At 43.9% G+C, this 142,688-nt stretch overlaps 6 protein-coding genes across 8 annotated transcripts in view; 5 read left to right on the top strand and 1 right to left on the bottom strand.

Annotated features, from left to right (window-relative positions):
• LOC139320663 (growth-regulated alpha protein-like) overlaps positions 1-2,928 on the top strand; it is a 9,029-nt gene extending 6,101 nt beyond the window's left edge. The window contains exons 3-4 of the mRNA XM_070949091.1: positions 598-667; positions 2,884-2,928. Coding sequence (XP_070805192.1) covers positions 598-667; positions 2,884-2,928 — 115 coding nt within the window. The remainder of the gene's footprint in view (positions 1-597; positions 668-2,883) is intronic.
• Positions 2,929-14,298: 11,370 nt separating this feature from the next.
• Positions 14,299-20,713, top strand: LOC139320643 (growth-regulated alpha protein-like). Its single transcript, XM_070949051.1, has 4 exons — positions 14,299-14,383; positions 16,903-17,026; positions 19,415-19,484; positions 20,615-20,713. The coding sequence occupies exons 1-4, from the start codon at positions 14,320-14,322 to the stop codon at positions 20,642-20,644; spliced, it is 288 nt and encodes a 95-aa protein (XP_070805152.1). The 5' UTR covers positions 14,299-14,319; the 3' UTR covers positions 20,645-20,713.
• Positions 20,714-40,870: 20,157 nt separating this feature from the next.
• Positions 40,871-76,147, top strand: SDAD1 (SDA1 domain containing 1). Its single transcript, XM_070949144.1, has 22 exons — positions 40,871-40,996; positions 42,438-42,542; positions 45,237-45,335; positions 48,871-48,981; positions 50,553-50,624; positions 50,731-50,831; positions 53,674-53,731; positions 54,545-54,619; positions 55,859-55,960; positions 56,613-56,682; positions 57,949-58,052; positions 58,792-58,849; positions 59,715-59,773; positions 62,434-62,510; positions 62,658-62,755; positions 63,639-63,715; positions 65,199-65,331; positions 66,665-66,762; positions 68,602-68,792; positions 68,992-69,076; positions 72,374-72,535; positions 75,437-76,147. Exons 1-22 carry the CDS (start codon positions 40,907-40,909, stop codon positions 75,485-75,487), a joined length of 2,076 nt encoding a protein of 691 aa, XP_070805245.1. The 5' UTR covers positions 40,871-40,906; the 3' UTR covers positions 75,488-76,147.
• A 2,486-nt stretch (positions 76,148-78,633) lies between these two features.
• NAAA (N-acylethanolamine acid amidase) lies at positions 78,634-104,476 on the top strand. Of its 2 annotated transcripts, XR_011600676.1 has the most exons (12): positions 78,634-78,880; positions 82,473-82,637; positions 84,852-84,978; positions 89,067-89,157; positions 90,348-90,424; positions 93,518-93,690; positions 95,044-95,106; positions 96,348-96,414; positions 97,151-97,179; positions 99,652-99,733; positions 100,799-100,955; positions 104,279-104,476. XR_011600676.1 is itself a non-coding variant. In XM_070948240.1 (11 exons), exons 1-10 carry the CDS (start codon positions 78,657-78,659, stop codon positions 99,725-99,727), a joined length of 1,092 nt encoding a protein of 363 aa, XP_070804341.1. In that variant the 5' UTR covers positions 78,634-78,656; the 3' UTR covers positions 99,728-99,733; positions 100,799-101,285. The 2 variants fall into 2 exon arrangements, 1 of the variants encoding a protein (XP_070804341.1); XM_070948240.1 differs by lacking the exon at positions 104,279-104,476 and having other exon boundaries at positions 100,799-101,285.
• A 3,544-nt stretch (positions 104,477-108,020) lies between these two features.
• PPEF2 (protein phosphatase with EF-hand domain 2) lies at positions 108,021-138,236 on the top strand. The gene is made up of 16 exons (XM_070948643.1): positions 108,021-108,123; positions 110,813-110,940; positions 112,300-112,357; positions 115,245-115,414; positions 117,905-118,019; positions 120,898-120,944; positions 123,947-124,113; positions 125,646-125,682; positions 125,977-126,126; positions 126,771-127,013; positions 129,287-129,472; positions 130,578-130,723; positions 131,693-131,799; positions 134,158-134,327; positions 136,985-137,072; positions 138,052-138,236. Exons 1-16 carry the CDS (start codon positions 108,021-108,023, stop codon positions 138,234-138,236), a joined length of 2,100 nt encoding a protein of 699 aa, XP_070804744.1.
• Positions 138,237-139,463: 1,227 nt separating this feature from the next.
• NUP54 (nucleoporin 54) overlaps positions 139,464-142,688 on the bottom strand; it is a 23,246-nt gene continuing 20,021 nt past the window's right edge. For both annotated transcript variants that reach the window (XM_070948812.1, XM_070948814.1), the window contains 2 exons: positions 142,340-142,450; positions 139,464-140,784 (listed from right to left, as the gene is read on the bottom strand). In XM_070948812.1, the coding sequence (XP_070804913.1) occupies positions 140,656-140,784; positions 142,340-142,450 (240 nt within the window). In that variant the 3' untranslated portion in view covers positions 139,464-140,655. The remainder of the gene's footprint in view (positions 140,785-142,339; positions 142,451-142,688) is intronic.

Here is a 142,688-nt window from a genome sequence, read left to right as displayed (position 1 = left end):
ACCGGTAGCGGATATTTTGAGCGGTTCGGAGAACCGGCAAATACCACCTCTGGCTGGCCCCAGAGTGGGGTGGGAATGGAGATTTTGCAATATCCTTCCCTCAGGAGTGGGGAGGGAATGGAGATTTTGCAGTATCCTTCCCCTGCCACGCTCACCAAGCCACGCCCACCACACCATGCCACACCCGCCACGCCACGCCCACAGAACTGGTAGTAAAAAAAATTGGATTTCACCTCTGCCACCAGGTTGAGAAAAGCAAGGTACTTTGGTTGGGCTACAGACAAATGTATTTCTTTTGTTCAATTTATATAATACACTGTAAACCTTAAGGGTCTGAGCAGACCACAAAATAATTAATTCAAGCCCTACAATCACTGAGCTGGCAGAAACAAAAGCAACCCTCAGAAATAATAAAAAATAATTATTTTTAAAAAGTCAACCAAATGTCTAGTTGCAAATCCATGGGTCCATGGATCCATGCAAACACACAGATGGGTCAGCTTCACAACAGTTGCACTGACAGTCAGTTAATGTTGAATGTTAATAACATCAAACAACCCTTTGGTTACTAATTTGTTTCTCTTTGCATATATGCAGAGTGATCTTTAGAAATGGCCAAAAACGCTGTCTGAACCTTGATGAGGACCAAGGCAGGAGAATTCATCAGGTAAGCAGTGATTGTGAGCTTTAGCTGTGTCTGAGGACCAATAAATCAAGCTGGAACATGGAAAGAAATCTTTTTTTTCCCATCTTTCTTTATTCCTGCACAAATAGACAGCCTCGAGCTTGGGAATCAAACATTCTAAGTAAAAGTTGGCTCAGGTATTTATATATCTATATACGCCACTCAAAAAAAATAAAGGGAACACTTAAACAACACAATGTACTGTATATATATTTAAACTGACTTTATTATTTACTGCATATCAGTCTCTGTGATTTCTATCACAAGGTTAGCATTGATCACATCTCTCATCTTTAGCACAAAATTACTCATAGCAGGTCCTCGAAACATCCGAATCCTAGCTCATTGCCAGACATTTCCTGCTGTGTACTTGTGACTTGTTTGCCACTTTTGCAAGAAAGCCAGCAAAGAGAGGGGAAGCTTAGACAGTCCAGAGGATAATTTAATCAGTTCTGACTCCAGGTGGCTCGTTATTCTACATAGCTGCATTAATTCCTGGCTGACTTGGTGTTTAAAACATCCCTTGAGACCTTTTCTTAGCAATGGGATTTCTTTCCTATAGAAACTATCACTTTGGCTGTTGCTTTCTCTACGATTTAAAGGGAATGTTCCTTGTTTGAAGGATTCCCTTATTATATATTTTTCATCATTTGGCTATCAACCTATGAAGAACAGTTGCAGGAGTTGGGTATGTCTAGTTCAGAGGTGGGTTTCAGCAGGTTCTGACCAGTTCTGGAGAACCGGTAGCGGAAATTTTGAGTTGTTCAGAGAACCAGTACTAAAAATTCTGACTGGCCCCACCCCCATCTATTCTCTGCCTCCCACGTCCCAGCTGATTGGGAGGAAATGGGGATTTTGCAATAACCTTTCCCTGGAATGGGGAGAGAAAGGGGATTTTAGTTTAGTTTAGTTTAGTTTAGTTTAGTTTAATGCGATTTATATGCCGCCCTATTTCCAATGGACTCAGGGTGGCTCACAACAATAAAATGCACAATTGCACATTAAAACGATATAAAATTAAAAGTCCAAATTAAAACAATTTAAAATTAATTTAAAATCTATTAAGAAACCCCCCCCCCATCAGTCCAGGCTGCGAAACAGCCAGGTCTTCAAATCATGGCGGAACAAGCGAAGGTCAGGGGCCATCCGGAGCTCCAAAGGAAGTTGGTTCCAAAGGGTGGGTGCACCCACAGAGAAAGCTCTCCCCCTGGGGGTCGCCAGCCGACATTGTCTGGCCGACGGCACCCTGAGGAGGCCCTGTCTGTGGGAACGCACCGGGTGATTGGAGATTGTTGCTGGCTGCAAGGGGTCCGACAAATATCCCGGGCCTAGGCCATGAAGGGCTTTATAGGTGATAACCAGCACCTTGAACCTCACCCGAAGGGCAACCGGTAGCCAATGCAGGTCGCGCAGGAGGGGTGTAACATGGGAGTGTCGGGACACTCCCATCACAACCCGCGCAGCCGCATTCTGGACCAGTTGAAGCCTTCGAGTGGTTTTCAAGGGCAGCTCTAGGTAGAGAGCGTTGCAGTAGTCAAGACGGGAGGTGACCAGCGCATAAGTAACGGTACGTAGGGCATCTTGGGCATTTTGCAGTATCCTTCCCCTGCCACGCTCACCAAGCCACGCCCACCAAGCCATGACATGACCACCAAGCCACACCCACAGAACCGGTATTAAAAATTTTTGAAACCCACTACTGATCTAGTTTAATGTCAAGAAGGACTGGGGTGACAGGATAGCAGTCTCCCAATATTTAAGGGGCTGCCACAAAGAAGGTTGTGTGTGTGTATGAAGCCATTCTCCAAAGTATCTAAAGGCAGGACAAGAAGCAATGGATAGAAACTAATCAAGGAGAGATGCAATCTAGAATTAAGCAAAAATTTCCTGACAGATTACCTCCTGAAGTTATAGAAGCACCATCACTGGAGGTCTTTAAGAAGAAATTGGTCAACCATTTGTCTGCAATGGTATAGTGTCTCCTGCTTAAGCAGGAGGTTGGACTAGAAGCCTCCAAGTCCCTTCCAACTCTGCTATTCTATTAATCTGTTATTCGTTTTATGATTCTTAAGCTTTCATCAAGCTCTCAGTCAGAACATGGAGCCGAACAATCAGAAGAGGGCCATTAAATTTCAATGCAACTTTTTGTAGGTTGAGAAAACTAATCAAGTGTCCTACTTCCTCTGTTTTCTTTACAGGCAATTATGTACAGAAACAATGTCAGAAAAGGAAGTTCAAACTAAGTTTTGGACGAGCTGCTTCACAAGTACTTCTCTTCCTTTAGATACATAACCAACTTCTGAAGATTCATAATCTATATTCCATGAACCTGATTACTGAATAAACCCAAATCCTGCATTCCCACACACTCAAAACGATAAATTTTCTTCAATATTTCAATAAATGTCATTCTACTATTCTCTGTCTGGCCTTGAGGACACAATACGTCCTCAAAATACATTTTAACCTGATTGCTGAATAAACCCAAATTCCTTTGATTGTCACGTACTCAAACGATAAATTTACCAAACTGGCTGATTTACACAACCAACACATCTGACACAAAAATAAAGCTTTGCCCTAGCATCCATATCTGTATCTGATTTTGTTCAATGTATTTTTGTATTTTTGTATTTTTCAACCAATATAAAGCCTCAGGCACAAATCTGACACGATTTTAAATGTGTGTGTTTGTATTTCACTTGCATTATATTTTTTGTTGGAAAATTTCATCATCTGACAACTGAGGCATCTGCAAGAGGGTTAAAAAAAATCAAGATGGTGGCCACAAAGTGATTAAAGCTGCCATCTTGACTTTTTTTAACCTTCATGCCTTCGGCTAAAGGAGTGATCAAAAATTAGGAAATGGAGCATGGACCTTCCTTTCTTTCTCTGAAGCTAGCTCAAGAAATGTTTCTCTTTTGAAGCTGGATTTGGTACGGAGTGGGCTTAAGAGTCGCAGGCTCAGAAAAATAAACGTATAAAAAATAAAAGACAAAACAGTTATTTGTACTTGAGCCAAAGAATACAAGATAGAGGAGTGCTAATATTTTGGCTCATGCTAAAGGGGGAAAAAAGGATACTGGGAGCTGTGTTCTGTGCTTGATTAAATTAGCTGTCATTCTGCGGTCCTGTTTTGTTTCATTTCAAAATGAAACGAATTAAAGAAAATAATAATAAATAATCATCATCCTCTTTTGTGATCTCTGCCTTCTGAGGGAAGTTTGAAAAATGATCCAAGGTCACTTTTTTTCAGTGGCATTGTAACTTTGAACCGTCACTAAAGGGACTGGTTGTTAGTTGAGGATCTTCTGTAGTCCACTACTAAGTGTCAACCCCGAAGTTTGCTGAATTGAGGGCATTTTTATTTTTCCGCTTCAGTGCTGACACATACTGGAACAGAGGGATAGGAAGGGGGGAATAGAGATACCGTGTTTCCCCAAAAATAAGACCCTGTCTTATTATTATTATTTTTTTGCCAGCAAAAAAGGCACCAGGTCTTATTTTCAGGGGGTATGTCGTCCACTGACCTACATCACTTGCATGCATCACCTCCGGCCTCCTTTTTGCTGTCAGAGGCCTTCAGGAACTTCTTCAGCTTTGGATAGTTGCAGCCAGTGGTGGGATTCAGCCAGTTCGCACCACTTCGGGAGAACCGGTTGTTAACTTTCTGAGCAGTTTGGTGAACTGGTTGTTGGAAGAAATCATTAGGGCAGAGAACCGGTTGTTAAATTATTTGAATCCCACCACTGGTTGCAGCCAAAGAGATCTTAGGATCAATCCAGAGCTTTGTTATCGGCTACAGAGGCCTTCAGGAAAGCCTTGCTGGCTGCAGAAGAAACGGATCGAGGTGTTCGGCACCTGGCTGCAACTGTCCGAAGATAAGTAATAGGGCATCCCCCCCCATCCCAACCCTAGCTTAATTTTTACTCATACATCTTGCAGTGGTCAGGGTCTTAATTAGGGCTTATTTTGGGGAGAGGGCTTATATTGGGGAGAGGGCACCAGCGGCCTGGTGCTTAACAGCAAAGTAGGGGGGGGAGATACGGCCAGCTTGTTTCCGGCCTTACCATCTATACCAGGAATAGACCATCTGATCTGGGGGCTGGAGTCTGGAGGCGGGAGATACGAGTGGGGAAATTTATGAAGTTCTGGGGGTTGGAGAGGCTGGAGTGCAGCCAAAAACTGGTCATCTGGTCACCTCGGTTGGTCTCCCCCCCCCCCCGGGTCTGTGGCCTGGTCTCCGGCTTCCCGCCTCTAGATTGTGTCCAGCTGTATGTTACCCCTCCCTTTTGAACATCTTCTCTCCCTCGGGTTTAATATCATCGTGCCTCTATGGTTCGGCTCCCTTTCTCATCGGAGCCCCCAGCTGGAGGGAGTCTGGGCAATTGTCATGCGGGAGCTGAGGGAGCTGTTGCCTTTCACCAATGGAGGAATAGACCATCTGACTTTCCTGAGCCATTTCCATCTGGGCTAGCCACTGTGAGAGGGTGGCTTGGATCCTTACCTCCGATTTTGGCGAAATGACACGGGACCCCTCCCACTGCCGTGAGAGGGCAGTGGAGTCCAGCTTACTGAGATCCATCTTGCTCCAGCACCTTTAGACTATTTATCACACTCCTGACCAGACTTTTTACCTCTCATCTATGTATGGCCTATACCTCGGCAGACCTGCTTGCGCTGTGAGATGCCCCCCTCTCGCGGCGATGGCCTTCCACGTTATCAAAGGCCTACCTTAAGGATGGGCTTTGGAGCCCCGAGAGGTGGCATGTTTCAAAGCGGGGATTAAGGGGTCTTTTAATTAGGGTTTTTAATAATTTTTTAAGGGGAACTGGGAGAACGACCAAAGGGGATGGGGGGGAGGTAATCCACCAAGGTCAGAGCCGAGCCCGGCACGGGGTAACGGTTTGGAGGGTACAGGACGAGGGAATGGGGAGGGGGCAGAGGGCTTTCCTAATGAGGGATGTACAATCAGCACGGTGGTTGGGAGGGGCAGATATGGCGGGAGCAGAGGACCATACCATGTGCTGGGGGTGCGCACTCGCTGTTTGAGACCAATTGTGCGCCCCGGTCCCCAAGGCTCCTCTCGGATACTAGGTGGCTCAAATACTCAGGACCTGGGCCTGGGGCTGATGCTGTGTAATGCCAGGTCTGTGGTAAATAAGGCCCCCCTCATTCACGATCTTATTCAGGAGGGGGGAGCGGACCTGGCAGGTATCACGGAAACCTGGTTGGGACTGGAAGGAGGGGTCCCTCTGGTCGAGATGTGCCCACCAGGTTTCAGAGCATTCCATCAGCCAAGAGCCCAGGGGAGGGGCAGGGGGGTGGCGGTTATTATTAAAGAAGGTCTTGGTCCAAGGGAGACCACTGTGCCTCAGATTGCCGGATGTGAGTCCCTCTTTGTGAGATGGGGTCATGGGGTTCAGATGGGCTTGCTGCTTATGTACCTGGCTCCCTGCCGTGTGGCAGCGGCCCTGCCTGAGCTACTCGACGTGATAGCCATGGTGGCAGTTGATACACCCAGGCTTATGGTCATGGGTGATTTCAACTTGCCATCCGTTGGTGAAACGTCTGGGATGGCTCGGGAGTTCATGGCTTCCATGATGGCCATGAACCTGACCCAGTTAGTTCATGGCCCCACTCACGGGGGTGGGGGGACACACTCTGGACTTGATTTTTGTCTCTGGCCAGTGGTCGAGTGATCTTGTTATAGGGGATATAGACATGGAACCCTTGTCATGGTCAGATCACTCGCTCCTCTGCCTGGACCTTCGAACCGCTACACCCTGCCACAGAGAGGCGGAGCCAATAAGATGGGTCCGCCCCAGGCGCCTGATGGATCCTGATAGGTTCCAGATGGAGCTTGGGCCATTTCCTGAGGATCTGGCACACGACTCGGCCGAGGACCTGGTGGCTGCCTGGGATCAGGCGGCTGGTGGGGCCTTGGATCGAGTCGTGCCTTTGCGGCCTCTGACCCGGTGCCGATCCCTTGCGGCTCCTTGGTTTACCGAGGAGTTGAGGGAGATGAAGCACCGGAAATGACGCCTGGAGAGCCTGTTGGAAGGCCAGTCTCACTGAATCTGACCGAACACTGGTAAGGTCGCATATTAAGACCTACCTAGTGGCGATAAAAGCGGCAAAGTTTAACCACTTTTCCACTCTTATTGCATCATCAGAGAATCGTCCGGCCGTCCTGTTTAGGGTGACCCACTCCCTGCTTCACCCGGGAGCGCGGGAGGACCCCCTGGAAGGCAGGGTGGAGGATTTCGGACAATATCTGTATGACAAAATCGCTCAGATCCAGGGGGAGTTGGACTCTGACTGGGTAGATTTGGGCAGGGTGGCGAGGAATAGTCTTGAGAATGTTATCTGGGAAGAGTTTGACTCTGTGACCCCTGATGACGTGGACAGGATTCTGGGGAAACTTAGTGCGGCCACATGTTTACTGGACCTGTGTCCCTCCTGGTTAGTACTGGCTTCCCGGGAGGTTACACGAGGCTGGCTCCAGGGAATTATTAATGCTTCCCTGAGTGAGGGTTACTTCCCCACAGCCTTGAAAGAGGCGGTGGTGAGGCCTCTCCTCAAGAAGCCTTCCTTGGATCCGGCAGTATTAGCCAACTATTGTCCTGTCTCCAACCTTTGCTTTGTGGTGAAGGTTGTTGAGAGTGTGGTCGCACGACAGTTTCCACAGTACCTGGGGGAAACGTCTTATCTAGATCTGTTCCAGTCGGGTTTCAGGCCTGGGCACAGCACGGAAATGGCATTGGTCGCATTGGTAGATGCTCTCTGGAGGGCTCGGGACAGAGGTTGCTCCTCTGTTCTGGCCCTGTTAGACCTCTCAGCGGCTTTTGATACCATCGACCATGGTATCATGCTGCACCGATTGGAAGAGTTGGGGATGGGGGGCACTGTGTTACGGTGGTTCTCCTCCTTTCTCTCCGACCGGTCGCAGTTCGTGTTGGCAGGGGGGCAGAGGTCGACCTCGAGGCCTCTCATATGTGGAGTGCCTCAGGGGTCGGTTCTCTCGCCCCTACTGTTCAACATTTATGTGAAGCCGCTGGGCGAGATCATCCATGGTTTCGGGGTGAAGTACCACCAGTACGCTGATGACACCCAGCTGTACATCTCCACCCCTGGCCACCCCAACAATGCCCTTGAAGTCCCGGTGCCTGGAGGCTATGCGGATCTGGATGGGGAGAAACCGGCTCAAACTCAACCCTTCCAAGACTGAGTGGCTGTGGTTCCCGGCATCCCGACATAGTCAGATGACTTCATCTCTGACTATCGGGGGCGAGTCTTTGGCCCCCTCAGAGAGGGCCCGCAATCTGGGTGTCCTTCTGGATATGCAGCTGTCCTTGGAGGAACATCTGACAGCTGTGGCCAAGGGGACTTTTGGTCAGGTCCGCCTGATACACCAGTTGCGGCCCTTTCTTGATCAGGATGCCCTGCGCAGAGTCACTCATGCCCTCGTCACCTCTTGCCTGGACTACTGCAACGCTCTCTACATGGGGCTCCCCTTGAGGGGCACCCAGAGGCTCCAACTGGTCCAGAATGCGGCTGCGTGGGTAGTTACGGGAGCTGCATGGCGCTCCCATACAACACCTCTCCTGCGTGAGCTGCACTGGCTCCCAGTGGTCTTCCGGGTGCGCTTCAAGATGTTGGTTATCACCTTTAAAGCGCTCCATGGCATAGGACCTAGATATCTTCGAGACCGCCTGCTGCCGACGGCCTCCCATCGACCTGTGCGCTCCCACAGAGAGGGCCTCCTCGGGGTGCCATCAGCCAAACAATGTAGGCTGGTGACCCCCAGGGGGAGGGCTTTCTCTGTGGGGGCACCCACCCTCTGGAACCAACTGCCCCCAGAGATAAGGAGAATCCAAGACCTCGGTGCCTTCTGCCGGGCCCTTAAAACCTTTTTTTTTTCAGCAAGCCTGGCTGGCTTAACTTTTTTCTTAATTTTTTAAATGTTTTAAATGGGTTTGTTATTGTTCTTAAATTACGGGGCCAAATTTATATATATTCTTTTTTTTTTTAATTGAAAAAGTTTTTCAAATACAGATTTTCCCCCCTTTTTTCTCCCCCCTCCTCCCTAACCTCCCCTCGCCACCCCTCCCCCTGTGACTTCTTCAAAGTAAAATCCAAATTCATAACAGATTATATAATACTTTACCATCCCCTTACTCCATCCCGCAAATATTGACCCTTTCTTTCTAATAATATTATTATATCCCCCTTTTACTATACATTTCAAAATAACATTCTACTGTAACATTGTGTAATAACTTCTAATTTAGCATAGTAATATTATAATAACACCCAATTTAGCAATAATCTGCCCTTTTTCTCCTCCCCCATACATATATCTCTTAAATCAAACCTTTTATGTATATTAATATAACATTTTAAAACAACCTTCCACTTTAAAACTATATAATAAATCCTAATTTAATATTTAATCTTTTGTGTATATTAATATAACATTTCAAAGCAGCCTTCCACTATAAAACTATATAATAGATCCTAATTTAACATTTATTCAACTCATAGTCTATCCATTTCCTCCACTCCCATAAATAAACAAACAATAAGCTAGCCTGTCTCCACCCACTTTCCTACAAAATAACAATTCTTAATATCTTTATTCTTCTGCCCATCCTGCTAAAAAAATATTCCCTTATATAGATAAAATCAATGACTTTAAACTTGTAATCCATATAATGTCTTCTATAATGTCTTTCAACTGGATTGTTAACTCCATCACCCATATTAGGGTAACATCCTAATTCCAACAGAATGTTCGGAATTCTTTTACTACTATTTTAATGTTTGTAATTTATGTTTTTATTCGGCTGTACACAGACCTGAGTCCTCAGGGAGAAGGGCGGTATATAAATTGGAAAATAAATAAATAAATAAATAAATATTGTGCGTACATGCAAAAATCAAGCTAGGACTTACTTTCTAAGTAGGTCTTATTTTCTGGGAAAACACGGTAGCTGGGATGCTGTAGCCAAAACAAAATGCTTTCCCTTGGGAACCAAGGACATTCCTGCAGATGTTCAGAAGGAGGAGACCGAGGCTGATTGGACCATGTGACTGAGGGTCTGGGGGGGAAGGGACAAACTTTTACTTTTAATTAGGTGAAAACAGCGGGAACCTTCAGAGTCAGTTTTCACCAGATCTGTGCCAATATGATATTTCCAATAAAGCTCTTCCTTGAGGACTTCAACTGCCTCAGAGTTTTGCTTGATATGGGATTATTACTTGGAACCCTGACACCAAGTGAACTAAATTCTCTTCAAAATATTCCTGGGTTCTTACAAGAAATAACAACCAGAATCCACTGACTGCCTTAATTAATATTTTGGACTTCCCCTTACTGTGTTTGGTAGTCAGATCCTTCCTTTTCCTTGAAAACAGAGCTTTCTCCTGAAAGCTAGATGTGGTTTTCAGTTTCGAGATTGTGGTGAGTCATCAGCAAAGAGAGCGAAAAGATAATGCAGGCTACGTTGATTGTCTGATAATTTTTTTAAAGAACTAGAATGGCCAGAATTAATTAATTAGCTTTTCTCCTAAACGCAAATTAAGAGGGAACTGTTAGAACTATTAGTTATAAAAAAGATATTGAGACTCTGGAAAGAGTGCAGAGGTGATAATTAAGACGATTAGGGTGTTGGAGGCTAAAACATATCAGGACTGGTTTCAGGAACTGGATATGTCTTGTCTGGTGAAAAGAAGAACTATGAGTGAGATGATATAGTAGCAGTGTTCCAATATCTACCATGTTTCCCCGAAAATAAGAGTCTGTCTTATATTTTTTTGAACCCCGAAATAAGCACTTGGCCTTATTTTCAGGGAGGTCTTATTATTTTGGTGTGCATGGAGCAAGATTTTTTTTATTTTTATTTTTATTTCAAATTTATATATCGCACCTTCTCCCAAGGGACTCAGGGCGGTGTACAGCCAGATAAAAACATACAATACAAACATTAAGAACAATTTAATATATATATATTAATTTGGCCCCAGTTTAAAATGACAAACCAATTAAAAATTAAAAATTTAAAAATATGTTAATCCAGCCCGGCTTGATGAAAAAAGAAAGTTTTAAGGGCACGGCGGAAGGCACCGAGGTCTTGGATTCTCCCCATCTCAGGGGGCAGTTGGTTCCAGAGGGTGGGTGCCCCCACAGAGAAGGCCCTCCCCCTGGGGGTCACCAGCCTACATTGTTTGGCTGATGGCACCCCGAGGAGGTCCTCTCTGTGGGAGCGCACGGGTCGATGGGAGGTTATCGGTAGCAGCAGGCGGTCTCGAAGATAACTAGGTCCTATGCTCCTCTTGGATGGGGCTCCTCTTGCCATCCTCTTGGATGGGGCTCCTCTTGCCTTATTAGCTGATTTCCAGCTCTGTCTCCCTAACCCTAACCAGAGGAAATGGCAGGGACCAGCTGTGCGTGCGTTTAAATATTTTCAGGGAGGGCTTATTTTAGCGCATGCGCTCAAAAGCCCAATTTGGCATATTATCTGGGGAGGTCTTATTTTTGGGAAAACACGTTAAGGGGCTGCCACAGAGAAGAGGGGTTCAACCTATTCTCCAAAGCATCTAAAGGCAGGACAAGAAGTAACAGATAGAAATTAAACAAGCAGAGAACCAACCTAGAAAGAAGGAGAAATTTCCTGACAGTGAGAACAATTAAGTGTGGTGATTAAAACACTGCAGCATGTATAAAAAGACTTTATAAAGCCCTAGTAAGATCACAACTGGAATTCTGCAACCAATTCTGGTCACCATACTACAAAATAGATGTTGGGACTCTAGAAAAAGTGCAGAGAAGAGCAACAGTTAGCCGGTCTCTCTTGATTTTATGATTTTATGGTTGGTTTTAAATTTTGATATGGATTTTAAATTGATAAATTTTAAACTATGGGCCAAATTTAATTATTTTAAATCTATTTTTAATCGTACTTATGTATAAATGTTTTTTATTTTGGCTGTTCACCGCCCTGAGTCCGAAAGGAGAAGGGCGGTATAGAAATTCGAATAATAAATAAATAAATAAATAAATAAATAAATAAATAAATAAACAAACAAACAAACAAAGAGGACTAGGAGGCTGGAGACTAAAACATATGAAGAACGGTTACAGGAACTGGGCATGGCTAGTCTAGTGTTTGTTTTATGTTTGTTTTATTAAATTTATATACCGCCCTACTCCCGAAGGACTCAGGGCGGTGAACAGGCACAGAATAAAATAAATAAATACAAAAGTTAGAAACATAATTAAAACCAAATTAAATAATTTAGCCCAAGACAATTAAAAATCCCAATAATTTAAAACAAATTAAAATTCCAATTTAAAAATTTAAAAGAAAGGGGAGAAAATTAGGCCAGGCCGGCTTGCTGGAATAGGAGGGTCTTAAGAGCACGGCGGAAAGTGCGCAGATCCGGGATCCTCTGTATCTCCGGGGGGAGCTCATTCCAGATAGTGGGTGCCCCCACAGAGAAGGCCCTCCCCCTGGGGGCCGCCAGTTGACACTGCTTGGCTGATGGCACCCGGAGGAGCCCCTCTCTATGAGAGCGTACCGGTCGGTGGGAGGCTGTGAAGAGAAGGACCAGGGGAGACAAGATTGCAGTGGGAGGAGGAAACTGGGAGGAGGATAAACTGGTCCCAGGGACATGGGGGGGGGGGGGAATGTGACATGTCTCAAGGTAACTCCAAGCCAGGAGGAAGCACAGTCTCAAAGGTCTGAGGCCAGACCTGGGTAGAACTGAATCAAGAACGTTCAGGAACTGTGACGCAACAAAAAAAAATTAATTAGGCCGGAGCCTCAGTACTCAATGAGTGCGAGTTGAATGAGTCTGTTGCAAAGTCAGAACTGGGAGCATTCACCTCCCAGCGTGCTTTATCAGCAAGGCTCCATGCCCTTCGGCTGGCTGGACATGCCCCCTCCCTATAGCCAGTGGTGGGATTCAAGTAATTTAACAACCGGTTCTCTGCCCTAATGATCTCTTCCAACAACCACTTTGCCAAACTGCTCAGAAAGTTAACAACCGGTTCTCCCGAAGTGGTGCGAACTGGCTGAATCCCACCACTGCCTATAGCCACCATTCGGTGAACGTCCGAGGTCTCTGGAAGCACTGCGCGACCTCCACAGATGGTGCCCAAGGAGTGGCAGCTGGATCTCCCATCAGCCGTGGCAGCACTCCTCGCCGATCTCCGGCAAGCTCAGCCTGTAACAGGACTGCACCAACGGCCACCTCACTGGAGCGGTCCCAGGGGGAGTGGCCAGATAAAAAGGCGGTTGAACACGGGGCAGTTGAGGCACAGCTGCAGCAGGACAGCTCTGTCAAGATGGATGAGGGAAAACAGCCTCCTCCAGCCGATCTGAGAGCACGCAGGGCAGAGAAGAGGCAGGAGTGACAGCAGTGAGACCAGCTACCTACAAGGCAGAATAAATGGATGCTTGTAAACGAAGGATTACCTGTATTTTTTTAAGTAAATGAAAAAAAAAAAACCCAGAAAATTATAAAAACTAATTCTTTTTCTTTTATTATTTAGTATCAATAATATTTCTTTACTTTATCATAGCTTAAAACCGGCACGAACATTGACAATGAGAGCAGTGTTTTTCAAACGTGGCAACTTTAAGATTTACTTGAAAAACAGCGACTAGAATAATAACAATAGCACTTAGACTATATACTGTTTCATAGTGCTTTTACAGCACTATGGAAGGCTGAGTCAACCTTGAGCTGGTCAGGATCAAACTGCTGGCAGTTGGCAGAATCAGTCTGTGATACTGCAATCTAATCACTGTGCCACTATGGCTTCCTTCCTTACTTCTCATTTCCATTCCTTTCTTCTTATTTCCATTCCTTCTTTCTTGTCTTCCTTCCTTCCTTCCTTCCTTCCTTCCTTCCTTCCTTCCTTCCTTCCTTCCTTCCTTCCCTCCCTCCCTCCCTCCCTCCCTCCCAATAGCACTTAGATTTATAAACTGCTCCACAGTGCTTTACAGCCCTCTCTAAGCAGTTTACAGAGTCAGTATATTGCCCCCAAACAATCTGGGTCCTCATTTTACCGACCTTGGAAGGATGGAAGGCTGAGTCAACCTTGAGCCAGGATCAAACTGCTGGCGGTCGGCAGAGTTAGCCTGCAATACTGCTTTCTAACCACTGCGTCGCCCTGGCTCTTCACTCATAAAAAGGTGAAAGAATAAACCACAGGCCACGGGGGTTCAAACAGTCAAATCAAAAACCACATCCCGGCTTGAATGCCAAAATCTCAAACATTGGCTCATCAGCAACTTAAATTACTATGAAAGGTGCTGACCTGTCAAGATGATTGCTTAGTGGTTCCACAGACATGTCTATTCATGAGGAAAAATATCAAATTAAAAAACAAAGCACAGTTTTTGGAAAAGGGAACCTGCAGTCCACGATTGTGGGTGTTGTGACCTTAGAGAATGATTTCTTTGAAAATGTAAATACATGGGAAGTGAAAGTGAGTAGGATGGGGATTCCCTGACGCATAACAGGGGGGGGGGAGAATCTAGGCAATAAATAAGCTGTTCACCCCGACAAAAGCACCACTTCTCTCTCCAGACCACAAGCGGGAAACCGGACTCAGCGCAGAGATGCTCAAACAGACTTTCCTCACCGTCCTTGTTCTTCTGGCTTGCTGGGTGGCTCTCATGGAAGGTAAAAAAAAAAACGATCTTGTTCTCTTTTTTGGTTCTAGAAGGGAGGCATTTCCAAGCTCGCATCCAGATGTTCCTAACCCCTTCCCTGTTTCTTCTGCTTCTCGCTCCTTCGTGCAATTTCTTTGCGTAATTTTGGGTAACCTTTTGGTAACCTGGAAAGAAGAAGAAGAAATAACACTTTCGCTGCTGCTTTCTCTAGGATTGTAAAGGGTTTTTTTTTTCTCTGTTTGAAGGGTTCCCTTTTTTATTTATTTTTATTCTTCATCGTTTTATAGCCTTAAGCTGACATCAAGCTAAAACAGAGGAAGAACGGTTGCTAGGAATTGGGTATGTTTAGTCTCATGGAAGAGGCACAATAGCTCAACAGTTAAGGATGCTGTGTTTGTCAGCTTTTCTGCCGACAACCCAGGACACACAATGGGGTGAGCTCCAGTTTGTTGCCTTGGCTCCTACCAACCTAGCAGGAACCATGCAACATGCAAGTAGATCAATAGGTACCACTTTGGTGGGAAGGTAACAGCACTCCATGATGTCATGCTGGCCACATGTCTGCAGAAATGTCTTCGGACAGTGTCAATGAAATGGAGATGAGAACTGTCCCCCTAAAGTAGGGCACAATTGGACAGTGGAAACCATCCCTTACCTTACCTTAAGTCTGATGGAAAGAAGGGGTGACATGATAGTCATCTTCCAATATTTGAGGGGCTGCCACAAAGAAGTGGGGATCAACCTATTTTCCAAAGCACCTCAAGGTGGAACAAGAAACAATGGGTGGAAACTAATCAAGGAAACAGCCATCCTAGAATTAAGGAGAAATTTCCTGACAGTGAGAACAGTTAAAGAGTGGTTTATCTTCAGAAGTTGTGGGTTCTTCATCACTGGAGGCTTTCAAGAAGAGATTGGATAACCCTTTGTCCGGAATAGCATAGAGTCTCCTGCTTGAGGAGGACATTAGACTAGAAGACTTCCAACTCTGTTATTCAGTTATTCGGAGTCTCCTTCTCTATTCTTAATCCTCTGAAATGTCTGTTTCTGACTTTGAAGAGGAGAAGACAGAGTTGAAAGAAACTGGATCAGGGAAGTAACATGGGAAGAGTTTAGGGTTAGGGAACGTAGCTATTAAGCCCATTATGGGAATGCATTTATAATTGAAACCATGCATGCAATTTATCTATCGCCTCTATTTTGACAGGTTCTTAATCTCAAGGTTCCCCTTTTAGGACAGATTCCCATGTTTCTTATGTAGCATTTCAGGTATTTTGTAAAAAAAAAAAAAAAGTTCATGAAAGTTAGTTGGTGGGGAAAAATAGCAGGGGGTGAATTTAACCAGTAAATTAGGTGTTGGCCAAGATACCACAACTAGGAAAGGAGATGCAGCACAAAGATGACCAAATCAAGCTTCCTTCCCATCCTTGTTTTTCTGGCTTCCTGTGTAATTCTCATGCAAGGTTAAATGATCTGATTCCTTTTTGTTTTTTCAAATTGATTTTAGAAGAGGGGCATTTCCAAGTTCATTCCAGATTTTCAAGAGTGGGCTGTACTCCAATAGACCCTTTTCCTGGTTCTTCTACTTCTTGCTCCTTCCTCTTTTGTGCAAATTGTTTGTATGTCCTCTACTCACGGCCCTATTTAATACCTGTTTCTGGCTTTGACAATTATCATTAGAGAAAGTATAAGTTTCTGAATTTCAGCTGGGATAGGAAAAATATTTTTTTCATGTAGGTTGCTGAATAAGTCATAATATAGCTTGATTTTACTTTAGTGTAGTGCACAAACACTGAGGAAAGAAAGAAAGAAAGGGAAAGAAAGAAGGAAAGAAAGAAAGAAAGGGAAAGAAAGAAGGAAAGAAAGAAAGAAAGAAAGAAAGAAAGAAAGAAAGAAAGAAAGAAAGAAAGAAAGAAAGAAAGAAAGAAAGAAAGGCAAGTTGCCTTTTTTGATTAGGGAGAAACCAGTAGCTAAATATTTTAGGGTCTGATTTATGGGTTTGATAATTAGAAAGATTAGAATATGGAAAGAAGGGAGACACAATGTAATCATAGACAGACGGGATAAAATATAAATATATTTATAACTGTAAAAAAGATGAAAAGTCACTGCTTTTTATCTTCTTCTTCTTTTTGGCCCCTCTTATTTCTTATTTATTCCACTTTCCTTTTTTCCTTTAAATTTGTATTGTTTTCATTTTGTATCAAAACTTTTCAACATTAAAAAGAAATAGACTGATGGATGGATGGAATGGACAGGAAGATAGATAATACAAATTACAGTATATCGTGATGATATACTGTAATTAGTATAATGGAAGGTTTGCAAGCAAACACCTCCCATACATTTTATCAGTGTTTTTCAACCTTAGCAATATTAAGGTAGATGGACTTCAACTCCCAGAATTCCCCAGCAGAGGAATTCTGGGAACTGAAGTCCACTCACCTTAAAATTGCTGGGTTGAGAAACACTGTTTTAGATGATGGTAAATGATGGGTGAAGTATTCACCTTCTTTATATGATCTTTTGCAGGAATTCCCAGCGCGGGTCGGGAGCGCTGTTTATGCAAAGGTTTGAGAAATTCTGTGCAAAAGAACCGTATAGTTAAAACTGAGTACCACCGTCCAAGCACCACCTGCAGTCGAGAGGAAGTGATGTAAGTAGTTGAGCAGAATCTTGATGCCTTCTCCTACTGAAGCTATTGAATTGCCAAAATGTTCATTGCTAAGTGAGACAGTTCTTAAGTAAGTTTTGCCCCCTTTTACAACCTTTCATGCCAGAGTTGTTAAGTGAATCACTGACGTTGTTCAATTAGTAACAGGGAGACACCCAGCTGCTCTGTCATAGTAACACGGTCGTAAAATGAATCTGGCTTCCCCATCGACTTTGCTTGTCAGAAGGTTGCAAAAGGTGATCACATGACCCCGGGACACTACAACAGTCATAAGTACATGCCAGTTGCACGCATCCGAAATAAAAAACACACTCTCTCTCTCTCTCTCCCCTCTCTCCCTCTCTCTCTCGTCTCCATATTTCACCTCAAAGTGGAAAGCATATTTCAGGATACTCATATCTATTTCAGCCTGCTGGGTCTCTCTTTATTTTCAGCCATAGAAATTTCTGCCTTATACTTTTCTGATTGTGCCATTCCTATCTGGTGATAAAATCCATGCCAAGTAAAAATTTGAACTATGTAGTCCATGACAACACAAGACACTTCCACCATCAGTTTGCCAGTTTGGTGTACTGGTTAAGATATCTGGGAGATCCTGAGTTAGAAACTGGGTGATCATGAGTTTTAGGTGGGAAATCTTAGGCATGAAAGCCAGCTGGGTAACTTTGGACCAATTGCTAGTTGATGGTGAGTTCTAGTTCTGCTTTGAACTGCATGAATGTTGGCTGGGTGACTTTGGACCAGTCATTCTTTCTCAGCTTGGCCCATCTCATAGGGTTACTGTTGTGAATTAAATAGGAAGAGTACTGGCATGTTCACCACTTTGAGTTATTTATAAAAATAATAAAGGTGGGATATAAATAAATATCATTGGAATCCTTCAGTCTCAAGAGACCATGGTATCGTGCTCTGGAAAGAGGTCCTAAAACAGCATCTAGTGTGACTAAAAAGGCCATTTCGAGAGTGGCAATCCCTTCTACACTGAGGGCAGATATATTCTGTCCCCTGCCCAGCCTCCATAAATAAAACAAACAACTAAATAAATCAAGGTGCCACCAGAATGAGCAACAATCAAGGTGTCCCAAACTGAATAAGGATGGGGGAACATAGATTTTTTTTTTAAAAAAAAAGCAGACAATTTTTGTTTTTATGCTTGAGATTCACGGAGGATAACAAAAGTGAAGGAATCTTAGAGGTGGCTTAAACTGACTGAAGGGACGTGGTGGCTCAGTGGCTAAGATGCTGAGCTTGTTGATCGAAAGGTCAGCAGTTCAGCGGTTCGAATCCCTAGTACCGTGTAACGGGGTGAGCTCCTGTTACTTGTCCCAGCTTCTGCCAACCTAGCAGTTCGAAAGCATGTGAAAAATGCAAGTAGAAAAATTGGGACCACCTTTGGTGGTGTAGGAAGAAATATCCTTCTGGGTTCAGCTCCAAGTGGGGAAAAAGACACTGGAAACATGGAGACTGCTTGGAAAGATGGTTTAATGGTGGACAGGATCACATGGCTTGAGTTCCTGAACAGAAAAGGGACCAGATACAGCGAGTCCCCGGGTTTTATGCTCTCTCTGGCTTTGAACTTCCTGGGGCCCCAAAGAGTATCCTAATTGGTTGTCAGACTCCCAGGGGGTGGGGGTCTTAGCTAGCCTTGCTGGCTGATGTAATCTTCCCAGGTGCCATGTGATGAGTTTCTGCTACTAGATGAGTCCCATTGTGTTAGTTTCTGTTGCTAGATGGTCCCTATTGTGTTGCAGATGATGATCCTTTGTCAAAGGATTGAGTTTCTGCCTCTGGCCCATTGACAAAGGGTAGGTGGGAGCTGTTTTGTCTTTAAAACATGCTTCTCCGTTTCTCATACAGGGAAACATAATATTCTGCCTTTTTAATATTTCCTAAAATATTTCATCTTCTAGGAAAGGGGTGGGTGCTAACTTCCTACAGTGGGAAGGTAACAGCATTCCATGCATCTTTGGTGTTTACTCATGCTAGCTGACTGAAATATCTGGAATTAAATGCTTTCCATGCTGACCTACAGTGTAGAAGAGAGATGGAGGGAGGGAGGGAGGGAGGGAGGGAGGGAGGGAGGGAGGGAGAGAGAGAGAGAGAGAGAGAGAGAGAGAGAGAGAGAGAGAGAGAGAGAGAGAGAGAGAGAGAGAGAGAGAGAGAGAGAAATGGATTGCACAAAGTAAAGTTATCTTTAGTCAACTGGTGTGAGTATGTTGAGTTTGCAGCTGACAATCTGGAGAGGTGGGAAGGCAAGTGGGCCGGCTTCACAACAGTTGCATTGAGAGTCAATTAATGATGAATGCTAATAACACCAAACAATCCTTTGTCTAATCTGGTCTTTAATTTGGTCTCTTTGCATATATGTAGAGTGACGCTTAGAAACAACCAAAGACTTTGTCTGAACCTGAACGGGGACCAAGGCAGGGAAATTAAAAAGGTAAGTAGCGAACATGTTGGAATGTTAGCTTGTTTGTGTTTTTCTGAGGACTAATAAATCCAGCTGGAACGAGGCAGTAAATCTTTTTTCAGCTGTTTATTCCCGCAGAAATAGCCTGAAGTGTGACTCAGATATTTATATAAACAAAAATTGTTATTTGCCACATGTCGGTCTCTGTAATTTCTTTCACAAGGTTACCATTCAGCCTTTTTACTTATCACATTTGTCACGTTTCGTACAAAATTACTCATAGCAGCTCCTCAAAACTTCCGCATCTTAGCTTCCGAATCTTAGCTCGCGGTCAGATGTTTCCTGCTGTTTAATTGTGGCTTGTTTGTCAGTTTTGCAAGGAAGCCAGCAAAGAGAGGGGAATCTTAGACAGTCCAGTGGATAATATAATCAGTTCTAACTACAGGTGGCTCGTTATTCTACGTAGATGGATTCATTCCTGACTGACTTGATCTTCAAAACATTCCCTTGAGACCTTTTCTTGAGGATGAGATTCCTTTCCTATAGAAATTACTTTCTCTACAATTTAAAGGGGACTTTCCCTTTTTGAAGGATTCCCTTGTTTTATATTCTTCATCATGTTATATTATTTAACCATCATCAGGTTAAAACATATGAAGAACAATTGCAGGAATTGGGTATGTCTGATCTAGAGAAAAGAAGGACTCTTCAGGGGTGAAATTTAGCAGGTTCTGACAGGTTCTGGAGAACCGGTAGCAGAAATTTTGAGTAGAAGAAACAGATGGGAAGTAATCAAGGAGAGAGGCAACCTAGAACTAAGGAAAAATTTCCTAACCATGAGAACAATTAATCAGTAGAAGGACTTGCCTCCAGAAGTTGTGGGTGCTTCAACACTGGAGGTTTATAAGGAGAATAGAATAGAATAGAATAGAATAGAATAGAATAGAATAGAATAGAATAGAATAGAATAGAATAGAATAGAATAGAATAGAATAGAATAGAATAGAAATTAGATGATGGAATGGAATGGAATGGAATGGAATGGAATGGAATGGAATGGACTCAGTCAGAACATGGATCAGAAGAACGAGTTAAAAAGGCAATATTTTGTAAGTGGAGAAAACTAATCAAGTGGCTCACATTTTATGCTTCCTTTACAGGATATTTTGAACCGAATGAAGGCCAAATAATGAAGTTCAAGCCAAGTTTTGAAGAAGCTGCTTCACTTCTATGGACATGTAATCAGCTTGTGAAGGACTCATCATCTATGACACTCAAATTGGAACCACTGATCCAACAGCGTTATATATGGATTTAGAAGTAACCCCAGTACTTCCTGTAGCAATTTATTTAAAAAAAAAAACGAGTACATGAACTATGTAATGAGGCAAAAAGGCTGTGATTTTTGTTTTGTTTTTGACATTTCTGACCACAGCAGGTCTTCAATCTTCCAAATCAAACAAGCTATATGACAATGTCAAATTGGCGTACTTCATTCCTGAATATTTTTATGCTTGTTACACCAATACAAGATAGTCCTCGATTTATGACCGCAATTGAGCCCAAATTTCCGTTCGTTAAAAGTGAGTTTAGAAGCTAGAGACTATGAGAGCAGAATTAAGACATGGTTAGAAGAAATGACCCAACAACATATTGATTTAAAACCTGAGCTGTTCCTATTGGGTATACTACCAGAGAAAATTAGTAAAGAAAATATATACTTGATTATACATATAATAACTGCAGTGAGGATAGCATTTGCGCAAAGATGGAAAGCAGAGAAAATCCCTTTGGAAGGGGAAGTAATTAAAAAATTCTTAGATTGTGCAGAAATGAAGAGATTGATGATTAAAGAGAGAGAGGATACGGACTACTATAAGATAAGGGGGAAATTTTATGATTGCTTAAAAAAGAGATATAGATAAAAATTGTGATAATTAAATAAGGAGAATGTTATATTAAATGTATTGTAATTTGGGGGGAAATATCGCAACAGAGAAATGGAAATTATCAAGGAGAAATGAAGATAGGAGAAGGAATAAAAAGAAGAAGAAGTCACGGAAGAAACACCGAGAAGATACACGAAAGGATTGATGTATTATGTGTTTGTTTGTTTTATTATTAATTATAATTAAATTTAATTATATTAAAAAAAAGTGAGTTTTGTTCCATTTTACCTTTCTTGAGGCAGCTCCTAAGTAAATGAGGACCCAGATTATGGGGGCAATAAGATGACTTTGTATAAATATACAAAAGTATGAAGGCTATTGCTTAACACATTGTAAGCCGCCCTGAGTCTCTGGAGAAGGGCGGCATATAAATCAAATTAAAAAAATTAAAAAAATAAAAATCACTGCAGCTGTTAAGTGAGTAACATGGTTGTTAAGTGAATCTAGCTTCCCCGTTGACTTTGCTTGTCAGAAGGCCACAAAAGGGGATCATATCACCCTGGGCAGTGGTGGGTTCCTCCCGGTTCAACCCAGTTCCACCGAGCCGCTAGCGGTGACGATATGATGTCACCGAACCGGCTCTTTCTCCCCCCTGCCCCCGGCGTTATTCTTACCTTTTATTTGGCCCCACCCCCAATCTATTGCTGCCTCCTGAGTCCCAGCTGATCAGCTAGAAGGAAAAAAACTGTTTAAACTCTTGCCGTAGGGCTTCAAAGGGCCGCCCTACAGCTGATCAGTGTTAAAAGGCAGTGTGGTGGTAGACTGGTGCTTCCAAAAACAAATGAGTAGATCGGTGCCTGCAAAAATAAATGAGTAGACAGTTAAAAGCCTGGTAGACCAGTACCTCTGCTAAATCCTAAAGAATTGTCACATGACCATCAAGCCACGCCCACAAAATAAGCCACACCCACAGAAACGGTAGTAAAAAAAATTAGAACCCACCCTGTCCCTGGGACACTGCAACCGTTATAAATACATGTCAGTTGCCAAGCATTTGAATTTTGATCACGAGGATGCTACAACGGTTCTAAGTGTGCAAAGAATGTCATAGGTCACTTTTTTCAGTGCCATTGTAACTTCAAACAGTCACTAAATGAATGGTTGTAAGTCAAGGACTACCTGTAGTGTACTTTATCTTACTTATACCATTATACCGCTTCCGTTCCTAATCATGAACTGTGTGTGTTGTAATGTTGCAGTCCAAGCTTCACCATTTTTTTTTTAGTAGCTTTACAATTTTGTGTACCTCAATCCAGGGGTGAAATCTAAAATTTGTTACTACCGGTTCTGTGGGCGTGGCTTGGTGGTGGTGGGGGTAATGTGACTGGGTGGGCGTGGCCACTTTTTGTTTTTAACTTTTAAAACTTTTAAAACCATTTTTTTCTACATGCTAAAATGCTTTCAAAAGGCTCTGACGATCCCAGCCAAGTTGCTTTTACGAGCTTTCTTGACACAGTTGTCACATGAATCTCTGCCGTCATTCAGTGAATCACACCGTTGTTAAATGAATCTGGCTTCCCCCTTGACTTTGCTTGTCAGAAGGTCGTAAAAGGGGATCGCGTGACCCCCGGGACACTGCGACCGTCATAAACATGGACCATTAGACAAGCATGCAAATTTCGATCACGGAGAGAGCACGGAGAATTGCAACAGTATGAAAAACAGTTTAAGTCACTTTTTTTCAGTGCCACTGTTGCTTTGAAGAATCACTGAGCAAGAGGTTGTAAGTTGAGGACTTTCTGCAGTCCACTACCAAGTGAGTTGAATTCCCTTCGATTGCTGAGTTCTTACAAGAAATAACAGCCAGGATCAACCGATGGTCTTACTGAGAATTTCTTGGTTTTCCCCTTAAACAGGCAGTCAGATTCCTTCCTTTTCCTGGAAAACAGAGATTTCTCCTAAAAGCCAAATTCGGTTTCAGTTTCAAGCTCATTGTGAGTCATCAGCAAAGAGAAGAGAAAGAAATGTAAGCTACAGTGGCTGTCTGACCTTTTTAAAAAAAACACACCACTAAATTTATTTTTTTAAATTTATTTTTATTTTTATTTATTTTTATATGCCGCCCTTCTCCGGAGACTCAGGGCGGCTTACAATGCGTTAAGCAATAGCCTTCATACTTTTGTATATACCTGCTTAGTAGGGCTTTCGACCCCCCCCCCCAACCGGTGTTCTTTTTTATACAAAGTCAGCTTATTGCTCCCACAAACCGGGTCCTCATTTTACCCATCTTAGAAAGGATGGAAGGCTGAGTCGACCTTGAGCCTGGTGAGAATTGAACTCGCAGTAATTGCAGGCAGCTGGATGTTAAATGCTGCCTTAGTAGGAGGCATTAGCCTCCATTAATTACCGGTAGATTTTTTTTTCCCTAAATGCAAATTATTAAAAAGATGTTGAGACTCTGGCAAGAGTGTAGAGAAGAGCAGTTAAGATGATTAGGGGACTGGAGGTTAAAAGATATGAAGAACGGTTACAGGAATTTGGGTATGTCTAGTAGGTTCATGAAAAGAAGGGGAGACATGATAGCAGTCTTCCAATATTTCAGGGGTTGCCCCAAAGAAGAATGGGGTCAACCTATTCTCAAAAGCACCTTGAAGGCAGGACAAGAAGCGATGGATGGAAACTAATCAAGGAGGCAACCAATCTAAAATTAAGTAAAAATTTCATGTCAGTGAAAAAAAAAAAATCAGTGGATAGCTTGCCTCCAGAAGTTGCTGCTGCTCCATCATTGAAGGTTTTTAAGAAGAGATTGGACAGCCATTTGTCTGAAATGCTATAGGGTATCCTGTTTGAGTAGGGGGTTGGGCTAAAAGTTCACCAATGTCCTTACAACTCTGAAGAGGAGGAGGAAGAGGAAGAAGAGGAGGGGTTCCAATTTGCTGCTCCAAATTTATAAATTTACAAGTTTAGTGACATATAAGTAGTCCTCAACCTACAACCATTTTTTAGCGACCATTTAGTGAAGTTGCAACAATATTGAAAAAAGTAATGTATGGAGGATCAAATACCATTTTTCCTTAGTTATTTTGTCTGGTTTCATTCCTAATAAAAAAAAAAAACTCTTGATTTTTTGATCCTCTACATCACTACTGCAGCTAGGATACTATATGCGCAAGAATGGAAAAACGAATTAATACCCACAGAAAATAAATTGATTTGGAAAATTACAGAAGGTGCAGAGGCAGACCGGTTAACGAAATTACTTAGGAACCAAAAAGATTCTGATTATTACAAATGTTGGAATTTATCGTATAATTGGGTGAAAGAAAAGAGAGGGAAATGAAATGGATTGTATTAGTGATATAGGCGCAGATTTGTGTACGTTAGTTGCAATGACCTTGTATGTATATATGTAAAGTATTGTATTTTTAAAAATGAAAATAAACTTTATTTAAAAAAGAAAGAAAGAAAGAAAAAAGTAACGTATGATTGGTCCACTCAAATACTTTGGCCACCAAATGAGAAGGAAGGACTCACTGGAGAAGAGCCTAATGCTGGGAAAGACTGAGGGCAAAAGAAGAAGGGGACGGCAGAGAACGAAGTGGCTGGATGGAGTCACTGAAGCAGTGAGCTTAAATGGACTCCGGAGGACAGTAAAGGATAAGAAGGCCTGGAGAAACGTTGTCCATGGGGTCGTGATGGGTCGGTCACGACTTTGCAACTACTAATAACAAATGATTGGTCCTCGCACTTACAATCAACTTCCCCATGGGTCATATGATCAAAATTCAGGTGTTTGGAGAGGTTGCAAATGATAACCACATGACTCCAGATGTTGCAACCAAAGAAATGCCAGTTGCCAATCACCCTGAATTTTGATCATGTGACCATGGGGATGCTGCGATGGTTGTAAGTGCGAGGACCTCCTTCTCCCAACCTCGGAAGGATGGAAGGCTGAGTCAGCCTTGAGCTGGTCAGGATCGAACTGCTGGCAGTCAGCAGAATTAGCCTGTGATATACTGCATTCTAACCATTGTGCCACCATAACTCTAATGAAGGCGTGGTCTTGGTGGTTGGAGAAGACAAATGGCCTCCATTGATCATACGATATATAGACATCGGCTATTAGACAGGTTGTCCTCAATTTATGACATAAGTGCAATCGGAATTTTCCTTGCAAAACAAGATGGTTGTTAGATGAGTGACATCCAATTTTAGGCCCCTTTTGCTTGTTAAACAAATCATTCCAGTTGTAAAGTGAATCATGCAGTTGTTAAGCATTTCCCCCATTGTGGCAAGCTAGCTGGGAAGGTTGCAAATGGGTGATCACATGACCTCAGGCTAGCACAACCATTGTGAGTACATGCCAGTTCTCATGTGACCCCACTGGGATGGTTTGATGGTTATAAGTCATGTTTTTAGTGACACTGTAACTTCAAATTGTCACTAAGCAAATGGTTGTAAGTCAAGGATTACCCGTACTGTTTGCTCAACGAATGTGGTTGTTCAAATTGTTGACCAAGTAAACAATTTAGGTGTATCTCTTTTCTGCCACAGATATTAAGGAATCATCGCAGTGGTTAAGTTAATAACAGAGTTGTTACGGTAAGTAAATTAACCTCCACCATTGACTTTGTCAGAAAGGCGCATAAGGTGATCACATGATCCCAGGACACTGCTACCATCATAAATGTCCCAAAGGAGCTTTTTTCAACAGGCAACTGGACGTTTTTGTTTTTCTTTGAAGACATTTCGCTTCTCATCCAAGAAGCTTCTTCAGCTCTGACTGGATGGTGGGGAAATGGAAGGATTTATACTCCTTGCAGACATCTGGTCATTTGCATCCTTTTAGGGAGTCCTTGAGGCCACCTGGAGGTTTATCTGTGCCATCAGGGTCACCTGAGTAGTGCAAATGGGTGTGGAGCCTTCTTGGAACTGCTGAATGAACTGTGTTGTGGACTGGAGATAGTTCATGTGGTATCCCTCCCTCTCTGTTTAAAGAGGGCTGTTCAATTTTGACATAGATGGTCTCTTTGACCCTTCTTTCAAACCAGCAGTCTTCTCTGTCCAAAATGTGGACTTTGCTGTCTTCAAAAGAGTGGCCTTTGTCTTTCAAATGCAGATGGACTGCTGAATCTTGTCCTAATGGATTTCTTCTCCTATGTTGTGCCATGCGTTTGTGAAGTGGTTGTTTTGTTTCCCCAAAGTACAGCTCTGCACATGTCTCACTGCATAGTACTGCATATACGTTGTTCCGTTTGTGTCTGGGTGTGTTATCCTTGGGGTGGGCAAGTTTCTGCCTTAGTGTATCCTTGGATTTAAAGTGTGCACGTATGTTGTGTTGGCTGAAGATCCTCCTGAGTTTTTCAGCTATTCCTGCAACGTATGGAATGACAACGTTTGGGACAGGCATAACCTGGATTGACTGAGAATTTCCATAGACAACCGTCATAAATATGGATCAGTTGCCAAGCATCTGAATTTTGATCACATCGCCGTGGAGATGCTGAAACGGTCGTAAGTGTGAAAAACGGTCCTCAGTCGCTTTTTTTCAGTGCTTTGTACACTTTTTCAGTGTAACTTTGTACGGTCACTGAATGAATTATTATAAGCCAAGGACATTTTAATTCAAGGCTTGTAGGTGTCAGCAAAGACAAAGAGAGCTTGTGTCGAGATGCTAAACAGAACTGAAAGTGAAAACTTTCCATTTCCTAAAACAGGAACTTTTTCCTGGTATTTGCAGTCGGGTGGGACTTTCCCTTAAGCAATTAAAAGGACCAATCAGCTTTCAGGGAGGGAGAATTCTCTGCCTATAAATCACAGCATCTGCTACTAGAGAGAATGAACACTCAAGAACTTGCATTACTATGGAGAAAGTCTGTGCTATATCTCTCATTTTGCTCCTCCTGCTTGCAGTGGGAACAGAAGGTAAGGAAAAATGACAGCATTTTGGGGGACTGAGCATGTTTATCCTAGAATGTGAATTGATTAATTTCTGGAAATTAATTTGCTTTGCTGGCTGGGGAATTTTGGGAGTTGAAGTCCACCCATCTTAAAGTCACCAAAGTTGAAAGAGATACTGGTCAGTTAAATTATTTTGTTAAAGCTCAGAGCAAGTCTCTAATACAAATTTTCACTGTTAGTGTTGATAAGGTGTAGTGTATACCAGTATTAAGGAAACAGCAAGCCACTGGTTACTTGACATCTTAAAAATATATTATTTTTAAATCTTGCAATAGGAAACAACAAATGAGTTTTTCAGGGCAATTTTTCAGCGAGAAATTCTAGGTTTTGTGGCCATTTTGCAACTAGGGTTGCCAGGTCTGCTTCCCCAAAATAGCGGACAAGCGGGGTGGGGGGTGGGGGGTTAAGTAGTAAAAAAATAATAAAAAAATTACAATTAAATTATATATTTTCTTACAAACATTTTAACACGTATTAAAATAATCACTTCAAAACTTTACTTAAAATTCAAAACATCAAATATATTATAATAATATGTAAAATATTAAATTACATTTTAATTTTATCATAAAGCTTTTGAATAAAAAATATGTCCACTATTTTGTGGAAAAAAAATAGTGAACATAATATGAAAAAAGCAGACTGTCCGCTCAAATAGTGGACACCTGGCAACATTATTTGCAACAGTGCAAAAGCATTTGCACTTGTTGTGGCCCGCCAGCGGCCTGCGCGGATTGTTGCTGATCCTGACAATGAGGAGGCTGGTGTGGTGCTGCGCCAGCAGCCTGTGCAGCCGGCGCTCGAGTCAGATAGCGAGGAGGCTGAAGAAGATGTGATGCCAGAGGCAGGGATTCAGTCAGGGCCTTCAGAACCTCCAGAAGCTCCTTTAAGTGAAGAGGGTGAAGAGGAGGAGCCTCTTCTCAATGCACGGGCACGCAGAACTGCCAAAAGGCAGGAGTGGTTCCTCAGGAGGAGGTCTCCTCGAGAGTAAGGCTTGGGGCTAATTGGCCACTCCCTTAGCCTATTTAAGAAAGAACGCAGCTTGCAACAAGCTGCAGGAAACAACTTTAGTTCACTAATCATCGCGTTGGGATGTCTCTGCAACCTTGCTTCTGGGCTTTCTGCCAACTCCAGTAAGACTCTGACTATCTTATCTGTGGAATTCTGGCAGGCTGTTAATGTTATGTCCTTATAAGGACATCCGCCCTGATTGGCTGCCAGCCATCGGGCGGGAGATTTGAATCCCTGTCTAGGGGCGGTGCGGCTGCCGAGAGCGAATATAAGGAGAGCTCCGGCAGCGTGCCAGCAGTCTTCTTTACTTGTTACTTGTAAATAAAGTTTGTTACATGTATCGAGCTGGTCACGTCTTCTGTTCCTGCGCCTGATCTAACACTGGCGACGAAGGACTAGAGAAGAGAACCTGAGAAAGACTCACGGCACGATCGCCCAAAGAGCTGAAGTCACTTCACCACAGCGACTTCCAGAATGGCTACCCCGCAAGCCCCGATGACCGCGCTGAACCCGTTCGACCCATCCCGGGAGAAGTGGAGGTCATACATGGTCCGATTCCGGCAGTTCCTGCGAGGCAATGGATACCAGAACCTCGATGATGAGAGGAAAAGAGCCCTCTTCCTGGCTCATTGCGGATCGGACGTCCTAGAGATGGTGATGGACCTCGTGGCACCTAGGGACATCGAGGAGATGTCCTGGAACGACCTGCAGGACGTCTTACAGGAGCACTATGCACCTACAGGCACCCCCATCGCAAACAGGTTCACCTTCCAGCAAAGAAACCAGCGGGAAGGTGAATCCATCAAAGAATTCGTGGCAGCGCTCCGCCAACTCGCTGCCAACTGTGAGTTCGACAATGTGGACAACGCCATCCGGGACCGCATTGTTTTTGGAATGCGAGATGTGGGGCTGCAAAAGAAATTCCTCAGCAGGAAGAGGATTCCGCTTAAAGACGTCCTCGACGAGGCAACAGCGGCGGAGACGTCCGAACAAGCAGCCGCTGCAATGGTAAAAGCAAGAGGGATCCATAAGATCCACAAGTCGGGCCCAACCTCATCAGACGAGGCAACCACGCAATCCGAGTCTGATGAGGAAATGGCCGTCCACAAGGTGTCCCGCCCTCCCAGGCGGGAAACACCACAGCATGGCGACCGTGGAGAGCGATGCGGCAGCTGCAGAGGCGACCACCCCAGAGCAACCTGCAGATGGAGGGACGCGACCTGCCGCCGATGCCTGAAGAGGGGCCACATCGCCGAGGCCTGCAGAGCCACAGACCCAGCCCCGGAGCCGCCCAGACCGCGATTCCGGGAAAATCGCAAAGATAACCAGAGGACATCCAAACGGTCCTCAAACCAGTCCCGCCGCGGGGAGGAGGAATATCCCCGAAACAGAACGGTGCACCAGACCACCACCATCGCTCACACAAGCGACGAGGGAACCACCAAGTTCCACGTGACGCTGCTAGCAGAGGGGTCTCCGTGCAAGATGGAGGTAGACTCCGGATCCGCCTTCTCCATCATGGACTGGCAGCACCTACAACAGCTGAAACCGGCATACAAAAGAACCCAGCTGAAAGCCCCGAAAGACAAACTTGTGGACTTTAACGGAAACCCCATTGAAATCCTAGGCAGAGCAACCATCCATGTGAAATACAACGACTTCGATGGAAAGCTACCCATCACCATTGTGCAGCACAGCCGACCGAACCTGTTGGGCGTGGAGTGGTTCAAGCCTCTAGGACTTTCACTTCAGGGCATCCACGAGATCCGCAGGGACGAACTCGACTCCATCATCGAAGAGTTCAAAGAAGTCTTCGATGGTAAGCTGGGGAAATTTGTGGGGAGGCCAATCTCCTTTAATCTGGACAAGGGAATCACCCCAATCAGGCTCAAGCCCCGCCGAGTTCCATTTGCCCTGCGGCCTAAAGTAGATGAACAGCTGGATAAGCTGATAGCCCAGGGCGTACTGGAACCGATCGATCATGCCTCATGGGAGACCCCCATTGTGACCCCACTGAAGCATGATGGGTCTGTGCGCATCTGTGCTGACTACCGTTGTACCATCAACAAGGCGTTGGCACAGAGCGCATACCCAGTCCCAGTGGTGCAACACCTGCTGCATTCCCTGGGATCTGGATCAATTTTCGCGAAACTGGACCTGGCCCAGGCTTACCAGCAACTGCCAGTGGATGACAAAACGGCGGAGGCCCAAACGATTGTCACGCACAGAGGGGCATTTAAATGTAACCGCCTCCAATTTGGAGTCAGCGCTGCCCCTGGCATCTTCCAATCCATGATGGAACGCCTTCTCCAAGGCGTTCCAGGGGTGGTGCCTTACTTCGATGATGTGCTCATCTCCGGTGACTCGAGACCCCAACTCCTTGAAAGGCTCAGGCTTGTCCTGCAGCGGTTCAAGGACAAGGGTTTGAGGGTCAGGCGGGACAAGTGCATCATAGGAGTACAGGAAGTCGAGTTCCTGGGCTTCCTCATTGATAGCACAGGCATACACCCCACCAAATCAAAAGTGGAAGCAATCCATGAAGCTCCAAGCCCAAAAAACAAAACGGAGCTTCAGGCTTTCCTTGGGTTGCTCAACTTCTACGCCATTTTCTTAAAACAGAAAGCCACAGTTGCTGAGCCACTCCACCGACTGCTGGGGAAATCGGCTTCCTGGAAGTGGGGCCAGGAAGAGGAAGCAGCATTCCGGGCCATCAAGGGACTATTGACGTCCAAAAGCGTCCTCATCCAATACAGCGAGACGCTCCCCATCAGACTGACCTGCGACGCGTCGCCCTACGGGGTGGGGGCAGTCCTCAGCCACGAACTGCCCAATGGCTCGGAAGCCCCAATCGCGTACTTCTCAAAGACAATGTCCGGCGCAGAACGAAACTATAGCCAGCTGGACAAAGAAGCCCTGGCCATCGTGGCTGGAGTGAAGCGCTTCCACGAATACCTTTACGGCAGACGTTTCACCATAGTCACAGACCACAAGCCGCTGCTGGGACTCCTCGCAGGCGACCAACCAACCCCGACCTTCATGTCCCCAAGAATGACGAGATGGGCCATCTTCCTAGCTGGCTACTCCTATCGGCTCGTGCACCAGCCAGGCACAGCCATAGGGAATGCTGATGCCCTCAGCAGATGCCCATCGAAGAAGCCGGTCGAAGACCCAGCCCCCACGCTCCACCTACTCCACATTGATGACGACGCCAGCTGCCCGGTGTCGTCCGCAGATGTGGCCGTCCACACTCAAAAGGACCCCACACTCCGCCAAGTGAAGTCCTGGATCCTCAGAGGGTGGCCAGCGGAAAAGCCGGAGGAAAGGTTCAGCCCGTTCGCCAGGAAACAGGAGGAGCTGTCCACCATAAAGGGCTGCCTGCTATGGGGAGACAGGGTGCTGATTCCAAGCACTCTGCAACGGCGGACGTTGGAAACCCTGCACAAGGGGCATCCGGGCATCGTCCGCATGAAGGCCCTGGCACGGAGTTACGTCTGGTGGCCCTCCATGGACAGAGACATTGAACAATGGGTCTCCAGATGTGACCCGTGCCAAGAAGTTCGCCCAGCGCCGCCGCAATCCGAAGTCGCGAAGTGGGAGACCCCCAGCAACCCCTGGTCGAGGATCCACATTGACTTCGCGGGTCCGATGCAAGGGCGACACCTCCTCATCGTGGTAGATGCCTTCTCCAAGTGGCTAGAGGTGATATCCATGGCATCTACCACAACAGAAGCGACGATCCGAGCCCTGCGCCGTCTGTTTGCCACACATGGACTTCCGGATGTGCTAGTTTCGGACAACGGCCCCCAGCTCACATCCCTGGCCATGGAGTCCTTCCTGGCAGGACTGGGCATCCGCCACGCCCTGTCCGCCCCCTACAGGCCGGCCGGAAACGGACAAGCCGAACGCATGGTCCGACTGACCAAAGAGGCCCTCACCAAGATGGGCCCGGGGGACTGGCAAGAGCGCATAGACAACTTCCTCCTCACCCAGCACATCACGCCACACGCCACCACCCACAAGAGCCCGGCCGAACTGTTGATGGGCAGAAGGTTGAGGTCACCCTTGGACCGGCTGCACCCCCAATACAGCCCGGAAGTGACCGCAACCGCCAGCCGCCCGCTTCGCGCCTTCAGCAAAGGAGATTCAATCTTCGCGCTGAATTTCAGCGGCTCTCCTAAGTGGCTGAAGGGGAAAATTGCCAGCACAACCGGGCCCAAGTCCTACATCGTTGAGTTGGAAGATGGACAGTTCACGAGACGCCACATCGACCAACTCCGAAAAAGGTGGGGGGGGCACATGAAAACCAGCCTGACGAGGGAGGCCTACAACACCCCGACGAGGTAGGCCTCCAACACCCCGGCGAGGTAGGCCTACCACACCCAGACCAGGTAGGCCTACAACACCCCGACGAGGTAGGCCTACAACACCCTGACGAGGTAGGCCTACCACACCCCTGCGAGGCAGAGCGGCACCACCCCGACAAGGTTGGCCCAGCCCACTACCAAATGCTGTCACATCGGCAGCCCAGCGAGGTAGACCGGGGGCCAACCGCACGGGGGATGGCAACACCAACCCAGCCAGGTGGGCACCGGGCACGGCAAGGCCAGGGACCACCAACCCAGCCCGCAGGTAGACCGGGACCTGCCCAGAGGAGGAGCAGCGCACCCCACCAGTTACAGCAGCCCATGCCAGCCCAGCCAGGGAGACTGCAGTTCCAGGCGAGTAGACCGGGACCCATCCAAGACGGGCACCCCCAAACCTATGGGCAAGGGTGGCACTCGACTCCCCGGCGAGAGGGACCCCCGCCCATCACAAGAGGCAGCCAGGAAACAACACCCCGACCCGGATGACCCCAGGCACCACCCAACGGTAGACCAGGGACTAGGGGGAAGGGAAAGCCGACAACAACCCGGCCAGGTAGGCCTGCACCACCCCGGCAAGGGAGACCTCCGCCGCCCCGCAGAGGTAGTGCCGCAACAACAGCCCGACCAGGTCGACAACCACCGACCAGACAGGGTAGACCAACGCCAGCCCGACCTAGCAGACCAACACCACCCCTGCGAGGTCGGACAACGCAACACAAGCCAGCACCACCCGCAGCCGGCGGGCCGGTCCAGAGGGCACCAGACAGAACCACCACCCACCCGGCACCAGGCCGAACCACAGCCGAACCGCAGCGCCCGGGAGACCGGGGAGGAGCAAACAATGGACTTACCAAGATTCAGACGCTCTTCCCGGGTCGGAACCGAGCCACCGAGACGAGGCGACAGATCCACAGGCCAGGAAGAAGACCACCAGAACCAGCCATCCAAGGTCTGCGGTCCGGCCGGAGGCGCTGGGGGTGACCCCGCTCACTCGACAGCCGAACCAAGCCCGGTTCCGGAGAGGGAGCCGGGAGACGACAGAGCCCCGTCCACCCAGGTCGGAGACGGAGAACAAGTGAGACTGCGCAGGTCAGCTAGGGTGCCGAGGCGTCCTACGTACCTGCGGGATTACGTGACTTTTGTGGACGAGATTTGACAGTCCAGACTAAGGGGGGAGGAGTGTTATGTCCTTATAAGGACATCCGCCCTGATTGGCTGCCAGCCATCGGGCGGGAGATTTGAATCCCTGTCTAGGGGCGGTGCGGCTGCCGAGAGCGAATATAAGGAGAGCTCCGGCAGCGTGCCAGCAGTCTTCTTTACTTGTTACTTGTAAATAAAGTTTGTTACATGTATCGAGCTGGTCACGTCTTCTGTTCCTGCGCCTGATCTAACAGTTAAGAACACTTATTAACAGTCTGCATTTGCTAAAACTGCGTTATTGAGTAAACTAAGTTTTGTTCAGAGTTTGTGGGTGCTGCATTCTTTGGGATCTGTAGCTGGGGCAGAACAGCACTGCTTTCCAATCCATATGTGACTTATTCTTCTCCACACAGTCCCAAAGCCGGCTATTAAAAAGGGGCCTCTCCGTTCTGATGCTTGGTAACCGACTCATATGTGTGACAGTTGCCGTGTCCCGGAGTTCTGTCGCCATCCCCGTTTGCAATCTTGTAATGAGCAAAGTCCACGGGGCAGCCAGATTCATTTCACAGCTGTATTACTAATTGAACAAGGGCGAGGACTGACTTAACAACGGTGGGGAAGAAGGTCATAAAATGGGGGCAAAACCTCACTTAACTGATATCTGAGACTTCGCCACAAAAATGTGGGGCTCAATTGTGGTCGAGGACTATCTGTAGATAGTGAAGTGGTGTAGGGTTTCCTGCCTAAGCAGGGGGTTGGACTAGAAGACCTCCAAGGTCCCTTCCAACTCTGTTATTCTATTCTATTCTAAACTGATGTGTTTCAAAATGTCCGCCGGGATTTGCAATCACCATTCTCTTGCCTATTTTGCCTGGTGTCTAGGTATGATGACTTATCAGAAGAATGGTTGTAAGTGCCGAATCATGTCTTCCAGCAGTATACCTGTGAGATTGGTGGCCAACTTTGAAGTCTTACCTGTCAGCCCTTCCTGCAACAAAGTCGAATATATGTAAGTACCGAATCATCTCCAGAGCGAAGCGGGGAGAGAGGAAAGGAAAAAAAACCCAGAAAATTCTGATTTAAGAATATTCCTGCCGTAGACGGAAGGTGGAGTTGTCTCGGCTGCCTTTATCCCTTAATATGTGCCTCAAAGAATGCACAACAATGTTTGGGATGGGACAATATAAGTAGTCCTCAATTTATGACCACAATTGTGATCCTTCTCTGTGGAAAAAACGTCCCTGCAGAGACAGGATTGTTCTCCACTTTAACACACTTTCTCAAGATCCTGAAGACTTGGTTCTGCCAATGGGCCTGGGAACCCAGAATGATACAGTAGTTTTATCAAGTAGTTTTATTGATTGTTGTGGAGTGGGGTTATTATTGCTTTTTGTATTGTAGTCTTTGATGCCCTCTGAGCTTGGTTGCCTTCTTGCAGACGTTTCACTAAACTAAGTCTGATGAGGTTACCTAGTAGGGTCATGAAACGTCTGCAAGAAAACAACCAAGCTCAGAAAGCACCAAGGACCCCTCATTTCAAGCCTGAGCTGCAAATATTCTCTTTCCTTGGCTTTTTGTATTGTGTTTGGCCACGTCATGCACGCAAATTCATTGGGGAAGTCAGTGATGTTAGAAATGGTTAGTGGAACAGGAAGAAGGAGCAAGCAAAGAACACGCTGGCTTGATAATATCAAATCTGATACAAAGGTGAACATCCAACATATGAAAGAAGCTGTGCTTGATAGGGTAGCATGGAGAGCACTTGCTTACAAACTCTCCAAGAGTCGGGTGTGAGTAAATGGTTAAAACAACAACAAATTGTTTTAATTTTGAGATATTATCCTTGTAAGATGCCTGGAGGCACTAAGAATGAATTGGGTGGCCATCAGGGGTGGGTTTCACAAATTGTTACCACCAGTTTGTCGCATGCACATGCCTTCTGCGCATGTGTCCGTCCTTCCGCACATGCGCTTTGCTCTCATGCGCGCCTTCCGCGCATGCACCCGGCCTCAAAACATGACTAAATAGGATGGCATTACATCCAGGCAGGTGGCTGGCAGTTGCTGCTATCAGTTCGAACCGGCTGAATACCGCCTCTGGTGGCCATATGAATTTTCTTAAATAAATAGAGAGCAGAATTCCTGTTGCTTAGCAAGTTGGTTAAGTGAGTTGCACCTGATATTACAATTATTTTTTGCCCCAGCTGGCGCACTTATCACACAGTTGTTAAAATAATCTGGCTTTTCCCATTGATTTGGGAGGGGGGGGGGGGTGAGTCAGTTGGGAAGGTTGCAAATGGCCCTTGCATGCAGTGGAAAAAATGATGCAACCATCATATATTTATTTATTTATTTGTTTGTTTGTTTGTTTCCATTTCTATACCGCCCTTCTCCAAATAGGATTCAGGGCGGTAAACAGCCAAAGTAAAAAACAGAGCATACAAAATTTAAAAAACAGTATTAAAATAATTAAATATTTTGGCCGTAAATTAAAACAACCCAATTTAAAATCAATTTAAAATTTAACTCAAGCCAGCCCAGCTAGTTGAAATAAATAGGTTTTCAGGGCCCGACGAAAAATCCGGAGGTCTGTTATTGTACGTATCTCTGGGGGAAGGTTGTTCCAGAGGGTGGGGGCTGCCACAGAGAAGGCTCTCCCCCTGGGGGTCGCCAGCCGACATTGTCTGGCGGACGGCACCCTGAGGAGGCCCACTCTGTGCGAGCGTACTGGCCGGTGGGAGCCAGTGCAGCTCGCGCAGGAGAGGTGTCACATGGGAGCGCCTTGTCGCCCCCATAATCCCCCACGCGGCCACGTTCTGGACCAGCTGGAGCCTCCGGGTGCACCCCAGGGGGAGCCCCATGTAAATGTGGATGCCAAAGCAGCCAGATTTTGATCATGTAATTGTTGGGATGCTGTGATGGACACAAGAGGGAGGACTGGTTGTAACTTTGAATGCCACTAAATGAAGGTTGTAAGTTGTTAACCACCTGTAAGTGTAATAAATAAGGAGTTTTGTTCCTTGTTTCCTTCTTTTCAAGAGTGACACGGAAGGACTCAGGAAAGCGGCAGTGCCTAAACCCAACTTTGCCAGAAGTGCAGATAATGTATAAAAAATGTAAGTTCAATCAATTTTATTTACAGTTGAAAGGACCAAAAGCAGGTTACAAACATCATCTAAACTCGGCACGCGGTGGCTCAGTGGCTAAGACGCTGAGCTTGTCGATCAAAAGGCCAGCAGTTCAGCGGTTCGAATCCCTAGTGCCGCGTAACGGAGTGAGCTCCTGTTACTTGTCCCAGCTTCTGCCAACCTAGCAGTTCGAAAGTACATAAAAAATGCAAGTAGAAAAATAGGGACCACCTTTGGTAGGAAGGGAACAGCGTTCCCGTGCGCCTTTGGCGTTTAGTCATGCCGGCCACATGACCACGGAGGCGTCTTCGGACAGCGCTGGCTCTTCGGCTTTGAAACAGAGATGAGCACTGCCCCCTAGAGTCAGGAATGACTAGCACATATGTGCGAGGGGAACCTTTACTTTTACCTTTAAGCAGTGTTTGGGTTATGTTAAGAAACACTTTGTTCCCCTTTCAGGGGTGTGAAACTGGCAGTCCACGGGCCAAGCCCATCCCAGCTCCGCAAAGGGGAAAAACAATGAGAAATGTCATGTGACGGCAATGTGACGCCACGGGTTTGGCACCCGTGCTGCAAGGGAATTTAGCACACGTTCAGGAGGACCTTTAGAGACCTGAAGGCTAAACACAAAAGCTATTTCGGTTTGGCCAGAATTGACTAGGAAGATGCTTCTGCAGCACCTGTATTTTGGCTGAAATAAATGGTCCTTCCCAAAAAGCTGTTTTCACCTCTTCCATTTTGTTTAAACCAGACCTACATTTGAAGAAGACCCAACCAAGATGGAGAACACCAATAAGACCTCAGTAATTTCATCCAGGCAAGGGGTGATGGTCTCCATTGGATGTCCTAGGCACGCCGCAGGAACAAAATTGCCTCGACCAAAGAGGATGGAAGTCTGGGGGCTTGTTCTCTGTGTTGTTTTTTTCCAAAGCCATATATTTTTGTACACAATATACAAGCTAAGGCATCATACAATTTGCTGGACTTCGTTAGGACAATGGCTTAGCTGTCTAAATATAGCCAAACTGTGTTGAATGAACCAAATGATGGTTAAACAAGTGTTTGAAGCCAGTCTGTTTGGGAGAATCCTGTAGGTCTCCCACTTGGCTTGCATATCACACCAAGCAGCTAGTTTGATCTGGGCTAAGTAAGTGTTTTTTTATTGATCAAATGTATGTGTAGCATGATCCCACCCATTCGTGTATTTAAGCCATCATTCATGATTAATGAACCAAGGCAATTGTGAGCCTAAAACTGGAATCAAACAAAGTATGTAGGCTCCAGGTTTTGTCTGAGAGGTACTGCAATCAAAGGTGGCCAGAGCAGTCAAACCTTTAATCATTATTGGTGGGTTCCCAAAAGCCATGCAATTAATTTTAGGTAACCAAGGACCTACATTTTGAAGATAAAAATATATATATATAGCTCAGGGTTGCACTGTTGGGCTGAAGAAGTACTCCGAGTCAGTTTTCCATGGCAGTTGCAAATGTTCATGGCTACAAATTGCAATGAGCCATGTTATATCCTTAGAGGTTAGATTGGCATGGACCCTGCTAGTCCTCTACAAAGCCTGAAGACCTAGATGAGTTCACAGCAGGGGATTTTATAGTGACTTAAGCATTGTTGTTGGCCTGCTGATAATCTTTGGTTTATTTTGTCAGCATCCCTTATCGGTTCTTTATGTTTCACTGACATTGTTTTATTGTTTTGAATGTGTGGTAAGCCACCCAGAGCCACATCTGCAGTGGACAGTTTGCACAAATGAATTTAATTTACCACAGAAATAACCAAAGATTAAGCTGGAATGAGATCACAGCATCACTCCCCTTTCTCAGCCCTGACAACAGGCCAGTCTTGCAGACAACAACTGCATTTAACAGGGTAGCTCACCAATGACATGTAATGTAAATGGTACATGTGATGACATGTAATAGATATTAATATATTTTACAATGGAAAAATCCCAGCTGGTAGCATTGCAGATATGGTTCAGCAAGTAATGAAATATCTGTAAATGGAAAACTTAAACTCGGAGAATACAGCTTTATTGAATAAAGTTCCTCAGTCTTGTTGAACTGCTTTAAAATATATAAAATATAAAAATATGCAAGGAATCCACTACGATATATTCTTAAGACTTCAGATATGCGCCTACATATCTAACTCTTTCAATCTGCTAAAGTTAATAATATAATTTATATTATTCATCCCACATTGTGTGGGAATTTAAAATTAGTCTTTTTCACTCCAAGAAATCTGTAGAAGAATTCAGTCCTCATTTCTATTTTATGTAGCACAGGCAAAACTATTTTCTCATAAGTCAGTTCTAAAGATTTGCTTCTGTTAAAATGTATTTTCAAATATATGAAACAGGTACATTTATATTGGAGATGATGATGTAATACACATTTGATCACTTCTTGAACTGTTACAGATATTGCTTACAGCTATACTTGAAAATGTAACTTATTACGTGTACTCAGGAAAAATGAAATTAATATCAGGATGCCTTGTAAACATATGCATATTTTAAAGAAAATAATGTAAATTAAGTTTAGAAGAAATAACTTTTTACCTAAGAAAATATAAATTATTCAATAAAAGATGACAAAGCACAGACTTGCTTTATGGTATTCTTCAACTATTAAACGATTTCCCTTTTACAAAAGGGACATGGTCTCTGAGCCTTAATAAAAGTGCAAATGCTCAAATACTGTATCCTAATACCATATCACAGTGGTGAAATCCAAATTTTTTTACTACCGGTTCTGTGGGCGTGGCTTGGTGGGCATGGTGTGGCTTGGTGGGTGTGGCTTGATAGACATGGCAGGGGAAGGATACTGCAAAATCCCCATTCCCACCCCACTGTAGGGAAAGGATACTGCAAAATCTCCATTCCATCCCACTCCAGGAGAAGAATATTGCAAAATCTCCATTCCTACCCCACTCTGGGGCCAGCCAGAGGTGATATTTGTCGGTTCTCCGAACTACTCAAAATTTCCGCTACCGGAAATTTTGAGTAGTTCGGAGAACTGGCAAATACTACCTCTGGCTGGCCCCAGTAGGGTGGGAATGGAGATTTCTAGGAACTGGAAGACACGAGGTGATTATTGTTTGGAAGAATGGTATAAGGAAGTATGGGATATTGCCATAAATGATAAATTGACTTGTAATATTAAAGTAAGGAGGGGCACAATGAAAGTAAATGAATTCAATGGAATCTGGAAACAGTTCCTAATATATGTGTTTTCTGGAGGAAGGGGGATACCACCACCAGAAGAAGCTTTAAGATTTTGGAAGCAGGAATGATCCAGAGGGGTGGGGGAGCACTCGTTGATTGTTTGTATTGTGTATATTGTTATATATTATGATTCATGTATGTTATGTATGTTAATTTTTTTTAAAATAATAAAAAAACATGAAAAAAAATAAAAACAAAATTTCCACTACCGGTTCTCCAGAACCTGCTGGATTTCACCCCTGGCCATATCATTAAAAATAGAATATTTTTGATGGAGATTCTCTACAACCATCCACTTTGGGCACTATGATCATATCCTTTACCAGGGATCTCCAAACTTGGCAACTTTAAGATTTGGGGATTTCAGCTCCCAGAATTCCCCAGCCAATGTCTTGTATGAACTTAAGGTGAGGGTTAGTTAGGGTTCCTTTCATTGCTGAGATTGAGAAACGCTGCTCTGATTTAAAAAGCCAGGTAGATAAACTGGAACTCCAACTCCCAGAGTTCTGTGCGCCGGCTGGGAAATTCCGGGAGCTGCCATCGAAGCAAGGCAAAAGGCGCCTCCGCTGCTTTTACTGCAGTACTGCATGCCTGAGGCGCTCTCGCGTTTAAAGGACACGACGACCCTTCTCGGCTACCGTAGCCACGTGACTTAACATGGCGCCGCCCAGCGAAAACCCCACGTTGCCGGTCCGGAAGAAGCTGCGCCGTCCGCCGTCATGGCCGCTCGCCATAACAACAAGCTGCCGTTCAACCTGCCGCAGCTGCAGAACTTGATCAAGCGGGACCCGCCGTCATATACCGAGGAGGTGAGGAATTGTAGGGGGGGGGTGAATAGCCTGAAAAGGGGTCCTGGGTGATGTTTCTGTTCAAGGGGGGTTGGACTAGATGACCTCTTAGGTCCCTTCCGGCTCTGTTATTTCATTACTTCTGTACAGTGTTGCCGCCGAAAATAGCAACGGAAAAGACGCCTCTTGAGCGTGCGCAGGCAGTCCTCGACTTACAACCGCTCCTTTAGTAGCCGTTCGAAGTTACACTGAAAAATGACTTAATGACCGTTTTTCCACAGTTACGACCGTTGCAGCATTTCCCCCTGTGGTCACGTGATTCAAACCAGCTGGGCCACTGGTTCGTATTTATGGACCGTTGCTTCTGTGTCCCTTTTGCGACTTTCTCACCCATCAAAGTCCATGGGGGGGAGGGGCAGCCAAATTCGCTTAACAACCGGGTTAAGTAACTTATCAACTCTGCAGTGATTCACTTAACGCCCTGATAGCGCAGCAGACTAAAGCACTGTTATTAACATCAGCTGTCTGCAATTACTGTAAGTTCGAATCTCACCAGGCTCAAGGTTGACTCAGCCTTCCATCCTTTCTAAGGTAGGTAAATTGAGGACCCAGTTTGTGGGGGCAATAAGCTGACTTTGTATAAATATACAAAAGTATGAAGGCTATTGCTTAACGCACTGTAAACCGCCCTGAGTCTCCGGAGAAGGGCGGTATATAAATCAAATAAAAAATAAAAAACAACGGGGGGGGGGGAGGGGGGCAAGAAAATGAGTAACATGGAGGCAAAACTCATTTAACAAATGTCAGCAACAGAAAGGTTGGGCTCGGCTGTGGTCGTAAGTCGAGGACCACCTAAGGGAGTGAGGTGTAGTCGTAAGTCGAGGATCACTTATAGGGAGTGACAGGTTGGAGTAGGGGGTCTCCAACCTTGGCAACTTTAAGCCTTTAAGTTGGAGGACTTCAACTCCCAGAATTCTCCTTTTGAATGGAACGTTCTTATTTGTTTTGTTGACCATCACACATTGTGAGAGAACTTGGTGGCGCAGCAGACTAAAGCACTGTTAAGTAACACCAGCTGCTTGCAATTACTGTGAGTTCAAATCTCACCAGGCTCAAGGTTGACTCAGCCTTCCATCCTTTCGAGGTAGGTAAAATGAGGACCCGGATTGTGGGGGCAATAAGCTGACTTTGTATAAAAAAGAACACCACTTGGGAGGGGGGCGGAAGCCCTACTAAGCAGGTATATACAAAAGTATGAAGGCTATTGCTTAATGCATTGTAAGCCACCCTGAGTCTCCGGAGAAGGACAGCATATAAATCAAACCAATCAATCAATCAATCAATAATAAATAAATAAATAATCAATCAATCAATCCTCATTCCCAGCTCAAGTTTGGTTAGGGATATTTAGCAATGAACTACAATGAAAGTATTTGTTTTTCCCCCTTTGAATTTCTTCTAGTTCCTTCAACAGTATCGCCATTATAAGTCCAATGTGGAAATATTCAAACTTCAGCCAGCAAAGCCCAATAAAGAACTGGGTGAATTGGTGATGTTCTTGGCCCAGGTAAAATGCTATTTGTGTGTGTATGAGAGAGAGAAAAAGAGAATTTTGCTTGAATTACATCAGGGGCCTTCAAACTTGGCAACTTTAAGATTTGTGGACTTCAACTCCCAGGATTCCCCAGCCAGCTATGCTGGGGAATTCTGGGAGTGGAAGTCCTTTTTCTTCTTCTTCTTGTGCCATATCTGTCATTGGACACTGGTGATTATGTTGGCAATCCTATTTTTGTCAACAGCCGTATGAAAAGGTGCTGCTGAGTTTTATCCAAACCAGTCCCTAAGGTTTTGAAGCCATGATCATCTTCTGCCTGGACCTCATTTGCCTGTGGAAGTCCACAGGTCTTAAAGTTGCCGAATTTGGAGATCCCTGAATTAGATTAAACCTCCCTCACTGAAGAAAAAAAAAATTATTAGGAGAATGAAAATGCTAAGGCTTTTCCTTCCAATAATTCTAATGAAAGGTTCTAAACGTAAATGAGAATAATCACTTCTGACAATTCTAATAGATGGAGCTAAAACTAATTTAGTCGTTTCTTCTGCTTGAATCACTATTTTGACTATGGCTTTAAACAATATTTTCATAGAAAATTCTCACCATCCTTAAGTTGCAAGGATACTATAGTGGGAAAAAATGCAGTGTATGCATTAGACGTTGTATAGCAAATAGTCCAATGCTTCAGATTCAGTTCCGAAAAGTTGATCTGGAGTGGGTGGGAGCAGGAACATATCCGCCCACTGCAACTTTTTAAAGCAGCTGCATCTTTGCTGAGTCATGTTGCAGAAGACAGCGGCACAATCCTAGGAAATAACATAGGTGCTTTAAAGCGTAACCTTCAGAACTAACATTCTGTCCTCTGAAATAACTTTTTCCAAATTCGTGCATATTAAACGGAAATTGCTATGTAAGAGAGAAAGTGTCCTCTGTTATTGGTATCCTATTCATAGGAAGCCTCTTTAGGGGAAAATCTCCATTTTCGTAGTGAAACCATGGTGCGGAACTGACATCCAATATTTCCAGAGAATGCCAGATTAGAGAAAACTGCATTTTGGATTGAATATTATCTGTGGGACATGAGAATGTGAGGTTAAGCCAGGGATCGGCAACCTTAAACACTCAAAGAGCCTCAAAGGTCCTAACCGGAAGCCCCCCGTTCAGTTTTGGAGCTAACCAGAAGTCCGGTTCCCCCACCATAGAGTCTCTTCCTAGAGCGGCCTCCTTTTTACTCTGCCAACTGGAAGTCCGGTTCTCTCCTCCATAGAGTCTCCTCCTAGCATGGCATCCTTTTTCCTCTACCTGTCCTAACCAAAAGCCCTATCAATTGTGGAGCCGACCAGCAACAGGGAGTCGCAGCAGAGGGATGAAAGAGCCACACATGCGGCTCCAGAGCTGCAGGTTGCCAACAATCCCTGGGTTAAGCTATTAAGAGGCATTTCCCTTTGGGGCAGGAATTAGCAGTGTCCCCCCAATTTCTAAGGTAGAAAGTCATAAGATCCCCAAATCTTCCAAGCTTCCAATGACCTCAAAGCTGAGAGTTCATGTAAGAATGTCAACATCTTACAAGAATTTAGATATTTTGTGTATTGAATGGGTGAGGGGGATCACCTGTTGGAATTGAATTTGTGGATGACTTTGGACAAAGGAAAGAGATGCTATTTTAGGGAAATGATCAGACGAGATGCAGGAGTTCCCCAGTGGCTTAGTAGCCAGAGAAAGAAACTTAGGAAGGACCTGCCCTATAGTTGACCAAACCCCAGTGGCAGCAGGAAATTTGTATTTTTAGACTTGCAAGATTTTGTTAATGTAGCCTTGCAGTACAGTAGATTTAGCTTATCTCATTATTTTCTTTCTGGTTTACTTCAGAGGGTTGACACCAGTGGTGGGTTCCTCCCGGTTTGGTCCGGTTCGGCCGAGCCGGTAGCTGTGACAATATGACGTCACCGAACCTGTTCTCCCCCCCCCCACGTTATTCTTACCTTTTATTTGGTCCCACCCCCAATCTATTGCTGCCTCCTGAGTCCCAGCTGATGACTAGACGGAAAAAAAACTGTTTAAACTCTTGCCGTGGGGCTTCAAAAGGCCATCCTACAGCTGATCAGTGTTAAAAGCAAATGAGGTTGTAAGTGCGAGGACTGGTCGTAAGTGCGAGGACCTTCCAGAAATGACTCTGACCAGCTAGCCACGCCCACCTAGTCACATGACCTCCAAGCCACACCCACAAAATAAGCCACGCCCACAGAATCGGTAGTAAAAAAATTTAGAACCCACCCCTGGTTGACATCTGTGCTCTGGCACCTATTGAGACTGAGGTTGTCATAAAGATTCATTAGAAAATTTACTTTAGGCACCTGATACCCCCCCTTCTTCACCATCATCATCTTTTAACGACCCCATAATCCTTTGCAGGGTCGAGTCTGGGCAACTGAATGGAACTAGCAGAGTATTTTAATGGCCAGATGCTCTTCCTGTCGCCAATGCGGAGTTTTATTCAGCAGATATATTCTCATTGTGCCCAGAGAGAGAAATATCTGCCTCTACCTAGGATCGAACTTGCAGCCACCTGATTGTGAGGCGAGAGCTCCACCTCTAGGCCACCGTGCCACTCCAGATACACCCCCCTTAATGTTATTTTAAAGACAAACAAACCTTTTGATTGATGTGGGAATCATTTTACTTAGATTTCTTTTGTTTTTGAAACAGGTTGCCCATTGCTACCCTAAGTATCTAGAAGACTTTCCGCAACAGTTGAAGGAATTGTTGTCCTATTGTCACACGGTCTTGGATCCAGATCTTCGGATGGTGAGCATCTGCAGTCCCAGATGTTTGATCATTGGGAGCAGAGGACTCTGCGGGTGGACAACTTTGTTCAGTGTTGGTTTAGTTTCTTGTTTTAAGAGATTGGAACCAATGTTTTGGAATAGATAAGACTGGTATATCGCATGCTGCCATGCTGATAAATTTACCGTATTTTTCGGAGTGTAAGACGCACTTTCTCCCCCCCCCCAAAAGAGGGTGAAAATTTGGGTGTGTCTTACACACTGAATGTAGCCAAAAACGCGATGGACGGAGGCAGCAATGGTCTGTGGCAATCCCTGCAGCCTGGAACAGCTGAGTGAAGGTATTCCGGGAGGCCAATCCACCCGCCAATCAGCTGCTCGTGCTGAATCAAGCTGTAATAATGTGCTGAAGCTGACCTGGCTGTTCGCTATTCACTGCAAGACGCGTTAGAGTTTGCAGCAGCAATCACATCCAGAAAGCACACACAAGTAACTGATTCAGCAGGATTCAATAACTTCTTTTTATATATAATATAACACATGAAGTAAAATATACAATACCAAAAGCAGGTTTTCCAAGCAAAGCACAAGCAGAGGAGAGGAGTTTCAGTTTTGAGCAGCAGACTAGTTTGGAGCTTTAGCACAGACTCAGAGCTACAGAGCTAAGCCCCGCCCAGGCTCCTTGTTGTCTCCTTCTTTGTTGCTCACACAGCAAATACTGTTTCAGTTTCCAAGCAGCCCCCAACTCTCACACACTGACAGGACGCTAGCCAGATGAATACCAACGGATGCTGGTAGTCAGAGGCAGATTTTTTTTTTCTTCTTATTTTTCCTCCCCAAAAACTAAGGTGCGTCTTATACTCGGGAGCGTCTTATACTCCGAAAAATACGGTATATCATATTTTAAGGGAACGTGAAAAGTTGCTGGAGCTTCTATGCAGTTTGTAAGAAATCATGGCGGTGATCTTGGAAAAAATTGAAATGTGTTTGAATATTAGTAGCTCAGCTTGGTAGTCAGGCTGTTGGTTTGAGGTCCGAGCTTGGCAATTTGGTTGTAAACGTTTTGGCGCCATTCGAGGTCGTCACCATTCAACGTCTCCTCGAATGGTGATGAAACGTTTACAACCAAATTGCCAAGCTCGGATCTCAAACCAACAGCCTGAGTTGGAAAAAAATATTTAGAAAATGTTACAAAACTAAAAAGGGATGGAAGCATGCCTTGAGCTCAGGAAAAGGAGAAAGTATTAGGAAGACATTCAGTTGGCTTCTCCCTGGCCTCCTAGGACAGTACAGGTAGTCCTCAATTTATGACAGTTATGGAGCTTGCAAATTATGGTCGGCCCTGGTGACATAAAGCAGATCATCCTGTCACTGATTTTATGATCTCTTAAAGTAAATCACCATGAGGTTGCTCCTCTATCCTGGTCCTATTAGATCTCTCAGCGGCTTTTGATACCATCGACCATGGTATCTTACTGCACCGGCTGGAGGGGTTAGGAATAGGGGGCACTGTTCTTCGGTGGTTCTCCTCCTTCCTCTCTGACCGTTCGCAGTTTGTGTTGGCAGGGGGGCAGAGGTCGACCTCGAGGCACCTTATTTGTGGGGTGCCGCAAGGGTCAGTCCTCTCACCCCTTCTGTTCAACATTTATGTAAAACCGCTAGGTGAGATCATCCGTGGTTTTGGGGTGAGTGTTCATCAGTATGCTGATGACACACAGCTATACATCTCCACCCCAGACCACCCCAATGATGCCCTTGCTGTGATGTCCCGTTGCCTGGAGGCCGTGCGGATCTGGATGGGGAGAAACAAGCTCAGACTCAACCCCTCCAAGACCGAGTGGCTGTGGCTTCCGGCGTCCCGGTATAGTCAGCTGGTACCATCACTGACAATAGGGGATGAGATCTTGCTCCCCACAGAGAGGGCCCGCAACTTGGGTGTCCTCCTGGATTCACGGTTATCTTTAGAAGATCATTTGACGGCCGTGGCCAGGGGTGCCTTTTATCAGGTTCGCCTGATCCGCCAGTTGCGTCCCTTTCTGGATCGGGACGCCTTGCGCACGGTCACTCATGCCCTAGTTACCTCCCGTATGGACTACTGTAATGCTCTCTACATGGGGCTCCCCTTGAAAAGCACCCGGAGGCTCCAACTGGTCCAGAACGTAGCCGCGCGGGTGATTATGGGCGCAGCTCATTACGCCCATGTAACACCTCTCCTACGCGAGCTGCACTGGCTCCCGGTGGTCTTCCGGGTGCGATTCAAGGTGTTAGTTATCACCTTTAAAGCGCTCCATGGCTTAGGACCTGGGTACCTACGAGACCCTCTTTTGCCACCAATAGCCTCCCACCGACCAGTTCGTTCTCACAGGGAGGGACTACTCAGGGTACCGTCAGTCAAATTATGTCGACTGGCGACTCCCAGGGGGAGGGCCTTCTCTGTGGGGGCTCCAACCCTTTGGAATGAACTGCCCCCGGAGATACGGAATATCCCTGATCTCCGTTCTTTCCGCCGTGCCCTCAAGACCCTGATGTTCCAACAGGCGGGGCTAAACATACAAACATGCAAATGATTTTTTAAATGTTATCTAATTCTGGGTTTTATTTAATTGACCAAACTAAGTAACAATTTTAATTAGCAATTTTATGATGTTTGTGTGTCTATATTTTTCTTGACTGTACACTGCCTTGAGTCCTACGGGAGAAAGGCGGTATAGAAATATAATAATAAATAAATAAATAAATAAAATGATTGTTAAGTGAATCTGTGGTCATTCAGTGAGCTCATTATTTGCTATGGGGCGGGTTTTTTCCAATTTTGTAAACAAAAATGTCAAAAAATCATGGTCATATGACTGCGGGACACAGTAAATAGTCATAAACGTAGATTGGCTACCAAACACTTAAAATGTGGTCATGTGACCACGGGGGGGGGGAGGTAGCTGCTGCAACTTTGGAACCAGATTTTAAGAATCTTTTGGGAGGGGCATTACAACTTCAGTCACTAAGCAACTGAGCGTAAGTCAGGGACTCCACACCTGCAAATTTAAGATGCCTGGACTTCAACTCCCAGAATTCCCCAGCTAGCAGGAAGGCAGCGAAAAATACAATCAGGCTTGAAAGGTTCTGTTACTAGAATCTCATTAAAATAGAGTTCTACTGGTCTGCCTCGGAATGACCATGCTTTGAAGCTTCTGTCTACCAACATTTAAAAAAAACAGTGATTTTCCATTCTGTGAGTTATAATGGCGCAGTGGTTAGAATGCAGTATTGCAGGCTGACTCTGCCCACTGCCAGGAGCTCGAGTCTCACCAGCTCAGGGTTGACTCAGCCTTCCATCCTTCTGAGGTCGGTAAAACGAGGACCCAGATTATTGGGGTTCAATGTGTTGACTCTATAAACTGCTTAGAGTTTATAAGTTTAAGTCCTATTTAACGAACAGCAAGCTGAAAAAATGAGATGAAAGAATAGTATACATTACTTGCTTTAGTATTAGTGTTGCAGTCTGGGCGATTCACACTTCATTATTGTTATTCTTAGCCATTCCTTTCTCCTTTTTGCAGACATTTTGCAGAGCTCTGATTTTGCTGCGAAACAAGAACCTGATTAATCCCACAAGCTTGTTGGAACTGTTCTTTGAGCTCCTCCGCTGCCATGATAAATTTTTACGAAAAGTGAGTCGCCGAACTGACTTTAAAATAAAAACTTCTGCCAGTTTTATTTTAAAATGTTAATTTTTTTTAAAAAAAGTAAAAGCCACAGCACATTTAGCATTTCCTTTAAAGACTGAGACAATGATGAACGATCTAATTTCAATCCTATAAGTTATCCGGTAACCTCGTTTGCCTTTTTGTGTCTGAAAGATGTTGATGGGAATATTGCAGAAGTGCATAATCCATCCCAGAATGAGAAGCAATAGCAGCCATGAGAAGAAGAACTAAGTCAGCAGGACACGGGATAACATTTTTTAAAAAATGTTTGCATTCGGTCTCTTAACCATGTGCTGCAAAATTCCATTTTTTTAAAGTACTTTCCCCTGAAGATAAAAGACAAAATGCAAAGTAAAAAACAAGAAAACAACTGCAAACAAGTAAGAAGAAAAAGGAAAAAAGTGTACATAACAAATATAAAATTAACAGTCAAAATTAGAATTCCACCTTGGTTGAATCCTGGTACCTGTGTAGCTCAAACAAATCTAATAGGTTTCCCCCTCTCTCCTTGTTCTACAGGTCGACAAATAGTTAAACATTTTCCATCTATACTTGTTAAATTACTATTACATTGCATTCTCTTATGCAAGGTTAGGCTAGAATCTGTACCCTGTTTCCCCGAAAATAAGCCCTCCCTGAAAATATTTCAATGCAGAGCTGGAAATCAGGTAAGATGGCAAGAGGAACCCCATCTTGCTCCACGCACATCAAAATAATAAGAGCTCCCCGAAAATAAGACCAAGCGCTTATTTCGCGGTTCAAAAAAATATAAGATAGGGTCTTATTTTCGAGGGGAAACGGTAATAGCTTTGTACCATATAATATCAAACTTGTTAACTCTCAAGACTCTTTTTTTATGCTATGTATTCAAAATAGACTGATTAACATATGTGTGTATTTGTATATTACACATACATACATACAGTATGGGTGTATGGGTGTGATTCTTTTGGATCGGAATTTCATTTTCATGTGTGCCATTGCACACAGAAAAGTGACAACAAATCTTAACTAGTTAGTTCGCTCGCACAGAGAGGGCCTCCTCAGAGAGGGCCTCCTCAGGGTTCCGTCGGCCAGACAATGTCGGCTGGCGACCCCCAGGGGGAGAGCCTTCTCTGTGGCGGCACCTGCCCTCTGGAACGACCTACCCCCAGAGATACGCACAATACCAGACCTCCGGACTTTTCTTCGGGCCCTGAAAACACATCTATTTCATCCAGCCAGGCTGGCTTGATCCCATCCTTTCGGTTTTAATTTGAAATTGGTTTTAACTGGGTTGTTTTAAATTGAGGGCCGAAATTATTTAATGTCTTTTAAACTGTTTTTTAAAATTTATATGTTACGTTTTATCTCGGCTGTTCACCGCCCTGAGTCCTGTTGGAGAAGGGCGGTATAAAAATCAAATCAAATAAATAAATAAATAAACAGACTGGTTCCCTCATGGAATCTCTTCTGTTTCTGCTTCTGTTCATTTTTCTCAAAGAAAGATTTGACAGTTATCCCTACTGAAATGTTACGTTTTCTCATTTCGACAGACCTTGTACACTCACATCGTTACCGACATCAAGAACGTCAACGCCAAACACAAGAACAACAAAATGAACACTGTAAGTTTTCGGCTTGATCCATCAGCTCTTAAGTTGGATAGCTCCAAGAAACTCTTCTTCAAAAGTAATCTCTTTTATTTATTTATTTATTTATTTATTTTTGCAGATGCTTCAGAGTTTCATGTACACAATGCTGCAAGACAGCAACCCAACTGCAGCCAAGATTTCACTGGATGTGATGGTTGAGCTGTACAGAAGGAACATCTGGTAGGTTGCAAGGCACAGTCAAGATTTGGGGGTCCACAGTGGACAGGAACAATGGTGAAGTATCAGAGAAAATAAAACGCATATTATTTATTTATTTATTTATTTATTTATTTATTTATTTATTTATTTATTTATTTATTTATTTATTTTATATCAAATTTATATACCGCCCTTCTCCCTGAGGACTCAGGGCATCATTGTACAGCCAAATAAAAACATAGATTACAAACATTAAAATACTATTAAAAAGATATATATAAATTTGGCCCCGTAATTAAAAAACAATGACAAACCAATTAAAAACATTTAAAAGTGTTAAGTCAGCCCGGCTGGCTGAAAAAAGGCACCGAGGTCTTGGATTCTCCGTATCTCTGGGGGCAGCTGGTTCCAGAGGGTAGGTGCCCCCACTGAGAAGGCCCTCCCCCTGGGGGTCACCAGCCTACATAGTTTGGCTGATGGCACCCCGAGGAGGCCCTCTCTGTGGGAGCGCACGGGACGATGGGAGGCCGTCGGTAGCAGCAGGCGGTCTCGAAGATATCTAGGTCCTATGCCATGGAGCGCTTTAAAGATGATAACCAACACCTTGAAGCGCACCCGGAAGACCACTGGGAGCCAGTGCAGCTCACGCAGGAGAGGTGTTGTATGGGAGCCCCATGCAGCTCCCGTAACTACCTGCGCGGCCGCATTCTGGACCAGTTGGAGCCGTGTTTCCCCAAAAATAAGTCCTCTCCTGAAAATAAGCCCTAGCTTGATTTTTACATGTGTGCCGAATACAAGCCCTACTCCCAAAATAAGCCTTAGTAAAGACCCCCACCCACTCGTTTGTACCTGGTTGCACGAGGTGGGGCGACGCACACAGGTAAAAAGCTAGGGTGGGGATGGGGGTGGAGCTGCCCCACGTGCCCCGCACCCACCTTAGACAGTTTGTTCTGCCCCAGCTATGGACACCAAAGAACACAGCACACACAAAGTCTGTACAAACTTTAGTTTACTAAATTAAATCAGTTTTTTTCTTTCAAAGACTGTTAATTAACTTTCTTAACAACCTATAAGAATCCAAAGAATAAATAATCTTAATCTTACTATGGTTGGCAGAAAGCCCAGAAGCAATTTGCAGAGAATCCAGACGCGAAGGAGAATGAACTAAAGTTGTTCCCTACAACTTGCTTCAATCAGCGTTCCTCCTTAAATAGGCTAAGGAAGTGGCCAATTAGCCCAAGCCTTACTCTCGAGGAGACCTCCTCCTGAGGAGCCACTCCTGCCTTTTGGCAGCTCTGCACGCCCGTGCATCGAGAAAAGGCTCCTCCTCTTCGTCCTCTTCATTTAAGGGAGCTTCTGGAGGTTCTAAAGGCCCTGGCTGAATCCCCGCCTCTGGCACCATATCTTCTCCAGCTTCATTGTTCGACTTGGGTGGCAGCTGCACAGGCTGCTGGCGCAGCACCACACCAGCCTCCTCGCTGTCCGAATCAGCCACCAGCTGCACAGGCCGCGTACGGGCCACAACACAGTTGCAGCCAGGCCTCTCACACCCTGACACCTGCCAGCCCATTTCCTCTGTGGCCTCTTGCACGCGTCACCCCTGGCCTCTGTTTCACTGTCGGGGGCCTTCAGGAAAGGCCTCTGCAGCCGAGAAACGAGCTCCAGATTGACATTTGCGGCACCCGCCGACCTCCGTTTCTCCATCAGAGGCTCAGTCAGAGCTTGTTTCTCAGCTGCATAGGCCTTTCCTGAAGTCCTCTGACAGTAAAATGGAGGCTGGGGGGGGCACTGCGCGCGAGTAGTAACAAGGGGCCACAGAAGAAGTGGGCTGGCAGCGGCCACACCAGCTCCGCCGTGAGTTGAGATAGTGGAAGACATCCCCTGAAAATAAGACCTAATGCCTCTTTTGGTTTTTTTATCAAGTTTTATTGATTTTTTTTCCTTTCACACACTTGTACACACACACACACACATATTTTATGAACAGAGTATTAACCGTATCATATCTTATACAACTTTGTCATATCCAATTTCATTTTACAGTTACCATTTAGCCAAAATATTCTTATTTTTATTCCATACTTTTTTATCGTATCTTAATACTTCTATATTATATAAACAGCATCACCATCCGCCCTCAGATCCTAGTTTCTTAACATTATTTCAATTAGTTATCCATTGTTAATCATATACTGTATTTTTCGGAGTATAAGGGGGTGAAAATTTAGGTGCGTCTTATACACCGAATGTAGCCCTGCCCGCCCACTGACCCCACCCTTTGGCCTCTGCCTTCCAGCAGTTTACCTCCTTGCAAGCAAACAGCAAGAAAAAACAGCTCCTTTCAGCCTCGGACAGCCTAATTAGCACAAGTTTATTCCATCTGCCTCCCGACTCTCAGCTGATTTGCTCTCAACTGTTATGTGCAGGGCTCTGCTACTTGCTGCAAGAAGGTAAATTACTGGAACAGATTTTTTTTCCCCCTTGTGCTAATCAAGCTATGCTGAAAACGAAAATGAAAGTAAAGCAGGCTGTTTGCTGTTTGCTGCAAGGAGGCAAAATTGCTCAGAGGCAGAGGGAGATTTCTTTTTCTTCTTTTCCTCACCAAAAAAGGTAGGTGCGTCTTATACTCCGGTGTGTCTTATACTCTGAAAAATACGGTATTCCCTTTTAACTTTCATATTAATTCGTTCTTCATCCTAATAAATTTGAGCATTCTCGGGGTTGCCTTTCGACCATTTCATCTCCATAATGCCTCTTTTGGAGGCAAAAAAATAATAATAATAAGACCGGGTCTTATTTTCAGGGAAACACAGATTTAATTTCTCAGTCTCTGTTGTAAAGTGTTCTTTTTTTTTTTTAACAGGAATGATGCCAGAACTGTGAATGTCATCACGCTGGCTTGTTTTTCCAAAGTCACCAAGGTAAAATAAACATTTTGGTCCAAGTACAGATAAATGAATTTACACCAGCTCATTTAGTGACCGTTCAAAGTTGCAACGGCACTGAAAAAAACTTATACCTGTTTTTCACATTTAAGACCTTTGCAGCATCCCCGTGATCACATGATCACAAAATTCAGATGCTTGGCAAAATATTCATTTTTATGACGATTACAGTGTCCTGGAATCACATGGTCCCCTTTTGCAACCTAACGAGCAAAGTCAATCAAGAGCCTTGATAGTACAGTGGTCTACGCACCCTGTTATTAACATAGCTGCCTGCAATTTACTGCTGGTTCGAATCTCTCCAAGGCTCAAGGTTGACTCAGCCTTCCATCCTTTCAAAGGTAGATGAAATGAGGACCCAGTTGGTGGGGGAAATAAGCTGACTTTGTATAAATATACAAAAGTATGAAGGCTATTGCTTAACACATTGTAAGCCGCCCTGAGTCTCCGGAGAAGGGCGGCATATAAATCAAATTAAAAAATAAAATAAAATGGGGAAGCCAGACTAATTTAACAACCATGTCACTAACAGTTACAATGATTCACTTAACAACCATGGCAAGAAAGGCCGTAAAATGAGGCAAAGCTCAACAAACGTTTCACTTAGTGACAAATTTTGGGCTCAATTGTGGTCATAAGTCGAGGACCACCTGATCTTTTTTCCTAATTTGGAGGGTGGGGGGCGGAGAAATAATATTTCTGACTTTATTAATTCAGCAGCATATGAAACTTGTTAGCTCAAGGAGTTGGGTGTTTTAAAAAAATTCCTTTTGGCTCCCATGACTGTAGATCCAAGTTGCTGGCTTGACGTTTTTCCTCGGAAAAGATGAAGATGGGAAGAAAGGCAGTGATTCAGAATCGGAGGTCAGTGCATCCTGGAATCCAGACTCAATAACTTAGCAACATGCCTTGGGCCTAATTCTCAAAAGAGGAGAAGGGTGCGCCTGGACTGTACCACTAGCGCAGCTTATATTTGGACTGTATCACCCTGATTGAATACCCCTCCATCAATGTCCATGGACGACGTAAGATGCAAAGGATTCTATGGTCATTTTGTCTCCGAATTTTTATTTAACTCGTCATGGCCAAAGTGTCTTTATTTTCAATTCCACAACCATTTGACTATGCATTGCCAACAAAATATAACAAAATTTGTAGGTATACAAAATGACCGTATGTCTGTACACCCAGGGCAGGGGTCGGCAACCTTAAACACTCAAAAGAGCCTCAAAGGTCCTAACCGGAAGCCCCCCATTCAGTTTTGGAGCCAACCAGAAGTCCGGTTCCCCCACCATAGAGTCTCCTAGTGCGGCCTCCTTTTTACACTGCCAACTGGAAGTCCGGTTTCCTCCACCATAGAGTCTCCTCCTAGCATGGCATCCTTTTTCCTCTACCTGTCCTAACCAAAAGCCCTATCAATTGTGGAGCCGACCAGCAACAGGGAGTCGCAGCAGAGGGATGAAAGAGCCGCACATGTGGCTCCAGAGCTGCAGGTTGCCAACAATCCCTGGGTTAAGCTATTAAGAGGCATTTCCCTTTGGGGCAGGAATTAGCAGTGTCTCCCCCCAATTTCTAAGGTAGAAAGTCATAAGATCCCCAAATCTTCCAAGCTTCCAATGATCTCAAAGCTGAGTGTTTGTGTAAGAATGTCAACATCTTACAAGAATTTAGATATTTTGTGTATTGAATGGGTGAGGGGGATCACCTGTTGGAATTGAATTTGTGGATGAGCCGATCGGAAGTCCGGTTCCCCCACCATAGAGTCACCTCCTAGCGCAGCATCCTTTTTCCCCTACCTGTCCTAACCGAAAGCCCTGTCAATTGTGGAGCCACCTGGAAAACCCATCCCTTGCCATAGTTTCCTCCTGGCACGCTTTGCTTCCCCCCCCCCCCAAAAAAACTGGAAGCTCTCAAAATTGTGGTGCCAACCAGCGACGGAGCCGCAGCAGAGGGATGAAAGAGCCACATGCGGCTCCAGAGCCACGTGTTGCCGACCCCTGACCTAGGGGATAGAATTCAATAAAGAATGGTATTTTACATTTTCCTTACACAAAGCTTTACTGACTCTTAAATTTCTCTTTCGTAAAATATTTATTTTTCAAGGACGATGGTCCTTCAGCAAGAGACCTGATGGTACGGTACGCCACGGGAAAGAAAACGACGAAGAACAAGAAGAAACTAGAAAAAGCTATGCGAGTTTTAAAAGTGAGTAGTGTGGTTTGGTAGACCTGCTCACCCAAGGAGATCTAGACATATCCTGCAACTTTGTTCTCTATGCCCCTCCTAATATCTTCGAGTTAGGATTGGATTGGAGTTTGGACCCCAGATTGATTTTAAGCTAAGACGTGGATGTTCAACAGGTCTACGGCAAACATTTCTGAGTAGCTAGATACTGCAGGCTGATTCTTTCCATCTATATCATGTCAACTCGCAAAGCATTCCTGGCCTGCTCTCGAGTTGCCATAGGCCAGGGGGGATGGGAAGCTGGCGAAACTGCACAGCAGCCAAAAACAGATGCATATTCCTTGCTTCTCTCTCTCAAGGCTGTATCCCAGGGTTACCTACAGCAGCAAGGGGAGTGACCTCTACAACCCCAGAAATTGCTCCGTTGACACACCCTGGGGGGAGAGGGAAACAGGGTCATAATTGGAGCGTAACACAGGGAACATGCAGATATGAAGCTCCTAATAAATAACTGAATTTCTTTTGAAGCTTGGCTCAAAACTCATGATTTAATTAGGCCATTCGGAACCCTGACATATAACTTTTCTCAGGAGGAAGTTAATTCAGAGAGGCTAATGAAAGGTAATTATTGATCTCATTCTTTACTGAACACGTCTGTTTCCTTCTTCACCAGAAACACAAGAAAAAGAAGAAACCGGAAGTGTTCAACTTTTCAGCAATCCATTTGATCCACGATCCCCAAGGCAAGTTCATTTGAATTCCTTGCAGGAAGGAGCTTCTGACTTACCTTGTTGTCTTTTGAAGCTGAGCAGGGTTCAGCTCTGGTTAGAGTTTGGATGAGAAAGACATAACCCTCAATTGCACGTTTTCCCTCCACCTTGATAGGCGGGTATTTCCAGGTCACACCATACAAAACCAGCTTCAGGAATATTCAACAACTTCCCCTTCCGTTACTTAATACCATTTCTTTTGGAGTATTTTATAGAATAGAATAGGAATAATGGAATGGAATGGAATGGAATGGAATGGAACGGAACGGAACGGAACGGAACGGAACGGAACAGAACAGAACAGAAAATATGGAATGGAATAGCATAATATAGCATAGCATAGAATATATGGAATGGAATGAAAAATTGGTGTGGAATAGAATAGAAAATATGGAGTGGAATTAAAATAGGAATAGAATAGAATAGAATAAAATAGAAAATATGGAATAGATAGGATATATGGAATGGAATGGAAAATACAGAATGGAATAGAATAGAAAATATGGAGTGGAATAGAATAAGGAATAGAATAGAATAGAATAGAATAGAATAGAATAGAATAGAATAGAATAGAATAGAATAGAATAGAATAGAATAGAATAGAAAATATGGAGTGGAATAGAAAATATGGAGTGGAATTAGAATAGAAAAAGGACTAGAATAGAATAAAATAGAAAATATGGAATGGAATAGCATAGCATAGAATATATGGAATGGAATGGAATAGGGAATGGGAATGGAATTCTTTATTGGCCAAGTGTGATTGGACACACAAGGAATTTGTCTCCGGTGCATAAGCTCTCAGTGTACATACAAGCAATATGTGATAAATCATCATAGCCATCGTAAAAATACATTCATCATAAATCATAAGATACAACTCTTAGTGATGGGATACTAAATAATCAACATAAGTCATACTAGGATACTAAATAAAACAATATAAAGCAACCAAGTTATAGTTGAAAGAAGATAAGGAGATAGGTAATAGGAAAGATGAGAAGTAGAATAGAATACATTATACAGCCTTACTAGATTGTTTGGCAGTGTTGTGGGAGTTAGTTGTGTGTTTATCAACTTCTTTATCAACAGCTTTAATCAGGCACAAAACCTCTCAGCATCCGTGTGACGCTGAGGCTATTTTTATCACACAGAAATTTTTTTTTTAATTTTGAGCCCATCCGGACAGCTCACCCTGCCACATTTCTGTGATCTTCATCAATTTCCTCTTGATTTCAGACTTTGCGGAGAAACTGCTAAAGAATCTGGAATCTTCAAAGGAGAGGTTTGAAGTGAAGATGATGCTGATGGATCTGATTTCTAGGCTGGTTGGGATTCATGAGGTACAGTTAACATTCTGAGTTTTTTCTGAGGTTTTTTTTTTTTTCCCCTTCTGTTTTTCTCCTCCATTCCTCTGCTTTACTTTTGGGTGGTCTCGGGCAGAAAAGGAAAATGTGCTTCCAAATTTTGTGGCCATTGATAAAAGAATACAGGTAGTTCTCGACTTATGACCACAATGGAGCCTAAAATTTCTGTTGCTAAGCAAGACCGTTGCTAAGGGAGTTTTGCCCCATTTTACGACCTTTCTTGCCCCAGTTGTTAAGTGAATCACCTCAGTTGTCAAGTTAGTAGTACGGTGGTTAAGTGAATCTGACTTCCCCATTGACAGAAGGGGATCACATTTCAACCGTCATAAATGTGAACCAGTTGCCAAACCTCCAAATTTTGATCATGCGACCATGGAGATGCAGCAACAGTCATAAGTTTGAGAAGCGGTCATAAGTCACTTGATGGAGCACCCCCAACTTCTGGAGACAAACCGTTCCATTGGTCAATTGTTCTAACTCAGGAAGTGCCTTCCAGGTGGATTGGGTTATAAGCAACAACTGTCTGCTGGGGGTGGTTGAAATTGTAGTTAGCACATCTGGAGGTTGGCAGGTTAGATTCAGCTGATGATGTTCCAGATGTGTTTCTCTGACTTTGCTGCAAAGTTACCCTGGCCGGTGGGTGGGATTTTTTTTTACTCAATTTACTCCATTTCATTCACAGCTGACCTCTTGACAATCCTCTATGTTTCCGTAGCTTTTCCTCTTCAACTTTTATCCTTTCATACAACGATTTCTGCAACCCCACCAAAGAGGTAAGTGGCATCAATTCAATATATCCTTCCCAATGTCATTTCTCTTCACTTTGTGGTTTACCCGTTGCAATAAGCAAGGAGATTCTTGTTTACTCTGCTTTGTGTTCCTTATTGCTAAAGTCTGTCCGGTTTTAATTTTAGCCCATCCTGAACCTCTCTGACCTTTTGCAGCTGTTTTAAGAACTCAGAGCAAGAAAACAAATCACTCAGGTCCAAAGAAAAGCACAGAAAGGCGGATTTTTTTCCGTGTTCCTATGGAAACGAATCCTATGCTAGCAGAAAAAATATTGCTCAGTTTTATGAGCAGTGAAAAATTCCTCTTGTTTTACTCCAGGAGCTTCCTGAAAAAGTGGGCCTTTTTCTACCTGCTTCTTTCTTCGACAAATTTTATTTTATTTTGGCAGCAGCCTTGATTTTGAAAGAAGATACGTACAAGAGATAAAGGCAGATGCTTACTTGACAATAAAAAAAATTCTGGATTGCAAAGTATTTTTTAAAAAGTTATTATTTAACTTTTTTGGGGGAAAAGTCAGACTACTGAAAAATGGCAAGTCGCTTTTCAGGCCCAAAGCTTCAGTTTATTTTGATTTATTTAGATTCTGCTTATCTGACTTTCCAAGGGAGACTGGATGATTTACAGAAACTTCAAGTCATTTTTCAACCTTTGACATCTTCAGTCTTCAGCATTTTCAAGTCATGTGGGAGGGAAACCATTATTAAATATGGAGAACTGGTGCCAGTTTTTGCCAACAATCCTAAACAAGATTCATCAATGATAAACTTAATGATTTTATTTTGCCCTTCTGTTTGAGGAACTCATATATCTCTTGGTCCATCATTAAAACTGTCCTTTTTTTTCTTGCAGAAGTTACCAAGATTCTTCTTTTTGCTGCACAAGCATCTCACCAGCTTGTCCCACCAGAGGTGAGGCTGTTTCACAGCTTATGTTAGCCAAAAACACTAGAAAGAAGCAAGTTTAGTTTAGTTTAGTTTAGTTTAGTTTAGTTTAGTTTAGTTTAGTTTAGTTTAGTTTAGTTTAGTTTAGTTTAGTTTAGTTTAGTTTAGTTTAGTTTAGTTTGTTTTCATTGCACCTCGTACAACGAAATTAAATGTCACCTTCAGTGTACATTATACATAAGAAAACTATAAAAATAAAACAAAAACACACATCCTTCACATTCTATGCAGAGATATAGCCACACCATGCTCTTTTAATGACCCAGTTTGCTTTTAGTTTAGTTTATTGTCATTGCACCTTGTACGACGAAATTAAATGCCATCTTCAGTGTAAATTATAACTATAAAAATAAAACACAACACACATCCTTCACATTTATACAATTGAATTGAAAACCTCTGATGTTGCATTAATATTGCACTATACAGTAGAATTCAATATGGTTGAATTATGGGATAGAAGCTGTTTTTCAGCCTATCTGTCCTTGTTTTTATTGTCCTGTACCGGCTGCCAGATGGTAATAGTTAAAAAAAAAGGGGGGGGGGTCCCCAGGATGAGATGGATCTTTAGGAATGTTTTTTTTTTTTTTAATTTGATTTATATGCCGCCCTTCTCCGGAGACTCAGGGCGGCTTACAATGCGTTAAGCAATAGCCTTCATACTTTTGTATACTTATACAAAGTCAGCTTATTGCCCCCACAAACTGGGTCCTCATTTTACCTACCTTAGAAAGGATGGAAGGCTGAGTCAACCTTGAGCCTGGTAAGATTCGAACCTGCAGAAATTGCAGGCAGCTGTGTTAATAACAGGGTGCATTAAACCACTGTACTACCAAGGCTCCTAAGGAACTTAAGGAAGTTTTGAACTTCCTTAAGGCAGCGGGAGCTATAAAGCTCTTCAAAAGAGGGGAGTGGGTAGCCAATGATCCTCTGAGCAAAGATGTTAACCCTCTTCAAGATCAAAATAGGATTTTCCTTTTGTAGATAGCAGCCAATATGGCTTCATGGCATAAATGTTAGCCTGTGGCTGATAGGGGTAGACCTCGACTTAAAACAGTTCATTTAGTGACCGTGCAAAATTACAACAGCACTGAAAAAAATGACTTATGACCATTTTTACACTTACTCCATTTTACAATGAGCCGCGGTGGCGCAGTGGTTAAAGAGCAGTACTGCAGGCTACTTCTGCTGGCTGCCAGCTGCCTGCAATTTGGCAGTTCAGATCTCGCCAGGCTCAAGGTTGACTCAGCCTTCCATCCTTCCGAGGTGGGTAAAATGAGGACCCAGATTGTCGGGGGCAAGAGGCTGACTCTGTAAACCGCTTAGAGAGGGCTGTAAAGCACTATAAAGCAGTATATAAGTCTTAAGTGCTATTGCGACAACCATTGCAGCATCCATTTGTCAGAAATGGTGTAGGACAGTGATGGCTAACCTTTTTGCCATCGCATGCCAAAAGTGGGGGCGCAGTGGGGGGTGTTGCATACACACATGCCCACACCCATAATTCAATGCCCCGTGCCCCCCACGCATGTGACCCCCCCCGGCTCCCCCCGCTTTTGGCATGCGATAGCCCGGTAGGCCCGTTTTTCGCTCTCCCCAGGCTCCAGGGGCTTTCTAGGAGCCTGGGGAAGGAAAAACGGCCTTCCCCACCCCCCTGGAGGCCCTCCGGAGGCCGGAAACAACCCATTTCGCAACTTCCAGTGGGCCCGGAGGACCTGAAAATAAGCTGACTGGTACGCGCATGTGCGCTGGAGCTGAGCTAGGGCAATACTCACGTGCCCACAGATATGGCTCCATGTGCCATCTGTGGCACGCGTGCCATAGGTTCGCCCTCACGGGTATAGGGTTTTCTGCTTGGGTGGGTGCTTGGACTAGATGACGTACAACTCTGTTGATCTGAAGATCTGGATAGGGTGGAAAGTAGAACCTGTGTGTCAGCACTTCAAGCTGCATTTACTCTAGTGCTGACATAAGAAGGAGAAGCGGAGGCGTCTGGAAAGGGACATTTGACTTTTCACCTACTTATTTTCCCTGGAGATAATATCCCCTAGGAGATGGGATGGGAGGGGGGAAATTCCTTTGAGCTGGAGCAGTAGATTAGGGGTAGAGTGATTTGGAAGATGGCCAGTGAGTGCAGGGGAGTGGGGAACGGAAAAGGAGGGGTTTGGGTCTGGAAGTCAGTGTTGGCTGCGATGAGTCGGATTTAGAATGTCGTGCTCAATAAATGGGAGTTTTTATCAAAGACTTTGTTTGAAATGCAATTTATTTGAGACGACCTCGAAACTTGACACTGTGCAAATTGACTCAGTGATGCAGTTAGAGAGCTAGTTCGGTATAGTGATTAAGATGGTGGCCTAAAAACCAGGAGAAGGCGAGTTCTAGTCCCACCTTAGGCATGAAAGCCAGCTGGGCGACTTTGGGCCAATCTTTTGCCCAGTTGTTTCTCTTAATTTAAGCCCCTGGATTTCCCGAAATGTTCTGTGTAATTCAGAGTTTGTTATGCCAGCACATCTTGATGCAATTAAATTCCATTCCTGACTTTTTAAAGAAATTGGGGGTGGGGTGGGGTGGGAGAGAGACTCCCATACTAAGTCTTCAGTGTAATTTTTTGGTCTTCTTTTCAACAGACTATGCAGCCAGTCATCATGACGATAGCCAACAACTTTGTGACGGATAAAAACTCTGGGGAAGTCATGACCGTTGGGTAAGCATTTAGAGCCTGGGACCAGCATGGAAGCTTTGATGGAGCATGTAAGACCTCCAAGATCCCCTCCAGCTCTATTTCTGATTCTGATTCAATATAAGAGTATATCTTAACTCCAAAAAATTATCGTATTTTCCAACTTTTTAGGATCAATGCTATTAAAGAGATATCTGTTCGGTGCCCTCTGGCCATGACGGAAGATTTGCTTCAAGACCTGGTTCAATATAGATCTCATAAAAACAAAAGTGAGTCATCATCATCGTTTGTGTACAAAATTAATTACCTCTGTAGGCTCATATTTTCCTCCTGAGGAGACCTTGTTTACTTGCTTTGGATGCTAGGGAGCTTTGCACAGCTCGTTTGTTATCAATTCCAAGGGAGTGTTGTCTTTTAATTGGCTTTTTAATTTATTTCCCAACATTTCTGAGAGGTTCGGTGTTGTCATATTATTTGTTTTCAGAGCCGGCTTGCAAGAGGAGCTGGGAGGCGTAAAAATTTAATGAATAATAAATAGAAACAGTGGGAAGCCATCTGGAAGAATAAAATCTAAAGGCCTACTTTCAGTGGTGGGTTCTCCAGGTTCGGCCTAGCCGGTAGCGGTGACAATATGATGTCACCGAACTGGTTCTCTTTGTTCGGGAGCTGGGCCCTCCCGCCCCCCCCGGCCAGTGCCTCCAAAAACAAATGAGTAGACCGGTGCCTCCAAAAACAAATGAGTAGACCGGTGCCTCCAAAAACAAATGAGTAGACTGGTGCCTCCAAAAACAAATTAGTAGACCGGTGCCTCCAAAAACAAATGAGTAGACTGGTGCCTCCAAAAACAAATGAGTAGACCGATGCCTCCAAAAACAAATTAGTAGACGGTGCCTCCAAAACCAAATGAGTAGACTGGTGCCTCCAAAAACAAATGGGTAGACTGGTACAGCTCTGCAAGCAGTTAAAAGCCTGGGTAGACCAGTACCTCTGTTAAATTCTAAAGAATTGTCACATGACCATCAAACCACGCCCACATAATAAGCCATGCCCACAGAACCAGTAGTAAAAAAATTTAGAATCCACCCCTGCCCATTTATATATATATTTCTGAACTTAGCTTTGCAAATCACGCTTATGAATTGTTCTTCACAGATGTCGTGATGTCAGCAAGGACACTCATCCACCTGTTCCAGTCACTAAATCCACAAATGTTGCAGAAAAAATACCGGGTAAAGAATTATTTCATTTTCACGTCAAAGAATGAACTGCTCACCGCTGACGCTCACCCCCTGAAATTACAAACAAAAGAGCCGAGTATGATGAAGAGTTGGTGTGAACTTCTGACTGAAAGCTTTAGTCCAGGGGTGTCAAATTCGATTTCGTTGAGGGCTGCATCAGGGTTGTGTTTGACCGGGGGGGGGGGGCGGAGTGGGCGTGGCCAGCTCAACGTCACTCGTGTCAGGGGTGGCTGTGGGACCCAAGGGCTCTGCCAGAGAAAACGAGCTCCTGAGCTCCGTTTTCGGCTGTGACGGCAGGGGTGAAATGCTACCGGTTCGGGCCGGTTCACCTGAACCAGTAGTAATAATTGCTACCATTCGCCTGAACCGATAGCAAAAAAATGGTTTAAAAGTACAACAATCAGCTGTGGAGTGTAATGGTTGGAACTTTTTTTAAACTTTTTTTTTTAGCATTTTTTACTACCTATTCGTCCAAACCGTAGTAAAAAAAAATGCTTAAAAAAGTTTAAAAAAAAAAGTTCCAAAAATCAGCTGTGCTGGGTAGAACTTTTTTTTTACTTTTTTTTTTAAGCATTTTTTTACTACCAATCAGCTGTGAGAAAATCAGCTGTGCCTGATTGTGAGGTTCCTGCTTGTTGCAGGGGCCATTTTGTGTGAAGCCCAGCTGCTTTTACATTGTGTGAGAGTCAGTTGTGCAGCCATGCCCACCTGGTCACACGACCACCAAGCCACGCCCACAGAACCGGTAGGGAAAATTTTTGAATTTCACTACTGTGCAACGGCCTCCTGCAACCCCCTGCCAGTGAAAACGGAGCCCATTTGCAGCCCTCCCAAACTCCATTTTCACTGGCAGAGGCACCGTGGGCCGGTCCTTTGCTGTTTCCAAGGCGGCCCCGCGGGTCAGATCTAAGCACCCCAGCGGACTGGATCTGGCCCCCAGGCCTTGAGTTTGACACCCATGCTTTAGTCTGTTGACCTCGTTAATAAGTCACATCTTATGTCCTGACTTTTGCTGGATCTGCTCTGTATCTTCTGCTTTTGATTGATTCTGGAGTTGCAGCTCCTTCAGGATGGGGCTTTTTTGTCATTGGCCACTTAGTGGACACGGCCCATGCTGGCTTGGAACTTTGCACCTGTTCGAAGTGTAGAAGACAGTTCTGGCTTGTTTAGGCTAATTCTGTGATTGCCATCCATTGTCTTCGATTGCATCTTCTAAAACGGGGGTCTCCAAACGTGGCGACTTTTAAGACTTGTGGACTTCAACTCCCAGAATTCCTCAGCCGGCTAGGGAATTCTGGGAGTTGAGGTCCACAAGTCTTAAAAGTCGCCACATTTGGAGACCCCTGTTGTAGAAGCAAGAGAGAAGATTCCCCAAGCTTAAAGCCATCCCAGTGGTCTTGAAGCATCCTTTTTTTTTTAGAAATAAGTATCTCAGTAGCATGTAGCGCTTGATTGATCGCTGATTCGTCTGCAGGGTAAACCGACAGAAGCCACATCAGAAGCCAAGATCCACGAATACGGGGAATTGGATGTCAAAGATTACATTCCAGGAGCTGAAATCCTGGAGCTCGAGAAGGAAGGAGAAAAAGACCTTGAAGAAGATGGAGGTCAGTTTGGCATCCATACATTTCTGCTCCTCGGGGACAAGCAGAGACAAGATAGGCAGATTTAATATTTAAAGCAATTACCGTATTTTTTGGAGTATAAGAGGCACCGGAGTATAAGACGCACCTTAGTTTTTGGGGAGGAAAATAAGAAAAAAGCTGATTGGCGGGTGGATCGGCCTCCCGGAATACACCCAATCAGCTGTTCCCAGAGGTGAATTTTAGCAACAGGTTCCTTGGTTGTGAGCTCTGTGCTTTGCTTTTTTTTTCTGCCTCTGAAACTTCTGAAACTCCATTTCAGAAAAAACCTTTTTTCCTGCCTCTGAAAGCCTCCGAAACAGAGCTTCAGAAAAAAAGCCTCTGAAGCTCTCTGTTTGGGGGCTTCTTTTCTGAAGCTTCGTTTCTGATGCTTTTTTCAGCCTCTGAAACCTCCGTTTGAGAAGCTGGGCAGGGCTACATTCGGAGTAAAAGACGCACCAAGATTTTCACCCTCTTTTTTGGGAGGGAAAGGTGCATCTTATACTCCAAAAAATACGGTAGTAATATCCATGATTCACAAAGTAATTCCAATGTGCAAGATATATTGGCCTCAGTAAACCTTATAGTGACTGCTATAGCCTTTATTTATTTTATTTTATTTTATTTTATTTTATTTTATTTTATTTATTATTTTATTATTTTATTTTATTATTTTATTTTATTTTATTATTTTATTTATTTTATTTTCTATTATTATTTTATTTTATTATTTTATTTTATTTTATTATTCTATTCTATTCTATTCTATTCTATTCTATTCTATTCTATTCTATTCTATTCTATTCTATTCTATTTTATTTCTATACCGTCCTTCTCCCGAAGGACTCAGAGCGGTGTACAGCCTGATTAAAAGCACAAAGACAGACAAAATTTAAAAATAATTAAAATTATTAAATGATAGGCTCAATTTAAAACCCCAAATTTAAAATCCCATTTTTAAAACCAATTAAAATCTTTACCTTGATAGCCCAGCCTGGCGGAACAACAAGGTTTTGAGGGCACAGCGAAATACACGGAGATCAGAGATCTTACGTATTTCTGGGGGCAGTTCATTCCAAAGGGCAGGGGCTCCCACAGAGAAGGCCCTCCCCCTGGGTGTCGCCAGCCGACATAATTTGGCCGATGGGACCCTGAGGAGACCCTCTCTGTGGGAGCGGACTGGCCGGTGGGAGGCTACTGGTGGCAGAAGACGGTCTCGAAGGTATCCAGGTCCAATGCCATGGAGCGCTTTAAGCTTACACTTGTCCTTAATGAAGGTCTGAAGGTCTCACTTTTTCTTTTTTAAACCTCTTCACAGACGGTTGGGAGACAGCCAGCTGCAGCGAAGAGGAAGACGATGAAGAGGGAGAATGGGTGGACGTGCATCACTCCTCCGATGAGGAGCAGCAAGAGATAGTAGGGTGTTTTTCCATCCTTATATGTTTTTACCAAACACTTTCCTCTATAATTATCATTATTCTTTGCTAAGTTCCTAGCTAATTTTGTTGTGTCTTAAATTGCGGGATGTGAGGGCCAGGCACGTTCTAGGACGCAAAAAGTCCCTCGTTGTGTAGGTGTGACTCACTGCTACGAAACTTTTCTCGGCGTGCAAGTAGTCCTCGGCTTACAATAATTCGTTTAGCGACCATTCACACAGCACGGAAAAAAGTGATTTACGATCATTTTTTCATAATTTACAACCGTTGCAGACTCCTCGTAGTCACATGATCAGAATTCGGATCTCGGCAACTGACTCACATTTATGACGGTTGCAGTGTCCGGGGGGAGGGGGTGTCACGTGATCCAACTTTGCGACCTTCTGACAAGCAAAGTCAGTGGGGAAGCCGGATTCACTTAACAACCGTTTAGGACTTTTAGCTTTAGAATAACTTTATAACTGTAGTGTCACTTTAAATGCATACTAACCGGCATACATTAAAATGAAATGTTGTTGCATACAGCTCTCAAAGGGTCACTGCCTCCAATATATACTACATAAACAGGACAAAAATATAAAGAAGGAAGGAAGGAAGGAAGGAAGGGAAGGAAGAGAGGGATACGAAGGAGTGAGAGAGGGAGGGAGCAAAGTTAAGAAAAGAGGGAGGGAGGGAGGTTAGAAAGGGAAGGATAAGGAAGGAAGGAAGGAAAGGAAGGGATACGAAGGAGTGAGAGGGAGAGGGAGCAAAGTTAAGAAAAGAAGGAGGGAGGGAGGGAGGTTAGAAAGGGAAGGATAAGGAAGGAAGGGAAGGAAGGGAAGGAAGAGAGGGATACGAAGGAGTGAGAGGGGGAGGGAGCAAAGTTAAGAAAAGAAGGAGGGAGGGAGGTTAGAAAGGGAAGGATAAGGAAGGAAGGAAGGAAGGAAGGAAAGGAAGAGAGGGATACGAAGGAGTGAGAGGGGGAGGGAGCAAAGTTAAGAAAAGAAGGAGGGAGGGAGGGAGGTTAGAAAGGGAAGGAGAAGGAAGGAAGGAAGGAATTATGCATATACCCACATATGACAGAGAGGAACCACACAATCTATTTCAGATGTACACATGTACATGGTGAGGGAAAAAAACGAATCTTGCGAGTTTACCAAACGGATGGCGTGAGGAACAAAGCTGTTACAGAATCTGGCAGTAGCTGTGTAACTAACTTAACAACTGCAATGGTTTATATAACAGTTGTGGCAAGAAAGGTCATAAAATGGGGGCACAACTCACTTAAAACAACTGTCTCGCTTAGTGACAGAAATTTTGGGCTCCATTATGGTCGTAGGTCAAGGTCTATCTGTTCTTGGTGAAGAAGGGGTTGGATTTCATCTATCTTTAGAATACAAATGGAATGGAATGGAATGGAATGGAATGGAATGGAATGGAATGGAATGGAATGGAATAGAATAGAATAGAATAGAATAGAATAGAATAGAATAGAATAGAATTAGAATAGATAGAATAGAATAGAATAGAATAGAATAGAATAGAATAGAATAGAATAGAATAGAATAGAATAGGAATGGAATGGAATGGAATGGAATGGAATGGAATGGAATGGAATGGAATGGAATAGGAATAATGGAATGGAATGGAATGGAATGGAATGGAATGGAATGGAATGGAATGGAATAGAATAGAATAGAATAGAATAGAATAGAATAGAATAGCTTTGTCACTTCGAATGTACACTAATCGGCATACGTTGAAATGAAATTATGTTGCATGCAGCTCTGACTCAAAAGGGTCTCCAAGGCCTCACCTGTTTTGCCTCTTCCCTTAAAAGGCTAAAAAGATGGAGAGCATGCCTGTGGAGGAACGGAAGGCCAAGGCCACGGAAGTCAGCAGCGGCCGCCTTCTCACTCAAGAAGACTTTCAGAAAATCCGGCTCGCTCAGCTGAGCAAAGAAATCAAATCCGCCCCTGGCAAGGCAGCCAAGAGGAAGAACATAGAAATAGACAGCGAGGAAGAATCAAGGTAACAAGCCCTGGATATGAAAGCGAAGGGGCTCTTGCGTTGAGGGAGGGAGACCAGCAAAACTCAGCATCTCTTGGTTTCTGACCTGATGCCCTTAACTACGACCCAAAATGGCTGTCAAGTTTCTCCTCCTCTTGAAGGAATTTTTTTTTTTTCCTTTTGGCCCCCAGGCTGTTAGTATCTCTCTGATCTTTTACAGGGGGGAACTGCTATCGCTTAGAGACATCGAACACCTCCATAAAAAACCTCGGTCCGATAAAGAGACAAGATTAGCCACAGCACTGGTGAGTTGTGTGGGTGTGAACAATTTAAGTGGTGACGTAAATTGGCAGCAGTTGTTCCAAAGCGTGTGAAAAGTTCAACCAACCTTTCCCCCAATTATCTTTTTGCCTGTCTCCATTTTGATGTTCCCTCTGCCCTCCTGAGGGAGGGACTCTGTTCTGACCCAGCTCCCCAAACACGACAAACCGTCTGAAGTTAAATCAATGATTTCTTTATTAGGAGCGCTGGCAGCCTCAGCAAAAAGTTTCTCTGTCACCTCAGGCTAACAAGTCTGTCCCGTAGGGAGATGAGTAGCTGTCTGCCATATCTATTCATCTCTGCCCGCTGCCTTTTATCCCCGGAGCTAGAGTGGGCCTTGTTAGCAGTGGTGGCTTTTCCTTCCCAAGGACCGGCTCATAGATTTCCACTGCTCTCCTCTCCTCTGCCTTCTGAGCATCCGCGCGTCAGGCACTGGACCCAGCTGTTCCTCTGCTTCCTCATCAGCCACTTCTTGACCTGGGGGCTCTTGACTCTCCATCTGAGGGCTGATGGACGGCTCAGGCTCCGCCTTTCTCTCTCTCTCTCTCTCTCTCCCCCCCTTCTCTCTCTCTCACTCTCACTCTCACTCTCTCACTCTCTCTCTCTCTGCCAGCTCCATTCCCTTCCCCCTCAGACTCCCACGCCGCCTCCTTCCCTGATTCAACTGCCGGAGGGGCCGGCGGCCGAGAGGCCGCAACAGTTTCTTTCATGCTAAAAACTTCTAAGCCAGAGGCATGCGGTTTGAGTGTGTGGAGAGGGGAGAAGAGTAAAATTGCACACTGGAGATGAAAAAAATTAAGCTTCATTGAAGAAGGAGGGGGTGGGGCGCCAGGAGAAAATGGAATCTTTGATTATAATGACATTTTTATTTTTTAATTTTCAAAAAACCTTTATTAAAATCTAAAATATTAAAATACTAATACAAATACATCTGTAACAAAAATACGTCCGTGATAGTTGTACAATTCAACATTGTTCCAACAGTGCACAAATCTTAACTTTATTCATATATTCTCAGATATTCCTTCTTGATCAAACATATGTAAACACAATTTATGTCTTATTTTGAGCTATATATTTCCTATTTTTATTTTCTATCCATTTATTATTTAATTCTATCAATGCATAGAAAATAAAAATATAATGACATTTTTAATACATGTACTATGATAGCTGTCCAAGTAGGCGGACATCTTTGCCTTCTGTCACTTAATTGCAAAGCAAGGCAATTCAACGGGAACTGAACTTGGATAAATCCTATCCCAATTGTACTCAATGGTTTTTTTTTATGAAGAGGAGTCAGTGGGTGCTTTCTCCACTTAACTTGCGCACCTGATGAGGGCTGAACTCTACCTCCTGCCTCCCATCAGATTGAATATTGTTAAGATCAAAACATACGGATCCCAAGCAGAGAGTGAGTGAGTAGATCCACTTTAATTGTAAAACCATCGAAGCCTGTCTCCAGATCCCTGGGATCACCAAATGTGGTATATAACCAGGTCTTGAGAGATTTAGAATCAATAAGGCTTGAAGGGACCTTGGAGGTCTTCTAGTCTAGCCCCCTGCCCAAGAGAGGATTCCTTATACCACCCCAGACAAATATCATGCGCAAAACTAAGCTAATTTATTAGGGATGAGGGAGAATGCCCCTTAAGGTGGGCACTGAGGCAGAAAAAACCCACCCACCTGAAACCTACCAAATATAAATCCACGGCAGATGGTACTTCACATCATGCCTCTTCTGCTAATATAGCTGCTTATTATGATGTTACGTTTCCGCAGTGCTGCTATGATTTAATTTGTGAGCTTCCTTGTATACTTATGCAAGGTGTGGTGCATGTTTTAAAATGAAACACGTTCATGCATTTTAAAGCAAAGGGGGAAAGTTCAAAACATTCTTAAAGATCCATCTCATCCTGGGCATCGTGGTTTTTTGTTTGTTTGTTTTTTTTGAAATATTATCATCTGGCAGCTGGTACAGGATAATAAAAAACAAGGACAAATAGGCTGAAAAACAGCTTCTATCCCAGAGCAGTAACTATATTGAATTCTATTGTATAGTGCAACATTAATGCAGTATCAGGGGTTTTCAATTCAATTGTATAGAATCTGAAGGATGTGTGTTTGTGTTTTATTTTTATAGTTATACTGTAGCTTAATATATAGTTATACTACAATTTTGTGGTACACTGAAGATGGCATTTACCGTATTTTTCGGACTATAAGACGTATTTTTTTCTCCAAAAAAAGTGGGTGGAAATATCTGTGCATCTGATACACCGAATACGGCCCTGTTTTTGTCCTCCCGAAAACACACACACACCCGGCGTGTCCCATTTTTGCCAAAAACAGACCTGTTTTGGGCAAAAACGGGACGCATGAAGGGTTTGGGAGGCCTGCAGACTGCACCTGGGGGCCGGGGAAGGCAAAAACCGGACGCGTGGAGGCCAAAAACCATTTTTTTTTCTCATTGTTTTCCTTTTCGAAATCTAGATGCGTCTTATACTCCGGTGCACTTTATATAGTCCAAAAAATACAGTAATTTCCGTATCGGTAATCCTCCCGGATCGACTACTGCAATGCTCTCTACATGGAGCTGCCCCTGAAAGCCACTCGGAGGTTTCAGCTGGTGCAGATTGCGGCCACGGGGGTAGTGATGGGAGTATCCCGACACTCATGTTACACCCCTCCTGTGGGACCTGCATTGGCTACCAGTTGCCCTCCGGGTGAGATTCAAGGTGCTGGTAATCACCTTTAAAGCCCTACATGGCTTAGGCCCGGGGTATTTGGCATACCATCTGCGGCCAGTGACTGCTCCCCATCGCCTGTTGCGTTCCTACAGGGAGGGCCTCCTTGGGGTGCCGTCAGCCAGACAATGTCGGCTGGCGACCCCTAGGGAGCGGTGTGGAATCAGCTCCCCCTGGGGCTCCGGGTGGCCCCTGACCTTCGCTCTTTCCGCCGTGACCTTAAAACATGGCTATTCCCCCTGGCCAGCTTGGACTGAAGGGGTTTTAGAGGGGATTTTTTTTTTTAAATGGTTTTTATAGTTTTATTGGGTATTTTTAAAAAATTGAACTTTGTGTGTTTTTATTGTTGTGAGCCGCCCTGAGTCCTTTCGGAGATAGGGCGGCCTATAAGTCTAAATAATAATAATACTAATAATGATGATGATAATTTCATTGTATGAGGTACAATGACAATAAAGTAAAGTAAAAGCGAACTGGGTCATAAAAAGAGCATGGTATCGCTACATCTCTTTTCTTCCCCCTGGATTTTTTTAGGCTGGCAAGACCGACAGAAAAGAGTTTGTGAAGAAGAAAATGAAGCTGAACCCTTACGCCAGCTCCACAAACAAAGAGAAGAAAAAACAGAAGAATTTCATGATGATGCGATACAGTCACAACGTCCGGACGAAAAACAAGCGTTCGTTTAGGGAGAAACAGGCAAGTTTGACCATTCGTTATCAAAAAATTTTTCCCAAAATACAGGTAGTCCTTGGCTTACGACCACAATCGAGCCCCCCCAATTTCTGTGGCTAAGCAAAACAAGTGAGTTTTGGGCCCCGTTTTACAAACTTTCTGGGCCGCCGTTGTTCAGTGTATCGTCGTTCAGTTAGTCACCTCATCGTTAAGTGAATCTGGCTTCCCCGTTGACTTTGCTTGTCCAGAAGGTCGCAAAAGGAGATCGCATGACCCCAGAACATGGCAACCATCATAAATGTTTAGTCAGTTGCCATGCATCCAAATTTTGATCGTGTGTTCATGGGGATGCTACAATAGTCGTATGTGTGAAAAACATCACTTTTTCCAGTGCCCTTGTAACTTTCACTAAACGAACTGTTGTAAGTCGAGGACTGCCTGTATGCTTGAGCAAAAGATGTGTTTCTGTATGTTATTAATGCTGGTCGTTTTTAATTCTACGGCCAGGCCCTAAAAACAAGATCAAGGATTGCTGGATTATCAAGGATTATAATGTTTGCTTATATATGGTTGCACTTTGCCTGAAGGAAGACGAGACTAAAAATTTACTCCGTGTTAATTAAAACACGGGAGATAATGCGTAGTTGTCAGCTGGGAGCCACATATGAACCTTTTGAGTGAATTATGTATTTTTATTTCTGTGTGGTGAGCAACTTTTAATTCATCATCTTAGTTCCTTTAAGAACCATTGCTTGCTTTTCTGTTTCCCAGTGCAAGTTTACTATTTTTCCTGACTGTAGAATAGCTAAAAATCATCATCATCTTTTGTAACAACCCCACACAATCCCTTGCGGGGTGGAATCTGGGCAACTGAATGGAAATGAGTGTTAACTGGCCGGATGCCCTTCCTGTCACCAATGCAGAGTTCTGTTCAGTGGATATATTCTCCTCATGCCCAGAGAGAGAAAAATCTGCCTCTACCTAGGATCGAACTCACAGCCTCCTGATTGTGAGGCAAGAGCTCCAACTCTAGGCCATCGCACCACTCGTAGAATACAGAAAAATGCTAAAGTTAAGACATACAGGTAGTCCTTGTTTTATGGCCATAATGGACCATAATGCGCATTGCTTTCATAAGTCATGACACTCGTAAAGCAGATCCCCCACATGACTGGTCTGATTTTACTCCCAATTGTTGTTGGGAGTTGTTAAGCAAACACCCCAGTCGTAAAGCAAACGCCGTAGTCGTAAAGCGAACCTATTGTTTCGTTATGGGTCATTTTGGGTGAAAACCAGAAGTAAATATCACTTTTTGACAAAAGTGTCAGGAAAAAACAGTCATGTGACCACAGGATGCTGCAAACACCCATAAATTTGAGCCAGTGGCCAAGGGTCTGACAGATCACATGATTGGGGTATCAATCAGTGGAATTTCAGAATTTGGTCATAAATATCCTTTTGGGAGAGGTTGTCGTAAATTCAAACATTGCTAAGCAACTAGTCATAAATTGAGGACTACCTGTAATGGTTTAAAAAAATGTTTTTTCAACCTTGGCAACTTTTAAAAGACGTTTGGACTTCAACTCCCAGAATTCCCCAGCCAACATAAGCTACCTGTACCTCAAGGTGGCAAGTATGACTGTCTGGGGAATTCTGGGAGTTGAAGTCCACACATCTTAAAGTTGTCAAGGTTGAAGAAACAGTGTTGTGGCCCTTACGCAGCCTGTGCAGCTGTAGCTGATTCAGACAGTGAGGAGGCTGGTGTGGTGCTGCGTCAGCAGCCTGTGCAGCTGGCACTTGAGTCGGACAGTGAGGAGGCTGGAGAAGATGTGGTGCTAGGGGCAGGGATTCAGCCAGGGCCTTCAGAACCTCCAGAAGCTCCCATAAGTGAAGAGGACGAAGAGGAGGAGCCTCTTCTCGATGCACAGGCGCGCAGAGCTGCCAAAAGGCAGGAGGGGCTCCTCAGGAGGAGGTCTCCTCGAGAGTAAGGCTTGGGGCTAATTGGCCACTCCCTTAGCCTATTTAAGGAGGAACGCCGACTGAAGCAATTTGCAGGGAACAACTTCATTCACGTACCTTCCTGTCTTGTCTTGCTTATCTTATCAGCTTCCTGCAAATTGCTTCTGGGCATTCTGCCAACCATAGTAAGCTTTCAGTTATTATTCTTTGAATTCTTGGCGGCTGTTAATGCAATTAATTAACAGGCATTGTTGTAAAAGACTGGTTTATTCAGTAAACTAAGGTTTTGAACAGACTTTTGTGTGCTGCGTTCTTTGGGGTCCGTAGTTGGGGCAGAACAAACAGGTGTGTCAAACTCAATTTCATTGAGGGCCGCATCAGGTTGTGTTTGACCTTGCGGGGGGCGTGGCCAGGGTGGGCATGGGCAGCTCGATATCACTTGTGTTGGGGGCGCATGTGGTGAGCCCAGCGCTCTGCCAGCGAAAACAGACTCCCAAGCTCTGTTTTTGGTTGCGACAACTTGCAACCCTCCGCCAGCTTCGTTTTCTCTGGCAGAGGCACTGCAGGCCAGTCCTTCGCTGTTTCCCGGGCGGCCCTGTGGGCCAGATCTAAGCACCCCGCGGACCGGATCTGGCCCGCGGCCCTTGAGTTTGACACCTCTGGCTTAGAAGGTTGAATAGATGATGCACTGAAATTCCAACATTTTTACTTTACTGATTATTACTTTTGAGATTAAACATGCATCAGTGAGCATAATAGGGTTTCTTTCATTTATGTAATAAGGGAAACCATCTAATTATTTTTAGCATGGCTTAGCATATGGTGTGGATTAGAACAGGACACACAAACCGGTTATGCAATTGGGGGAATTTTATAAGGGATATTGCGCAATGTCTAAATTCAGAGATTTTTTCCTTTGCATGTATGCTAACGTTTTAATTTTTTTCTTTTTTCTTGCTATTGCAGTTGGCTCTACGGGATGCACTTTTGAGACAGAAAAAAAGATTGGTGAAATAACCCCGGCACAGGAGAGGATAAAAATTTCAGAAATTATAGTTTGAAAAGTTAAAAACTAAGAGGACTGGCAAAAGATAACTGAAGATGGTGAACTGTAGCAATACACTTTCATTCACACGATAATTTAAAAAGAGACATTACATGCACAAGAAAAATATAAAGGACATTCAGCTGTTTTTCTCAGCTCATGACAGCCTTCAAGGAAGATTTCTTTCAAAAATTAAAAAAAAATAAGTAAGATTATTTGTGATTTGTGTTCTGGCATTTATAATGCAATCCAAAGAGGTGTGATGGCCTAGAGTTGGAGCTCTCACTTCACAATCAAGAGGCTGTGAGTTTGATCCTAGGTAGAGGCAGATATTTTTCTCTCTGGGCACATTGAGAATATATCTGCTGAATATAACTCCGCATTGGCGACAGGAAAGACATCTGGCCAATAAACACTCAAGCTCCATTCAGGTGCCCAGACTCTACCCCGCAAAGGATTATGAGCTCATTAAAAGAAGATGATGATGATTTATAATCCAATCCAAATCCTACGAACTGCAAAGGGATTTTTACGTAAGGAAATCAGTGCTGCAAAACCACATCGGCCTACAAATTTATGTATACGGGAGAAGGACATAGCTTCCACATGACTGTAAAATATGGTTTTAAATATATTTGGAAAATATATATTTGTCTGCCCTCTCATTTATTGACTAAACTGTAACATGAGTTGGACTGGCTGACCTAACCCAGTTTGCCGAAGAACCTTTTCACAGAAACAGTTGGAAGGGGTGGTAGACAGATCATCTAGCCTAACCCTCTGTTCAGTGTAGGAGCATTTGTTGACATGACTCTCCAGCCTCTGACTTATTTTATGTCCTTACGACAGGGGTCGGCAACCTTAAACACTCAAAGATTCACAAAGGTTCTAACCAGAAGCCCCCATTCAATTCTGGAGCCAACCAGAAGTCTGGTTCCCCCTACCATAGAGTCTCTCCTAGCACGGCATCCTTTTTCCTCTACATGTCCTAACCGAAAGCCCTATCAATTGTGGGAGCTGACCAGCAACAGGGAGCCGCAGCAGTGGGATGAAAGAGCCACATGCGGCTCCAGAGCCGCAGGTTGCTGATCCCTGCCTTATGACAATGAGTTGCCTATTTCACTGTGTAAGACTTCGTGCCATCCCACTTCCTGAAGTTTAGTAGTTACATAATGCATTTTAATAACTTCCGACCTCTTAGCCTTGAATATATCTAAATACCATTTATAGGGCTGTGAGAAAAGTGCCGTTTTAGCATTCCTACGAACTTTGCGCTACTTTGATAGAAGGTCAGTCAACTCTCCTGCATGGTTTAATAAATTAACTCTTATTTATTCACATTACTACCGGATGACAAAACGCAAAAAACGTGAACGCTTAGTTGAGGATTACCTGAATTAAGAAAATATATGTAGCTGCCCAGCTCCCTCATGGTGACTCTGGGCAGCGTACAAAAGCATAGCGTTTGATGTTGGGGAGGAAAAATAAGATACTTAAATTTTTTTTAAAAGGCTGGCTGCAGTGGTGGGCTGCCCCCCCAGTTTAGTCCGGTTCTTGCAAACCGGTAGTAAAACCAGGGGGGAAGCTCCGCCCACCCACCCGGATGTCATAGACAATCTGTGCATGCATAGAAGCTTCCCGCAATCCCGTTGCGAACCTGTAGTAAAGGTAAATAGATCCCACCCCTGGCTGGCTGGATCACCTGAGATACAGCCAGGAGCAGTGGGAAAATGTACAATTTGTTACTACCAGTTCTGTGGACATGGCTTAGTATGAAGGCTATTGCTTAACGCATTGTTAACATCAGCATTTAACATCCAGCTGCCTGCAATTACTGTGAGTTCAATTCTCCCCAGGCTCAAGGTTGATTCAGCCTTCCATCCTTTCTAAGGTGTGTAAAATGATGACCCGATTTGTGGGGGCAATAAGCTGACTTTGTATAAAAATATACAAAAGTATGAAGGCTATTGCTTAACGCCTTGTAAGCCACCCTGAGTCTCTGGAGAAGGGCGGCATATAAAAATAAATAAAAATAAAATAAATAAATAAATAAATAAATTGTAAGCCGCCCTGAGTCTCCGGAGAAGGGCGGCATATAAAAATAAATAAAAATAAAATAAATAAATAAATAAATAAATTGTAAGCCGCCCTGAGTCTCCGGAGAAGGGCGGCATATAAAAATAAATTAAAATAAAATAAAAAATAAATAAATAAATTGTAAGCCACCCTGAGTCTCCGGAGAAGGGCGGCATATAAAAATAAATTAAAATAAAATAAAAAATAAATAAATAAATTGTAAGCCGCCCTGAGTCTACGGAGAAGGGCGGCATATAAAAATAAATAAAAATAAAATAATAAATAAATAAATAAATAAATAAATAAATAAATAAATTGTAAGCCGCCATGAGTCTCTGGAGAAGGGCGGCATATAAAAAGAAATAAAAATAAAATAAGAAATAAATAAATAAATTGTAAGCCGCCCTGAGTCTACGGAGAAGGGCGGCATATAAAAATAAATAAAAATAAAATAAAAAATAAATAAATAAATTGTAAGCCGCCCTGAGTCTACGGAGAAGGGCAGCATATAAAAATAAATAAAAATAAAATAAATAAATTGTAAGCCGCCCTGAGTCTACGGAGAAGGGCGGCATATAAAAATAAATTAAAATAAAATAAAAAATAAATAAATAAATTGTAAGCCGCCCTGAGTCTCCGGAGAAAGGGCGGCACATAAATCGAACCAATAAATAAATAAATAAATAAAGTGTTGTAAGTCGAGGACCGTCTGTACAAGGGTCTCCTGCTTGTGCAACGTGGGGGGTGTGTGTGTGCCGGGGGAGGTTGGACTAGATGACCTCCCAAGGTCCCATCCCATCTCTATCCCGCCTTTCGGAAAATTTGCTGGGCTGGAGCAAAACTTCGCCCGCGGAACTCCCGGCCACTCCGGGGATCCGTTTTTGCCAGCCGCGCCCACGATGCCCCAGCGCAGCTCCCGGGACCGGCCGAGTCGGGTGGGGAGAGGGGGGGGAAAGAAAGGAGGCGGCGTTGGAGAAGCGGCGGGCGGAGCAAAGCAACCCCGGAGCGGCGGTGGAAAAGCCGAGCGGCGGTCTTGGTTCTCCTGGGCAGCGGCTGGCAGCTTCCATGGCCGGGCAGGGGCTCCTCGGGGGCTCCGGCTCTCTCCCGCCGCTCCTCCTGGGGCTGCTGGTGGTGCTTTGGCCCCGCGGAGGGAGCGCCGATCCCGGCTCTGGAGCGGCCCCGTTGCGGTTCAACGTCAGCCTGGACAGCCCAGCCGAGAGCCGGTGGGCCCCGGTCGCCCAGCACTTCGAGCCCGCGTTCATGCGCTCCGTCGTCCGGCGCGTCATCGAGTGAGCAGCGCAGCTGGAGGAGGAGGGCGCTTCTCCCGGGAGGAGAGAGAGGGGTTGAGCCTGGAAGGATGGATGGATGGGCTTCAAAAGCCTCGAGCGGAGGGAGGGAAAGAAAAGGGAGAAAAAGGGGCTTTGAAAAGGGAAAGTGGGAGAAAGTTTGGATCGGGACTTTCCCTTTAGGTCCTCGAGGAATTGACAGCACAGCCGCGCATCTCTCTCTCTCTCTCTCTTCTTCCCTCCCTCTCTTTCTCTTCTTCCCTCCCTCTCTCTTTCTCCTTCTCTCTCTTCCTCCCTCCCTCCCTCTCTTCCTCCCCTCCCCACTCTCTTCCTCCCTCCCTCCCTCTCTTCCTACCTCCCTCCCTCTTTTCCTCCCTCCCTCTCTTTCTCTTCCTCCCCCCTCTCTCTTTCTCTTCCTCCCTCCCTCTCTTCCTCCCTACCTCTCTCTCTCTTCCTCCCTCCCTCTCTTTCTCTTCTTCCCTCCCTCTCTCTTTCTCCTTCTCTCTCTTCCTCCCTCCCTCCCTCTCTTCCTCCCCTCCCCACTCTCTTCCTCCCTCCCTCCCTCTCTTCCTACCTCCCTCCCTCTTTTCCTCCCTCCCTCTCTTTCTCTTCCTCCCCCCTCTCTCTTTCTCTTCCTCCCTCCCTCTCTTCCTCCCTACCTCTCTCTCTCTTCCTCCCTCCCTCTCTTTCTCTTCTTCCCTCCCTCTCTCTTCTTCCCTCCCTCCCTCTCTTTCTCTTCTTCCCTCCCTCTCTGTTTCTCCTTCTCTCTCTCTTCCTCCCTCCCTCTCTTCCTCTCTCTTCATCCCTCCCTCCCCACTCTCTCTTCCTCCCTCTCTCTCTTCCTCCCTCCCTCCCCCTCCCTCTCTCCTCCTCCCTCCCTCCCTCTCTTCCTACCTATCTCCCTCTTTTCCTCCCTCCCTCTCTCTTTCTCTTCCTCCCTCCCTCTCTCTCTCTTTTCCTCCCCTCCCCACTCTCTTCCTCCCTCTCTTCCTCTCTCTTCCTCCCTCCCTCTCTCTTTCTCTTCCTCCCTCCCCCTCCATCTCTCTCTTCCTCCCGCTCCCCACTCTCTTCCTCCCTCTCTTCCTCTCTCTTCATCCCTCCCTCCCTCTCTTCCTCCCTCCATCCCTCTCTCTCTTCCTCCCCCTTCCCACTCTCTTCCTCCCTCTCTTCCTCTCTCTTCCTCCCTCCCTCTCTCTTTCTCTTCCTCCCTCCCCCTCCGTCTCTCTCTTCCTCCCTCCGTCTCTCTCTTCCTCCCCTCCCCACTCTCTTCCTCCCTCTCTTCCTCTCTCTTCCTCCCTCCCCCTCCATCTCTCTCTTCCTCCCTCCCTCTCTCTCTCTTCCTCCCCTCCCCACTCTCTTCCTCCCTCCCTCCCCCTCTTCCTCCCTCCGTCCCTCTCTCTCTTCCTCCCTCCCTCCCTCCCTCTCTCTTCCTCCCTCCCTCTCTTTCTCTCTCTCACTCCCTCCCTCTCTTCCTCCCTCCTCCCTCTCTCTTACTCCCTCCCCCTCTCCCTCTCTCTCTCTCTTCTTCCCTCCCACTCTTTCTCTCTCTCTCTCTTTCTCCCTTCACCCCCCTCTCTCTCCGCTTCTACTTCAGATGTTTGTATCCTGGTTTGCTTGCTGGCTGCTTTGCTTGCTGGTTTGTTAAGGGAGGAGGCACTCTTCCTTACCTTCAGAAGGAGGAGAGAAGCAACTTGGAATGAAGGGGGAAACTTCCTAACAGTTGAGGACCATTGTAGAAGGTTTCTTGCCTAAGCAGGGGGTTGGACTAGAAGACCTCCGAGGTCCCTTCCAACTCTGTGATTCTAATTCTAATCAATGGGACAGTTTGCCTTCGGGAGTTGTGGGTGCTCCGATGCCGGAAGCTTTTCAAAAGAGACTGGACGGCCACTTGTCTGAAACGGGACTATAGGGTCTCCTGCTTGAGCCAAGGGGTTAGACTAGAAGACCTCCAAGGTCCCTTCTGGCTCTATTCTGAATAAAGTTGGCGGTGCCCCAACACTGAAGGCTTTCAAGAAGAGGCTGGACGGCCATGTGACTAGAATAGTATAGGGCCTCGTGCTCCAGCAGGGGGTTGGACTAGATGACCTTCAAGGCTCCTTGCAATTCTGTTAAATTCTATGTTAGATTCTTCCCAACCGAGCAAAACTGCAAACTAGGAACTTCCTTCCAAACTCCCTCTGAGACAAAGTACATGTTTCTCCTGGCTGGGTGAACTTTAGAGACCTTCTCTAATGGGGGATTGTGAGGAGGAGGAGGAGGAGGTGGAGAAAGAGATTAGGGTAAAATTACATTTCCTGGCAGAAACATTGTAAGGGATTGAATGGGACGAATATCGGGTTGTTTTTATGCCTCGGTTTTCTGATTTCGCCAGCCATTTCAGGTAATCCTCGATTTATGGCCACATTCGGGAGCAGAATTTCCAGTGCTAAGAGAGCTGATTGTTAAGTCGGGGAAGCCCGATTTTACCGCCTTTACTGGCCACGGTCGTTATAAGCGAATCGTGGTGGTTCTTAAGAGAATTACTCCATTGTAAAAGAGAATCTGGCTTCTTTCTTGTCAGAAGCTGGCTGGGAAGATTGCAAATGATGGTCAAATGAGCCAGGACAGTGCAGCTGTCATAAATACCATACCTGCCAGTTGTCAAATGTCTGACTTTTGATCACGGGGAATGTTGCCACGATCGTATGTGTAAAAAACGGTGATTAGTTCCGTTTTTTTCAGTGTCGTAACTTTGCACAGTCGCTAAACAAACGACTATATGTCAAGGGATAACGGTACCTTGCAGTAAAATTGCAAAAAGACCTTCCAGTTTCTTCCTGCTTAAGTCCAAAGCCTTTATCGTCATTGTACATCATGTACACAACGAAATTGGTTAGAAGAGCAACAGCTAAAACTGCTGTGACTTTCAGAGCGGAAGAAGCTTTTGGGATGAGAAGCGAAACTCAAATACTTTGGCCACCTTATGAGAAGGAAGGGATCCCTGGAGAAGAGCCTAATGCTGGGAAGGATTGAGGGCAAAAGAAGAAGAGGATGACAGAGAACGAGGTGGCTGGATGGAGTCACTGAAGCAGTCGGCGTGAGCTTAAATGGACTCCTGAGGATGGTAGAGGACAGGAAGGCCTGGAGGAACATTGTCCATGGGGTCACACTGGGTCAGAAACGACTTCGCAACTAACAACAACAAGAAGAAGAATAGAATTCAGAATATCAGAGCTCAGAATGTCTGTGGAAATTCTCAGTCATCCATGTCCTTGTTGTCCCAAAGGTGTTTTTTCAAGTTCAGAACTCTTCAGAGCTGAAGAAACTTCTTGGATGAGAAGCGAAACGTCTTCCAAGAAAAACCAGAAAGTCCAGTTGCCTCTTGAAAAAGCACCTTTGGGACAAGGGACCTCAGAGGTCTTCTCGTCCAACCCCCTGCTCAAAGCAGGAAAACCTATACCATTCCAGATGAATGGATAGCCAGTTTCTTCTTAAAAACTTCCAGTGGAGCAGCCACAACTTCTGGAGGCCAGCCGTTCCACTGGATACGAAAGGTACGTAGAATTAAACAGGTTAATGATGCTATGAATGACCCAGTGGCTCTCTTTTCTTCCAGTTCTGTGATCCCCAAATGGGTCCATGGCGTTATTCGACCTATCGCAGAAGAAATAGAAACCTACATCCCCCAGCCTTATGAAGGAGAGATTCGGGGACTTTCTGAAATCTTCGGGATTAACGTCGGTGACTGGGTCCTGCTGAATCTGGCCTACGAATTCACTGCGTGAGTGTTGCGATGCGTTTTGTGAGTCTCAGGAACGGAGGTGGGTGGGGAAATCCATCATAGCAAGGACCTGTTGCAAAGATCAGGAAAGGGGAGAAGGATATTGGGCGCTATCTAACAAAATGAAATTCAATGGTGGAAAAAAGGAAGGTTTTACATTTAGGCAAGAAAAACAAAATGCACAGGTACAGTATATGTGGTACCTCGCTCTATAGTAGTAACTGTGAGGGGGATCTTGGAGTCCCAGTGGACAACCATTTAAATATGAGCCAGTTGTGTGCAGCAGCTGCCAAAAAAGCCAACACAGTTGTAGGCTGCATAAACAGAGGGATAGAATCAAGATCACGTGAATTGTTAATACCACTTTATAATGCCTTGTTAAGGCCAGAATTGGAATACTGCATCCAGTTTTGGTCGCCACGATGTAAAAAAGATGTGGAGGCTCTAGAAAGAGTGCAGAGAAAAGCAACAAAGATGATTAGGGGACTGGAAGCTAAAACATATGAAGAACGGTTGCAGGAACTGGGTATGTCTAGTTCGATGAAAATGAGGACTAGGGGAGACATGATAGCAGTGTTCCAATATCTCAAAGAAAAGGGAATCAAACTATTCTTCAAAGCACCTGAAGGTAGAACAAGAAGCAATGGGTGGAAACTAATCAAGGAGAGAAGCAACCTAGAACTAAGGAGAAATTTCCTGACAGTTAGACCAATTAATCAGTGGAACAACTTGCCTCCAGAAGTTGTGAATGCTCCAACACTGGAAATTTTTAAGAAGATGTTGGATAACCATTTGCCTGAAATGGTGTAGGGTTTCCTGCCTGGGCAAGGGGTTGGACTAGAAGACCTCTAAGGTCCCTTCCAATTCTGTTATTCTATTTCTATTTCCATTATATTTCTATTTCTAACTGTATTACTAAATTATCAACTGCCATAATTCACTTAACCTCTGCTACAAGGAAGGTCGTAAAAGGGGGCAAAACTCACTTAACAAATATCTTACGTAACCACAGAAATTTTGGGCTCAATCGTGGTCGTAAGCCAAGGACTACCTACCTGTAGTCTTGTTAAACTCTGGGGAGTTTGTTTTTTTTTAAACCCACATTGTAAATTAGAGGGTTATGGGAAAGGAAAAGACCAGCGCGTAACTGTACAAATAGCATTTTAATTCCTCTTACCTGCCAATTAAATTCAATCCTAGGTTTTGCATTGCTTTAATTAGCTCCCCCTCATGCTGTTTTTGTTGTAAGAGTATTGTGGGGATGAGTAGGCCCACTGGGAAAATCAATTTAAAATTTAAAAAGCCATACCTAGATCTATATACCAAAGGAATGACCCATTGGGATCCCCCATATTAAAACAACTTACCTTATGTGCGGCCGGGGTGGGCTTCAAAAATTTTAGCAAGGGGTTATCTGCCTGGTTGCTGGGTGGGCGTGGCCATGGTGGGAGTGGCTAGTTGGCCTCCTGCACCATGGTGGTGGGGGGGGTGTCCTCCCCGGGCTCCGGAGGCTTTTCTCGAGCCTCCGGGAGGGCGAAAATAGCCTCCCCAGGCTCCGGAGGCCCTCTGGAGGACGGAAACAGGCCAAACCTCTGGTAGGCCCGTTTTTCACCCTCCCTGAGCCTCCATGTGTGCCCTGCATTTACCTGCATCCAAAACGGGTCGCGTGGAGACTCCTGTGAGGGGCGGGGCAGAGTGGGCGGGGCTAACCAGGAGTGGGATTTGGGGATTCTCCGAACTGCACAGAATCTTAGCTAGAGGTTCTCCAGAACTCCCCCAAACCCCCAGCAGCTCATCCCTGTGTGCGGCCAGAATCTGAAAATAACATTTAACCCAGCACAGGACTTAAGCAAAATGGTTCGGTTGAGATCTGCGTATGCAGGACTGATTAGGGTAGATTGTAGGGGTGACACCGAAATATTATTTTATCATATTTGGTCTATATCTTAAATGATTGTATTTTATTCCATTTTCATCTCAGATTGTATTTGATTCCAATTTCATTTTTAAAATCATGTTTTATTCCAATTCCGTTTTAAATTGCTTTTATCAAATTTTACTAATCATTTGTTTCTTGGAACTTTGCCTTTTGATATGACCCAAGGGCTATTCAATAAACAAAGACAAATTTAAAAAGCCACCCTGGGAAAATGAATTTAGAAGTTTAGCCTTTTCTAACAGAACTGCTATTTTGTTTTGTTTTTTCTCTCACAGTTTCTGTACCAGTATAGTTGCCCAAGACAAACAAGGAAATATATATCATGGTCGGAATATGGACTATTACTTTGGGGATTATTTAAGCAAGATTACTATCGATGTGGACTTTATCAAGGATGGGCAGGTACAAAAAGAGCCTGGCAGGGATTAAAAATTAAAAATGTTATCGGCAGCAGTGTAGGAAACAGTTCGTTTTGAGGTACAGATAGTCCTCGACATACGGCCACCATTTCTGTTGCTAAGCAAGGCGGTTGTTAAGAGGGGGTTGCACCCAATTTTACAACGTTCTTGCTACAGTGGTAAGAGAAATCACTCCAGTTGTTAAATGAATCACGAGGTTGTTAAGCGAATCCGGCTTCTCCCATAGACTGTGATGGTCGCAAGTGGAGATCATGTGACCCTGGAACAATGCAATGGTCATAAATACATGCCTGTTACCAGGGATGGGTTTCAAAAATGTTAGCAAAGGGTTTTATGCCTGGTTGCTGGGTGTTCGTGGCCATGGCAGGCGTGGCCTAGTTGGCCTCCTGCACTACGGTGGGGGGGGGTCATTTTTGCCCTCCCCAGGCTCCGGAGGCTTTTCTTGAGCCTCCGGGAGAACGAAAACGGCCTCCCCAGGCTCTAGAGGCCAGAAACAGGCCCATTTCCGGCCTTCACGAACTTCCGGTAGGCCCATTTTTCACCCTCCCCTAGCCTCCGTGCATGCCCTGCACTTACCTGCATCCAAAACAGGCCACATGGAGACTCCTGGGAGGGGCGGGGAGGGATGGAGGGGCCAGCCAGGAGTGGGATTTGAGGGTTCTCCAAACTGCACAGAATCTTAGCTAAAGGTTCTCTCGAACCCCTGCGAACCCCTAGCAGCCCACCCCTGCCTGTTGCCAAGCAACCAAATTTTGATCACATGACCGTGATGCTGTGTGCGAGAACCGATTGAAAGTCATTTTTTTCAGCCCCATTGATTTCAAGTGTACACTAAGCAAATGGTTGTAACTTGGGGATTACCTGTACATGCATTTAGTAGCCAACTATGTATCGCCAGTAAACCAATTGTATTGCAAGCATTTGCTTTTCAGAATCCCTCTACCCAACTTTTATCAGCATAACCATCCGTAAATTTTGGTGATAAAAAATAAATACCCAATTGTTCGAATTGTTTTTAAAGAAATGAATGTGTTGCTTTTAAAAGGAAAAGGAGAGGGGGAAAATACGTAGAAATTAGAAAATATAGATACCATGTGGAAAAGATTGTGGAGTAATAGAAAATTGGAAGAAAATACAAATTACTTCACTGGGACAAACTTCTTGCTTTTATACTGTTATATCTCTTTTATTTTATGTAAGATATCGAAAGTGGTTTTTTTTTTTTTAAAAAATGTGGTTAAATAATAAATAAATAGCAGTGTTCCGATATTTGAGGGGTTGCCCCAAAGAAGAGGGAGTCAAGCTCTTCTCCAAAGCACCTGAGGGCAGGACAAGAATCCATGGGTGGAAACTAATCAAGGAGAGAAGCAACCTAGAACTAAAGAGAAATTTCCTGACAGCAAGAACAATTAATCAGTGGAACTACTTGCCTCCAGAAGTTGTGAATGCTCCAACACTGGAAGTTTTTAAGAAGATGTTGGATAAACATGTGTCTGAAGTGTAGTAATATAAGCCCTGCTCCCAAAATAAGCTCATCGACACATTTTAGTACCATATTTCCCTGAAAATAAGACCTAACTGGAAAATGAGCCCTAATGAGTCCCATGAAGCAAAAATTAATATAAGATCCAATCTCACATTTTTATGTTATGTGGTGGAATCTCCAGGGAAGAAGTGGGAACAATTAACCAGTAGAACTACTTGCCTCCAGAAGTTGTGAAGGCTCCAACACTGGAAGTTTTTAAGAAGATGTTGAATAACCATTTGTCTGAAGTGGTGTAGGGTTTCCTGCCTAAGCAGGGGGTTGGACTAGAAGACCTCCAAGGTCCCTTCCAATTCTGTTATTCTGTAAATACACTAAATATTTGACTTTAGGTTAGAACAAGTACAAAGATCGTTTTGCAAAAGCGTTGGACTGTTGTGAAATTATATTTGCTCTAAGTTACCCCAAATCATTTAACACTGGCACTTTCACAATTCTTATATTTAACTTATTATATAATCACATGGCAGAAACCGAGAGACCTCTATAAGGATTGCAACGAGCCCCTGTAATCATGTGATTTTCTATTCTTATACTATGCCACAAATAAGATGGGTCTTAAAGTTTCCAACCTGCAGTTTTCTTTTGTGTCAACTCTGCAGCTGCTATCTTTTGCAGTGAATTTTTTTTTTTTAAATTTGATTTATATGCCGCCCTTCTCCGGAGACTCAGGGTGGCTTACAATGTGTTAAGCAATAGCCTTCATACTTTGAAATTTGAACAAGCTAATTTAACAGAGGGATAGCCTCTGCCCCTCCCACCCCTTCCAGGAGTCCCCACACTCCCCATTTTGGCTCTCAGGTAAGCGCAGGGAGGCCTCCTAGGCCCAAAATGGGGCACGGGGGGCGCGGTGCAGCCCCCCGGGCCCGTTTTTGCTCGGGGGGGGGGTGCAGGAGGCTGAGTGCTGCCTGTCACACCCCCTGGCCACACCCACCACACCCACGCCCACCAAGCCGGTCATTAGGGCAGAGAACCAGTTGTTAAATTATTTGAATCCAACACAGGAACCAAGATCACACAACATGCTACTGCTGCTTCATAAAGCCTTAGTAAGACCACACTTAAGAATACTGCATCCCGTTTTAGTCGTCATAATATAAAAAAGATGTAGAAACTCTGGAAAGAGTGCAGAAAAGAACAACAACGATGGGCTGGAGGCTAAAACATAGGAAGAATGGTGGCAGGAACTGGGTATGTCTAGTCTAGTGAAAAGAAGGACTAGGGGTGACATGATAGCAATCTCCCAATATTTGAGTGGCTGTCACAAAGAAGAGGGAGTCAAGCTATTCTCCAAAGCTCCAAAATAGGCAGGACAAGAAGCAATGGGTGGAAACTAATCAAGGAGAGAAGCAACCTAGAACGCAGGAGAAATTTCCTGACAGTGAGAACAATTAATCAGTGGAACAACTTGCCTCTAGAAGTTGTGAATGCTCCAACACTGGAAGTTTTTAAGAAGAGATTGGACAGCCATTTGCCTGAAATGGTGTAGGGTTTCCTGCCTAAACAGGGGGTTGGATTAGAACAGTGATGGCTAACCTTTTTGCCATCACGTGCCAAAAGCGTGGGGAGCGTGGGGGGGGGGGGTCATGTGCTTGTGTGCCCATACCCATAATTCAATGCGCCCCACCCACCGCGCATGCACGAGCGACCCCCCCCCCTGCGCTCCCGCTTTTGGCACATGATGGCACGGTAGGCCCTGTAGGCTCGTTTTTTCGCCCTCCCCAGGCTCCAAGAAACCTCTGGAGGCCAGAAACAGCCCATTTGCTGACTTCTGGTAGGACCAGAAGTCCTGTTTTTTCGCCCTCCCCGGGCTCCAGAGGCTTTCTAGGAGCCTGGCGAGGGCGAAAACGGGCCTTCCCCACCCCCCACCAGAGGCCCGCTGGAGGCCAGATATGGCCCGTTTGCCAATTTCCGGTGGGCCCAGAAGGCCTGAAAATCAGATGCGCGCCTGAGCTGAGCTAGGGCAACACTCGTGTGCCCACTGATATGGTTCCGTGTGCCACCTGTGGCACGCTTGCCATAGGTTCGCCATCACAGGATTAGAAGACCTCCAAGGTCCCTTCCAACTCTGTTATTCTGCTCATTTCCCTTCTCAGTTTGTGATGCAGGCTTTTAAAATAATGAACTTTGGTTCCATTTCTAGATAAAGTGGCAAGCCGCCCTCAGTGGGAAACAAGAGAGGAAAAAAGACTGAGGGATATCATATAAATAATAAAAATAATAAAGAGAGCCCAACTTTGCACTGAATTGTTTTGAGGAAGAACTGGGCAAACTGAGAAATTTTGCTTCCTTAATTTTGTTCCTCTTTCTTTTTTTGCTATAGTAGTAAACAAGTTGTAATGACCTTCTCCCTGAATCCCTAAAGCATTTTAACGCTTATTCTACGTTTAAGTCAAGACTTGGGTTTTTTTCATGTCATGAAATGACTCACACAAACCTCCCTGGCCTGTTTAGTGTTTTGGAGAGAGATTAAGATTCAAAACAATGAGGAATAAGTACAGCTTCTTCTGTCCTTTAATTATTTCCAGGTAAAATTCAGAGGTACTACATTCTTCGGCTACGTCGGTTTATGGACAGGGCAAAGTCCTCACAAATTTTCCATCTCTGGGAATGAACGAGGTAAGGCAAATTTTATTATGACCCAGATAAGCAGATAATTTGCTGACTCTCTTGCCTGGTTCTGAAAACTAAGACTTGGGGGTACAGAATAGAAAATAGAATAACAGAGGTGGGAGGGACCTTAGAGGTCATCTAGTCCAACCCCCCACACAAGCAGGAGAACCTATACCAGGGATGGCTAACCTTTTTGCCATCACGTGCCAGGGGCCGGGAGGGGGTCGTGTGCGTGCATGTCCACACCCATTATTCTATATGTCCTGCCCCCGCGCATGTGCGCGCGACCCCCCCCTCGCTCCCCATGCTCCTGGCACGCGATGGCACGGTAGGCCCGTTTTTTGCTGTCCCCAGCCTCCAGAGCAGGAGTCTTCAAACTTGACACCTTTAAGACTTGTGGACTTCAACTCCCAGAATTCCTGAGCTAACATGCCTGGAGGAGGAATTCTAGGAGTTGAAGTCCACAAATCTTAAAGCTGTCAAGTTTGAAGAGCCCTACTCCAAAGCCCTTCTAGGAGTCTGGGGAGGGCAAAAATGGCTTCCCCCCCAGAGGCCCTCCAGAGGCTGAAAACGGCCTGTTTGCTAACTTCCAGTGGGACCGGAAGGCCCGTTTTTTGCTTTCCAGAGCCTTTCTAGGAGTCTGGGGAGGGCGAAAAAGGCCTTCCCCAGCCCCCCGGAGGCCCTCTGGAGGGCGAAAATGGCCCATTGGCCAACTTCTGGTCCCATCCCATACAAAAGGCTGTTTTTGCCCTCCCCAGACTCCTAGAAAGGCTCTAGAGACTGTGGACAGCAAAAAACGGGCCTTCCAGTCCTACCAGAAGTTGGCAAACAGGCTGTTTCCGGCCTCCGGAGGGCCTCCGGAGGGATGGGGAAGGCCATTTTCACCCTCCCCAGACTCCTAGAAAGACTCTGGAGGCTGGGGAGAGAGAGAAATGGGACCTCCCCCACTCCAAGGTCCTCCAGGGGCAGGTGAAGATGTTTCACTTCTCATCCAAGAAGCTTCTTCAACTCTGACTGGATATTGGGGAATGGAAGGATTTATACTCCTTTCAGACAGCTGGTCATTTGCATCCTTTTAGTGGGTCGTTGAAGCACTTGGAGGTTTATCTGTGTCCTCAGGGTCACCTGAGTAGTAAAAATGGTTCCTGCAGTCTGTTTATAATTTATATAAATTATGTTTATATTCTGTTTTACAGATGTTGGCTACTGGTGGGAGAATGCCATGGCAGCCTTTTTGGCTCGATTCAGTCCAGCCAGCTGGCTTATCAGAACTGTGCGTAAATTTTAAATAAATTAAAAAAAAATGCAGGTAGTCCTTGACTTATGACCACAATGGAGCCCAAAATTTCAGTGGCGAAGTGAGACATTTGTGAAGTGAATTTTGCCTCATTGTACGACCTTTTTTTCTTCAGTGGTTAAAGGAATCGCCACACTTGTTAAATCAACGGTACGGTTGTGAAGGGAACCGGGCTTCCCCACTGACGTTGCTTGTCAGAAGGTCACCAAAAGGGGATCACGTGACCCTGGGACACTGCAAACCGTCATAAATATGAGTCAGTTGCCAAGCGGCTGAATTTTGATCACGTGATCAGGGGGAGGCTGCAGTGATTGTAAATATGAAAAACGGTCATAACTCACTTTTTTCAGTGCCCTGTTTTAACTCTGAACGGTCATTAAATGAAGTGTTGTAAGTCGAGGGCTACCTGTATGTCTGCTGTGACTTAAGCCATATTTTTTGGGAAGTATATACAGTATAGTTATAGAAAAATATCATCATCATCAGTTTAGACATTGTCTACCCATTGCAGGTTGAAGGCTCCTTCCACGTGTTTCCAACCAATACGGTCCTGAGCTTTCCTTCTTTCTTTCCTTCCTTCCTTCTTTCCTTCTTTGGTTCTTTCTTTCTTTCTTTTCTTTCTCTTTCCTTCCTTCTTTCCTTCTTTCCTTCTTTGGTTCTTTCTTTCTTTCTTTTCTTTCTTTCCTTCCTTCTTTCCTTCCTTCCTTCCTCCCTCCCTCCCTTTCTTTCTTTCTCTTCCTTCCTTCCTCTTTCCTTCCTTCTTTCTTTCTTTCTTTGTTTCTTTCTTTCTTTCTCTTCCTTCCTTCCGTCTTTCTTTCTCTTCCTTCCTTCCTCTTTCCTTCCTTCCTTCTTTCTTTCATTCTTTGTTTGTTTCTCTCTCTCTCTCTTCCTTCTTTTCTTTCCTTCTTTCTTTCCTTCTTTCTTTCTTTCTTTTCTTTCTTTCTTTCCTTCTTTCTTTCTTTTCTTTCTTTCTTTCTTTTTCTTCCTTCATTCCTTCCTTCTTTCTTTCTCTCTTTCTTCTTTCTTTCTTTCTTTCTTTCTTTCCTTCTTTCCTTCCTTCCTCCCTCGCTTTCTTCCTTCCTTCCTTCCTCTTTCCTTCCTTCCTTCTTTCTTTCTTTGTTTCTTTCTCTATTTCTTTCTCTTCCTTCCTTCCGTCTTTCTTTCTCTTCCTTCCTTCCTCTTTCCTTCCTTCCTTCTTTCTTTCCTTCTTTGTTTGTTTCTCTCTCTCTCTCTCTCTCTTTCTTTCTTTCTTTCTTTCTTTCTTTCTTTCTTTCCTTCCTTCCTTCCTTCCTTCCTTCCTTCTCTCCCTCTCTTTCTTTTCTCTTCTTTTTAAAGAAAAATAGTATACTTCATCTGTTTTTTCCCATTATAATTATTGTTCTATATTAACATATATTATCATACTTTAATACCATGTACTGTAGAGGAGAGATTCATATTAAATTTAAGATTCCTGCTGAGTCAGCGTGGGCTTAAAAATAACATTTATCTATAAGTGAAACCCGAAAAGTTATTCGGTTTTAAGTTTTGTGAAATGTTGCACTTTAGAGAAAGTTCCAAGTGAGTGGCTTAAGTTGATTTCTGTCGAAAATGTCAAATCTACATTTTATAAAAAAATGTTCTTGTCTTCCAAAAGTCACTGTACAGCTTGCTATACAGGTAGCCCTCGGTTTATGACCACAATTGAGCCCAACATTTCTGTTGTTAAGTGAGACATTTGTTAAGTGAGCTTTGCTCCCATTCTTGCCGCGGTTCTTAAGTGAATCACTGCAGTTCTTAAGTTAGGAACACCGTTGTTAAGTGAATCTGGCTTCCCCATTGACTTTGCTTGTCAGAAGGTCGCAAAAGGGAATCACATGACCCTGGGACACTGCCACCGTCATAAATACGAACCAGTTGCGAAGCATCTGAATTTTGATCACGTGACCCAGGGGTGGGTTCTAAATTTTTTTACTACCGGATCTGTGGGCGTGGCTTATTTTGTGGGCGTGGTTTGATGGTCATGTGACAATTCTTTACGATTTAGCAGAAGTACTGGTCTATCAGGCTTTTAATTGCTTGCAGAGCCGTACCAGTCTACCCATTTGTTTTTGGAGCGCACCGGTCTACCACCACACTGCCTTTTACCGCTGATCAGCAATAAGGCGGCCATTTGAACCACCGCGGCAAGAGTTTAAACAGTTTTTTTCCTTCTAGCCCAGTGTTTCTCAACCTTGGTAGCTTGAAGATGGGTGGACTTCAACTCCCAGAATCCCCCAGCCAGCAGCGCTGCTGGCTGGGGGATTCTGGGAGTTGAAGTCCACCCATCTTCAAGCTACCAAGGTTGAGAAACACTGTTCTAGCCTATCAGCTGGGACTCGGGAGGCAGCAAATAGATTGGGGGCGGGGCCAGGCAGAGGTGGTATTTACTGGTTCTCCGAACTACTCAAAATTTCCACTACCGGTTCGCAAGAACCGGGGAGAACCGGTAGCAACCCACCACTGACGTGACCGTGATGCTGCTGTAACGGCCGTAAATGTGAAAAACGGTCATAAGTCCCTTTTTTTTGGGTGCCCTTGTAACGTTGAACGGTCACTAAAAGAACTGTTGTACGTCGACTCTCTGTAAATATAAAAATGTTGAATGGAAAACCTTCACATCCTCCTACATACATAACTCGATTTCATTGAGGGCCGCCTCAGGGTTGGTTTGACCTTGCGGGGGGGGGAGATGACAGGTGGGCGTGACTAGCTCGACATCACTCATATCAGAGGCACCTGTGGTGGCCTGAACCCTCTGCCAGCAAAAACCGAGCTCTGTTTTCGCTGGCAGAGAGTTGCAGGAGGCCGTCGCGGCTGAAAACGGAGCTCGGGAGCGCCTCGCAAGGCCCTCCCGAGCTCCATTTTTGCTGGCAGATGCACCGCGGGCCGGTCTTTTGCTGTTTTCAGGGGAGACCCCGCGGGCCAGATCTAAGCACCCCCGGGCCAGATCCACCACCCCCGGGCCTTTGAGTTTGACACCCCTGCTCTACAGTCTGGCTAACAGAATTTTATCCAAACTTAATTTATGAAATCTTTTTTTTTTTGTAGGTTCTAAGTGAAGCAGAAGATTTCCAAACGGCTTTCTATATGCTCGCCAAGATACCCATTATAGCAGATGTTTATTATATCATTGGAGGCAAAACAGCCAGACAAGGGGCAGTAATCACAAGAAAAAGAACAGGCCCGGAAGATGTTTGGCCTTTGAATCCTTTAAATGGGGAGTAAGTTGCATAGAATCTGAATTTTATAAGGCAAATGTTAAGCAATTTACCAATCGGTAAAGATGACGGGAGCATAAATTGTTGTTGTAAGCTGCCTAAGTTATCCCATGGTAAGATAAGCGGCAAAGAAATTTAACAAATATGTAAGGGCTTCTTTAAGGGGGTATGGGTATAAGGGACACAGTGGCTCAGTGGCTAAGATGCTGAGCTTGTCGATTGAAAGGTCGGCAGTTCAGCGGTTCGAATCCCTAGTGCCGCATAACGGGGTGAGCTCCCGCTACTTGTCCCAGCTTCTGCCAACCTAGCAGTTCAAAAGCAGGTAAAAAATGCAAGTAGAAAAATAGGGACCACCTTTGGTGGGAAGGTAACAGTGCTCTGTGTGCCTTCGGCGTTTAGTCATGCTGGCCACATGACCAGGGAGACGTCTTCAGACAGCGCTGGCTCTTCGGCTTTGAAACAGAGATGAGCACCGCCCCCTAGAGTCGGGAACAATTAGCACATATGTGCAAGGGGAACCTTTACCTTTACCTTATGATGGCTCAGTGGTTAAAGACGCTGAGCTTGTCAACTGGAAAATTGACAGTCAGTGTTCGAAACCCAAGCACCACATGATGGGGTGAGCTTCCGTTACTTGCCTCAGCTCCTGCCCATCTAGCAGTCCGAAAGCAAATACAAGTAGATAAATAGTTTCACCACTTCAGTATGAAGGTACTAGTGTTCACTGCGCCCTGGCATATAGTCGTTCTGCCCTCATGACCAATTTGGACAATTATGGCTCGGCTAAGAAACAGAAATGACCCCGCCCCCTAGAGTCAGACATGAAACCTTTAAGCTTACATTTAAATGCTCCTTTATGGCTTTTAACTGAGGTATGTAGCATAATAACACAGACTGGTCTTCTGTGTTACTTAATGATACAAATCAAAAATTGAATAGCAAAGTGGGAGATGGTGAGTTCTAGCCTCTCCTTAGGCGTTAAAGCTCCCTGGGTGGCTTTGGGCCAATCACCAGGAGATGGTGAGTTCTAGTCACACCATAGGTGTGAAAGCTGCTTGAGTGACTGTGGGCCAATCACCAGGAGACAGTGAGTTCTAGTTTCACCCTAGATGTGAAAGCCGGTTGGGTGACTTTGGGCCAATCACCAGGAGACAGTGAGTTCCAGTCCCGCCTTAGCCACGAAATGCCTGTCACTCTCTCTCTCAGCCCAACCCACTTCACAGGCTGTTATTCTGGGGAAAGAGGAGTATTAGATATGATCTCCAACTTGATTTATTTGTAAAAATAATAAAGGTGGAACACAAACAAATAAATGTTCTAACATGGCAGCTTTTAAGTATATTTTCTGTTTGGAAGGTGGTACCGAGTGGAGACTAACTATGACCATTGGAAAAACCCACCGCCTTATGATGATCGAAGGTATGTTTTTCTGGAAAATGGGAATGGGGATTTTGCAGAAACCTTCCCCTGGAGTGGGGTGGGAATGGAGATTTTGCAATATCCTTCCCCCAGGAATGGGGAGGGAATGGAGATTTTGCAGTATCCTTCCCCTGCTATGCCCACCAAGCCACGCCATGCCCACCAAGCCACACCCACACAACTGGTAGTAAAAAATTTTGAAACCCACCACTGGGATGTGTTCTGCCCCAGCTACGGACCCCAAAGAATGCAGTACACACAAAGTTTGTACAAAACTTAATTTACTAAAATAACTCAGTCTTTTTCAAAACGAAGGCTGTTAAGAAACTTTCTTAACAGCCTACAAGAAACCAAAGATAAAGTAATCACAATCTTACTAAGGTTGGCAGAAAGCCCAGAAGCAATTTGCAGAGAATCCAGACACGAAGGAGAGTGAACTAAAGTTGTTCACCCTACAAATTGCTTCAGTCGGCGTTCCTCCTTAAATAGGCTAAGGGAGTGGCCAATTAGCCCCAAGCCTTACTCTCGAGGAGACCTCCTCCTGAGGAGCCACTCCTGCGCGCCCGTGCATCGAAAAGAGGCTCCTCCTCTTCGTCCTCTTCACTTAAAGGAGCTTCTGGAGGTTCTGAAGGCCCTGGCTGAATCCCCGCCTCTGGCACCACATCTTCTCCAGCCTCCTCATTGTCCGATTCGAGTGCCAGCTGCACAGGCTGCTGGCGCAACACCACACCAGCCTCCTTGCTGTCAGAGTCAGCTACGATCCGCACAGGCCGCTGACGGGCCACAACAGGATGCTGTAACGGTCATAAGTGTGAAAAACAGTCATATAATGCCGTTGTAACTTGCAATGGTCACTAAATGAACTGTTGTTAGTCAAGGACAACCTGTACATAGGATGCAACTTTTTAAAATCCAGGTTTAGCAATAGCAATAGCACTTAGATTTATATACCGCTTCATAGTGCTTTATATCCCTCTCTAAGCGGTTTTACTGAGTCAGCCTATTGTCCCCAACAATCTGGGTCCTCATTTTACCCACCTCGGAAGGATGGAAGGCTGAGTCAACCTTGAGCCTGGTGAGATTCGAACTGCCAAACTGTAGACAGCTAGCAATCAGCAGAAGTAGCCTGCAGTACTGCCCTCTAACCACTGCGCCATCGTGGCTTATGGTTTGCACATTCCTGATTAGGGAAATCGGTTATGTTGATCAATTATCTTTTCTTTCTTTTTTTTATTCTGCAGAACTCCAGCTATTAAAGCACTAAATGCGACAGGACAGGAACATATCAATCTTAATTCCCTCTTTAAGGCAAGTTTAAATCATGCTCCTTTTTCTGTTGGCAAGGGGGAAGCTGGATTCGCGTAACAACGGTGTGATTCTCCTAACAACTTCAGTGTTTCACTTATTTATTTTTATTTATTTATTAGTTTGATTTATATGCCTCCCTTCTCCGGAGACTCAGAGAGGCTTACAATGCGTTAAGCAATAGCCTTCATACTTTTGTATATACCTGCTTAGTAGGGCTTTCGGCCCCCCCTAAGCGGTGTTCTATTTTATACAAAGTCAGCTTATTGCCCCCAGAAACCGGGTCCTCATTTTACTTACCTCGGAAGGATGGAAGGCTGAGTCAACCTTGAGCCTGGTGAGAATTGAACTCGCAGTAATTGCAGGCAGCTGGCAGCTAAATACTACTTTAACAGTAGTTTAGTCCACTGCACCACCAGACTCCTTAACAACACTGGATCACATGACCCCGGGACATTGCAGTCATCATAAATATGAATCAATTGCCAAGCATCCGAATGTCAATCACATGAGCATGAGGATGCTGCAACAGTCATAAGAATGAAAAACAATCATAAGTCACTTTTTTTCAGTGCTGTTGTACTTTCAATGATCTCTAAACGAACTGTTGTAAGTCGAGGACTTCCTGTATACTACGCAGCTGCACTTGTTAAGCTTAGCTTAATATATTTGGACTCTGCTGGTATTCACTATTCAAAAGTCTAAATGCATGATCACTTTGTATTTTATTTTTTTCCAGGTATTATCGACAAAACCTGTATTAAACAAGTAAGTTTTTTTTAAGTAAAATGCATTCGTTTTGGATTTCGCACAGGCTTTTAGGGCAGTGTCCCCCAACCTTTTGGGCACCAGGAACCAGTTCCATGGAGAGAGATTTTTTCATGGGCTGGAAGTTTTGCATGCTGCTGTTCTGACCCAGCTCCCTAGATACGACAAACCCTCTGTATTTAAATCAATGATTCCTTTATTAGGAGCGCCAGCAGCCCCGGAAAAAATTTCTCTCTCAACGCAGGTTAACAAGTCTGTCTGGCAGGGAGATGAATAGTTGTCTGCCACATCCATTCATTTCCGCCCCCTGCCTTTTATCCCCAGAGCTAGGGTGGGGCTTTGCTAGCAGTGGTGGCTCTTCCGTCCCCAAGGACCAGCCCATAGATTTCCACTGCTCTCCTCTCCTCCTCTTGCCTTCTGTGCATCGGGCACTGGACCCAGCTGCTCCTCCTCTTCCTCATCAGCCACTTCCTGACCTGGGGGCTGTTGACTCTCCATCTGAGGGCTGACGGACGGTTCAGGCTCCACCTCTGTCTCTCTCTCTCTCTGCCAGCTCCATTCCCTCTTCCCCCTCGGAGCTCTCAGGTTGCCTTGATGCTGTCCCAGACTCCCACTCTTCCTCCTCCTCTCATTCGGCTGCTGGAGGGGCCGGTGGCTGACAGACCACAACAGCTGCCTGCATCTGAAGAAACAGAGAGGCTAGCTGCTCTGAGATTGGTAGCAGCAAGGACTAAAGAGAGAAAGGGAAGGTGCGATGAAGATTGGAAGGTTTATGGACTAGTGAAATGGGCTTAGACAGTGGCAGCTGAGTGGAAGGAGGGAAAGTGCGTTTAATACATGGGGAGACTTAGCCATAGTGTCAGTTGGGAAACTGTGAACATCCCTGACCAAGCCAAGTCCAAAAGCACTAGAGCAGAGGTGTCAAACTTGCAGCCTGCAGGCCGGATGCGTCACACGCTGGCCATGTCCACCTCCGGTTTAGCGAAGGGGGAAAAACTCGTGAGACGTCACATGACGACGCGAGTTTGACATCCCTGCACTATAGAATTCCTGGAAGCCTGGTACTCGGGCAGTTCAACTATCAACAGTGTCAGAGTTTGTTGCAGAAATTAAATCCAGAAAGCACAGACAGGGAAACTGATTCAGCAGGATTCATTAACCTCTTTATATACATATGACACATGAAGATAAATGTACAATACCGATATAGATTCTTCTTCAACGTAGTAGCAGTTGCAAGCAAAACACAAGGCAGGAGAGAACAGTTAGTTTCATTTCAGCAGAGCAGACAAGCCCAGGCTTGTTTCATTTCAGAGCTGAGCACAGAGTTTAATACAAAGAATCCAAAAAATGGAATCCGGCTGAGTTCACACTCCTTCTCCTTCTCCTTCTCCTTCTCCTTCTCCTTCTCCTTCTCCTTCTCCTTCTCCTTCTCCTTCTCCTTCTCCTTCTCCTTCCCCCTCCTCTCCTTCTCCTTCCCCTCCTTCTCCTTCCTCCTCCTTCTCCTCCTCCTCCTCCTCTCCTCTTCCTCCTCCTCCTCCTTCTTCCTCCTCCTCTCCTCTTCCTCCTCCTCCTCCTTTCTTCTTCTTCTTCTTCTTCTTCTTCTTCTTCTTCTTCTTCTTCTTCTTCTTCTTCTTCTTCTTCTTCTTCTTCTTCTTCTTCTTCTCCTCCTCCTCCTCCTCCTCCTCCTCCTCCTCCTCCTCCTCCTCCTCCTCCTCCTCCTTTCTTCTTCTTCTTCCTCCTCCTTCTCCCTCTCCTTCTCCTTCTCCTCCTCCTTCTCCTCCTCCCTAGCTTATTCTCGCAGGTGCAGGATCCGCTTTTCAGATCATTGAACACCACTTTGCAGAGTCAGCTGTGTCTCCAGGGCACAGGCCCGTGGCCTCCATAACTTTGTTGATAATGTCTTGCCATCTCTGTTTTGGGCGCCCGTGAGGTCACCGGCCATTGACTTCTAGTTGGTAGGCAATGTTGGCCACGGTGGAAAGTGCTGCTCTCTGGACATGTCCATACCAGCGGAGTCGGCCTTCTCTCATCTTCTCTATAAATTGGTGCCACACCAAAATATTGTCGAATGGTGTCATTTTTGATGTGGTCGAGAAGGGAGATGCCCAATATCCAATGGAGCATTTGCGTTTCCATGGCATAGAGAGAGCTTTCGGTCCCTGTTGTTGCCACCCAGCATTCAGTGCCATACAGTCCAACAGGGCAGATGGTTGTCTTGTAAATCTTAGATTTAAGACGGGTTGGCATTCGTCTGTCACATAACACACCAGTGAGCTCACATATCACGCAAAGGCTGAATGTGGTGGCTTTGTGATTTATGGCATCAGGTTTGTTGCCCAAATAATTGTCAGGCAAACACAAACACTGTGACTGATGAATCTGATTTTTATTCTCTTCCAATTGGGTTGGACTGAAACTGTGATCTGCTCCTGGTTTTTGTTTATCTCTGTGTGCTTTTTCTTTTATCAGGCTAACCATTTATACCACTTTGATGAGTAACGCGGATCCAGACAAGTATCAGACTTTTATCAGGACCCTGGAGTGAAAATGTGTAAGTCCTGAGCGTTGTGATGCTGATGGCCATTTGTTGACCCTTTGAAGTTTCATTCCAAGTCTACTCTTCATGTCTTCTAAAATTATTAAGGCCTTCATCCTCATTTCTTTGATTCAGGGGTGGGCTCCTGGGGGTTCGGCAGGGTTCGGGCGATTCTCTAGCCAAGAATCGCCGGGGTTCGGCAGAACCCTGGATGCCACCCCTGGCTGGCCACGCTCACCCCGTCTCTCCCACCCTGCCCCTCCCCTCCCAGGAGTCTCCACGTGGCCCATTCATCATTCCAGGTAAGTGCAGGGGCCGTGCGGAGGGTCTGGGAGGTTAAAAAATAGGCCTACCCAGAGGTTCCGGAAGTCCGAAAACCGGGCTGTTTCCGGCCTCTGGAGGACCTCTGGACCCCGGGGGCAAGCAGTTTTCACCCTTCCAGAGACCCAAGGAAAGCCTCTGAAGCCTGGGGAGGGCGAAAAATGCCCCCCTCTGCAGTGGTGATGTCAGTGTTCCAAATTATGATCTCCTCCAGCGCTGACATGAATGAGAGATGGAGAAGCTTTGCTTTAATGCTGAGATGAACTTTTACCTAGTTTCCTGCTCTTTAGAAGATAGCGTTACCTGGGTGATAGAGGGAGGGGGGAATTCCTGTGAAAAGAAAGTGCTTGGGACGAAGAGATGGATCTGCACGATGGCAGATGAGTCATCAGAATAGAAACCTTATGTTGCCACGAATAGCCTAAGGGCAACCTTCCTTGAATTCCGTCGACCTTTATCTGGTGTGAGATACCCCAATGGGCTTTTCCAGATTTGACGATAGAAGCCTTTCTTTCAATGTACAGAATAAAACTCCATTTTGAATTCAATAAACTTTATGTAAGCCACTTAGAGAGTTTTTTTTTTAAAAATTACAATGGGTAGCATGATATCCAATAAATGAATAAAAATTAGAGATAGAAGGAGCGTACTGCCAGTAAGTGACATGACTGATTTTTTTTACGATGAACCTTAAAATGTTTTTAAAATATTCCTTTTCTCTCTCTTTCCCCCACCCCCTTCTTTTCTCTCCTGAACCAGAAAACGAAGGAATGAAAATCTTTGAAAACGCAAAGGCAGCAACTGTGTTTATGAACTGCGTATGCACAATAACTGACTAACTGATGTATATAGTATTCTCTTCGGACGTACCATTTTTAAAAAAAGAAAAAGGAAATTACTGCCTTCCAGTCCAGTGGTGGGTTCCTCTCGGTTCTGCCTGGTTCCACCGAGCTGGTAGCAGTGATGATATGACGTCACCGAACCGGTTCTGCCCCCCGCCTCCGCCTCCCCCCACCCCCTCTGCATTATTCTTACCTTTTATTTGGCCCCACCCCCTGTCTATTGCTGCCTCCTGAGTCCCAGCTATCGGCTAGAGGGAAAAAGCCTGTTTAAACTCTTGCCGCGGGGCTTCAAAGGGCCGCCCTACAGCTGATCAGTGTTAAAAGAAAACCAATGAGTAGACCAGTGCCTGCAAAAATAAATGGGTAGACCGGTGCCTGCAAAAATAAATGGGTAGACCGGTGCCTGCAAAAATAAATGAGTAGACCAGTGCCTCCAAAAACAAATGAGTAGACCGGTACAGCTCTGCAAGCGATTAAAAGCCTAGTAGACCAGTAGCTCTGCTAAATCCTAAAGAATTGTCACATGATCATCAAGCCACGCCCACAAAATAAGCCACCCCCACAGAACCGGTAGTAAAAAAATTTAGAACCCACCCCTATTCCAGTCCTTAGTGTGTGGGCAATGGATATTGAAATAAGAGACATGAGATAAGAGACAACGTCCCAGACTTAGGAGACAATATCTCTATCCCTGCTTTTATTTTTTTATTTTTTTGTTAAATTTGATTTATATGCCGCCCTTCTCCAGAGACTCAGGGCAGCTTACAGTGCGTTAAGCAATAGCCTTCATATTTTTGTATATTTATACAAAGTCAGCTTATTGCCCCCACAAACTGGGTCCTCATTTAACCTACCTTAGAAAGGATGGAAGGCTGAGTCAACCTTGAGCCTGGGGAGATTCGAACTTGCAGTAATTGCAGGCAGCTGAATGTTAATAACAGGCTACTAATCTGCTGCGCCACCAGGCTCTTATTGATCAAACATCATGTCCTATGGGCTATTTTAGCCATTATTACAAAAATCAGGTTTCCCTGTGGCTATATGACATTGCTGTACCATGATTACATTTTTATTTGATGTCCCTGAGCAGGGATGGTATTCACTTACTTTCCCTACTGGTTTGCAAATGTGAGCACATGCTCACATGTCCATGCATATGGCCAGCCTTCCATGCATGTGCCCAGCCTTCCAAATGTTCATGCATGCACCTGGCCTCCTGCGCATGTGCTTTGCTGTCATGCGTGCCTCCCGCGCATGTGCCTGGCCTCAAAAACGTGCCTAAATAGGATGTCATAGAGCGAGGGGGGGCACCGGGCGGGGCATCCATGATTTCCGCTACCGGTTCAGGCGAATTGGTCCGAACTGGCTGAATACCGCCTCTGTTCCTGAGAAAATGTATTGAAACCATTAGATATTAGATAGACATCAGGACTTGGATGGACCACCTTGGATCTACGTATCTGGCCAATGTCAAGATATATACATGTAGATATTTATGGTGACTCTATTCTCCTATCTGTATGGAAAACTCTTGGAAAAATGAGTTTGGACAATCTGTTAATTTCCAAGATGGACCAAGAACTCCCTGCTTTGCAGAATGGATCTTAAAAATGTGGGTCCTTGGTGCTCTCTTTTGAAAAGCCCCTTTGGGACAACAAAGTCAGATGGGTTTAATTCTTGGGTGGAGGCCAACAGCTTATTCCAGGGCTGTAACGAGGCGAGGAAGGTAAAATAACATTACGGAGGAACTCCTAGAAGCTACAGTTGGTGCAGAATGTAGTGGTACAAGTATTCATGGATGTAACTTGGTACACCCATGTCACGCCTTTGCTTTGCTTTGAGTTTCGCTGGTGTCTGGGTGTGATTGAAGGTGCCGATTGTCACCTATACAGCCCTTCATGCAGGAGGCTGGGTCTGCTTCTCTGATTGTCTCTATTTGGTAGGCTCTGTTTTTTTTTTTTTTTGTTTTGTTTTAATTTGATTTATATGCCGCCCTTCTCCGGAGACTCAGGGCCGCTTACAATGCATTAAGCAATAGCCTTCATCCTTTTGTATATTTATACAAAGTCAGCTTATTGCCCCCACAAACTGTTGTCAGAGTCTGCACAGGTCTATCCCATGTATCTACCCAGGAGCAAGTACAGCCAACAGTGGTTTGTATCAAATAGTGTGTTTTTAATCTACAATAGGAATATAGGAATACTATACATACACGTGCTACAAGCAGCATCTAAATAAACAGCAATTACAGCAGGGAAGAAACGTGACGAATCAACAAACAGTCTAGCAGGGCCTCCTCTTATTACACAGGCTCTTAAAAGGATAACAGCCAAAGACCCTGCTGACTCATTCCCCTTGTTGCATCAGCTGGTCAGCTCTTAAATGATCCCCTTGACATGTGTCCTGTCCGTTAAAAAGTGTCTTCTTCTGAAACCCAGGAAGTATGCCTTTCTATCACTATACCCACACTTTGGAACCCAAGATTAGGTTGGCCCCTATCCTAGTAGCCTTTCGAACAACCCTGGAGAATCGCCTCTTTCCCCAAACATGGAAGTTGGAGTTAGAAAGGTTTTATTGTTTGAGTCTTGTTATTATACATCTCTGCCTGACTTTTTGGTTGCCCTCAAAAAAATCCTGCATGCGTTCCTTCTGATGGGACAGAAGTGTAGGAATCCAGGAAGGTTGAAGGTTGGAGACCACACGAGACATTAGATCTCAGCTTAAAAGAGAACCAGATGGGTCTAGTGGTTAAGGCTCCAGGTAGAAAAACTAGGCGACTATGCGTTCTAGTCCTGCCTTAGCCATGACAACCAGTTGGGTGACTTTGGGCCGATCAACAGGAGATGGTGACTTCTAGTCCCGCCTTAAACACGAAAGCCAGCTAAGTGACTTTGGGCTAATCACTCTCTCTCTCAGCCCAGCCAACCTCACAGGGTTGTTGTTATGGGGAAAATAGGAGGAGGAAGGTGTGTTAGATATGTTCTCTGCCTTGAGCTATTTGTAAAAATAATAAAGATGGGAGATATAGAGATAGAGATGATAGAGAGATACACACACACACACATGTGCGTGCATGCGTGTACACACACATCCCTAGATATCCCTACAATTCTGTGTCATCCAGAAACCTGGTTATTACTTAGGACAGAACTGCTGACTACAGCTGATGGATGGCCTACTTAAGCAAATTCCCTACATTATGTGTCACCTTTTACCTCAGGAGATAATGCATATGGATAAGATGCAAGTCATATTAGAGGGTGAAGAAGTACACTAGCTAATTTAACAAAGCCAATTATAACAACCACATATTCTTTTAGGCTTGACTCTATTCCAGCAGAGGCAATTTGTGGAATTATAAATACTATAATCCTGTTTTCGTTCCACTGCTTTCTAGGTCGAGATTTCACACTCGTCCAGATTTGCTGACACAATCTAATATAATCACTAATGAGGATCCTCTGATTAAACTCATATATGATGCTTTCTTAGTCATCTCCTTCCTTTCATAAGTATACTAATTGGTTCTGACAGAATAAGCGATGTAAGCAGATAATCGGAAAGTATGTAATGAATCTAACAAAAATAAAATAAAATGAAGAGATCTATTTTTTTCCCCAAGGAAATAAAACTTAATTTGACTGATGCGAGTTGCATGGAAATGGCATAGAGGTAATCCTCGGCTTATGCCTGTTCACTTCAGCGACCATTTGCAGTCACAACGGCACTGAAAAAGCCGTATTCATTTAACAACCATGTTCCTAGCTGCAGTGATTCACTTAACAACCATGTCAAGAAAGGTCGTAAAAATGGGGCAAAACTAATTTAATAACTCTCTTGCTTAGCAGCTGGGCTCCCAAGGTGGTTTTTTAGGAGGCAACTGGACTTTCTTGCTTTTTCTTTTTGTAGATGTTTCGCTTCTCCTCCAAGAAGCTTCTTCAGCTCTGACAGGATGGTGGGGAATTGGAAGGATTTATATTCTTTGCAGACAGCTGGTCATTTGCATCCTTTTAGAGAATCGTTGAGGCCACTTGGAGGTTTATCTGTGCCCTCAGGGTCACCTGAGTGGTGCTCCTGGTTCCTGTAGTCTGCAATTTTTTTTCCTCCTGAAATCCATTCCTACCACCACACCATTCAAAGGGCCTTCATCCCAAATTGTATAGCTAAAAGTCCAACAGTGCAACGACCATGACTTGGATGACTGAGAATCTCTACAGACTTTTAGCAATGGGGAGCTATTTTAAAGATGGAAAGACCATTCGCAGTTAAGGACATAGAATCACATAGCCATAGGGTGGGAATTCAAGACTGTAATGTTCAGGTGGACAGGATAGCTGTCAAAGGGGACCCCAAATTTTCCAACTACAAGAGAAAGAGCTGAGAATGACATTTCAACTGGGTTTAAGATTAGAAACCCATTCTGCTAGACATATATTTTGGGGGGCAAAATCGTGGCTCTCATTATTGACTTCCTGTTTATAGGATTCTGTAACAAGCTAGGATAATGTCGAAACCTCTGAAACAGAGCTTCAGAAAAAAAAGGCCCTGAAGCTCTGATTGGGGGCTTCTTTTCTGATGCCTTTTTTCAGCCTTTGAAACCTCCATTTGAGAAGCTGGGTGGGGCTACATTCGGAGTATAAGACGCACCCAGATTTTCACCCTCTTTTTTTGGGGTAAAAAGTATGTCTTATACTCCGAAAAATATATATATTTCCGATATATATATATATATATATATATATATATATATATATATAATCGGAAATATATATATTTTTTGGAGTATAATATAATATATATTATATTATATATATAATATATATATATATATATATATATATATATATATATATATATATATATATATATTAAAAAGAAGATGCGTTCCAACATCATGCTGTAATTTACACAGTGTCCGCCTCATTTTTTTTGTCTTTGAAGACATAACACGTTTATTAAGCATTCAAACAACAAAGACTATGTAGACCAAACTCCCATTAGCAACGCACTAATGAAAGGTTTGGAGATGACGAGGAGCCAAAGCACAACCCCAGCTTGGATTCTCTTGGCCTACTACATTTTAAAGACAAAAAAATGAGCCATGAAATCACTTTGAAGACATAACACGTTTATTAAGCATTCAAACAACAAAGACTATGTAGATCAAACTCCCATTAGCCATGCACTAATGACGAGGAGCCAAAGCACAACCCCAGCTTGGATTCTCTTGGCCTACTACATTTCAAAGTGATTTCATGGCTTTAGGTCAGGGGTGTCCAACCTTGGCAATTTTAAAACTGGTGGACTTCAACTCATCATGGCTGAGTGGGGAATTTTGGTAGTTGAAGTCACCAGTTTTAAAATTGCCAAGGTTGGATACCCCTGCTTTAGATGATCTATTTTCTGTCCACAAGATTTACTACAGCTTTCCTTAAACCTGGCCATATCCATTGACTTGTAGGCTCCATGGGGATATCTGATGATAGTTTACTATCTTCCAAAGCACACATATAAACTGGGGGAAACCAGGCTTAATAGCAGTGACTGTGAGAGGGATCTTGGAGTCTCAGTGGACAATCAGCTAAATATGAGCCAGCTGTGTGCAGCAGCAGCCAAAAAAGCCAATGCAATCCTAAATTGCATTAACAGAGGGATCACAATCAAGATCAAGTGAAATACTAATACCACTCTATAAAGCCCTAGTAAGACCATACCTAGAATACTGCATCCAGTTTTGGTCACCAGACTATAAAAATGATGTTGAGACTCTAGAAAAAGGGCAGAGGAGAGCAACCAGGATGATTAGGGGACTGGAGACTAAAACAGATGAAGAACGGTTACAGGAACTAGGCCTGGCTAGTCTAGTGAAGAGATGGACCAGGGGAGACATGATAGAAGTCTTCCAATACTTGAGGGGCTGCCACAGAGAGGAGGGGGTCAAGCTGTTTTCCAAAGCACCTGAAGGCCAGAGAAGGAATAATGGAGAGAAACTGACCAAGGAGAGATTCAACCTAGAAATGAGGAGGAACTTTCTGTCAGTGAGAACAGTCAACCAATGGAACAGAAGTTGCCTTCAGAAGTTGTGGGAGCTTCATACTGGAGACTTTCAAGAAGAGATTGGAGTGCCATTTGTCAGAAATGGTGTAGGGTCTCCTGCTTAAGCGGGGGGTTGGACTAGATGACCTATAAGGTCCCTTCCAATTCTGTTAATCTGTTAAAATCATGTCTATCATGTCTATTAAAAGAAATTATGGAGATGATCTACTGTCTTCCTACTTATATTTAAGAATGCCCCCGGAGCACCTTATTGGTTCATGTGTTACACAGAATGCTAGATTAGCTACATCCATCAAGGTTAATCCATCAAGGGTCTAGATGAAAAAAAGTGGCAAGAATTGGGTATGTCTAGTTTAATTAAAAAACAGATTAGGGGGTGACATGATGGCAGTCTTCCAATATTTGAGGGGCTCTCACAAAGAAGAGGAGATCAACCTATTCTACAAAGCACCCGAAGGCAGGACAAGAAGCAATGGATGGAAATCCCAAAGGTGTTTTTTCAAGAGGCAACTGGACTTTCTGCTTTTTCCCTGAAGACGTTTCGCTTCTCATCCAAGAAGCTTCTTCAGCTCTTCAAAGAAAAATCAGAAATCTTTGGGACAACCATGATCTGGATGGCTGATGGCTGATCTGTAGACAATGGATGGAAACTAACCAAGGAGAGGAGCAACCTAGAACTAACTAAGGAGAAATTTCCTGACAGTGAGAACAATTCATCAGTGGAACAGCTTGCCTCTAGAACCTGTGCTTTATCGCTGGAGGTTTTTAAGAAGAGATTGGACCACACTTTGTCTGAAATGGTTGGTCTCCTGTTGAGTAAGGGGTTGGACTAGAAGATCTTCAAGGTCCCTTCCGATTCTGTTATTCTCTGAAGTTCTCAAGCCAAGCTTCAGAATGGACTCCTTCTCCTATCTAAGATTCCGGCCAATGGAAGCCAAGAATGTTTCTTCTTTCCTCTTCAGTTTTTTCTCATTGGGTGATTGAAGACAATGGGGAACCTGACAGCAAATCAGGAGGCTTGGTTTGTTTTAGGAGCCCTAGAATGTCCTTGGGTACCGGTTAAAACAATGTGGTTCTAAAGCATGGAAAAGAAGCAACAGAAAAAGGATGCAGCTTCAGACAAAAGTTACCAAGACCTTGAGGCGGAGAAACAAACTGTCAAGAAGAGCCCAGATAAGTTCAGAGGCACGTTGGAACTGCCAAAATGGCTGTAGCGATTCAAATCCACACATTCTGGTTTTTTTTATTTGTTTGTTTGTTTGTTTGTTTGTTTGTTTGTTTGTCAAACGTACAAGGTAGCAAGTATAAATATGAACATAAACATGAACATAGGAAGTAAGTACAGATAATTGGGGATAGTAAGACAGGGACGGTAGGCACGCTGGTGCGCTTATGCACGCCCCCTTTACGGACCTCTTAGGAATAGGGTGAGGTCCACGGTAGACAGTTTGAGGTTGAAGCTGTGCGAGTTTGGGGATGTAACAACAGAGTCAGGTAGAGCATTCCAGGCGTTGCTAAAGTCGTATTTTCTGCAATTGAGTTTGGAGCAGTTTACCTTGATTTTGTATCGATTGTTTGCCCGGGTATTATTGCGGTTGAAGCTGAAGTAGTCGTTGACAGGTAGGACATTGTAGCAGACAATTTTGTGTAGCATGCTTAGATCAGACCGTAGGCGTCCCAGTTCCAGATTGTCCAAGCCCAAAATTTCAAGCCTGGTGGCATAAGGGATTCTATTGTGAGCAGAGGAGTGGTGGACTCTTCTCGTGAAATACCTCTGGACTCGCTCAATTGTATTAATGTCCGATATATAATGCGGGTTCCAGGCAGACGAGCTGTATTCGAGAATCGGTCTGGCAAAGGTTGACGAGCTGTATTCGAGAATTGGTCTGGGAAAGATTTGATTTGTGATCAAATTGTGAACTATACAGTGAGTCAACGATTTACGACCACAATTGAGCCCAAAATTTATGTTGCTAAAGATGAGAAATTTGGTAAGTGAATTTTGCCCCATTTTACGATCTTGTTAAGCGAACCCCTGCAGTTGTTAAATTAGGTTGTTAAGTGAATCTGGCATCCCTGTTGACTTTCCTTGTCAGAAGGAGGTCTCAAAAAGGTGATCACATGACCCTGGGACAGGGCGACTGTCATAAATATGAACCATTTGCCAAGCATCCGAATGTAAATCACGTGACCATGGGATGCAAACGTTCAATAAGTCACTTGTTTTAATGGCGTTGTAACTTTGAACGGTCACTAAACAAACTGTTGTAAGTCAAAGGCTACCTGTGGTCACTAAAAATGATCTCGCATGGGTTCCACAAATTATTGATTGGGTGTCTTCATTTATCCTTCCTAGATTTGTTCTCTCTGAACTAAATAGTAAACTTTAGAGCGGTGTTTCTGAACCTGGAAACTTTAAGGCATGTGGACCAGTGGTGGGTTCCTCCCAGTTTGGCCCGGTTCGGTCGAGCCGGTAGCGGTGATGATATGACGTCACTGAACCGGTTCTCTTTGTTTGGGAGCTGGGCCCCCCTGCCCCCCCCGTGTTATTCTTACCTTTTATTTGGCCCCGCCCCCAATCTATTCGCTGCCTCCCGAGTCCCAGCTGATCGTCTAGAAGGAAAAAAACCTGTTTAAACTCTTGCCGTGGGGCTTCAAAGGGCCACCCTACAGCTGATCAGTGTTAAAAGGCAGTGTGGTGGTAGACCAGTGCGCTCGAAAAACAAATGGGTAGATCGGTGCCTCCAAAAACAAATGGGTAGACCAGAATGCTCCAAGAACAAATGATAGACTGGTACAGCTCTGCAAGCAGTTAAAAGCCTGGTAGACCAGTACCTCTACTAAATCCTAAACAACTGTCACATGACCATCAGACCACGCCCACAAAATAAGCCACACCCACAGAACCAGTAGTAAAAAAATTTAGAACCCACCCCTGGTGTGGACTTCAACTCCCAGAATTCCCCAGTCAGCTTGCATCTTAAATTTAAATAAAAACACATCTTAAAATTGTTAAGGTTGAGAAATGTTGCTAGCTGGCTGGGGAATTCTGGGAGTTGATCCACACATGTTAAAGATGGAGAAACCCTATAAGTTGTTCTCAATTTAAGACGCCAATTGAGCCCAAAATTTCTTTTTTTTTTCATAATAATTTTTATTGAACAAGTTTTTTTTTAAAAAAATAACCCAAACAAACACCAAAAAACAAACCAAGAAACAAAAACAGATATTTACATCTTCTTTTCAACATCTTCGCATATATTTTCTCCGTTTTATCTTAATCTAGCCTAATACAATTAAGTGAATTTTGTCTCATTTTACGACCTTTTTCTGCCGCAACTGATAAATGAATCATTAAGTTAGTAAAGCAATGGGGAAATCTGGCTTCCCCCTTCACTCTGATTGTCAGAAGGCCGCCAAAGGAGGTCACATGATCCTGGGACACCGCAACCGTCATAAATATGAGTCAGTGGCCAATAGTCTGAATTTTAATCCCATGACCATGGGGATGGTGCCAAGGGCGAAAAACGCTCACAAGTCAGTACTGTTGTAACGTTGAACGGTCGCTAAATGAACTGTTGTGTAAGTCGAGGACTTCCTGTAACTGACTGGCTGGGGAATTCTGGGAGTTGAAGTAAATCAAGGGCTTCTTGTAGCCAAAATGGTGCCCGTTTTTAAAAGCATTGCCAGAGGAACACAACAAAAAACGATCTGAGGAATTTCAACGGAGATGTTTTTTGGAGGGGAAACACAACCTATTCATCATGTTTTCATTATTCTTAACAACGTACTCCAATGAAACTGTGCTTTTTAAATAATAGCGATTGCTTCGTGATACAAATGCTTTCAGCTTTGCTCTCTTTTTCTACCTCAGTCATTAAATCAGCTATTCTGATCCAGCGGTGGTATCGACGTTATGTCGCCCGGCTCGAAATGCGTCGGAGATGCACCTGGCGCATCTTCCAATCCATAGAATATGCGGGAGAACACGATCATATAAAGGTATGGTGTGTGGAAGCACCAGCTCCCAGAATAACGGAGTTGGAAGGGACCTTAGAGGTCTTCTAGTCCAACCCCCTACTCAGGCAGAATACTCTACACTCGTGTTGGTGAATCTATGGAACGCGTGCCGGAAGCGGCACGCAGAACCATCCCACGAGGGATGCGCGGCCTCGCTGGCTCCTTGTCCGCGTTCCTGTGTACACATGGATGCTGGTCAACTGGCCTTGGTGCACGCGGGATCGCTGAAACCTGGAAGAGCAGCGTTCCGTCGCGCATGCGTGAACCGGCACCCAAACTTCTGGTTTCTGACACGGACGCGTGTCTGACGAACAGCTATTTGTCAGATATGCATCCGTGCCGGAAAACGGAAGTTCTTCCGTTTTCTTCCGGGTTTTGGGGCTCCCATGGGCGTGACGGCCAGCGAGACCGCATGGTCCAGGCGGGATGGACCCATTTCTGGCATCCAGGTCGGCACGCGGTGACGTAAAAGGTTAGCCATCACTGCTCTACACCATTCCAGATAAATGGTTGTCTGATCTCTTCTTGTAAACCTCCAGTGAAGGAGGAGGACCCACAACTTGGCGCTCCCATGTGACACCTTGCCTGCGCGAGCTGCACTGGCTTCCGGTGGTCTTCCGGGTGCGCTTCAAGGTATTGGTTCTCACCTTTAAAGCTCTCCATGGTTTAGGGCCCGGTTATTTATGAGACCACCTTCTGCCACCGATAACCTCCCACTGGCCAATTCGCTCCCACAGAGAAGGCCTCCTCAGGGTGCCATCGGTCAAGCAATGTCGACTGACTACCCCCAGGGGGAGAGCCTTCTCTGTGGGGGCACCCGCCCTCTGGAACGAGCTACCCCCAGGAATACGACTGATCCCGGACCTCCGGACCTTCCGTCGAGCTTTGAAGACCTTCTTATTTCAGCAAGCTGGGCTGGCTTAAAATTTTAATGGGTTATTTTAAGGGTAATGGGTTTTAATTTTTGGGAAGCCAATTCGATTTAATTCTGTTTTAAATTATTTTAAATTTTATATTATATGTCTTTTAATTTTGGCTGTTCACTGCCCTGAGTCCTTCGGGAGAAGGGCGTTATACAAATTTAAACAATAAATAAATAATAAATACATAAAACTTCTGGAGGCAAGTCGTTCCACTGATTAATTGTTCTAACTGTGAGGAAATTTCTCCTTAGTTCTAGGTTGCTTCTCTTCTTGATTAATTTCTCCCTAGTTCTAGGTTGCTTCTCTCCTTGACAGTTGTGGTGAAGGAGGATAGCCCCAGAGGACAAAAATAAGAAAAAAAGAAAAGAAATGTATGTTTCCTTCCAGGTTTTGACAATATTCTTTTGATCTTCTGCAGCTCAACCATTTCTTCGACTATCTCATGGACCACATCACACCAAAAAACAAGAAAGACAGTAAGTGTATGTCTAGGTAGATAGATCCACAGGTAGTCCTCGATTTACGACCATTGAGGCCCCAAATTCCCATTGCTAAGGAATACAGTTGTTGAGTTTTGTCCCATTTTACAACCTTTCTTGACATGGTTGTTAAGTGAATCACTTATTGTTAAGTGAATCCTTCGGTCATTAAGTGAATCTGGCTCCCCCCCCATTTATTTTGCTTGTTGGAAGCCAGTTGGGAAGGTTTCAAATGACAATCACATGTCCCTGGAATGGTTCAACCATCATAAATACATGCCAGTTTCCAAGCACCTGAATTTTGATCCCGTGATCATGGGGATCCTTCAAAAGTCGTAAGCATGAAAAATCAGTCGCGTCACTTTTTTCAGTGCTGTCGTAACTTCAAATGGTCACTAAAGGAGCTGTTGTAAGTTGAGGACTACCTGTATAATAGTGGCCACAATCTTAACTTTTCTGATTCCTGAGGGAAAGGATCGTGTGCATAATATCTGAAATATATTTATTATTTTTTTAAAAAAACGTTTTTTTATTTTTTAAAACAAACCAAGATATAATAATACATCATTCCTTCCGTGTGTCTTCTTGATGTTTCTTCCGTGACTTCTTCTTCTTTTTATTACTCCTCTTATCTTCATTTCTTCCTTGATAATTTCCATTTCTCTGTTACAATATTTATAACATTTTCCTTATTTAATTATCATAATCTTTATCTATATCTCTTTTCTAACCAATCATAAATTTCCCCCATATCTTATAATAATCCGTATCCTCTCTCTCTTTAATCATCAGAATTAATCTGTTCATTTCTGCACAATCTAAGATTTTTTTAATTACTTCCCCTTCCAAAGGGATTTTCTCTGCTTTCCATCTTTGCGCAAATGCTATCCTCGCTGCATTTATTATATCTATAATCAAGTATATATTTACTTTACTAATTTTCTCTGGTAATATACCCAATAGGAACAGCTCAGGTTTTAAATCAACATGTTGTTGAGTCATTTCTTCTATCCATATCTTAATTCTGCTCCAATAATCTTTAGCTTTTGGATAAGTCCACCACATATGATAATAAGATTATTGATGGCATTTCCAACATTTAGCTGATTTGTCTTTAAACATTTTTGCCAATGTTTCCGGAGTCATATGCCATCTATAAAACATTTTATATTGATTCTCTTTATATGCAGTGGACATTATTAGTTTATAGTTCCTTTCCCATAATTGTTGCCATCTATCGAGCTCAATTGAATATTCACAATTTTTTGCCCAAGGAATCATTGTTTCCTTTACTTGTTCTTCCTCTAATTCCATACTAAGCAGAAAGTTATAGATTTTTAAAATTATTTTATCCTCTGTTCCCATGAGTATCTTATCCAAATCTGTCATTTCTGAATAAAAACCATATAATTTTGCATCTTTTTCATATCTTGCTTGTATTTGCGTATGCGTATACCAGTCCATCACACTCCCTTGTTCTTCCATTTCTTGTTTCCCTTTCATTTCCCCCATGTCTGTAAGTAAGTCTTTATATCTAAAGATATTTCTAAGATTAACCATATTTGGGTGTATCAATGCTTCCATTATTGATAACCATATTGGAATTTTCACATAGTATTTATCTCTAACCAGTGGTGAAATCTAAAATTTGTTACTACCGGTTCTGTGGGCGTGGCTTGGTGGGGGGGGGTAATGTGACTGGGTGGGCATGGCCAATTTTTTTTTTTTACTTTTAAAACCATTTTTTCTACAACCTCTTCGGCGAAGAGGTTATTAAAAAATGCTTTCAAAAGTCTCTGACGATCCAAGCTGAGTTGCCTGATCGGCAGAGGCTTTTTTTCTTTTAAAAGTCTCTGACGATCCAAGCTGAGTTGCCTGATCGTCAGAGACTTTTAAAAGAAAAAATGCCTCCGCCGATCAGGCAACTCAGCTTGGATCGTCAGAGGCATTTAAAAGGAAAAAAAAGCCTCTGATGATTGTGCGGCTCAGCTGGGCATGGACGGGGGGAGCAGTGATTTTTGCTACTGGTTCTCCGAACCACCCGCCTCCATCGCTACCGGATTGGGCGATCCGGTCCAAACCGGGAGCATTTCACCCCGTCTCTAAACTTCTCCCATACTAATAATAATGCATTTATGCATTTATACAATAATGCATTATTATACTAATAATAATGCATCCAGAATGCGGCCATGCGGGTGATTACGGGAGCAACATGGCGCTCCCATATAACACCTCTCCTGCGCGAGCTGCATTGGCTCCTGGTGGTCTTCTGGGTGCGCTTCAAGGTGTTGGTTCTCACCTTTAAAGCGCTCCATGGCTTAGGACCAGGGTATTTACAAGACTGCCTTCTGCTACCGATAACCTCCCACCGGCCAATACGCTCTCACAGAGAGGGCCTCCTCAGGGGCCATCGGTCAAGCAATGTCGGCTGGCGGCCCCCAGGGGGAGAGCCTTCTCTGTGGGAGCACCCGCCCTCTGGAACGAGCTACCTCCCGGAATACAGCTGATTCCGGATCTCTGCACTTTCCGTAAGGCCCTGAAGACGTTTTTATTTCAGCAAGCCGGCCTGGCCTGAATAGGTTTTATGGGTTAGTTTTTTTAATTATAGCTAGGGGTTTTAAATTGGGAGGCCATTTAATTTAATTTATTTTTAATTATCTTAACTTTTATATTGTATGTTATTTTAATTCTCGGCTGTTCACCGCCCTGAGTCCCTTCGGGGAGAAGGGCGGGATATAAATTTAATAAATAAATAAAATAAATAAATAAATTTCTTACATAATGTCTATGAAAATACGTATGTATCTTACTTCTACCATATCATAAAAATGCATGCCATCCCAATTGCAAATATTTACATTTTTGCTCTACTCCTGCCAAGGGGAGTTCATTAGCCGCATCCTGTCGGAGACGGATGCTATGAAACAGAGCAAACTGGAGAAAGCACTGGAGTCTACGGCGGTACCTGTCAGTTACAAAGGGCCTCGCCTTGGTTTCCCCCTGACGCCAGACGACGCGATTAATGTTCTGGAAGCCTTCAGAAACAATCAAGTAAGTAACTGAAGAACAACCCTCTCAAAGCACTTAGACTTATATACCGCTTCATGGTGCTTTCCAGCCCTCTCAAAGCAGTTTACAGAGTCAGCCTATTGTCCCCCAACAATCTGAGTCCTCATTTTACCGACCTTGGAAGGATGGAAGGCTGAGTCAACCTTGAGCCTGGTTAGATTCAAACTGCCAAATTGCAGGCAGCCAGCAGTCCACAGAAGTAGCCTGCAGTATTGCATTCTAACCAGTGGTGGGTTCCTCCCGGTTTGGTCCGGTTCGGCCGAGCCAGTAGCGGTGACGATATGATGTCACCGAACCGGTTCTCCCTCCCCCGCCCTCCCACCCCCCCCCCACCCACGTTATTCTTACCTTTTATTTGGTCCCACCCCCAATCTATTGCTGCCTCCTGAGTCCCAGCTGATGACTAGAGGGAAAAAAACTGTTTAAACTCTTGCCGCGGGGCTTCAAAGGGCCATCCTACAGCTGATCAGTGTTAAAAGCAAACAAATGAGTCGGGTCGTAAGTGCGAGGACCTTCCAGAAATGACTCTGACCAGCTAGCCATGCCCACCTAGTCACATGACCTCCAAGCCACACCCACAAAATAAGCCACACCCACAGAACCGGTAGTAAAAAAATTTAGAACCCACCCCTGATTCTAACCAGTGGTGGGTTGCTACCGGTTCACCCCGGTTTGGGCGAACTTGTAGCAGCAGAGGCAGGAGGCTCCGCCCACCCGCCCAGACGTCATCAAATACGCTCTGCACGCGCGAAGAACCGGTAGCAAAGGTAAGTGAAACCCACCACTGATTCTAACCACTGCGCCACCGTGGCTCTTCAAGGGAATGTATCAGAGATTCCTAAAAGAAAAGGCAACTATTATAGGTACTCATCTACTTACAACCCTTCTGTCAACTGTCCAGTTGGTGAATCCAGAAAAAGAAACTCCTGGGATATTATTTTACCAAGAGTATAAAATTTTGCTGAATAAACCACATTGGCACAGAAGAAGCAAAACCAGCTCTGAGTTTCCCTCGCAAAAACGAGCATAATTCAGTCTTCCTTTCCCTACGGGCCATCCACAGTCCATTACAGTCCACCAATCACTTCTGTTTATTTTGTTATGGGAACCAGCCGGCCACGCTGGGACATCTATTCTGGGTGTCCTTGAGGGGGGAGCAGTATCTCCTGGGAACCTTGGATGCCATTTCCCCCACTCTTACATTCAGATTCACCACTTCCTTTTGTCAACCTGCAAGCGGAGTAGAATATTGGTGAAAGTGCGAGTCGGCCTTGACGCCTTCGTTTAGTGACCGTTTGAAGGTAGAAAAGCAACCCCAAACGTGTAACTGCACTAGGATAAAGAATGAATTGTTAAAAAATAAAAGAGAATAAATATGAGTAGAAACAGAGAAATTAGAATTTGAGGGCGAATAAAGATGTTGTTTATACAAACAAGCATACATTTTAAGATATGATAAAAAAAATGGAAAAAGAAGATTTTGGCAAAAATGGTAACTGAGTAAAATGTATTTGAATAAGATAAATTGTATAAGTTATGATATGGCCAATATTATATTCATAAAATATGCAGGTGAATGTGGGGGGGAAAAATAATAAAATTTGATTCAAAAAAAAAAAAAAGTTACAATGGCACTAAAACGGTGACTGACAATCGTTCCTCGCGCTTACGACCATCACAGCATTCCCCGCGATCGTGTGATCAGAATTTGGACGCTTGATCCTCAACACACTGGTTGCAGCCTCCTGGAGTCACATGATCGCCATTTGCGACCTTCCCAGCTGCCTTCAGACAATGGGGGAAGCCACATTCACTTAATAACCGAAGGATTCACTTAACAACTGTGGCAAAAAAAAAAAAAGCTCATAAAATCGGGGACAATTCGCTTAACAACCCTCTTGCTTAGGAATGGAAATTCTGGTCTCAATTGTCGTCATAAGTTGAGGAGTACCTGTAATGGAGAGGGGTGTACTGTTGATTTACATTTCCTACTATCCAGTGCATTCACACACATACACTAAACATGTTTTTTGTCTGCGTGTTGCTCTTCGCAGCATTTGGAAATATAGGCAGTTCCTCCACTTACAACAGTTCATTTAGTGACCATTCAAAGTTACTGCGGCACTGAAAAAAGCGACTTATGACCATTTTTCTCATTTATGACCGTTGCAGCATTCCCATGGTCACGTGATTAGAGTTCACATCTGGGTACTTGGGAACAGATTCATCTTTATGACAGTTGCTGTGTCCCAGAGTCATGTGAATCAGCTTTTGCAAACTTCTGACAAGTGAAGTCATTGAGGAAGTCAGATTCACTTAAATGGGGAAAACTCACTTAACAAATGGCTCGCTTAGCAACAGAAATTTTGGGCTCAATTGCCGTCGTAATTCAAGGACTGTCTGTAATGAAGAGCAAGGCTCAACCTCTCTCCAGCTGCCTTTTTCTAATGTTTTTTTCTTTATTCCCAGTAGCAGCTTCATCCTTACTATGTTCTAAAACTCTTCGAAGAGGTGGAGCATCATCTCAGCCAGCTGCCAAATATCAACAGAATCTCTACCTGCTACAGTGAGGAGATCACCGTGTGTGGTAAGTCTACTTTTTGTAAATAGGCGGAGGTGGAGCCCTTGGCAGAGTTGCAAGAAGAGAATAGCAGTCGTGGGCCCAGCAAAGGAGACCTGGTCTCTGCAGATGGGTGGCATATAAATTTAATAGACAGATTAGATAGATACAGAGGGATGATTGAGATGGATGGATACAATAGATAGATAAGATAGATGATAGATAGATGATAGATAGATAGATAGATAGATAGATAGATAGATAGATAGATGAGAGAAAATAAATAATATAAATACAAATATAGATAGATAGATAGATAAGAGAGAGAAAATAAATAATATAAATACAAATACTGATAGATAGATAGATAGATAGATAGATAGATAGATAGATAGATAGATATAGATGGGTGGCATACAAATTTAATAGATTAGATAGATATACAGGGATGATTGAGATGGATGGATACGATAGATAGATAGATAGATAGATAGATAGATAGATAGATAGATAGATAAGAGAGAGAAAATAAATAATATAAATACAAATACTGATAGATAGATAGATAGATAGATAGATAGATAGATAGATAGATAGATGAGAGAGAGAAAATAAATAATATAAATACAAATACTGATAGATATAGATGGGTGCATATAAATTTAATAGTTTAGATAGATATACAGGGATGATTGAGATAGATGGATACAATAGATGATAGATAGATAGATAGATAGATAGATAGATGAGAGAGAGAAAATAAATAATATAAATATAAATACTGATAGAGATAGATAGATGATAGATAGATAGATAGATAGATAGATAGATAGATAGATAGATAGATGAGAGAGAGAAAATAAATAATATAAATACAAATACTGATAGATATAGATGGGTGCATATAAATTTAATAGTTTAGATAGATATACAGGGATGATTGAGATAGATGGATACAATAGATGATAGATAGATAGATAGATAGATAGATAGATAGATAGATAGATAGATGAGAGAGAGAAAATAAATAATATAAATATAAATACTGATAGAGATAGATAGATGATAGATAGATAGATAGATAGATAGATAGATAGATAGATAGATAGATAGATAGATGAGAGAGGGAAAATAAATAATATAAATATTGATAGATAGATGATAGATAGATAGATAGATAGATAGATAGATAGATAGATAGAGATAGATGAGAGAGAGAAAATAAATAATATAAATATTAATATTAATAGATAGCAAATAGATAGATAAATAGATAAGGTAAAGGTAAAGGTTCCCCTCGCACATATGGGCTACTCGTTCCCAACTCTAGGGGGCAGTGTTCATCTCCGTTTCAAAGCCGAAGAGCCAGCGCTGTCCGAAGACGTCCCTGTGGTCATGTGGCCGGCAGGACTAAATGCCAAAGGCGCACGGAACGCTGTTCCCTTCCCACCAAAGGTGGTCCCTATTTTTCTACTGGCATTTTTTTTTGGGGGGAATTTTTTTTATTTTTAAACAAACAAAACATAAAACATCCATCATCCATTACAATTGCAAACAGTGTGTCGATCAGTTACAAATCCCTTGTGCTTCATTTTACAAATTATATTTCTCATATTATCAACCTAGTATATATCTTTATATCATTATCCTCATTTATCATTTATCTAGCAATGGCATTATTATTTCAAAAAAAAAAAAAAAGTAAAAACAAGGCTCCAACGATCACAGCTGTGCCGCGCGATCATCGGAGCCTTTTTTTCATTCTTTTTTAAAGCATTTTTTTACTACCTATTTGCCCGAGCCGGTAGTCAAAAAACGCTTTCAAAAGGTTATTTTAAAAAGGCTCTGAGGATCACAGCTGTGGCGCACGAACATCGGAGAGAGAGAGAGAGAGAGAGAGAGAGAGAGAGAGAGAGAGAGAGAGAGAGAGAGAGAGAGAGGAAAGAAAGAAAGAAAGAAAGAAAGAAGGAAAGAAAGAAAGAAAGAAAGAAGAAAGAAAAAAAGAAAGGAAGGAAGGAAGGAAGGAAGGAAGGAAGGAAGGAAGGAAGGAAGGAAGGAGGGAGGGAGGGAGGGAGGGAGGGAGGGAGGGAGGAAGGAAGGAAGGAAGGAAGGAAGGAAGGAGGGAGGAAGGGAGGGAAGGAATGAAAGAAAAAGGAGAGGAAGGAAGGACTACAAACCTGGCACTAGACGCAGCTTCAGAGGATAACCTCTTAAGACCCTCCTATTCCAGCAAGCCGGCCTGGCCTAATTTTCTCCCCTTTCAATTTTTAAATTGAAATTTTAATTTGTTTTAAATTATTGGGATTTTTTATTGTCTTGGGCTAAATTATTTAATTTGGTTTTAATTATGTTTCTAACTTTTGTATTTATGTATTTTATTTTGTGCCTGTTCACCGCCCTGAGTCCTTCGGGAGTAGGGCGGTATATAAATTTAATAAAACATAAACAAACATAAACCCATGGCTGGAAGAGACCTGGAGGTCATCTAGTCCAACCCTGCTCCAGCAGGACATTCTTAGTGAGTTTCTTTCTTTTGATCCCCCCAGTCACATGGTTACATAGCCATGCCCACCCAGTCACATGACCCCACCACCATCAAGCCACGCCCACAGAACCGGTAGGAAAGAAATTTAGATTTCACCCCTGGTACAAAGTGAGCATGTGCTCACTGGTGGTAAGAATATGTGAAACCCACCGCTGGTTGACAGCAATAAGGAAATATTATGGGATGTTGATTCCTTAGTCTTCTCTCAAGCTCAGCAGTGTCCTGCTCGATGTTAAATAAAACTCCTGCACTGTGCAAGGAGCTGGATTAAATTGACTTTAAAGATTCTTCCCAATTATATATTCTAGGATTTTATCAAATTCTTCACCGAGATAACACTTTCTCCCTTTCTTTCATTAGGAGACTTACATGGGCAAATATTCGACTTGTTTCACATATTTTACAAGGTAAGCAGAGCTTGGGTGACGATATGTCAAAAGCAATCGAAATAAACCAACCTTTATTTAAAAAATACCCTTAATTCTTAATTTTCCATGCAAGAAAAGACGTGGTAACTCTTCCTAGCCCGTGTATAAGAAAATAATTGCACGTTTTGCTGGTTGTTAGATTTTTGCTACGGTGAAGCAATAAAACACACAACAGGCATCAGTGAATCTGTTTTGGCCATTTTTTTTTCTTTTTGAAAAAAAAAAGAAAAATAATCCATTCAGGCAAAAGGAAAAAAAAAATCAAATATATATATGTATGTGTATGTATGTATGTATGTATGTATGTATATATACATATACATATACATATACATATACATATACATATACATATACATATACATATACATATACATATACATATACATATACATATACATATACATATACATATATATATATATATATATATATATATATATATATATATTCTTCTCTTCTTCTCTTACATTGGTTTGTGCATTTTCATGTGTATGTTGCTCATTTGCACCCGGATCTTTTCACTAAACAAAAATTGTCCAGGATTTTAAGGCTTCCCTCTATGAACTCATCCTAACTTCCCATATTCTAGTCACCATTTGCAATGGAATGCTGAGATAATCTTAAAGGAAATGGAGATACTGCCTAAAACAGTGTTTCTCAATCTTGGAAGCTTGAAGATAGGTGGACTTCAACTCCCAGAATCGCTGTTGGCTGGGGGATTCTGGGAGTTGAAGTCCACCCGTCTTCAAGCTTCCAAGGTTGAGAAACAGTGGCCTAAAATATCATCAAACACAAGGTCCACGGGCTGGGATCCGGCCCGCCAAGTGGTCAGATCTGGCCCCTGGGCTATTCTGCAGAATGTAAGAGGTCGTGCAGTGGTGAAATCTGAACTGGTTTACTACCGATTCGCTGGCTGCGCATGCACAGTGCGCACCACGCAACAAATGCGAGGTGCGCGCACGCAGCGCACACCAAAAGGAGGCATGCGGTAAGTAGAACAGCGCGCGAGGGGGGAGTGATCAGCTGTGGTGTGCAATCTTTTTTTTTACTTTTAAAAGCATTGCTTTTAAAAGTTAAAAAAAAAACAGCCTCAGACGATCCCGCGGCTCAGCCGGGATCGTCAGAGGCTTTTTTTTTTTAACCTTTTTAAAGCATATTTTACAACCTATTCGGCCAGATAGGTTGTAAAAAAATACTTTTAAAAGTTAAAAAAGGGTATGCGTGACTCAGCTGGGCATGGGCGGGAGGGGGGGGAGGGCAGGGATTTTTGCTACCGGTTCTCCGAACCACCCGCCGCCATCGCTAACGGATTGGGCAATCCGGTCCGAACCGGGAGCATTTCACCCCTGGGGCTGGGTGGTTACGGCTCGGTCTACCCAGTGTGAAGAGGAAACATGCAGTTGGGGAGTGGCATCAAGCTGGCCACACCCACTCAGTCAGCCAGCCACGCCCACCCAGCTCCCTGAGGTCAACCGAAGCCCTGATGTGACCCTCAATGAAATTGTGTTTGATACCCCTGCACTCCCTGTACATAAACAGGGAGGAAACTCCACTCCCTTCTCGCACTGATGATGATATCTAGTTGGATCATGAAACATCTGCAAGAAAATATCAGACTCAGAGATCACCCAGGGGCCCCACCGATTAAGGCTCACTTGGGGGCTTGTCGTTGTACAGTATACATGATGTACAATCAGTGCTGATATTCAGCCAGTTCAGACCGGTTTGTTCGAACCGGTAGTGGCGACCTGCAGGTGGCCTCCACCCCCGATGCTATGCCGTCCTATTTAGCCACATTTTCTAAGCCGCGCGCATGTGTGCAAGCCATGTACGCAAGCCAAGCGCATGCACGGAAGGCCGCACCCATGCATGGAAGGCGCACATGTGAGCAAAGCAAGCTTGCATGCGCACGCTTACATTTTTGGTGCGCGGCGAACCAATGGTAAAATTATGTCAAACCCACTTCTGTGTACAATAACAATAAAGGCTATTATTATTATTTTTAAAATTAATTTTATTAAATATATAATTTAAAAATGTTAGACTTGGTGCAACTTGTCTGGTACATACTGAGAGAGCCTTCTCTGTGGGGGCACCGACGATCTGGAATGAGCTCCCCCCAGAGATACGGAGGATTCCGGATCTGCGCACCTTCCGCCGCGAGCTGAAGACTCTTTTATTTTATCAAGCCGGCCTCGCCTAAATCTTCTCCCTTTTAAGTGTAAATTTTAAATTTTTATTGTATTTTAAAATATGGGTATTTTAAATTATGGATATCAATTCAGCCAAATTTATTTAATTCATTTTATTCGATTTTAAATTTTGTATATGTATGTGTTTTATTTCATGGCTGTTCACCGCCCTGAGTCCTTCGGGAGTAGGGCGGTATAGAAATTCAATAAAATAAATAAATAAATAAATACTGTCATAATACATAATAGTACATAATATCATGCATATTCCATATATACTTTTTGTACATTCAATCACACTTCAGTTACATACATCTTCCCTTCGTACCTATTCAAATCCAATTTATTCCTATCTAATATTTCTTTATTTTATTTATTTTTCTCCCCTTTCCTTCACTCTGTTTCTAATTCCCTATCCCTACATTCCTCCTTTTCTCTAGCCATTTATAAAATGTATTCCAGGTTACATAGAATTCCGATTCATCTTTATCTTTGAGCTCCATTGTTAACCTGTCCATTTCTGCACAGGTCAATATCTTGTTAATTATTTCTACCTCCTGTGGGTTCTCTCTGCACTTCCAATTTTGTGCGAATATTAACCTCGCTGCCGTTAGTATGTGTACCATAAAATATATTTCTTCTTTTTTGTAATTACCCTTACTATACCCAGAAGGAAGAGTTCTGGCGTCATATCTATCGTCTTGGCTACTATTATTGTTGTGTTATTGTCTCCTAATCTTGCCGTCCTACTGAAGTTTAATTTTAGGGATCTTTTCTTCCTTACAGAACGGACTTCCTTCTCCGCAGAAGTTGTATGTCTTCAACGGCGACTTTGTTGACCGAGGCCCGCATTCCATTGAGATCCTGATCATTATCTTCATTTTCCTCTTGATTTACCCCAAAGAGGTCCACCTGAATAGAGGAAACCATGAGGACTATATGATCAATTTCCGGTATGGAACCCAAAACCTTTGCCAAAACGGCAATCTATTTTTTATTTTGTTTATCTTTGTAAGCCACAGAGGTACTGAGAGTGAGTGGGGTGGCCATAGGAGTGTGTGAATGTGTGTGTGTGTGTGTGTGTGTGTGTGTGTGTGTGAGTTGGATAGACGGCATCCCTACCAGATGGATCCGCAATTTACTGACCCACCACATCCAATGTGTGGTGCCCAATGGAACGACATCTACATGGAGCAGTGGTGGGTTGCCTCAGGTTTGCACCGGTTCTATAGAACCGATAGTAAAACCGACAGGAGGCTCCGCCCACTGACCCCGACGTCACCAAAATGCTTCTGCGCATGCGTAGAAGAGCACGTACACACGCAAGCAAAGCAGTCCTGTTGTGAACCGATAGTAAAGGCAAGTAGAACCCACCCCTGACATGGAGGGAAGCGTGTGGTTCCCCAAAGATGTGTCCTTGGCCCAGTACCCTTCAATGTTTTCATAAACCTCAAACAGTCACTAAACAAACTGATATAAGTTGAGGGCTTTCTGTAAAAGCTATAGGGAATAAAATAACCTGGATGAATAGGAGGAAAAACTGTTAGCAAGATAAGTGGATCTTGAGCCATGGCCAAGAAAATAACCTGAAAAAGTGTTGGAATATATACATTAGAATGTATTGCAACAACTACAGAATTATTCAACCAGTAGATGGCAGTGTTTAGTGTGCATCTATGGTTACAATCTATGGTTTCTTTATTTTCTGAGGAGAGTTTCCTGTTTCCTGTTACAGTAATATACCAGTAGTTGAGCAGTAAAGCACATGGTGACTGTTCTCTTTGTTTGCTCTATGTGGTGCTTTATATAAAACAGAATTTCTAACAGAAAGTGTCCCAGATAAGCCCTTCCCTAGTTCATACCAAGATAAAAGAACAGAGGAGGGAAGCCCATTCCAACTTGCAAGATTCTGTTACTGTATCTGTTCCAATAAAACTACTGCCCTCCTTCATGACATCGGTTTCTTGGTCTGATTTATCTTGTAGGGCTGAAAATAAGTCGAAAGTATAGGTAGTCCTCAACTTACAACCACAATTGAGTCCAAACATTCTGTTGTTAAGCGAGACATTTGTTAAGTGAGTTTTGCCCCATTCTTTGACTTTTTTTTGCCACAGTTGTTCAGTGACTCACTGCAGTGGATAAGTTAGAAACCCCGGTTGTTAGGGAATCTAGCTTCCCTATTGACTTTGCTTGTCAGAAGGTCATAAAAGGGGATCGCATGAACCCGGGACAGCGCAAAGGTCATAAATATGAGTCACTTGCCAAGCGTCTGAATTTTGGTCAAATGATCATGGGGATGCTGCCAAGTTCGTAACTACGAAAAAACGGGTCATCAGTCCCATTTTTCAGTGTCGTGCTAAATTTGAACCGTCACTAAACAAACTGTTGTAAGTGGAGGACTACCTGTGCCACTTTTAATATTGTCGTTGTTTTGCTCTATTTCTGAGGCATCTATTTAAAACCTTCCCTTCTCTTCTGCCTCTAGCTACGGGTTCACCAAGGAAGTGACACGGAAATATAAGGTACTCCGGTTTACCTACCTATTGCATCTTCTGTCTTGTCGGGTGACCCTGTACCCGTGGCGGTATTCAGCCGGTTCTATCTAGTTCGGGCGAACTGGTAGCAGTGGCTGTGGAAGGCTCCGCCCACCCATCCGGACATTATCACGTCCCGTTTTCAACGGTCTACGCATGCGCGGAAGGGTCTGCGCATGCGCGCGTGCTCACATTTGTGAACCGGTAGCGAAGGTAAGTGAATACCACTCCTGCCCCGTCCTGTGCGTCTCAGTTTTTGCACTCTGCTCCTCTTCCCTCTAGGATCATGCCCACAGACTCCTGACGGTGATCAAGAACGTTTTTAGCAGCATCCCTTTGGCAACCTTGATTGACAGGAAGGTCCTGGTCGTACATGGAGGCATATCCGATAAGACCGATTTAGAACGGCTAGCCAAAGTTGAGAGATGTAAGGTATGGCGTTAGAAGCGAACCTGCTTTTGTTTGTGGCAGAACAGAGCAGAATAACAGAGTTGGAAGGGACCGTGGAGGTCTTCTAGTCCAACCCACTGCTCATCCAGGAGACCCTATACCAGGGATCGGCAACCTTAAACCATCAACGAGCCACAAAGGTTCTAACTGGAAGCCTCCCGTTCAATTCTGGAGCCAACCGGAAGTCCGGTTCCCGCATCATAGAGTCTCCTCCTAGTGCGCTGTCCTTTTTCCTCTACTTGTCCTAACCAAAAGCCCTATCAATTGTGGAGCTGACCGGAAAACCCGGCCCTTGCCATAGAGTCTCCTCCTGGCACGCCGTGCTTCCCCTCTCCCCCAACCGGAAGCTTCTCTCAAAATTGTGGTGCCAATTTCTGCCCCCCTCCGACCCGCACAAAAAGACCCCAAAGGGGGAAACTCTCTGCAGTAACACAAGCGTTCATTGCATGTATCTGGCCCAGGGGCCGTAGTTTGAGGACCCCTGATTTAGTTCAATATAAAAAATGCAAATAATTTTTCTGCAGACCGCTAAAATTTTCTCGCAGACCACAAGTGGTCCGTGGACCACCAGTTGGTGACCGCCGTTCTAAGTCACGTATATTCCTTTGGTGTCCTTCTCAACTTAGATTCCCTCTGTGCTAACACCAAAGAGAAGAAGAACTTTGGACTATACTGCATCTGAAGGTAGCAGACCAACCAGGAGTGGTTCCACAATCAGCATCCCCCAAGGGGGACAAAAGTCAGTCCAGGAAGATTCAAAATCCGCTGGCAAGTCACCTGGAATCCAGAAAATCTCCGGACCCAGTTCATCTCTGGATTCAGAGGACTCAAGTGAATCCACAAACGATGATGATGATGACATTGAACAGGTAAGCATTCGGAGAACTGCCGAAATCCCAGCAAGCAGAAAAGTAGCAATGAACCCAGCTTAAGGTAGCAATAGCCGACCAACCTGTAGGAGAAAAAGAGCAGAGCCTGTGGGTGGAGTCAAGACAGTCATCAGCCTAGAGTCATTACGCTCCCACCAGCCGTACAAGTCCGACCTTTCTTGAACTCTGTTAATTCTTATCTGCCGCCAATTCAGTGAATGAATGAATTTATTTATTGATTAGCCCTTGGGCCATATCAAAGTGCAGAGTTCCAGAAACAAATCATTACAAAAGTTTGGTAAAACAATTTAAATGAAATTGGAATAACGCACGATTTAAAAATGCAATTAGAATAAAATACGATCTAAAATGAAATCGGAATAAAATACAATAATTTGAGATACAATTTAAATATGATTAAAATTATATTATAATGTCACCCCTGCCTCTAGCCAATCGGTCTTAAAACTACTATTAAAATTACATTATTAGATCAAATGGTCTTTCCTACAATCTACCACATTCTGCTGCACCAACTTTGTCCTTTTTTCCATCAACTTTACCGCAAATTTAGCAATCCATTTCACCAACTGCAAGTTAGTACCTAACAGACAATGTTGCAAGAAGTGCTCTTTAGACTTAGGGGTGACCCTAAGTCCGACCTTTCTTGAACTCTGTTAATTCTTATCTGCCGCCAATTCAGTGCTGACTATTAGTTGACCAGATTCTTGTGTAGAGGCAGGAGCAATAAATCAACAGCAAATGGTCCTGATTCTTCATGCCCAATACAACCACAGCTAAGGGAGTCAAAGAGTAGGGGTAATAAAAAAAGATTCTCTTTCTAAGAAGTTGAAACAATCTCTTTTACAATGGAGGAAATCATGCTGACAGGGTGGATCATATGACAACCCTGCACCAATCTGAGTTTAGGTTCATGTCACACAGATCTGAGCCATGATTTACTGTATGCAGGTAGTAGTCCTCGACTTACAACCCCAATGGAGCCCAAAATTTCTGTTGTTAAGTGTGTTGTCCTGTTTTACTACCTTTCTTGCCTCGGTTGTTAAGTGAGTCACTGCAGTTGATAAATCAGTAATCCGGTTCTTAAATCAATCTGACTTCCTCATTGACTTGGCTTGTTAGACAAAGGTCGCAAAAGGTGATCATATGACCTTTTGCTGAGGTTCTGGATTTTAAATAAAATAAAATAGAACTTTGACTTTATACATGGTGACGGCAACAGTGGCGGGTTCCTCCTGGTTCGACCCGGTTCGGCCGAGCCGGTAGTGGTGACGATATGATGTCACCGAACTGGTTCTCTTTGTTTGGGAGCTGGGCCCTCCTGCCCCCACTCCTCACGTTAGTCTTACCTTTTATTTGGCCCCACCCCCAATCTATTCACTGCATTCCCGAGTCCCATCTGATTGGCTAGAAGGAAAAAAACTGTTTAAACTCTTGTCGCAGGGTTTCAAAGGGCCGCCCTACAGCTGATCAGTGTTAAAAGGCAGTGTGGTGGTAGACCAGTGCCTCCAAAAGCAAATGAGTAGACCGGGTGCCTCCAAAAACAAATGGGTAGATCGGTACAGCTCTGCAAGCAGTTAAAAGCCTGGTAGACCAGTACCTCTGCTAAATCCTAAAGAATTGTCACATGACCATCAAACCACACCCACAAAATAAGCCACGCCCACAGGACCGGTAGTAAAAAATTCTAGAACCCACCCCTGGACGGCAGCAAGAATATTCTGTGCACAGGAATGGAAGGGTACTTTGATTCCCACAATGGAGGAATGGCTGCAAAACGTGACGGAGTTAGCAGAGACGGCAAAACTGATAGCTTTGTTTAAAGAAAAGAATGCAATTAAATTTGTTTCTGCTTGGAATCACTTTTGGATGTTGTGCTTGAAGTGGGGGGAAAAAACGAAGCTTTGGTTTGGGGTTTTGCTGATTAAATACATTTGTTGTTAGGATGTATTATTATGCACCAAACAGAGTTGGAAGTGAATGCTTTTTTCTTTCTTTCCCACCTTGATCCTAGATTTTTTTTTCCTTTTTTCCCCTTCCCCTATTTTCCCCCTATTTTCATGTTTTTTTTTCCTTCGTATTTTTGTATTTTAGATTTTGATAAACTAATAAAAATTCAAAACTCCAGAATTTCTAATGTTGACGCTATTCCTTGCTGACATTTGTTTTGAATGTGGACTTACATACCTGACTCGTGCACAGAATTAAAATAGAGCAACTGGAAAACCTCCTGTCTGTGACTTTGCTTATAGGTGATAGATATTTTATGGAGTGACCCTGATTCCAAACCTGGATGCACAGATAACTTAGAAAGGGGCGGAGGCTGTTACTTCGGGCCTGATGTGACGGATTCGTTTTTGCAGAAACACCGCCTGCAGTTCATCATCCGCTCTCATGAATGCAAGCCGGAGGGTTATGAAGTCGACCACAATCGGAAGGTAGGCTCAGGGGAGGACCGGTGTTTAGGGTGTTGCTGGAGAGGTGCAGGATATCAGTAAAAGCTTCTGGATGGCAAAAGTGCATGGGGAATAGAATCATAAATTCACAGAATCACAAAATCATAGAATCACAGAATGAATGAATAATAGAATCACAAAATCATAAAATCACAGAATCACAAAATCACAGAATAACAACATCAGAGAATCAGAGAATCACAAAAGGAAAGAATCACAAAATGAAAGAATCACAGAATCACAAAAGGAAAGAATCACAAAATCAGAGAATCACAGAATCAAAAAAGGAAAGAATCACAAAATCATAAAATCACAGAATCACAAAATCACATAATAATGAAATCAGAGAATCATAGAATCACAAAAGGAAAGAATCACAAAATCACAAAATCACAGAATAACAAAATCAGAGAATCATAGAATCACAAAAGGAAAGAATCACAAAATCACAGAATCACAAAATCACAAAATCACAGAATAACAAAATCAGAGAATCATATAATCACAAAAGGAAAGAATCACAAAATCATAAAATCACAGAATAACAAAATCAGAGAATCAGAATCACAAAAGGAAAGAATCACAAAATCATAAAATCACAGAATCACAAAATCACAGAATAACAAAATCAGAGAATCAAAATCAAACAATGCACAAATGTGGATTAAGGTAAAGGCTTCCCTTGGCCGGTCGTGTCTGACTCTAGTAGGCAGTGCTCATTTCTGTTTTTTGGCCAAGAAAGCAGCTTTTGTCTGACGACACTTCGTGGCCAGCATGACTATATGCCGAGGGGCACAAAACACTGTTAACTTCTCACCAAAGTGGTACCTATTTATCTACTCGCATTTGCATCATTGCGAGCTACTAGGAGCTAGGATGAGGCACGGGAGCGCCCCCTGTTGCACGGCACTTGGGTCTCGAACCCGGACTGTCAGCTCTCCAGCTGACAAACTCAGTGTCTTTAACCACTGAGCTTCGTGCCACCACCAATGTGGATTAAACCAAAGTAAAGATTAACACATGATTTTTGGAGACCTTAACATGGGGACTGCTCTAAGTCTGTTGTACTCTGTTTTGTCTTGACAAGGTCATCACCATATTTTCGGCTTCAAACTATTATTCAGTGGGCAGTAACCGGGGTGCCTACATCAAACTGGGACCTGACCTCATCCCTCATTTTGTCCAGTTTCAAACCACCAAAGGAGTATCCCGCCAACTGAACATAACTCAAAGGTAAGCCAGCATTGCGTACAGTTGTTATAGCCTGTTGTGGCCCGCCAGTGGCCAGTGGATCTGGCAGTAGATTCTGACAGTGTGGAGGTTGGAGAAAAACATGGGCCAGTCCTGAAGTCTGGGGAAGGCTCTGATGAGGGCTCTGCGTCGGAGGCAGAGAGGGGGCCAGCTAGGTAACATCATCAGTGCTAGTAGGGGAGAGCAAATCCGTTTCCTACTAGCACTGGTGGGATTCAAATAATTTAACAACCGGTTCTCTGCCCTAATGACTGACTAGGTGGGCGTGGCCATGGTGGGCGTGGCCAAGGGGTGTGGCAGGCAGCACTTGGACTCCTGCACCCCTCTGGGGGCAAAAATGGGCCATTGGGGGGGCACACTGCCCCTTCCCCGTGGCCCGTTTTGGGCCTACGAGGCCTCCCTAAAGCCTCCTGGGAGTGAAAATGGGCCGCAGGGGGGCATGCCGTACACCCCCATGCCCCATTTTGGGCCTAGGAGGCCTCCCTGCACTTACCTGGGAGCCAAAATGGGGCACATGGGGACTCTTGGAAAGGGCAGGGCAGTGCAGGGTGAGGTGGAGCCAGCCAGCAATTTAACTACCAGTTTGCCAGAACTGGCCTGAACCGGCTAAATCCCACCATTGCCTACTAGCAGTGATAATGTTACCTAGTTTGGGTGACAAAATGTCTACAAGAAAACCACCAAGGACCCTTTTTAGGACTATATGACCAGCAGTAAGTCGAGAACTATCTGTAGAGAAAATTAAATGATAATTCAGGGAAAAGAAAAGAGTTTTTTTTAAAAACAAACAAAGAAACAAACCACAATCCAGTTGATTTATTCCAGTGAACAAAGGACGGCTCTGTTCTGTGATCAGTTTCCCAAAGCTAGTCATCCCGAAAGGGCACAGTCTGAACGTTTTCGTTCTCGTGTGATTTTACGTGGCATAATTTTTTTTCTTTTTTCTCCCAGGACCAGCCGAGTGGAGGAGTCAGCGTACCAAATTTTAAAGGAGCAATTGTTTGCTCACCGGTCAGAACTCATTGCAGCATTCAGGGGCTACGATAAGAAGAACATAGGTAAGGCTAAGAAAAAGACATTTTTGGGGACAGCAGTCAGAAAGTCGAGATGGGCTCCCTGCCCATAAAACCTTGGCAGACTTTTGATGCCACCGCGATAGCAATTTAATTTAATTTAATTTAATTTAATTTAATTTAATTTAATTTAATTTAATAATTTAATTTAATCATATTTCTATGCCACTAAGTGGCATATAACAATAGCACTTAGACTTATATTTATTTATTTAATTTTTATTTTTATTTAATTTTGATTTATATGCCGCCCTTCTCCGGAGACTCAGGGCGGCTTACAATGCGCTAAGCAATAGCCTTCATCCTTTTGTATATTTATACAAAGTCAGCTTATTGCCCCCACAACTGGGTCCTCATTTAACCTACCTTAGAAAGGATGAAAGGATATACTGCTTCATACAACACTAAGTGGTTTACAGAGTCAGCCTATTGCTCCCAACAGTCTGAGTGTTCTGACCCAGCTCTCCAAACGCAACGAACCCTCTGAAGTTAACTCAAAGATTCCTTTATTAGGAGCGCCAGCAGCCCTGGCAAAAAGTTTCTCTCTCAACGCAGGCTAACAAGTCCATCCAGCTGGAAGATGAATAGTTGCCATCTATTCATCTCCGCCCCCTGCCTTTTATCCCCAGAGCTAGGGTGGGGCTTCGCTGTCCCAAGGATCAGCCCATAGATTTCCACTGCTCTCCTCTCCTCTGCCTTCTGTGCATCAGGCACTGGACCCAGCTGTTCCTCCTCTTCCTCATCAGCCACCTCCAGACCAGGGGTGGGTTCTAATTGTTTTTACTACCGGTTCTGTGGGCGTGGCTTAATTTGTGGGTGTGGCTTGGCTGTCATGTGACTAGGTGGGCGTGGCTAGCTGGTCAGAGTCATTTCTGGAAGGTCCTCGCACTTACGACCAGTCCTCGCACTTACGACCCGACTCATTTGTTTGCTTTTAACACTGATCAGCTGTAGGACAGCCCTTTGAAGCCCCGCGGCAAGAGTTTAAACAGTTTTTTTCCCTCTAGTCATCAGCTGGGACTCAGGAGGCAGCAATAGATTGGGGGTGGGACCAAGCAAAAGGTAAGAATAACGTGGGTGGGAGGGCGGGGGGGGAGAACCGGTTTGGTGACGTCATATCGTCACCGCTACCGGCTCGGCCGAACCGGACCGAACCGGGAGGAACCCACCACTGCTCCAGACCTAGGGATGATGAGGGGACTGGAGGCTAAAACATAGGAAGAACGCTTGCAGGAACTGGGCATGGCTAGCCTAGTGAAGAGAAGGACCAAGGGAGACATGATAAGCAGTGTTCCAATATTTGAGGGGCTGCCACAGAAAGGAAGGAGGTCAAGCTATTTTCCAAGGCACCTGAAGGCCAGACAAGGAATAATGGATGGAAACCGATCAAAGAGAAATTCAACCTAGAAATAAGGAGAAATTTTCTGACAGAAAGAACAATCAACCAATGGAACAGCTTGTCTTTGGAGGTTGTGGGAGCTTCACCACTGGAAGCTTTCAAAAAGAGACTGGACTGCCATTTGTTAGAAATGGTGTAGGGTTTCCTGCTTCAGCGGGGGGTTGGACTAGATGACCTACAAGGTCCCTGCCAACTCTGTTAATCTGTAACCTGGCAGATTTACAACTGTTAGAGGCATCCTGCAGCCATGCGACTGTATTTTGCAACAATTTAGTTTAGTTTAGTTTAGTTTATTTGATTTGTATACCGCCCTACTCCCGAAGGACTCAGGGCGGTGAACAGCCAACAATAAAATACATAAATACACAAAATTTAAAAACCCGATAAAATCAAATTAAATTATTTGGCCCAGACAAATTAAAATACCCCAATAATTTAAAAACAGATTAAAATTTACATATTTAAAAAGGGAAGAGATTAGGCCAAGCCCGCTTGATGGAATAAAAAGGTCTTCACAGCACGGCGGAAGGAACGCAGATCCGGGATCCTCCGTATCTCCGGGGGGAGCTCATTCCAGATGGTAGGTGCCCCCACAGAGAAGGCTCTCCCCCTAGGGGCCGCCAGTCGACACTGTTTGGCTGACGGCACCCGGAGGAGTCCCTCTCTATGAGAGCGTACTGGCCGGTGGGAGGCTATTGGTGGTAGTAATTTTGCCGAAAACTGGGTTATTTTTGATTTTCAGCCAAACTATGCCCATAGTGAACCACTGATTCACTTTACGACTGCCGTACTCCCTTAACAACCCTGCTACTTAAAAATCACCGATTCACCCTACGACCACCAAAACGAGGATCCATTATGGTCATAACTCAAGGACTACCGTACTTATAATGTTGGTCCTTCACCAAGTCATTCTGAAACAATTTATTTTTGTGTTCTCACAGGCCTCATCACTGTAAACGACTGGGCAAAGGCCATCGAGTCGGTCCTCCAGCTGGGACTGCCATGGAGGATGCTGAGACCACATCTGATATTGCAACTGACCAATGGAAAGGTGGACTACAAGACATGGCTCAGAGACATCGTGACGGAAGAGAAATCTTCCATCCAAGAGGTAATGCACTAGAGAGTCTCTGGAAATGAAGAGAACCAGCATCACGTACCCAGGGGTGGGTTCTACTTACCTTTACTACCGGTTTGCAACGGGATTGCACAGTTCGCCGATGACAACATCCGGGCTGGTGGGTGAGGCCTCCCGCTGGTTTTACTACCGGTTCTTGCGAACCGGTCCGAACCGGGGGCAACCCACCACTGCACCTATCAATAGCCATGTTGTCCTTCTACACTTAGGCAAGTAAAATCAAACATACAGGTACAGATTATTAGGTGATGTTGTGGCCCGCCGGCAGCCAGCAGAGCTGGCAGCAGAGTCGGACAGTGAGGAGGTTGGGGAGGAACTTGGGCCAGTCCTGGGGGCTGGGGAAAGATCGGACGAGGGCTCTGAGTCGGAGGCAGAGAGGGAGTTAGACAGTAGAGGCAGAGGAACAGCTGGAGCTCGTTCCCAGTGAGTGCATGCGCAGAGCTGCCAGAAGACAAGAACAACTCAGAAAGCAGGGTCGACTCGGGAGTAAAGCACCGCCTTGGAGGTGATTGGCCCCTCCCATAGGAAATAAAAGAGGAGTGAACAGGGAGAGGGGGATTTTGCAGGAAACAATTTGTTCATTCCGTGACTCTAAGAGACTCTGTGCCAAGTTTTGCCTTGTACTGCGGTTGGAAAGAAGTTACGTGGCAGCTTGCCAAACGAGATAAGGTGTGTTGAGAAATATTCCTTTGAAAAACTGTTTGGACAAACCTTGCTGACTGTGAATGAAGGTAATTCACAGTCGTGAACTGGAAGTGCGGTTATAGTAATGGAACTTATTTTCACCAATGGTGGACCTGCCCGCAGGCGGTTAAATATTGGAAAAAAAATACGGCAATGGATTTTGGAAATTACACAGATTAATTTGGAATTAAGGCCCGAGATTTTCCTATTGGGGGCAAAACCTTTGAATGTTAAATTCAGATATATGGTTCTTGTTGATTCACATTATTACTGCAGCAAGATTAGTGTATGTGCAGGAGTGGAAAAATCAATACTTACCGATGGATTTGAAAATAATATATAAAATTAATGAGTGTGCGGAATCAGATAGATTAACTAGATTGATCAATGATAAAAAAGATTCAGAATTTTATAATAGTTGGAAACTATGGTATGATTGGGTCCAGAAAAGTTGGGATAGAATAGATATATGATGATGTATATATATGATGGCTAATATGTATGTATGACTTTATATTTATGGACATATGAATGACTTTATATTTATGGACAATGTAATCACATTATACCATGGTGGCAGGATTGTACATTTTATTTGGGTATTGGTGTATAGAATATATTAATAAAAATTATAATTTTAAAAAAAGATAAAATTAATAAAAAATTCACCGTCGCGTAAATAAAAGAGGTTTTGCCGGGATCTATTCCTGCCTCCTGCTTGTTAAGGGAGCCTAGGCCAAAACAGGTGAAATTTAGCTTAGTAGCAGCAACTGTGAGTGAGATCTTGGAGTCCTAGTGGACAATCACTTAAATATGAGCCAGCAGTCAAAAAAGCCAATACAATCCTAGGCTGCATTAACAGAGGGATAGAATCAAGATCACGTGAAGTATTAATAACGCTTTATAACGACTTAGTAAGAACACACTTGGAATACTGCACCCAGTTTTTGGTCACCACCATATATATATATATATTTTAATTTGATTTATATGCCGCCCTTCTCCGAAGACTCAGGGCGGCTTACAATGTGCTCAGCAATAGCCTTCATCCTTTTGTATATTTATACAAAGTCAGCTTATTGCCCCCACAACTGGGTCCTCAATTTACCTACCTTAGAAAGGATGGAAGGCTGAGTCAACCTTGAGCCTTGGCGAGATTCGAACCCTGCAGTAATTGCAGGCAGCTGGTCTTAATAACCAGCTTAATAACAGGGTGCCTTAAACCACTGTACTACCAAGGCTCTTTTATAAAAAATATAAAAAAGATGTCGAGATTCTGGAAAGAGAGAAGAGAAGAGTAACAAAGACAATTAGAGGCTGGAAGCTAAAACATATGAAGAACGGTTGCAAGAATTGGGTATGCCTAGTCTAGTGAAAAGGAGGACTAGGGGTGACATGTTAACAGTGTTTTGATATTTGAGGGGCTGCCACAAAAAAGAGGAGGTCAACCTGTTTGCCAAAGCACCAGAAAGCAAGGCAAGAAACAATGGATGGAAAGTAAAGGAGGAGAGAAGCAACCTAGAACTAAGGAGAAATGTCCTATCAGCAAAAACAACCAGTGGAACAACTTGCCTTCAGAAGTTGTGGGTGCTCCATCACTGGAGGCTTTTAAGAAGAAACTAGACAGCTGTTTGTCTGAATTGGCATAGGGTCTCCTGCTTGAGGGCTAGACTAGAAGATCTCCAAAGCCCCTTCCAACTTTTGTTATTCCTTCTTTTTCTCCTTCTCTTCCTCTTCCTGGAATTTCTTGCCAACCATGGAATTTGGCGACAGTATGGCAGCCAGTGAGGCTGACGAACCATCATTCCATAGATGCACACAAGACATAAATACGTTTTCAAGGTCATATCTTTATCCTATGTTAAGCATATTTGACTAATTCTAGCTATGTTTTGAAAACAAGATTTAAGGGACTTTTGCGTGAACAGTAGCCTTGTTTCTTTCAGCGCCTTCAGTCGAGTTTGCTGGAAAGCATTTACCGAAACTTATCCAACCTGGAGACGATCTTTAACCTGATTGACACCGATTGCTCAGGTAAAAATGCCTTTTATTATCTGCTGATTTCCTTTTTTTAATAGCCAAAGTGATTATTTGTGTACAAAGCCAAGTGTGATGGTTTTATACGCATGTGGAGGGTACAGTAGTATTAACTTCTATCCCAGCATTTTATAATACACCAGCAGAGGCAAGGACAATGTTGTTGTTGCTGATTTTATAAGGAATTAAATAACCAGGGATCTGTAGAGATTCTCAGTCATCCATGGTTGTTTCAAAGGTGCTTTTTCAGGAGGCAACTGGACTTTCTGGTTTTTTTTTCTTTGAAGATGTTTCACTTCTCCTCCAAAAAGCTTCTTCAGCTCTGACTAGATGGTGGGGAATGGAAGGATTTATATTCCTTGCATCCTTTTTGAGGGTCGTTGAAGCACTTGGAGGTTTATCTGTGTCCTCGGGGTCACCCGAGTAGTGCAAATGGTTCCTGTAGTCTGAAATTTTTTCCTGTGGAAAACCATTCCTACTCCCACGCCTTCCCAAGGGTGTTCGTCCCAAATTGTATAGCTAAAAACTTTGTAGAGATTCTCAAGTCATCCAGGTCATCATTGTCCCAAAGATGCTTTCACCAGCTGTGTGCAGGGAATATAAATCCTTCTATTCCCCACCATCCAGTCAGAGCTGAAGAAGCTTCTTGGATGAGAAGCAAAACGTCTTCAAAGAAAAAAACCAGAAATGCCTCCTGAAAAAGCATTTTTGGGATAAATAACCAGGCGTTTCTTGAGTCGTGGTTTCAGGAATATTTCCTTGCCTAAACAGAGAAACAGGATGACCACACGTGCCAAGTCAAGATGGCAACTGCAATCTCAGAATCAAGTCTCTTTTTAGCGAACCAAGTACATCTAAAAAGTGGCAGAATTTTTTTTAAAAAAAATCACATAATTGGAGCCATAGAAGTGCTATTGCTGTGATTTCCCACCTCTCCACCCCAAGAAAGATTGTGTTCTTTGCCTTCATCCTGCAGGATTTATTTGTCTCGAAGAGTTCAATCAAATTTGGAAGCTGTTCAGTTCCCATATGAATATTGATATCTCCGATGAAAACATCCGCGATTTGGCCCGCAGCATTGATTTCAACAAGGATGGGAAAATCGACTTCAACGAATTCCTCGAGGCATTCCGCCTGGTCAAACAACCAGTTTCCCAGTGAAAATCAAAGCCGCCGTGAGCTGAGCTGGTGGGGTAAAACCCACAGTCTCAAAACAAGGTTGCTAATTCTGTACTCATCTTTTACTCCAAAATCTGCCTCTGAACTAACCCCAAATTGTGAATTATTTACTGCTACCAATGGAGCCACTTTTACTTTTCTTAAATTCAACAGGAAAAAAAAAATCTGGGAAAAATTTTCCCTCAGTAACTTTCAAGCATTGAAGCTTTTTTTTTTTTTTTAGCGCTTGAGATCATTCAAACGCTTGTGATCAAAGCTGCATTGCTTTTAATAGCTTTACTCAATTTTAAAGCATAATACAGTTGTATCAACGATATCCAATGACCGGGACGTTTCCTTTTTGTTACAGTTTCAATGTGGGTCTAATAAAAAAAAAGTTTTGCCAAGTTTGGCTGATTAATTAGCAAAAGAAAGATTTAAAATTAAGTCTTACACAATTATGTCTAATCAAAAATCAAAAAGTATCTTTGTGTTTCAAGACTATTTCATTTACATGTTGATTTGTCAGACAGTTTCAGATTTTTCCAAAACCGCTATAGTATACAGAATTATTTTTCAAAACCACTGTACAGAGGCATTAACACAGAATAGTAGAAACTGGGTTCTAACCATCATTGCTCATCTAAATTTCAAAAATACAGTTTTTCATTCCAGTCATAAGCTCAGGTTCCAATCTTCAATATTCATTAAGTCTTCTTTCTCTTTAGTCTCCTTTTGATCTTATATTTTTAAAAGGTTATTCAATTAAAGAAGGAGATCCAATTAATCTCTCATCATCTATTCGAGTTCTTCTGGTAGGAAAAAATATTGTCTACTGCCGTGGACCAACATCATTTTGGCAAATCGGTAACAATCAGAAACATTTTCTACAAAGATGCTGTCAAGCAGATGTGGTCACTTTGGAGAATTCCAGAGCGATGCCGAGTTGATTTTGCTCTAAGTATTTGTAAGACCATGGAGAAAAAAAAATAACATGGGGATTCATTTGCCTGTAGCTGCCAAGTACAGGGTTCTAGTAAAACTGCATCTACTGACCAATCTTCATGCTCTCAGAAACTACAAATGCAAAACGTGAGAGCAGCTACCATCCACGTGCTTGATTTCACACCTGGATTACCTTTACCGCCTGCACACATATGGATTATGTAGTTTGTATTTTGGGAGTGATGCCAAGATGCCTTAGCGCAGCCAACTCACTTGTAAGCACAGTCCAGTTTTGACAGTCTACCTTTATTATCCCTGGTGCAATTAATAACATAACAACAAATGGAAAAACACTTAAAACAGAGCTGCTGTTTCATTCTACCAAGAACTCTGAAAGAAGGCCAGCACGTTATTGTGGCTATTCCCTCAGCCCCAGTTCCTGGCTTAAAAAAAAACAAAACAAAAACCAGCAGGTAGCTTTCTAATATAATAAAGCAATACCCCTTTTAAAAAGCTTTTCTTACAGAGTTACTGTAAGGCTTTCATTTTCAGCTTCACTTTAGGAAATACAACACAGAGGGCACCATTCCTCCACTGTGCCTTACATTAGGAGAGGGATGTTAAAGCAGGGGTCTCCAAATAAGACTTGTGGACTTCAACTCCCAGAAAGGCATGGCAGCCTAAGGAATTCTGAGAGTTGAAGTCCATTAAGTCTTAAAAGTTGCTAGGTTTGGAGAGTCCTGGGTTAAAGCAACAGGCACAGCTTCAAATGCAGCTTTCTCTTGTACTGCTTGAGAACCGGAGGTGGTGGATAGGGATTTGAATCTCACAGGATATTTAGGCCAACAGATTAATTAGTGATCGGGCAAGATTAAGACTCCTAGATCCAGTTTCCATCTGTAGTAATCTTGAAAACTAGCGATCCGCTATAAAGAGCATATGGCTGAATAGCAGAAAGCAAGCAGATTTTGTTACCTTTCATTGTAAATTCTGATGCAATGATATAAAATTATACAGTTTTGTGCTTAAGCACAAAAGGGGGGGGGGAACCTGTGACCTGTGCGTTTCTTTCCCAAACATTGACAGGTGCATTTCTCCTTTAAACCAGTTGTTTTGTGTTCTTTCTCATACAGAGAAGGTGTGTTATTTTCCCCACCGATAATTTAACACTGGAAGTGTTGTTCGGAAAATTAAAAAAAACAAAACAAAAATGAGACATAGCTGAACATAACAGAAACGCAGGTTTAAATCACAGAGCGGTGTCTAAAGTTTCCTTCCACCTTAAAAATCAAGTGCAGGGTGTTTTTTTTTTTTTTTTCTAGAACCTTTATCCCTTTTTGACCTTCAAGGTAAAGTCCCTGGCACTCTCTCAGAACCTTCACTAAGATTTATGGTCCAAAGAACCACCTGGTGAATTTCAGTGAAGGGGAACAAGGTGTTTTCTATGCCCGTAGAGTCAATGGAAAGGACCAATCGATCAACTGAAGACGCCCCCTCTAACTGGAATGCTCTCATTCAAGCCATGTTCTATCAGCTTTGTGTCTTCCAGGTCATCTTTTATAATACTGATCAGGTGACTCAGTCCTTCTTGCTGCTGCTTCAAATGCTAAAAAAGAGAAAGAGGGGAAATCGTATGAGATTGCTTCCTTTTGAGCATTTATTTATGTTATTTTTATCCTGCCTTTATTCTTTTTATTACATAACTCAAGGGGATGAACGTACCTCCTCCTCCTCCCTCCTCTTTTCTCAATAATAACCACCCTCTGAGGTGGGATGGAGTGAGAGTGAGTGATTGGCCCAAAGTCACCCAGCCGGCTTTCATGTCTAAGATGGGACTAGAACTCAGCACCTTCTGGTGATTGGTCAAAAGTCACCAGCCAGCTTGCATATTTAAGGCAGGACTAGAATTCATGGTCTCCTGGTGATTGGCCCAAAGTCACCCAGCTGGGTTTTAAGCCTAAGGCAGGACTAGAACTCACAATCTCCAGGTTTTTAGGCTGGTGCCTTAACCACTAGACCAGGGCTGTCAAACTTGCGGATGCATCATGCGCTGGCCACGCCCACACCCGGTTTAGCAAATTGGGGGGGGGAATCATGATATGTCACGTGACAACGCGAGTTTGACATCCCTGCACTAGACCAAACTGGCTCCAAAGTATTCCAAACTTTGCTCAGATTTTGAACATTAGCACCTGGCATTTTATAAGCACACTGAAAAGAATCATAAATTTCACACCATTCTCTTTGAAATCTCAAATGGGGTTGATAAAAGGAAAGATGAGCATGTAATCAGAGGAAAGGAATATGCTAAAAGAATCTGTATTCCTGGAAAGAAGTTAGATGAGCTTGCACTGAAACGTGTGTGCTTTTTGCTCTCATTTTGCAGCAATTATTTCCGAGAACTATTCACGTATTTCACAAACAGTTCCAAATTAGAATTTCTTAATCCAAACATGTTTCTGTAATTAGTTACAGAATCAATGAACATTAGTCAACATTCTGTCACTTATGTTCATCTTAGCAAAATATTATTACTGGCATTTTCTGGTTCTGAATGGAACTCATTCCGGCAAAATTTGGCAGCAGGATGGTTCTATTATAAATATCCTACCATAGATTTTGCTTCTGAGTTTCCTTAAAGCCATTTTATCAAAAATGAAAGTAGTTACCTCTTTCCCATCATCCTTCACAAAACATTGGGCTCTTTTCTTTTTATGCAAGAATCTAACTGTTATGTTTTAAATCAGACATCCCCAGCATAGATAGCCTTCAGGTATATGTACATCAATTCCCTGCCTTCTCTATTCCTCATTTTTTTAGGAGTTGAGGTCTATATAACTGGAGACTGTCAGGGATGTAGAAGGTGGGAATTCTGGGAGTTGAAGTACAAGCTTCTTAAAGTTGCCAAGGGTGTGAAACATTAGCATTAAAAGCACAATGTAGCTATTTCAACTATGGATCTGTAGACTAAATCCCAGAAGAAATCATAGAAGATTTTGTACATCTCTGATGTTTACAGAGAGTTGCAATTCAGTTTTTTTAATCGACGATAGAGAATCTAGATAAAAGTCACTGAGGAACATGAGCTCACTGATTCAAGCTGAGATTTCAGCCCCATGTTTTATCAATTTAGTTCACAATAAATCCCAGTCACTGCACACCTGTCTGATTTCCCGTAAGAGGTCTGCGTCGATATAGTATCTCTCTTCGGATCTGACAGCTCCAAAGTGGTTCTGCATTCTGATCTGTGACATCAGCTCGTTCAACCGACCCTGGAAGAGATAAGTTACAAAATTCAAATCTTAGTTTAGGCATTCATGAAATGAGATAGAAGAGCGAGCGGTGTTGTTTGGGTTGCATTTTCCTATCTACAAAAAAAAAAAACCACCGTTCTGTGTATAAAATTAGTGCCTCAGATGGAAGGGATCTTCACTGCTGTTGTTTTGTACGGAAAAGCATTCAAAAGTGTGATTTCATCACTTACAATTTAAAAGAGTTTGGGTAAGGTGA

The sequence above is a fragment of the Pituophis catenifer genome, unplaced genomic scaffold (genome assembly GCF_029215685.1).
Source record: "Pituophis catenifer annectens isolate HBS135680 unplaced genomic scaffold, rPitCat1.0.hap2 SCAF_8, whole genome shotgun sequence".
In the NCBI taxonomy this organism is placed as follows: domain Eukaryota; kingdom Metazoa; phylum Chordata; class Lepidosauria; order Squamata; family Colubridae; genus Pituophis; species Pituophis catenifer.
Note: the sequence above shows the minus strand (reverse complement) of the source record. Positions and strands in the feature narration are given on the sequence as shown.

What these genes read in the sequence shown, in the direction of transcription:
- LOC139320643 (XM_070949051.1), top strand. Translation starts at nt 14,320, where the DNA reads ATGCTCAAACAGACTTTCCTCACCGTCCTTGTTCTTCTGGCTTGCTGG. An exon ending in CTGGGTGGCTCTCATGGAAG is followed by an intron (nt 14,384 to 16,902) that starts GTAAAAAAAAAA and finishes GATCTTTTGCAG; the next exon opens with GAATTCCCAGCGCGGGTCGG. An exon ending in AAGGCAGGGAAATTAAAAAG is followed by an intron (nt 19,485 to 20,614) that starts GTAAGTAGCGAA and finishes CTTCCTTTACAG; the next exon opens with GATATTTTGAACCGAATGAA.
- SDAD1 (XM_070949144.1), top strand. Translation starts at nt 40,907, where the DNA reads ATGGCCGCTCGCCATAACAACAAGCTGCCGTTCAACCTGCCGCAGCTG. An exon ending in ATGATAAATTTTTACGAAAA is followed by an intron (nt 48,982 to 50,552) that starts GTGAGTCGCCGA and finishes TCATTTCGACAG; the next exon opens with ACCTTGTACACTCACATCGT. An exon ending in TTTGATCCACGATCCCCAAG is followed by an intron (nt 56,683 to 57,948) that starts GCAAGTTCATTT and finishes TCTTGATTTCAG; the next exon opens with ACTTTGCGGAGAAACTGCTA.
- NAAA (XM_070948240.1), top strand. Translation starts at nt 78,657, where the DNA reads ATGGCCGGGCAGGGGCTCCTCGGGGGCTCCGGCTCTCTCCCGCCGCTC. An exon ending in TTGAATCCTTTAAATGGGGA is followed by an intron (nt 93,691 to 95,043) that starts GTAAGTTGCATA and finishes TCTGTTTGGAAG; the next exon opens with GTGGTACCGAGTGGAGACTA. An exon ending in ATCTTAATTCCCTCTTTAAG is followed by an intron (nt 96,415 to 97,150) that starts GCAAGTTTAAAT and finishes ATTTTTTTCCAG; the next exon opens with GTATTATCGACAAAACCTGT.
- PPEF2 (XM_070948643.1), top strand. Translation starts at nt 108,021, where the DNA reads ATGGAAAAGAAGCAACAGAAAAAGGATGCAGCTTCAGACAAAAGTTAC. An exon ending in CCAAAGTTGAGAGATGTAAG is followed by an intron (nt 126,127 to 126,770) that starts GTATGGCGTTAG and finishes TTCTCAACTTAG; the next exon opens with ATTCCCTCTGTGCTAACACC. An exon ending in CTACGATAAGAAGAACATAG is followed by an intron (nt 131,800 to 134,157) that starts GTAAGGCTAAGA and finishes GTGTTCTCACAG; the next exon opens with GCCTCATCACTGTAAACGAC.